The sequence below is a fragment of the Oncorhynchus tshawytscha genome, linkage group LG30 (genome assembly GCF_018296145.1).
Source record: "Oncorhynchus tshawytscha isolate Ot180627B linkage group LG30, Otsh_v2.0, whole genome shotgun sequence".
NCBI lineage: Eukaryota > Metazoa > Chordata > Actinopteri > Salmoniformes > Salmonidae > Oncorhynchus > Oncorhynchus tshawytscha.
In genome coordinates, this window is record NC_056458.1 from 9956907 (window position 1) to 10065882 (window position 108976).

Genomic DNA, 108976 nt, shown 5'->3' on the forward strand with positions numbered 1-108976 from the left:
GAACAAAATGTTTCATTTTGACGTTATCATAAGGTTGGTAGCAACATGGAAAATCATTGTGGAAATCGTTGCAGCTCAAGTCAACTACAAAATACACATTGCAATGCTCTCTCTATGGGCTGGCTGGCTATGTAGCTAGCTAGACAACGTAACTACACACTAATACCAAAGACCCAATTTATATGGACCCTGACTTAACTTTCATTGTTAATTTGTTTATCTTTCGTGGAAGATTCTTTATCCATAAAAGGAAATGGGCAGAGAACTCTTCACATTATTTAACAAATTGAACATTTATCTTGATATGTAATAGCCCTGTCTGTTAAGTTTATGTACTCTTGTTTGTATATTTCTGTTTTTTTTGTGTTTGTTGTGTTCATAGTAAAAAATAAATAATACAAATTTAAAATAATACCAAAGACAATATCAGCATGTAAAGTAGCTAGTTAGCTGTTCAATCGTCTAAACATCCTGCAATATCAATTTAGGCGTCTCACCATGTTCAACCTGTATATGCCTCAGAGTGAGAAAGTCTTACATTCACAAAGGCATTATATATATATATATATATAGTAACGACCCTGGGTTTATAAACTTGGAAATGTATAAACCCAGGGTCGTTACAATATATATACTAGAGGCAATGGGAAACGTTGCCCATGCTACGTCAATGGCCCGCGCGGAGCATTCTGGGCGATTCTGAGACAAGGAGCGGTCCTGCAAGGATTGGGCGCCAGCTCAAAACCCAAGATTAGCACGAATTTCGTCAACAAATACAAGATTACACATATTTTCCGAGATGTGAGATAATTAACTTGCTCTTTGTAATATCGTATTGCTTTGAAATCTCAAAATTACGTACTTTCTAGAAAAGAGGCACGTTTCTCGACACAGACATACGTTTGAGAAGGGATTGCGTGACGATAGGTTTAACAAACGCGTGACGCAGCATGACAACGTGAACGCGATTGGTCGACAATCTACTGGGTGTGGCGTTACACAATCCTTCATTGGTTTCATATCTCCTTTCTAATATCAATTCAAATGGCTTTATTGGCATGGGAAACTCACACACACTTCAAAACATTAAATGACACAGGGATAGAACATCCCTCAGAGATACACAAAAACAATATAACATTAAAAATGGGTGAACCTTTCCTTTAAAATCACGAGTGGAACCTCAATCATTATTGTCCTGTTTTGCCACTGCACTGTGAACCGCGGCACATTGAAGCATATGATTGGTCAAGTTATGTAAGGGCTCATGGGGATTGGATGCATGTTTTAAAGAAACGCCTCTCACGATTAGAGTGGCGTTTAATGGAGACAATGAAAACGCTATTTTTGCAGTTTTATAAACTCAGCAGAGAACAGCACGCAAATGCTGTTTTATGTACAATGGTTGTCAACAAAATGAGGTTGCTGTAACTTCCGTCCCTATTGCAGAATGCAGCCTTTTGACAGCATGTACTAAAGTCGATTTAATACACATTTACATTAGTCCCCTCGTTTCGAGATGGGCTTTTAGACTGTGACAATGAAAAGGCAGCAAACAGACCTACAGTATGTTTTAGCAGGGAAGTTTGCAGGGTGACCTGATTTGTAACTATGAAAATAATTATGTCCAACAGATTGTGATGTGAACCCAAGTGTACGTTTGATTCTAGAGGTTGGAAAATAAATAGACAAATATTTTGTTTAGGGTGTAGTCTAGTCATCAGGATATTTTATTATCTATTTACCTGATCAGTTGGACAATTCTCATTCTTAACATTGGGGTAAAATATAGGGTAATTATTATTCCCTACATTTATTTTATTATTTCGCTTCTTCACAATTTTAACAGTGTAATTCCATATTTGAAATATGATATGCCTTCTTGTGTCTTTGAAAATGAATCATATGAAGCTATGCATTTTTAAAATAAGCATTGGATAAAATGCTCCAGAACTCAAATATTATATTTGACATTTTAGTATTGTGCACATGCTAGGCAGAGATGGTAGGGGGACACAACTCATAAATGCCATATTTTGTCTACGTAGAGTAAGATGGCAAGGATCTTAAACTGGTAGGCATAAACCACCCGAATAATTGATATTCATTCGATTTTTCGAAGTTTGGCTGATTTTGAGAAATGAATTGTTATAAGAAGAACATTTTCAAACACTCAGCACTTGGGAAACAGATCAGAGCATGCCAACCCTCCTGGAGAGCAGGATTTTCTTCCATCCTTACTGTAGTGGTGCCACTCCCTGGCACATGTTGCCTACAAATTCTGAAAAAAGTTTCAAATCACCCCCAAAATATGTAAAAAATGATATTAGCATACTTGATTTTTTGGGGGATGAAATTTCAAGTGACAAAGGCAACATATTTTGAGTGTTAATTTAATGTTCAAAGCATCCTAAATACACCTGACCTGTGGTTTTAATTTTCCACCCTGCTCATTGGCCTAAGACATATCAAAATACATAGAATTGCAGGAAATAAGCTTTAAAATAGTTTTAAAAAAACGTCCCTGCAGTACAGTTGACAACCATTGCTATAAATGCTAAAAACAAAAATCAATTCTTACTGAAGCATACATTGCATTCGGAAAGTATTCAGACCCTGAGACATTTCACATTTTGTTACGTTACAGCCTTATTCTAACATGTATTACATATTTTTTTTCCCTCCTCAATCTCTACACAATACCCCATAATGACAAAGCAAAAACATGTTTTTAGACATTTTTGCAAATGTATTGAAAATACAAAACAGAAATACGTATTTACATAAATATTCAGACCCTTTGCTATGAGACTTGAAATTGAGCTCAGATTGAGATGTTTCTACAACTTGATTGGAGTCCACCTGTGGTAAATTCAATTGATTCGACATGATTTGCAAAGGCACACATCTGTCTATATAAGGTCCCACAGTTGTCCATAGAGCTCTGAGACAGGATTGTGTTGAGGCGGAGATCTTGGGAAGGGTACCAAAAAATGTCTGCAGCATTGAAGGTCCCCAAGAACACAGTGGCCTCCATCACTCTTAAATAGAAGAAGTTTGGAACCACCAAGACTCTTCCTAGAGCTGGCAGCCTGGCCAAACTGAGCAATCGGGGGAGAAGGGCCTTGGTCAGGGATGTGACCAAGAACCCGATGGTCACTCTGACAGAGCTCCAGAGTTCCTCTGTGGAAATGGGAAAACCTTCCAGAAGGAAAACCATCTCTGCAGTACTCCACCAATCAGGCCTTTATGGTAGAGTGGTCAGATGAAAGCCATTCCTCAGTAAAAGGCACATGACAGCCCGTTTGGAGTTTGCCAAAAGGCACCTAAAGGACTCTGACCATGAGAAACAAGAATCCCTGGTCTGATGAAACCAAGATTGAACTTTTTGGCCTAAATGCCAAGCGTCACATCTGGAGGAAACCTTGCACCATCCCTACGGTAAAGCATGGTGGTGGCTGCATCATGCTGTGGGGCTGTTTTTCAGTTGCAGGGACTGGGAGACTAGTCAGGATCGAGGGAAAGATGAACAGAACAAAGTACAGAGAAATCCTTGATGAAAACCTGCTCCAGAGCACTCAAGACCTCAAACTGGAGCAAAGATTCACCTTCCAACAGGACAATGACCCTAAGCATACAGCCAAGACAACACAGGAGTGGCTTCAGGACAAGTCTCTGAATGTCCTTGAGTGGCCCAGCCAGAGCCCGGACTTGAACCCAATCGAACAGAGACCTGAAAATAGCTGTGCAGCGACGCTCCCCATCCAACCTGACAGAGCTTGAGATGATCGGTAGAGAAGAATGGGAGAAACTCACCAAGTACAGGTGTGCCAAGCTTGTAGAGTTATATCCAAGAAGACTTAAGGCTGTAATTGCTGGCAAAGTTGCTTCAACAAAGTACTGAGTAAAGGGTCTGAATATGTGATATTTTAGCAAAAACAAATATAGATTTAACTGTTTTTTCTTTGTCATTATGGGGTATTTTGTGTAGATTGATGAAAAAAAAAATATCTATATATTTTTAGAATAAGGCTGTAACATAACATTTGGAAAAAGTCAAGGGGTCTGAATACTTTCAGAATGCACTGTATATCACTTGAACTGGTACAGATATCCTACTCACGCCACTCCTCTCAGGATCCCGCCTCCTTGACCCATCTTTCTCTACTTTCTTTACAGTCTCAGCATATGAAAACTTCTGCACTACTCTAACCCTGGAAACCTCAACCTGCCTCTCTCGCAATGGACATTTCTGATCCCCAGCCCCATGGGCACCCCTACAATTAACACATACCACTACTTTCCCCAAAGATACACATTGCTTTGTCTTCTGCACTTCTGCACATCTAGGAACCTCCCCCTACACACTGCTGCCACATGCCCACATGCTTGACACCTGTAACAACGTAATGTATTCGGCACAAAAGAACAGACAACGAATCTTGTGTTTCACCACTCACGCCAACCTGTCTGTCACACCAAATGACGAGCATCACAAACACCGGGAATTTTCCTTCAGTTGGTCAACTTTCACATTTACCGCTACCCCCATAATCACTCCTTCAATGGCACCCTTTTCTTGAGAGCAAAACAAGTCACATCTTTTGTCCCCATTCCTTTAATGCGGAGAGCCTGCTCCCTCTAACCAGCAGAAACACAAACAATTATCACAAGACCACTTCTGGTTACCTTCACCGATTCCACAGCACCCAACTCTGTTTTCATCCACCCTGAAACCACAAATGGTACAGCCAAAGGCAAAGGTCCACTTTTTACAAAAATGTCACTCCTTGTAATGGATTTCCTCCTCTTCGTCTGAAGAAGTGTAGCAAGGATCGGACCAATACGCATCGTGGTAAGTGTCCTTGTTTTAATAGAAAAGACTGAACATGACATAAATACAAAATAACAAAGTGAAATGGAAATTAAACAGTCCCATGTGGCACAAACATTGACACAGGAAACAATCACCCACAAAATACCCAAATAATATGGCTGCCTAAATATGGTTCCCAATCAGAGACAACGATAAACACCTGCCTCTAATTGAGAACCAATCTAGGCAACCATAGACCTACATAAACACCTAGATGGAAACAACCCCATAAATCTACAAAAACCCCTAGATAGTCCAAACACCCTAGATGAGACAAAAACACACATATCACCCATGTCACACCCTGACCTAACCAAAATAATAAAGAAAACAAAGAATACTAAGGTCAGGGCGTGACAGTACCCCCCCACAAAGGTGCGGACTCCGGCCGCAAAAACCTAATCTAAAGGGGAGGGTCCGGGTGGGCCTCTTTCACGGCGGCGGCTCGGGTGCTGGACGTGGACCCCACTCCACCATAGTCTTAGTCTGCTTTTGTGGCCTCCTAGGAACGGCGACCCTCGCCGCCAACCTAGGATTGGCAACCCTAGTAAAAGGGCCCCACTGGACTGAGGGGCAGCTCCGGACTGAGGGGCAGCTCAGGACTGAGGGGCAGCTCAGGACTGAGGGGCACCTCCGGACTGAGGGGCAGCTCCGGACTGACTGACTGCTCTGGCAGCTCCCGGCTGGCTGACGGCTCTGGCAGCTCCCGGCTGGCTGACGGCTCTGGCAGCTCCCGGCTGGCTGACGGCTCTGGCAGCTCCCGGCTGGCTGACGGCTCTGGCAGCTCCCGGCTGGCTGACAGCTCAGGACAGACGGGAGACTCCAGCAGCTCAGGACAGACGGGAGACTCTAGCAGCTCAGGACAGACGGGAGACTCTAGCAGCTCAGGACAGACGGGAGACTCTAGCAGCTCAGGACAGACGGGAGACTCTAGCAGCTCAGGACAGACGGGAGACTCTAGCAGCTCAGGACAGACGGGAGACTCTGGCTGGAGAGGAGGAAGACTCTAGCAGCACTGGACAGGTGGGAGCACCTGTCCGCAAAAGAAGGAGAGACAGCCTGGTGCGGGGGGCAGCCACCGGAGGGCTGGTGCGTGGAGGTAGCACTGGATAGACCGGACCGTGCAGGCGCACTGGAGCTCTTGAGCACCGAGCCTGCCCAACCTTACCTGGTTGGATGCTCCCCATAGCCCGACCAGTGTGGCGAGGTGGAATAGGCCGCACTGGGCTGTGCTGGCGAACCGGGGACACCATGCGTAAGGCTGGTGCCATGTACGCCGGCCCGAGGAGACGCACTGGAGACCAGATGCGTAAAGCCGGCTTCATGGCACCTGGCTCGATGCCCACTCTAGCCCGGCCGATACGCGGAGCTGCTCTCCGCTCCACCGCATAACACGGTGCCTGCCTGGTCCCTCTCGCTTTTCGGTAAGCACAGGAAGTTGGCGCAGGTCTCCTACCTGGCTTTGCCACACTCCCTGTGTGCCTCCCCCCATACCAATGCCTCTCTGCCTTCGCTGCCTCCAGCTCTGCTTCGGGGTGGCGATATTCCCCTGGCTGTGCCCAGGGTCCTCTCCCGTCTAGAATTTCCTCCCAAGTCCATGACTCTTGTGTTCGATGCTGATGCTGCTGCCCGTTACCACGCCGCTTGGTCCTCTGTTGGTGGGTGATTCTGTAACGGATTTCCTCCTCTTCGTCTGAACAGGTGTAGCAAGGATCGGACCAATACGCAGCGTGGTAAGTGTCCTTGTTTTAATAGAAAAGACTGAACATGACACAAATACAAAATAACAAAGTGAAATGGAAACGAAACAGTCCCGTGTGGCACAAACACTGACACAGGAAACAATCACCCACAAAATACCCAAAGAATATGGCTGCCTAAATATGGTTCCCAATCAGAGACAACGATAAACACCGGCTTCTAATTGAGAACCAATCTAGGCAACCATAGACCTACATAAACACCTAGATGGAAACAACCCCATAAATCTACAAAAAACCCTAGATAGTACAAACACCCTAGACGAGACAAAAACACACATATCACCCATGTCACACCCTGACCTAACCAAAACAATAAAGAAAACAAAGAATACTAAGGTCAGGGCGTGACACTCCTACCATCACAGACTCATCTTTATCCTGACCCTCGGTGCAAGCCTCGGGCTCCGAGAATTTCACCACACCATTCTTCTTTAACAAACCATCTCCTTTTCCACAATTTTTAACCGATTCCAGCTCACCCTCTTCTTCCCTCTCTCTTCAACCTCCTCTTTCTCCCCATTTCCCTTCATTCCTCCTCTGTATTCCAAGTATCCTTATGATAATACTGCAGTTCTCCTGACATACGTCTTGTTCTTACCCTGTCAAGGGACACCATTTTTCCATCAGGCGTCCAGCCACTTCCGTCCAGGGGAGGTGCCTGTTTTTTACAATTGACCATAGAGTTTGCAAGAGGCAGGCACGGCTGCCCTTGAATGCCCCTTCTCCACCACTATGCCTCAGACTGGGGGAATTCAGAAAAGTACACAAGCACAATGTTTGAGGTTCACATCTTGCCTTTAATCTAAACATTTGTCTTCTGATATGAAGGTATGAAACAATAAAGGTGGAATATCACACAAAAAAAAACATTCTCCCTTGGCCCTGTTCAGACCTGAGGTAAGTTGATTTAACGTGGACTTAAAAAAAATAATGACTGTAGTAAATGTTATCTTGAGTCCATGTTAAGTCATGTTCAGCACAGCAGTTTATTCATGAAGACTGGCTGAGTGGACTAAGTCAGTGTTTTAACAAGCAAGACTCCTGAGTTCACATCCACGTTCTCACGTTCTCACGTGAATACCAGTGAAGACGGTGCACTTTATACATGTGACCTCATTTGACCTCTGCTATAACTTACATGGCCCTAAGAATTTCGATTGTAACATTATTTACATTAGACATGTAAACAATGTTACATATGAAAAAAAGTTGATTTGCATATCTGCTGTCAAACTAAAATGTCAATCGTTGCCTTAAATATGTGCAGCATTTTTTCCGAAGTACAATGCACACTGGTAATAAAAAGCTGATTTACAATCATTTGATTGTAGTATGACTTCGTTTTTAGAATTTTGAAGTAAATATGAATTTTGTCTTATTTATGTGGTAACAATGAATGCCATTTATAGGGCCGGTACACCATCATTAGCATTTCTGCTACGGAAATAATGGGAGTGGTAGTGCTTATTGCAGGATGCTTCAAAAAGCATGCTGTCACGTTCTGACCTTTATTTCCTTTGTTTTGTCATTATTTAGTATGGTCAGGGCGTGAGTTGGGTGGGCAGTCTATGTTTGTTTTTCTATGATTTGGGGATTTCTATGTTTCGGCCTAGTATGGTTCTCAATCAGAGGCAGGTGTCATTAGTTGTCTCTGATTGAGAATCATACTTAGGTAGCCTGGGCTTCACTGTTTGTTTGTGGGTGTTTGTTTCCGTGTCTGTGCTTTTCACCACACGGTACTGTTTTCGGTTTTCGTTCGTTTCACGTTTATTGTTTTTGTATCAGTTGTGTTCATGTTGAGATTTTCTTATTGAAAGAACCATGGACACTTACCACGCCGCATATTGGTCCTCTGATCCTTCTCGCCTCTCCTCTTCAGATGAAGAGGAGGAAAACCCTTACACATGCCCAAAAGTAATTTCAAACTAAATGTTATAGCAACCCAAATACAATAACAAGTTGCACATACAAAATACTGGAGGATATTTCAGGAATTCTGGTATTCATATAACATTTTCCGCAGAATAACTACATAGCACCATGTGTACATTCAGAGGGCAGCTGCTGGTTTATCTATTACAGTTGTACCAAGTATGTATACCACCGACAGACTTTTATGAGCTTTTTTGACCTCAACTCAGCACATATCTATGGTAATTTTGATTTTGTACACGGCCATACCTAGTTATAACAAGTTATAACCATAGGTGAGTACAGGTGCTCCATTTCTGCAGGATATCTGTCGATCGAACAAGCCCCCCTCCACCCTCTGAGGATATGTATAACTTAATATTATGTCTCGAGAGAAACCTCGATTCAAATGAATACTTTTTTAGATTTGCCCTAGAATAATTACTCTTTGGAAGTAAATACCAATACAGCTCTCTGTGTATATTCAGAGTGAATCTAATGTCTGTATTGCAGTTATAAGAATGTATACCACTGGCAGATTGTTATACGCACAAAAATAAGGTAATTTTGTGTTTTGTCCATCATAAGATACATGGTATAGAAAAGTACAATCCTAGGCGAATACATGGGAAGCTATGTCTCTGCAGATGATTTGTCTCTATCTGGTCAAAATCACTGATACAGGTCCCTGTCCACCCTCTGGTGGTATGGACAACTTGTTATTATGTCTCCAGAGAAACTTGGATTCAAATAAAGGTCCTATCTATCAAATTACTATAGGCAGAATTGGGTGTTTTTGGCTGGGTGTTCTTCATAGTCCATAATGATACAGAAACATGAAATCATTATTTAGATTTGTTATGAACAAGTTGAGTGACAATGTCAATTGGAATAATTTAATAAAACAGCTTTGGGCTATGATTTTTTTTTAAATATGCCTCTTCAGTTGGCAGGATGAGGGAAGAAACCCACTGGTCACACACTGGTTGAATCAACGTTGTTTCCACGTCATTTCAATAAAACTACGTTGAACCAACGTGGAATAGATGTTGAATTGACGTTTGTGCCCAGTGTGAAAGGGCTTATAAGAGTTTGGGTTTTGGAGTAGCCTATATGTGAACTTTAAGTTGGTTATTTTTTTTAAACAAATCAACTCAAAACAAACCAATAAACATGTTACAGTTGGACACTCAATTATATTTTGATAAGACAGAAGACATTTCTTTGATATTGGATTTTGTCCAAACAAAGGTGGCCTTTTATGTGGCGGTGCCTGTGGCTCTGGTCGTGGGTGCAGTAACACAATTAAACCACAGGATGGCAGACAAGCGTTAATATGATATGAAATAATGTGTTTGACAGGGCTTTTCTCCAGGCTTACTTTGGTAGACATGAAATTCTGCGTCTTGGTTTCATAAGGCACTTTAGTTATTTATTGCCTGGTTAAATAATAATTATAATTATTGTGGGGCACATATGTCTGGACAGCCCGGTCTCATAGACGAGATGTAACATAGTACATGTTAATCCGGTACACTCAAATTAGTATGATATGTTACATTTGGCATGGTTATATAAGACACAAGGTTACTTAAGGCAAAAAACGAATCTCACCACAGACAACTTTAGCATTTTCACTCATTTAAACTATTTACTACTTTTTTTTAGCTACTTTTCAACTACTTAGCATGTTAGCTAACCCTTCCCCTAACTCTTACCTTAACCCTTTAACCTAACTCCTAAACTTAACCCTATCCTTAGCACCTAACCTTAATAGATAACGTTAGCCACTTAGCTAACATTAGCCTCAACAAATTGGAAATCATAACATATCATACATTTTCATAACATATTGTACGAATTGCGATTCGTAACATAGCATACGAATTGCAATTCGGAACATATCATATATGAATTGTAATTCATAACATATCATATGAAATGGATGACGCACATCACAAATTAATACATACCATACAAACCTAACATATCATACTAATTGGAGTATCCCGGAATTACATTTACCATGTTAAGTCTACCCATGAGTCCAGGTTGGTTTAGGCTACTCTTTATCATATTGTATAGCTATTTATTATATGGCTAGCCTAATTGACAGCTGTATGGCACTGCATATAGATTAGAGGACAACACCATTTCTGCGTATATTCTAGGTCTAGGCTGTGGCATTTCCCATGTTTTTCATTTAGCGGTCAGCTGAAAACCAGTGGTGCTGTAATACCACCTTTATTCAAGCCTCGCGTCACGTAGTTCTCCGGTGCGCGTTCCCCACTTTTGGTATGACCCCCTGACTGTGCCAGCAACACGTAACAGCTCTACCACTGAGGAAGCTGCAGTGGGCCTGCCCCCTTTAGCAATCGGATGTTTACTTGCTTTGTCAGCTGTGTCCTCGCAGCCTAGCCTACTATAGTCTACCTCCGAATTGATCAGAACCTCGGACTTGAACCCCAGAACAGCAATACATCAGACCGCCAAGGTTCCTTGTCACTCATTTCCCCTTCTCTGCTACTATAAAACAAGGGCGCATTACGTTCACTTTTGTTTTTTTGCTAACCAGTAAAGATGACATTAAAATCGAATAAAAACGAACCCGCTGTCATACTTGAGCGGGTGAACAGTGCTCGAACAGCCCTCTCCGACCTGTACCTGGAGCAGCTGCTTCAAAACAAACCAAAGCCAGAAAAGGTAAGCGGTTTACAATACATTCATACGATTGCCATAACATTACAATAATAGAAAATATGTCTTAAATCAGATAAACAGTAGGCCTATATGTATGTCTGGTAGGCTATAGCCTACGTACGTTCCTTGGTGATGTGGTAAAAGCTATACAGATGTGTCTGTTAACTTCATTGCAGGAGTTCAAGACGCAGGGGATATTAATGCGCTGGTCAGCGCTGGTAAAATCCGGTTTAAGACGATCCTCTTGGTGTTCATGTGCTTTTTGTGTTTTTCATACATAGCCTACATTATTAAACATATTATTATTCATATATTTATATATTATTCATATATACATGATTAAATATAGGTTTTTCCTATTTGTAAATAGTTTAACATGATGACCACACAGCCTATTATGTCATATAGGCTATCATGTTCAGAGCTTCACTCCAAGACGTTACTGCATGAGGAGAGTTCAGTGCTTGTCAAATCCTATCTTAGTTTGTTCCAGACAGGTAATAAGCCAGATTCAGTTCTGCAATTTCTCTTACAAGGAACAGAAAACACACACCAGGCACAAGGGCTGCGTTTAGACAGGCAGCCAAATTCTGATATTTTTTTTCTCACTAATTGGTCATTTGACCAATCAGATAAGCTCTGAAAAGATGTGCTGTGAATGGTCAAAATACCAATGAGTGGAAAAAAATATCAGAATTTGGGATACCTGCTAAATATGTGTATGTGACCAACAACATTTGCTTTGATTAGTTTAAACACAGCTGAGCAGAAATCAGGTGAACCATTTCACAGCAATAGGGGGAAGTAGGCCAAGATGTGATGTCTACATAATGGATGAATGTATTTTTCAGAAGAGGGGACTGACGATGGTACTAATTGCCAGCATAGGTCTACTATGCCTACTGTAGTTTTTAACACTACTTTTACCTCATGACATTTGTTTAGACATGTCCATATGGTGATCATGTACAGCATTTGAATTCTACAATGTGTTATGCTCCAGTTGTAATCTTCAACTGTGTCGTTTCTAGGCATAAGTGACATAAGCGGCCGCTTAGAGCCCCACAGACACTAGCGGGCTCCAGGAAGTCTCAACTTGCTGTTAGGATAGTAGAATACACAACTGGCACATTTCCATTGAGGATGTACCCGTGTTTTCCCCGTGTCTCACTTGGCCAGGGCTCTGGCAGATCTGCTCTGACTTGGAGCCAAGGCAATGCCGTGGGTACTTTTCAGCGGGCATTTACATAACAATGGATAACTGTCAACTTTAAAGTAACTGTCCAGTATTTCCAGATTTCTTTGAAATATGACCTATAATTAATTACAGTAAGAGTGAAATAGTTTTCCTTCCAAAAAAATAGTAATAATAATAATAGTAATTAAATATGTAGGATCTGCCCCTTTTTAAAATTTTCGCCTAAAATGACATACCCAAATCTAACTGCCTGTAGCTCAGGCCCTGAAGAAAGGTACCATTTGAAAGAAAACACTCTGAAGTTTGTGGAAATGTGAAAGGAATGTAGGAGAATATAACACAATAGATCTGGTAAAATACAAAGAAAAAACGTGTATTTTCTTTGTACCATTAGCTTTGAAATGCAGGAGAAAGGCCATAATGTATTATTCCAGCCCAGGTGCAATTTCGATTTTGGCCACTAGATGGCAGCAGTGTATGTGCAACGGTTTAGACTGATCAAATGAACCATTGCATTTCTGTTAAAAATGTTCTATCAAGACCGCCCGAATGTGCCTAATTTGTTTATTAATAACTTTTCATGTTCAAAATGGTGCACTCTCCTCAAACTATAGAATGGTATTCTTTCACAGTAATAGCTACTGTAAATTGCACAGTGCAGTTAGATTAACCAGAATTTAAGCTTTCTGACAATATCAGCTATGTCTATGTCCTGGGAAATGTTATTTTTACTTACAACCTCATGCTAATCGCATTAGCCTATGTTAGCTCAACCGTCCCGTGGAAGGGACACCGATCCCGAAGAAGTTTTAAAAAGCAGCTTTTCTATGTTGGAATGATGTGGGTGTACCCCAACAACAGAATGGTGGGGGCATATACCGTTCATTAAAAATATTAATGTGAGTAGACCACTGATTGGCCAGCTCATCTTCCTTAGAAGGATGACATCATCGTCTATGAGGAAATAGCAAGTATTTTTTGTTTGAGAAGTTTGAGGTGGGGGTTTTTCAGTGTTTTTTTCTCCAATTTATGCTTTGGCCACAAATACGAATATAGGATGAGTGAACAACATTATTTGGGTATGAGTTAACAGAATATGAACGTTTTCACTGAACAGTTACTGTAACACCTTTTCACAAAGCGACAGTCTTGAATGATGCAGAGGTTGTTGATTCTGCTCACCACAAGCCTTAAAGTGGAACTGACAGTATTTTAACTACTTTTCAAATATGAAACAAACACACAATCATAATTTCAGTCAAAAATATTCAATTCCCAGTTTATGCTACAAAATCAACTTTATAAGAGGTTTTAAAAATAGGTTGTGTTTGACAAAAGAAAATCAATGACATACAGTAAGGCATTGTAGGCTAGCGCACCTGTCATACACAAGGCTTCACACATTTCTATCTGGCCCGTGCTAGGATTTGGGTTGTCAATTAATTTCATCCCGCTATCATACCGCCCGCGATGTGCTGCACAACAAGTCACAAGCGAGTATAAATGAATCAACAGAGTCATCTACTTTATGAAATTACAGCCTGATGCGCTCGCGTCAGTGAATTTAAAAAACACATGTTTTAAGTTGAAATGTTATGACAACCTATAGCTACATTTTTGTTATTTGGAGTTATTAAATACTTTTCTGATTAGGGTCACAGTATATTATGCACATCTGCATGCATAGCAGCAAAGGCTGGACCAATATAATTTATCTCTTCTATTGTTTAAATATGTTAAAATGCTATATACAGCATCCTATTTACAGGAGTGGACATTATAAGGGCCATATTTTAATAAAACCATGGGCAGATTGGTTCGCAGTTGCACATTTTTTGTTAAAACAAGTAGTCTATGTGTAGCTAGCTAACATATTGTTTTTTTTTCAGTGGCTACAGCTAGAGATGCAAGTGTCATTTGGTTAGCTAGCAAGAAATGTCAATCACTTTGCCAGCTAGCTATGCTGAACTTGAAGAACTGTTATCCACAGTTAGCATATCTCTTAGTTGTCAATCAAATGTATTTGGCATGTGTGGGCAGGCAGGCAAGTTCCCATTGAGTTGTCAAAACGTGGGTTGGGACCAGCATGCATTGGCAGGCAAGATGCTGGTGATGGGTTGTTTGCGAACGAGTTGGCTCTAAGAGCCGGCTCTTGTAGGTGAACGTTGGGAGCCGGCTTGCATGTCAGAAGAGTCTAATCTATTTATAAAAAGAAATAAAAAATAAGATATGAATAATCAAAAGATTTAAATGAATAGAAAGAACTAATTCAAAGAACGAAAAAATAAATAAAATAATATAGGCCTAAATGCTCAAGCGCACACACATTCCTTCTGACTGTCTGCTCAGACTAACAGCCTCACCTGTTGTTCCTGTCAATCAGACACTCAGTGTCCACCAATGAACCAAAGATGCGTGAGGGAGGGCCGAGCCAACTCACTCACAGTCACACACTTAGCAGTGTGTGAGAGAGGAAGGACAGCTGTGAAAACAACAGCTGGAAAATTAGTCAAAAGCACAGTAGCATTTGGATGCATTTTAATGTAGACAATGTTAGAGCACAGTGTAGCACAGTGTAGAATTTGCCAAAACAAAATCTCATATAAAACCTACACCGGGAATATGCGAACTGTGCACCCAACTGTGAAGCTAGCTGTAGCGGAGCTTCGAAAAACTAGCGGCCCTGCTAGTGATAGTGGTGGAGCCAGCACCTCCACACGTGGAGATGTATCCACTCAGTCAAGTAGGCCCCCTCCGCGACCCACAGCAACACAGTCTTCTATGGACCAGTTTATGCCGAAGTCTATGTCTGTAGCGAAACAAGGCCAAATTGATATTGCATTGGCTAAAATAATTGCCACCGATTTACAGCTGTTTTCGATCGTGGAGGACAGAGGTTTTAGAAATTATAGCAATAGTCTAATCCAATATACACAATTCCAAGCAGGAAAACCCTTTCAAAATCACATATTCCACAACTGTACAAGAGCACACAGGCTTCAGTGTGGGAAAGAGTCCAGAAAGCTACTGCAGTTTGTCTTACCACTGACTGCTGGACATCAAGGGTAACCACTTCTTACATGTCGGTTACATGTCACTTCATTGAAGATTTTCTGATGTCTAGCTGTCTTCTGGACTGCTTTGAGTTCAGCAAAAGACACACCTCAGAGAACTTGGCAGAGGAACTGTTGAGAGTGGCCAGAGAATGGCAAGTAGATGGAAAAGTGGCCTGTTGTGTTAGCGACAATGCAGCTAACATAACCAAAGCCATGAACATTTTAAAATGGACCCATCATCATTGTCTTGCCAGTGGGTCATCACCTTCAGAGCATCTCTTACAATCAACCTGATTGTAAGAGATGCTCTGAAGGTGATGACCCACTGTGGACAAAGTGAAAGCAGCTGTGGAATACTTCCACAGGAGCACAGTAGGTGCTGAAAAACTAAAGTCTACATAACGCCAGATGCCGATGCCTAAGCTGAGGCCTAAACAAGACTGCACTACAAGGTAGAATTCAATATTTTATATGTTGAAGCGGTTTCTTGAGTCAAAGGATGCCATTGTCAATGCACCAGTTGATGCTCTGACCCAAGAGGAATGGGAGGTGGTGGAGTAGCTGTGCAGAGTCCTGGAACCCTTTGAGCAGGTCACTGTGGAGATCAGTGGCGAGAGGTACAGTAAGCAGTTATTACAACATCATTGTTTAATCCAGTATTATATATGTATATGAGCAGTAGATGAGAATGTAGTATCAGTAGACAAAACATGAACCTGAACTAATCAATTACTCTTCTCTCTTTTCAGCTATGTGACAGCCTCAAAAATGATACTCCTGTGTGAGGGTCTGCAGCGAATCACAGCCAGCCGCCAGAGAGAAGCAAATGTAACCACATGACATGTGACAGAGTAGATGGACACCCTATGTTCATCAATGGACAGAAAGTTCCACAGAATGGAATATAATCAGGTGCTATCAGAAACCGCTACACTTCACCCCAGGTTTAATAAGTTAGCCTTCAGTGATGCCAGAGCGATTGATGAGGCTCATCAAAGAATAACCTCAGCAGCAGGGAGGGGCAGCCCCAGCAGTCATCTGGCTCAGGCACCAGGGCAACAGGAAGAAGAGGGATCAGATGCAGCAGAAGCACCAGCTGTAGTGCCACAAACATCTGCTGTTTGAATGCTGTTTGATGAGAGAGCAACCGGGGATGCAGCACGAAGGAATCCCTCAGCAGATGCCATAACGGAGGTCCGATCCTGTTTGGAGGAGCCCCCCCTCCAAAGATCTGCAGATCCTCTGAGCTGGTGGAAGAACAAGGCCTCTGTCTCCCGATGGCTTACTAAAGTCATGACAGGGAGACTCTGCATAGTGGCCACATCCGTTCCCACTGAGAGGGTCTTCTCGAAAACAGGACAAATTATTACTGAGAGAAGAAACCGCATCAGCCCCTCGAAAGTGAGGCAGCTTGTATTTCTGAATGCAAATCTCTCATTAAAGCAAAATATGGTCAGCATTACTGTGTGCTGCTGGTTATAACAGGGCAATAAAGAAGAGAGAGAAAAGAGGGACCAGTTTTATGTTTTAACTGGGATGCTGCAGTTTTGCAAATGGTTATTTATTTTTCTTTGATATGGTGCAATATTCTATTATGCTGTTCAGATTGTATTAGCTTTGAATGGTTAGATTTATATGCACTTTGTTGATATACATTAAAAAGTTAGACTTTAAATGCAAATGTTTAATAGCATTCTTTTTCCTAACAAACAAATGCATTTTTAAATACATTGTGGGTAAGGTAAAGTATGATTTCATTTAATAATTTAATTAGAATTGTTTTAACACCAATCGTAGTCAAACTATTGCAAACTTTTTGACTTGAAAAAATAGAAAAGATATTTTTTTAAATAGCCGTTTGGGATCCAAAAGAGCCGTCTCTTTTTGGTGAGCTGAGCCGAACGAGTTGGCTCACTGAAAAGAGCCAGAATGCCCAATACTACAAGCTGCAGAAGGACGAGCAGGCTACTATTCTCCATCGTTTATCAGTGCAATTTTGACGGTCAACCAGCTGAAAAAGTTTGAGAGACTTTATCTAATGTTCCCTCATTAGATTTTTGCTCATTTTGCTCTGGCTAGCATTAGTTGTTGATCTTGTTGTTGTTGATGTGCATAGGCAACTTAGGGAGAGATAGCCTACCTTTTCATGGTTGTTTGATCACTAGGACTGTGAAGTAACCACATGTAAGAGGACTCCCGTGGTATTTACTGTACATATTTGCAGAAATCGATTCAAATGCGTTCTAATGATCTAAAGTTGCATTGTTGCTACTGCCTGTAAACACACAGTCCAGTTCAAAGTGAATGATACCAGGCCCGTGTGGCAAGTGGCTTATTTACATATAGTCCTGCTACGTTTTCCTCTTGTTATGTCAGTCACCGACAGTCACTCAATTAGCCCATGTCAGCTAACATTTTATAGATTGCTAGGTAAATTAATCTAGCTAGCTATCTAAACCTTGTAGTAATTTTGGCCAAATTACTGACCAGGCACCTTGTGTGCCTAAGGGCTCTGACATCCAGGGGGCCCCTATTGGTTTTTCTCACTCAGATATCATATGAACATGGCATGAGTCATGGAAAAATGTGTAGAATTGCAGGCAATTCGTTTCAAAACAGCAAAATGTTCTCTCCATCGCATGGCAAAATGCATAGAACTGCAGGACATTTCCTTTAAAACTGCTAAATGTTTCTCTCAACCCCATGGGAAAATGAATAAAATCTCATGAAATGTATTTTAAAACTGCTAAATGTTTCTCTCAACCCCATGGGAAAATGAATAGAATCTCATGAAATGTATTTTAAAACTGCTAAATGTTTCTCTCAACCGCATGGGAAAATGAATAGAATCTCATGAAATGTATTTTAAAACTGCTAAATGTTTCTCTCAACCCCATGGGAAAATGAATAGAATCTCATGAAATGTATTTTAAAACTGCTAAATGTTTCTCTCAACCCCATGGGAAAATGAATAGAATCTCATGAAATGTATTTTAAAATTGCTAAGTTTATTATCCTCCGCCAAGAGGGGGGCGACTAAAATGTTTGGACGGTGAGCGTCAAGGGATGCAGGCAGCTGTTCTGGATGTTTTAATATGGATTTTCGTCTGTCTTCTTAATTATTTGCGAAAGACTTCCGAATGTCAAGTAAGGGTCTTACAGTAGTAGTAGGCTCCCATTCCAACCACACATTTCACCATGGACATTTGACCCCACAGGTGAGGTGCTATCATCGTCTTAATGAGGCATAACTATAGTAGACCGTTAATCCCCTCAGTCCCGTTGGTCCCCTAGATCAGGATGGCATTCCCATGTCTTTGTTTGCTTGCCGAGCCAGGTGTACCTATTAGATGCAAGCAGGAGGTTGTCCTTTGTCTGTCTCAAGTGGGGATTTTTTGGTATGTGATGATTGTACAATAGGCCTCGCCAGTTTCAGAGGACTAAGGCTGAGTTGCACAGCAGCGCCTTTACTGCCTGGAGTTTGAGGGGATTTACTTGAGGAATGGGTCACCCATAGAATTATGATTTAGAATACTAGAATGGACATTAACCTTCTTATGATGGTCAAAAAGATCAGCCATGTTGGTCTGGGAGTTGGACAACCATGATTTGCTGGTGCTGTGATAAGATATTGTGCAAAACAATGAATTTGAAGATAATGTGCTCTATAGCCAGACAGTTTTAGAGGAATTATTCAAATGAACTGCCAAAATGCCAACATTCCATTTTTTTAAATGCAGTCAATCCACAGCCCTACACTGGCTGAAATCGGTTGATGACAGGATTTAGACAACTTGTAAATACATCAAGTACTGACATTGTAACACTCACAGCGTTCCAAGAAAACAAACATTTTGACGTTTATAGTCTGTTTGCATATATATATTTTAGAGGCTATTTATACAGATAATTTGTATAAAACCCGTATTAACTTTTTTAACAATTATACAACAATATTTTGGGGTGACAATATTTTCTACTACACAATTTCTGCTCTATCACATGCCTCTAGTAATTGAATAGGATCTCTATGGTGTCACCCCTCTATTGAAGTGGAATGACGGGTTCAAATACTCTGCTTGATCAGAGAAGGAGCCAATGAGTGATAGAGTAAGCCAGGCAATCAAGTTCAAAAGAAGCCATGACACTTCCAACAAGGACTTAGTAGCAACTTTGACGTGGTAAGGGGAAGCCTTGCGTGGAGACTTTTCCCTGACATCAGCAACGGGTGTAATAACCTGGTGCAGCAGTACCTCAGGGAGAAGCTGAAATGTGAAATCATCATCTATTGTGAGATCTGGACTGTCGCCAAGCCAGGATCATATCTGCTTTGAGGAGGCAAACTAATACCTTATCTTAAGAATATCGTAGAGATGAGTGCTGGTGTCTCATTCGTTGTGTGTGTGTGTGTGTGTGTTGCTTGTGTGTGAATAAGGCTTCCCGTATGTGCTAGCTGCCTGGAGTGTGCAGACTACATAAGCTGAGTCATGTTTCACTGGACACTAGCCTAATCTTCCAGGCTAAAGAACTGCAGCTTTCTATAAATAGACACACAGCAATGTCTGCCTAATGCACGATGTCTCCCGTCCTAAACCCTTGTCTCATCGGAGCAGTTAAAACAGGGACAGACAGACACCAGAACATTGCGGATGTGCTTGGGTTATGTTCTGTGCTCTCATCCTCTCATTGAACCAAAAGACATGTCCTCATGAATAATGTTGCTCTGCTTTTTATATTAAGCTTACTTGAAATGATGATACCTGCTTGCGGGTTGTGTAATTACAAAATGATTATGCATTACATTTGTTAACTGTGTATTCTACATAATAAGTACTATGTAACAATGAGTACCAACCACACTACTTCACACTGTACTTGTAGTTGTAATTACAGTATAAATACATACTGTATGTTTTCGCAACACTTATTGTGAAGTGGGGCTCATCCAACATGAGCTCGACTAAACAAAATGCCTACAGCAATATGTGAGTGTAGGCAGAAACTTGTCTCATATTTTCTTCTATATTTTGAATGCCATTTATTGTAGCATTTATGTTTAGATATAGGGAGGGGCTCACAGATATGTGCTGCCTTAGGCTGCGTTTACACAGGCAGCCCAATTCTGATCCTTTGCCCAATTATTGGCCAAAGAGCTGATCTGATTGGTCAAAAGACCAAGTAGTGGCAAAAGATCCGAATTGTGCTGCCTGTGTAAACGCAGCCTTACCGCTGTGGCCCTGCAAGGTCTTGTGGATCAATTGTTTTTAGTCTATTGGTTAGAAATCTACCCTAACCTAGCCCTGGTATGTTTGGGAGGGTTTGATTATAGAGACATTAGATCCAGTTTGTACCTTGAACTATTTGTCTAGCAACCTTGCGTTGTTGCTGTTTCACTGGAACACTCTGTCTTTCACATTGTGTATTCACAGCCATATTCACAGCACCCGGTGTAATTCCTCCTGTTCATTTCTTATCTAAATGAATACAAAAATATCCTACATTCCAACATAACAGATGAATGTTATCGTCACTGGATTAGGTGATGGGAACCACAGATGAATGTTATCGTCACTGGATTAGGTGATGGGAACCACAGATGAATGAAAGAGAACACAACACAGCATCACAACACAGCGCTGTGTTGTGATGCTGATTCAAAACATGGCCCTTAGTCTCTGTTGTTTTTGACACTACTCCCCTGCCCACTTCAATTTTTTTTTCTATGTAATTTAACATTCATTTTTATCAGGGAGTCATAAATAGTCATCAATAACCAAGCTTCCATCACTGGTGGATGACTACAACTCCCAGAGGCCTGCTGTTCACACACTGAGGTCAGGGGTCAACACCAACTAGGAAATCACATGTTCAAAAGACCCAAAGGCACCAAAACCAGATTGTTTTTCTTTGACTCTGAGACCCTCCCCCAGCCCTCCTCGTAATCGGACACCGCTCAGTGCAGTGGGAGTAGGAAGCCACAGAAGAACATAGTGTTTTTCTTCTGGGAGACTGGGAGTGCCAAGGACCTCCACAGTTGAATCCACCCGGGCACTTTGGAGCCTGAAGTGTTTTGTTTTTTTAGATGGTTTATAATTCGGTATTTCTGAGTCCTGTTGACTAGTTCAGCATTATGAGATAAAGAAGATGATTGACAATGCTTACTCTGTTATAGCGACATTAGGAGGGATTGTACCATGAGCGGCTGTAAAATTGTAATAATGCTATAGTTAAACTGTGTTACCTGTTGAGGAGGATTACCCTCTTTGTTTACTGTCAAACTGATAATATCTACAGTGGCTGCTTGCCTAATTTGACACTAACAGCATAACGAGTTTTGTATTTCACATGACATAGTAACAGTAACATATTTAACTAGGTAAGTCAGTTAAGAACAAATTCTTATTTTACAACCACGGCCTACCCCGGGCCAAACCCTCCCCTAACCCGGATGACGCTGGGCCAATTAGCTCTAACTGGGCTGTTGATAACTCACTTGGTAAACTAACTTTCAAACTGTGTTGGGTATTAAAAGGCTGTCATCTCTACCTTTTCTGTCTCACTTTAGACCAGGGGAGTCAAACTTATTTTGCCCCGGGGGCCGCATTCGGTCTTCAACGAGGTCCGGAGGGCCGCACTGAAAATCAGCAAGATATTCATTTTAAAGTATACTGAGTTATATATAACATATACTTTTTTTTACTCAAACCACCTGCGGGTTGTATGTTTGACAGCCAAACTTTAGACCCACACCTTTTTCATTCTTGGCTGTAACTATAGAAATGGGATCTTGTTAAAAACCCTTGGTTCCCCTTTTGGAGAAGTTCCAAAAAAAGCTTCAGGAAAACTAGCGCTCATCAATTGGGGCGGCAGGGTAGCCTAGTGGTTAGAGTGTTGAACTAGTAACCGAAAGGTTCATATCCCTGATCTGATAAGTTACAAATCTGTCGTTCTGCCCCTGAACAGGCAGTTAACTCACTGTTCCTAGGCCGTCATTGAAAATCAGAATTTGTTCTTAACTGACTTGCCTAGTTAAATAAAGGTTAAAAAAATAATAATAATAATTTAAAAAAAATATGAAATCACGGCCCAGTAGGCAGACAGTTCACCAAGGTCGGCTTGTAATAGTGGGAACCAATTATGCCCGAGTCATCATTAAAACAAAAATGGAATGTATTTCAACTTTGTAGTAAGCTTGTTCAAGAAATGCGTGTGCTGTGTGTTCTTCAGCTGACCTCGGCGGTTTTCTGCTATTAAAAATATTCATTATTCAGATGACACCAGTTACCCTTTAGACCAAAGTCTGGCAGTTTCCTTTGAACATGTGACTTCCTTCGCAGTCCAACCAAGGTCAGCACTTTGTAGGGGGATTTATTGAAGACTGGGTGAGCCTGTCTTTTTATGACTTAGTCCTGTGTGCTGAACAATATGATTAATGAACTTCAACCTTTTTGCCTGTATGATGGTGAAACTATTGTCATGTGTCCCTCACCAGTTTCTTTCAAAACAGGCCAGGACAGGTCCGTTCTGGTAAACATGCAGCATACTGCGCTCTATGGCCCTATGGGGATGTTTTCAGTGTTTACCTTGGATCCAGTCTGAAGAGTGTTCCACTACAATGATGTGCTGATGTGTTATGACAGACACTATTTCTACACTCCTGGTACTGGTCTCCTGTAATATCAGTATTATGTTGCAGAGTAAACAACGTGTTTACTCACATTGACCCACAAGACCCCTCTAGGCTTTTACTGGAACACTGCAGACTAGTCCACATGGTGTTGAAGCCTAGTGTGTGTGTGTGTGACCTTGCTGCGTTTCCGGGACTGTATCTTCCGTAGAGAAGAGGAATCTCCCATAGACTCTGCATGATTAGCCCCCCCTCACACACACACACTCCCCATGGCCAGTGGCAGCAGCACCAAACAGGGCACAGAATCTTAACATCTGTCCTCGGTTGCTGTTTTAACGTTCAAGTCTATTCAAAATGTCGGAAAGAATCCACAGCCTACTGGGGTTTGTGTTGAAAGGAAAATGAGCCTGTGTCAGGCTTTGACAGTATCCTTTTTGTCATTCTCAGTCAGGGAAGGTATGGTCAGGATCAGGGTTCAATTTTCCCTACCTCAGCATTTTTCTCAAGGCTACCCACAACCAGTTTGTTTGAGCCTGGGCGTGTGCATAGTGAGATAGTGTACACAGTTCCTCCTTAAATGGGAAGAACAGACAAACATCAAACCGGTTGTTCTTTGGCTAATGGCCAGTCTACAAGTAACAGCGGTAACAAGTTTGACAGTTTGCTTTCCATCTTTGTTCGAAACCCATCTGTCCTCGTGGTTCCTCCGAGGCAGATAACTTTAGGAGTTTTTTTTAGGGGTTGGTGAGCATAGAAATAGGCATAATAGACCTTGTCCTAAAACCTCCACACGATTTTTCAATAATATAATATGCCATTGTTGCACATAGAAGACACACTGTAATGATAACCCACTCGGTTACAAGGGACAAGGAGAAACTAAAACCGATAAGATAAAGGAAAATTGCTTTGTGAAAATATTATGCCATTGGAGTTGTTATTCATTTTTATGGCCTTGTTGTTTTGCCTCAAAGACATCACTGCCATCATCCGTTCTTTAGTCAGTGGATCTGACTACACTAGACAAGACCGGCGTATTGATTCCTATTCGTATACAGAACTATGACAGATTACCCCCTTCTTAGAGGCCTAATTATGTTTCGGTGAGCTGATAATTGTGGAAACCAAACAAAGCTGTCAGAGTCATTGCGAATGAACTTGTGTCAGTGTGATGTGGCCAAGCACATTGAACAAATGATCAGCTCATCTAAAAAGAGAAGTTGTTTTTTGTGGTTGACAAAGGCACCATTGGATTTCTCTAATACTAATATTATTACGATAGAGCTTAAGATCGTCAACATTGAAGGGACACTTGCAGTTATCTGTTAAAAGATACTCAAACGTATCTATGTTAGATAGCGTCTCTCAAGCCACAGAGCTTTGCATTAAACAAACTCACACCACTGGAGCTGGCAACGTGCTCCATCAGGGAGCGGAGGAGGCTTCATTCCATTACTGCACCTTACAGGTGGTAAGTAACCTTTGTCACCCAGGGGTCCATGTACAGAACAGTTAGGGGCTAGATTAGTCTGATGGCTGTCCACCTGAGTGGTTTTACTCATCCCTAACAGGGCTAGTAATGTGATAATGCCCATGGGGCTTGGGGGTGAGAGCAGTAAATGTGAATTAGGCAGTGGGATAAAAGCTTGTGCCGCACTGTGTGTAATGGAGGGACATCCGCACAACAGAGCAGGCCAAATCCCACGGGAGGTCCCATCTGGACCGGTCTTCTTCTATTATCCTCTCCATGTGTGGAGTGGAAAGGAAAGGCTCCAATCTGCTTTAAATCATTTCATGGCCTACTTTTGGATCCCTGTTTTGAATTAGCTGCTGTGGTATTTCAAGGTCATAGAAAGGTCATTCACATAGAGCACTTTGGTGTACTTAAGCGTTTGGCATTTGTATTCAATCAAACCTGGTTTGCACATCGCTGAAATGGAATGGGTGGAGTGGAGGTGAGGGATCATCAGCAAAGGCCACATTCCTTTGAGTTACATTACACACAGCTCAGTGTTCTTGCAGCCAGACAGTGGTCAAGTGGCCAGGGTTGCTATGTGTCGCTGTAATGGATGTCATAATCTTTACGAGGGATTTGTTTGTTCATATCAATACTTTTCTTCGAAACAGGATCTCACTCAGGCGTAGCCATGGCAATCTTTTAGCAGGTGAACCAGAGCAGCGGATATGGGTTGTCCCTGCCTAATGAGCTGGTGAAAATGCGGAGTTAATTTTCAACCCTGAACAGATGCTGAAACTGCGAATTAAACATGGCTCTTGGGACACAGCCGAAAAAAAGCTTTTAATAATGCCACTAGAAATGCCAATGTTCAAATAATCTGACATCAGATGATCAGAATCATGAACTCGTTGTATTTACAATGTATTTATGTATTCCTAGTAAACAAACAGATGTATTGCTGCAACTGGCAATGCTTTTGAGTTGTTTGGGTGTTTTGCATGAGATGGTCGAAAGGCTTTTCCATGATTGCATTGTTCCACAATTTCTAAAACAAATGGGGACAACCATTGACATCTAGTAACCCTGCAATCGTGGCTGTTTTGGACAGATTATGACATTTTGTCAAGATGATAATCCAAAATTCCATGTCTTATAGGAGCACACTGCAGTTGTGTTCACAGTGAGTTTTTCACCCCAGTATCCTATTGTCAATGAATCCATCTCCTGTGCCTGTTGATGTGGAGTCTTGATATGTTTTCCCATAGGGGGTTATGCCAGCCTATGAGACAAAAGGAGCAGAAGTATACACCAATGGCAGTGCTGGTCACATGAACGGAACTGAGCCAACCAGGATGCGTGAGGTGGCGTTTGAAAAAAATCCCTCAGAGCCCATGGTAAAATCATTCAGATGCCAATTCCTCTCTTTTTATGTCTCGCTAACTCCCTTTCTGTCTTTCTCTCCTCTTTCGCTTCCCCATCTCTCCTCTATCTCTGTGACTCACTCTGTCATTTTGAAGATGGGTTGATGTGTGCTGTTTTCATGTTTTTTTTTGCCTTTAGGGGGTGACTCTGAAATTTAATGGAAAACAGAAGTGCACTGTGGCCAGAATATTACATGGGGGAATGATACATAGACAAGGTACAGAACTCAACCACATCGGCGAACATACTGAAGTGATTTGAATGAATTTGTATTAGAACAGCCACATTATCCCCATACTTGTATGGAAAATAGACAGTGGTTACTTGCCTGATAACTCTCTCTGGCCATACTGGTTATTCTGTACCGGTGCTGATTATTTCCTGTCCTTCTCCAGGTTCCCTACATGAAGGGGATGAAATAGCAGAGATCAATGGAACGAGTGTGGCCAACCAATCTGTCGACCAGCTACAAAAGATCTTGGCGAGTCCCTACGGTCTCTATTTTAACAAAGAAAAATATGCTGAAGCACATTCTGCCCCTGAGAGAATGGGTGACATGTTGCAATCTCACAATCCTAGTTTTGATAGTGTGGAGTGTAAGTAAAATGGTTGCCATCCTCCCATTACAGAAAGATACCAACGGAGTAGTCACAATGAAAATCATCCCCAACCAGCCAAGGTGCTCTCTTGTGTGTGAGGTAAGCCAATAAATGACCCAATGAATGTGCACCCTTCCCTTTCCCCTGAATGGACTTGGCTATAATCACTATCTGGACTGAATTATTTTTTATTTTTTTCACCCTTAAGTCAAATTTCAATTGCATGCATAATCAAAGAAATGGTTACTATTCAAGCAGCGTTATTATGCTCATTGTTAGACTAGTTCTGCCATGATATCCCAAATTATTTCATCAGAGAAATACTGCAGGTACAGTTGAAGTCGGAAGTTTACATACACTTAGGTTGGAGTCAATAAAACTCATTTTTCAACCACTCCACAAATTTCTTGTTAACAAACTATAGTTTTGGCAAGTCGGTTAGGACATCTACTTTGTGCATGACACAAGTCATTTTTCCAACAATTGTTTACAGACAGATTATTTCACTTATAATTCACTGTATCACAATTCTAGTGGGTCAGAGGATTACATACACTAAGTTGACTGCGCCTTTAAACAGCTTGTAAAATTCCAGAAAATGATGTCATGGCTTTAGAAGCTTCTGATAGGCTAATTGACATATTTTGAGTCAATTGGATGTGTGTCTGTGGATGTATTTCAAGGCCTACCTTCAAACTCAGTGCCTCTTTGCTTGACATCATGGTAAAATCAAAAGAAATCAGCCAAGACCTCAGAAATATAATTGTAGACCTCCACAAGTCTGGTTATCCTTGGGAGCAATTGCCAAACGCCTGAAGGTACCACGTTCATCTCTACAAACAATAGTACGCAAGTATAAACACCATGGAACCACGCAGCCGTCATACTGCTCAGGAAGGAGACGCGTTCTGTCTTCTAGATATGAATGTACATTGGTGCGAAAAGTGCAAATCAATCCCAGAACAACAGCAAAGGACCTTGTGAAGATACTGGAGGAAACAGGTACAAAAGTATCTATATCCACAGTAAAACGAGTCCTATATCGAAATAACCTGAAAGGCCACTCAGCAAGGAAGAAGCCACTGCTCCAAACCTGCCATAAAAAAAGCCAGACTACGGTTTGGGGACAAAGAGCGTACTTTTTGGAGAAATGTCCTCTGGTCTGATGAAACAAAAATAGAACTGTTTGGCCATAATGACCATTGTTGTGTTTGGAGGAAAAAGAGGGATGCTTGCAAGCTGAAGAACACCATCCCAACCATGAAGCACGGGGGTGGTAGCATCATATTGTGGGGGTTCTTTGCTGCAGGAGGGTCTGGTGCACTTCACAAAATAGATGGCATCATGAGGCAGGAAAATTATGTGGATAAATTGAAACAACATTTCAGGACATCAGTCAGGAAGTTAAAGCTTGGTCGCAAATGGGTCTTCCAAATGGATAATGACCCCAAGCATATACTTCCAAAGTTGTGGCAAAATGGCTTAATGACAACAAAGTCAAGGTATTGGAGTGGCCATCACAAAGCCCTGACATCAATCCTATAGAAAATTTGTGAGCAGAACTGAAAAAGCGTGTGCGAGCAAGGAGGCCTACCAACCTGACTCAGTTACACCAGCTCTGTCAGGAGGAATGGGCCAAAATTCACCCAATTTATTGTGGAAAGCTTGTGGAAGGCTACTCGAAATGTTTGACCCAAGTTAAACAATTTAAAGGCAATGCTACCAAATACTAATTGAGTGTATGTAAACTTCTGACCCACTGGGAATGTAATGAAAGAAATAAAAGCTGAAATAAATCATTCTCTCTACTATTATTCTGACATTTCACATTCTTAAAAATAAAGTGGTGATCCTAACTGACAGAGAATTTTTACTAGGATTAAATGTCAGCAATTATGAAAAACTGAGTTTAAATGTATTTCGCTAAGGTGTATGTAAACTTCCGACTTCAACGGTATATTTTTTATATATGTGTGTATATATATATATATATATAGTACATCCTTTAGTTTGCAAGAGGTTGACAGTCATTACAGAGGGCCTCAGTCACCTATTGGTGCCATTGACTCATAACCTACTCTACTCACGTGCTATAACGTAATCTAAATACTGTTCCTTATTGTCTTTTGACCTTATCAGCAAATTGGTGAATTATTATTCACTACCACCATTGTAATAAGACAAATAAACTGGGTTCCACAGTGTTAATGTTCTTATTCTACGATACCATGCTTGAAACGTGACCGTATCTTAGATAAGGTACCTTCTGTACCTCCAATGATATCTTCTCCCAAATCCTTTTTATTAAATAGAGTTTGTTCTTTGTCAGGCGAATCCTCCCCTTAAGCCAATGAAAGACACAGGTGACTATACAATCATTAGATTCCACTAGTGGCCCGATATACAGATCATCACTCATGTTAGACTAGCGAACTGAACTGAAACACATCGGTAGTGTTCAACTTTTCATTCACTCTGCCATCTGCTGGTCACATTATGCCATCACATCTCCCCCAATTTATGGCGGTGGATAATGATTGTTCTGCCTTACAACCTAAAATGATGAAACATTTCGAGATATGAGTTTCATTTGAAACGTGAACTAATTGAAAAACAGTGTTATACAACATAATGACAAACCCTTCAACCAAAGTCATGTTTGTCAATTCCAGAATAAAAGAAGCATGGCCAGGCATTATGATAACTGCTCGAGTAGTATGGTCAGTGATGGCAGTCTAATGTAAAGCTTTTTGCCCATTGAGAGATACTAATCCAGCAAATCGTTTTCTTTATAATTAGGATAGGCTACTAAGCCTATCCTAAACTATATGGTAATTATATAGAAAATGATTTTGGAGCCCAAATCACTCCTGTGGATAGTACTATGTCCTCTGTGTGTTGCGTCAGAGAGCATAATACCACGGGAAGTGTTTCTGACCCATTAACTGATAGATTACTAACTAACTCTAACATCTAGGATGCTGTTGAGACAGGTAAGTTATCTCCTTATTTTAGAGTAATATACAATTCTACCATATGCTGGAAACTGCAGTGCTATAAATCATTGCAAAGACCATATTAACCGCAATACACATATTCCAAAATGTTTTGCCCAATTCCCAGCAAAGGAGATCATGTCCTCTCAGCCATCTCTGTGTGTGCAGCTGTTCTGTGTTACTCAACAGACGTACATGAGGGCTCAGTTTGACTACGACCCTGCCAAGGATGACCTCATCCCATGCAAAGAAGCAGGGCTGAAGTTCAAAACGGGCAACATCATTCAGATCATCAACAAGCATGATCCAAACTGGTGGCAAGGCAAGGTGGACATCTCTACTGCCGACTTTGCTGGAATCATCCCCTCCCCAGAACTTCAAGAATGGTATGATCCGCAAAGTAGAGTAGTCCATCCACATCTGATTACCAGTCAAAAAAAAAGAAGCTTTTGCCTCAAAGTTGCTCTAAAGTCCTGGGATCTGAAGTACTGGAACCCCTAGGATCAGCTGACTTTAACCTGAACAAAAACATCAGACGCTTAAAAACACACTTTGCTCTAAACCAAAAAAGAAAGATCACTTTGCTCTAAACCAAAAAAGAAAGATCACTTTGCTCCAAATAAAATATAGCGGTAATGTGTTAGAGGTAAAAAAACGTTGTATGGATTGTAGGTGAGAGTAGGTTTTCAGTGTGTGCGTAACCCCAAGTCTCTCCTCTCTGCTCCAGGCGGGTGGCAAGTAAAAGCAAGGCCACAGAGGGCACCCAATCCTGCAGCCCCTTTGGAAAGAAGAAGAAGTGCAAAGACAAGTATCTGGCCAAGCACAGCTCTAGTAACACTTGTTATTTTTTATACCCAATACAGTCTTGAGAACTACCTATACTAACTACATGTATAATGTATTCTACATGGCATGGGATTGGTTTAGATCCCTAAACCACCCATGTATTATTTTCTCCCTTTTGTTAGTCTTTGACCAGTTGGACGTGATTTCTTATGAAGAGGTTGTCCGGCTCCCTGCCTTCAGCAGAAAAACCTTGGTGCTTATTGGTAAGCTCCCAATGTGATCGTCATAAGCAAGACCTGCCTGCCATAAAACGAATTGAAATCACAATAAAAGTGAGTATATTAACCTCCCTTGGCCTTCTGTAATCTCTCTTTTGCAGGTGCACCAGGTGTAGGAAGGAGCCACATCAAAAGCTCGTTGCTGACCAAATACCCAGAGAAGTTTGCCTACCCTGCACCACGTGAGTATGACCTTTACTTCTAATGCTCTTCTGTCTGGTTTTGCCAAATCCACCAACCTACATTAACTGGGGCTCGATCCAAACAACAGACACCACCAGACCCCCACGTAAGGACGAGGAGAACGGGCAGGAGTACTACTTCATCTCCAATGACGCCATGACCAAGTGCATCACTGGGAATGAGCTGCTGGAGTATGGCAGCTTCCAGGGGTTCATGTTTGGAACCAAAATGGAGACTATCCAGAAGATCCATGAGCAAGGAAAAATTGCCCTGCTCGATGTGGAGCCACAGGTAAAGCATAGAACTTAATATACACTACACATGACCAAAAGTATGTGGACCCCGCTCATTGAATATCTCATTCCGGAATCATGGGCATTAATATGGAGTTGGTCCCCTCTTGGCTGCTAGAACAGCCTCCACTCTTCTGGGAAAGCATTCCACTAGATGTTGGAACATTGCTGTGGGGACTTGCTTCCATTCAGCCACAAAAGCATTAGTGAGGTCGGGCACTGATGTTGGGCGATTAGGCCTGGCTCGCAGTCGGCATTCCAATTCATCCCAAAGGTGTTTGATGGGGTTGAGGTCAGGGCTCTGTGCAGGCCAGTCAAGTTCTTCCACACCGATCTCAACAAACCATTTCTGTATGGACCCCGCTTTGTGCTCGGGGGCATTGTCATGCTCAAACAGGAAAGGGCCTTCCCCAAACTGATGCCACAAAGTTGGAAGCACAGAATGGTCTAGAATGTCATTGTATGCTGTAGCATTTAGATTTCCCTTCACTGGAACTAAGGGGCCCAGCCCAAACCATGAAAAACAGCCCCAGACCATTATTCCTCCTTTACCAAACTTTACAGTTGACACTATGCATTGGGGTAGGTAGTGTTCTCCTGGCATCCACCAAACCCAGATTAGTCCGTCGGACTGCCAGATGGTGAAGTGTGATTCATCACTCCAGAGAACACGTTTCCACTGCTTCAGAGTCCAATGGCGGCAAGTTTTTCACCACTCCAGCCGACTCTTGGATTTGCGCATGATGATTTGCGCTGATCGGCCATAGAAACCCATTTCATGAATCTCCCGATGAACAGTTCTTGTGCTGACGTTTCTTCCAGAGGAAATGTGCAACTCGGGTATTGAGTGTTTCTACCCGAAAACAAACTTTTACGCGCTTCAGCACTCGGTGGTCCTGTTCTGTGAGCTTGTGTGGCCTACCACTTCGCGGCTGAGCCATTGTTGCTCCTAGACATTTCCATTTCACAATAACAGCACTTACAATTGACCGGTGTAGCAGGGCAGAAATTTGATAAACTGACTTGTTGGCATCCTATCTGACAGTGCCATGTTGAACGTCACTGAGCTGTTCAGGAAGGCCATTCTACTGCAAATGTTTGTCTATTTTATATACCTGTCAGCAAAGGGTGTGGCTGAAATAGTTGAATCCACTAATTTGAAGGGGTGTCCACATACATTTGTATGTATAGTGTATTAAAACAAAACTGTTGGTTAGCATTGCAATTCATTTGTGTCAGATGAATAACATGGTGCTTATTTTTCCTTGTGATCAAGACACTGAAACTTTTGCGGACGGCAGACTTTGCGCCTCTAGTGGTGTTCATTGCACCTACCAACTCAGCTACCCAGGTACACTACTGCTCATTCGTAACATCCAGGAATTTTGGCTATTTGTTGAGGACCTTTCAAAATGCACCATTTATACCATATCAACCTTTCAAATAAGTAATGAAGTCCTGAAACTCTCAGGAGTCTGAAACATCTCTGTCCCTTGTCTTGTAGTCGGAAGCTGTGCAGTCGATCCAGAAGGAGTCGGATGCCATCCACTCCACCTACAGACACTTCTTTGATGTGCTGCTGGTTAACAACGATGTTGATGAGAGTGTGAAAGGAGTGGAGGCGGCCATAGAGCAAGCCACTTCCACCCCACAATGGGTGCCAGTTTCCTGGGTCTACTGACCCATGTACCCCCGAAGAACAGTCTAACAAAACTGTTTTAATATCACAAGACCTGGCCACGCATTACTGATACACCACCAGGTTTGGGTAGCAGCTAATCGCTATGGTTACTGTCAATAAATTTTGCACAAGTGCATAAAAAAAGCAATACAGAAGATACCATTTTATTTCAGAAAGTAGAATGAAACTCACAAAGGGATATTTTACATCTTTGTAAGAGCTTAGTGCTTCTGGCTTTTCAGGTGCTGAATGATGGGTGCCATATGACTGCAGCTGATTATTAGCATGTGAATGCATAGAGGACCACTACTGTGAACGTAACACTTTACCTGACAGGGTTTCATCATCAGTATCCTTATCTCGGGTTGAATTGTAAACAGGGTGTCATGAAATGTTACATAACTATATTGTCCATATGGTCATGTATTAAAATACAGGGAAAACGTGTGTTCTACATTAAAATATCAAGGTTCCTCGTGAATTATTTTGTTGACCTCATTAAATGGTCTCAGCTCAGAAAGGTGTAAGGCACTTTCAAACTGAATTCAATTTCCCTCCTACACCATATTACTGGTCATGTTTCACCATCAGTTGGTGTGAATAGTACTTCTGAATACGAAACTCAATTATTCTACCTCTCCCCCTGCAAGTCATTATACTGCAGAAAATAGCCTCAGATCCTAGACACTGGGTAGACAGGACAGCGGCAGCATAACAAAAACCATTTCATTTCAAATGTCAATTTATGATTACAGCTCATTTGTATTTACAGTACAATATAAAAAAAAAAATGCCCATGGCATTTCACACAGTCGAGGGTACGCCCAGAGTAAACCAAAGTCCACATAGGGACAGTAGTTAAAACACGTAAAAACAAGATTTGAGTACAAAAGCAAGGTCATACAGGGATTGTTGAAATCAGGGCTCTGCTACCCAACCACGACATTATACATCAGGTTTAGGCCTGTGTTTTCCCTCATAAAATAACTAGGGTATGGTATCACTAAATTGATCACTAACATGTTAAGCTGGCCCACTTGCTAGTGCTCTGCTGCACATTAGTCACATCAGACTAAAGTCTGAACATTGTGTCAGAAGTGCTTCAACCGCAAATAAACACCAGGAGAGATTTATTTCACAGAAAATAAATGTTCCTTGAGTTGGAGTTGTGTGACAAAAGTACTTAACAGGTCTCGATTATTGAGCAGAGAAGCTTAAGTGGAGCCGCTGCTGTGGATATTCACAGAGTGCATGTAGAGCCAGCTGCCTTGTGCCCAGGGACTGAGTGACGGAGAGAAGTCGCTCATGGATTTATTAACAGAGGAAGTTACTTCTGATTTCGGGTAGGGCCGGGCTTTAAATTTGGAAGCAGCAATCGGGCCTGGGTAGGGTAAAGGCCTGAAAGTCCCGGATATGGGTAGACTGAATGTCACAGGCATGGGTAGGGCCTGAATGGCTCTAGTTGAGATGTCACAACCGTATGATCACAAGACTAGCCCCTTATGATTTGCCATTTGTGGTCATTCTGGACAGATTAACAAAACAAAAAATGTTGTACTCGGTTCTTGCCCCGCCTGCTGTCTCTTCAGCACCTGCTGCATCTGTAGGATAAATATCTGCAGGCACACATTCTGGACCCTCACAATTCTATGGTCCTTTCATTGTCCATAAGCTCTTCACTCCGCTTCTGCATCTGCTTCCTTCTTCTTCTTCTTTTTCTTCTTCCTGGCACTCTCGCCCACCTGCGCATAAGGAGATTTGTTATTCTTTGGGTAAATGTTGAAAGCAATTCAAAGTTCTAAGGGAAAATGCTCTCTGCAGTTTAAGTGCATGTTGGCTGTAGTGACTTGCTAACAAAGTATATGTGGAAAATGTAAGGACCCCAACATGACCGGATGCTCACATGCTCGAATGACTCACACCCCCAATAATGTAGCAGACCGACTCCCTCTGAAGCCACAGGCAGGCTGGAAAGGGATAACTGTCTGCACTGGTTGTGCACTCGTAGGCATGGCACATTATTAACTCACTGTACATTACCAGTATAGTTACTGAAAAACTACAGCCGAAAAACATGAAGTCAGTATGTCCCTTGCTACGACCAGAATTTCTCTAGCCACAAGATTATACAGCTGTCCAGTCTGGCCAGCAGCAGAAACCCACCTCTCCTTCTGTCTCTGCTGCTGGCTCCGCCGCCTCTGCAGCTGGGTGCTCCAGTTTTTGCTTTTTTTCCTTCTTTTTCTTCTTCTTCTCTTTCTTGGGGTCTTCTGCCAATGGAGTGGAAGGTGCAGAGGCTGCCGCAGCATCACTATCGCTGTCTTCCCTCTTCCTCTGAAAGATTGAGAAATTGTCATTTAGTCCATCTCACAAGCTTAAATTTATGTGGAATAAACTGCTTATTTGGCATGTGCCAATACCACAGGAGGTGGGGGGCACCTTAATTGGCGAGAACAGGGCCGTGGTAATGACTGGAGCGGAATTAGTGGAAGGTATCAAACACACGGTTTCCAGGTGTGTGATGCCATTCCATTGCTCCGTTCCTGACATAATTATGAGCCGTTCTCCCCTCAGCAGCCTCCTGTGGCCAGTAATACCAGAGTATAAACTTATGTTAGCATACCTTTGCGTCCCCATTGCCGGTTTCTTCAGCCTTGGGCTTGGACGCACTGAAAATGAGAAGGCAACATGTCTCACCGTTTCAGACGCATACCTTATTTAATTTACAAATACATCCACAAACTAGTCAACAAGTTCCTCACAAGTTTAACCCACATGGGTGGGAAATAATAGCTATGCATGTTCACACAGCTCAGCTGCCAGACATGCAGAACATTTGACAGGACCTCTGCTGAGCTATGAGGGTTGATGTTGCAGACTGACTCCCTCAGAGACCACGGGGCAGACCAGAAAGGGATAACCGTCTGCTGACTAGAATCAGAACATGTAGGTTTCAACACCACTGCTCTATCAAGTGCCTGTTAGACTGGCTTCACACCTGTAATCTACGTAGCCATCCTTCCAGTCTGATGGAGTGCTGTCGTTGGCTTTGCCGCGTTTGTCCAGCAGTCCCTTCTGGATCATCATCTTCTTCTGGCTGGCCTGTTCATTACAAATCAAAATCTTACTAGTAAGAAGAATAACAATGTGCACTAAAAGCATAAAGTTGGAAAATGGGAAGACTTCCAGTAACTTGCACAAGAGGTGATACCTTGGGCCCCAAGCCCCACTTGCGGGGGTAGGTGTCGCGTTCCATGATGACCCTCTTTATCTTGGCCACGACACCGTGGTCACACGTGGAGATCACTGCAGTAGTCATGAGGGCAGTAGCTGAAAAATCAAAGGGGGAAACTTGAGACATGAACATAAAACATGTATATGGAGAAAATGTGGTTTTTCAAAGCCATCAGTCAAGGGTGATAGATAATAGGTCATCTTTGCACAAAGCGCTAATGCCGCCTATGAGATCATCATGTGGCCTTTTGGAAAAACCTCCCAATTGCTTTGCAGAACAGCATATTTCTATTGCTCACCTATACAAATGGCCTCTCCTTTGGTTGTTATCACCACAATATCTTGGTTCATCTCGATGCCATCTTCATATCGTAGGACACCAGGCAACATTATCTTCGCTCCATAGCAGATCGCATTCACCTGGGGAGAAAATAAACCACACAGTTTATTTAAAGACATGTTCAGTCCTCTAAACAAGGTCAGTTTGAAAATGACACCCAGACTATCAATTACAAGGCCGAAATCACTCACTGCACTGTCTTTCATGACCAAACGTTTGTGCGACACCAGAAGCTTCTCCAGTGGGTAGATGACTCTGCGCAGGTACGTCTCGTCCTTGTTGTGGTCATACTGCCACTGAGCATCCAGCACATCGTGCATGGTCACCAGGTTGTCCTGCAGAGAACAAGTTCCAACATTGATGGAGTCTAAAATACATGACACAAACAGAACACAGGCCTAAATATAATTTCCATAACATGCTGGCTAGAGTGGAATTAAGTGGCTGGGCATGTCTACTTCCTACTCAGAGCCACTATGCCATTTCTGTGCCAATGAATAATTACCGGAACTGGGGAGAGGCCCAGAGCTGAACTCAACACATTGGACTTCAATTTAACCACTGACAAGACACAGCCAAAGGATTGAGAAAGAGGTGCGACTCACCCTCTCGCCCAGAACACCAGAGCGAACTCTCCTCAGCTCCTGCATCTGACCACCAACACCAAGGAGGAGCCCCAGATGGACACACAGGGTCCTGATGTAGGTCCCCGCCTCGCAGCTCACCCAGAAAATACCTACAACAAGCACGGTTAGTTTATTATCTCTATGCTAACAGCTTCTAGTTTAATGATATTGAATTGGAATTTCATGTATTAAAAGTACGCCCCCCCAGAGCATGAGGAAATAATGCATTAGATTCCTTACCCAATCTCCTCTCTGGGTCGTACTCAATGAGTTTGCTTTCATAAACGGTCCTAACTCTCAACTGGCGCTTAACGGCTGCGATGAGAGGTGGTCGCTGGAACAAAGCACCTGTGAGGGTTTCAATTCCCTAAAAGAAAAAAACGAGAGAAAAAAGTAGTGTTGGATTAACCACGAACTCCCAAAACACGGGTATATCACCCATTTCCTTTCTAATGTGTGATCAGGTGTGTCAACTCGTCTTTGTTATCGCAGGGCCCTCCAGTCCTGCCCCTGTCTCCAGCATGAACTGCCCCAGTAGAACACTGAGGTGGCAGAGTGGATCCCGGGACACAGCAGACACTCATGGCTAAAACAGACATGTGCACCACAGAGAAAGCAGGACCCTAGCAAGCACTCAGAGAATGGATAAACACGTTCATCATCTCACATCCATGTCAAAAACCTTCATATGAAAAGGTATAATTTTACAGTTAAATTAAAACGCTGAGCCATGCTAAGATAAGACAAACTATTAACTTACCCTAGCAAGTGTGTGCTCATTCTCAATAGCATTGTGCAGCCGAACAATTCCCACATACTCTTTGCCTGAAACAGACGGCAGAAGAGTAGTAAGGAGTGGCCAATCTTAATGTGTTTACATAACCAGCAGGAGGTAAACAGTCCGAGCAGGAAGGGGTTGGGTTTACAAGGTGACTCACCTGCACTCTGCTGGGACTTGACCAGTCGTGTGGCTCTGTCCACACACACAATGAGGCAGCCAGTCACCTTGGGGTCCAGGGTGCCACTGTGGCCAGTCTTCTCCACTCGCAGGATACGTCGGATCCAGGCCACCACCTCATGAGAGGAGGGATTTGCAGGCTTGTCCAAGTTGATGAAGCCTGTCCTGCACATCACATGGATCGACATGGGGTTAGAGAAGAGGAGCAAAATGAAATCACAGACAAGACGTCAATACTTTCAAATGCATCCACGTAGAGCCATCAGACAAGGGTGATAGATAAGAAGTCATCTTTGCACATAGTGCTAGTGCAATCTATTTACATTCATCATGTGGCTTCATAAAACATTTGACACAGAAGAAAATAATTAAGAACCAAGGGTTACCGAACATAATCCTGAATGCTCCTCTTCAAAGGGTTTGAGCCATTTGGCAAAGGTGTGTAGTGAGCTGTCCGAATGTTGAGTTTGTCAAAATTCTGCAACACAACGAGTTAGAATTAAACAAACTAATTACAGTTACAAATAACTAAATGTAACCGCAAAGGGACGTGCATGTGATCAGGAGTTTAAGCTCGTCTTAGTTGTGACCGGGCCCTTGACAAACGCATCAGCACACCTGCCCCAACAGTTACCCCCAGTAGAACACTGGGGACAAAAGCATCGAGTCAGGCCGCTGAACCCCCTGAGTCAAGAACAGACACAGGAGGCTGCAATGCCAGGGCCCAGCAGCACTCAGCGAATGGATAAACAAGTTCATCACTTCAGATACAGCATCCTGCTTCTACAGATAGATGACAAGCACAAAGAAAACTCACTTTCAACAGCAATGGCCACTGAGATGTGTCCAGACTGGCAACTTTGGACTCTGGTTTGATGAGGAAATCACCACTCTCCTGAATATCCTGTAAAAAATAAAAATAGATATATATATTTAGGAAAATACACACTACCATTTTCATACCATTTGAATCTATAACAGTGAGAAGCTTTTAGCCAACTGGAGCATAACAATTATAATAAGGACTTACCCCAACGTCATCATCAGAAACTGTCTTTTCCTTCTTCTTCTTCTGTTTTTTGGCAGAGTTCACTTGAAAGCAAAAACAGAGAGATACACGTTACTACTCACTACATTTTTCGTTCCATGGCATGACGTTTATCTACAGGGGGATCCCCCGTTTTCAGAGGTGGTGGTTGATAACTAATAGATCTCACCTCCATACGCATACCATTATTGTGAGCCATTTCAGACAACGAAGAAATCGTTACATAACGAGTAAGAATTATCGGTAGTTCAAGTCATCCATCATTGGAAGCCCACACTGGATTTGGTAAGGCACACCCACGTGGCCGACACGGCCTGCACATGGTATAAAAAAAAAAAAATAGGCCTTTACGGCCAATTTGACCAAACGAGGTACTATGCCAGCGTTCACAGCAACCTGTATATCTACAAACAGCCACATAACTCGGATATGCCAAATTAACGAGCTAGTTAACTGAACATGTTTATATTAATTTACTTGCAACTTACTACAGTTAGCTACTTATTACGACTTGCTAAGCTAACTAAAGTTAGCTGGCCATTTTGCTAACAAAATTCGGCAAGGTTGCAAAACCATCTGGGAGCATACGCAGGTAAATAAATATGCCATAGACCTAGCTAGTTGGATAGTCACACGGTTTACACTAGATCAGCAAAGGCTATTGCGAACGTGGCCGCCTATTTGACCATGCCTCCATGTTGAGGGTGCAGCAGTGCTGCTAAAAACATGCAACAATTTCCAAGTAAATAAACATCGTAACTAGCTACACATCCTTCACACACCTCCCATTGCGTAGCACTTGTAGCCAGCTATATAAATAGTACCGTTAGGCTGTGCAAAGACGGGCTGCAGACCACTTACTTTCAACGTCCGCCATCTTCGGTGTGCAATGAGACTGAGGGGTACACGTGTGTTCAATGCGCATGACTTTTCAGGAAAAAGCGCTACCTCCCATTCAAGCCACGCGATAGTTCATTCTAGAATCACCAGAACGGGAAAAAAATGACATTTGAGTTCAACTAATTAGAGTTCAACATTTTGTGATAACATAACACCATTAAACTATAAAAGAATGCATGACACTCGTAAAAAATAAATGTTCCTTTGATGCTGGATACATTTTAATGCATGTCAGTCTGTCTTTGCTTGACAACAAAAGAGAGCCACCCAATAGAAATCAAATTTTATTTGTCACATACACATGGTTAGCAGATGTTAATGCGAGTCTAGCGAAATGCTTGTGCTTCTAGTTCCGACAATGCAGTAATAACCAACGAGTCATCTAACCTAACAATTTCACAACAACTACCTTATACACACACAAGTGTAAAGGATGAAGAATATGTACATAAAAATATATGAATGAGTGATGGTACAGAACAGCACAGGCAAGATACAGTAGATGGTATAGAGTACAGTATATACATATGAGATGAGTAATGTAGGGTGTGTAAACATATTAAGTGGCATTGTTTAAAGTGGCTAGTGACACATTTTATATATCAATTTTTCCATTATTAAAGTGGCTGGAGTTGAGTCAGTATGTTGGCAGCAGCCACTCAATGTTAGTGGTGGCTGTTTAACAGTCTGATGGCCTTGAGATAGAAGCTGTTTTTCAGTCTCTCTGTCCCTGCTTTGATGCACCTGTACTGACCTCGCCTTCTGGATGATAGCGTGGTGAACAGGCAGTGGCTCGGGTGGTTGTTGTCCTTTGCTCGGGTGGTTGTTGTGTAGGTGTCCTGTAGGGCAGGTAGTTTGCCCCCGGTGATGCGTTGTGCAGACCTCAATACCCTCTGGAGAGCCTTACGGTTGTGGGCGGAGCAGTTGCCGTACCAGGCGGTGATACAGCCCGCCAGGATGCTCTCGATTGTGCATCTCTAAAAGTTTGTGAGTGCTTTTGGTGACAAGCCGAATTTCTTCAGCCTCCTGAGGTTGAAGAGGCGCTGCTGCGCCTTCTTCGCCCCGCTGTCTGTGTGGGTGGACCAATTCAGTTTGTCCGTGGTGTGTACGCCGAGGAACTTAAAACTTACTACCCTCTCCACTACTGAGAGGGTAGGGCTAGGGCTCAGAACGCACCCTTGTGGGGCCCCAGTGTTGAGGATCAGCGGGGTGGAGACGTTGTTACCTACCCTCACCACCTGGGGGCGGCCATCAGGAATTCCAGTACCCAGTTGCACAGAGCGGGGTCGAGACCCAGGGTCTTGAGCTTGATGACGAGTTTGGAGGGTACTATGGTGTTAAATGCTGAGCTGTAGTCGATGAATAGCATTCTCACATAGATATTCATCTTGTCCAGATGGGTTAGTGCAGTGTGATTGCGCCGTCTGTGGACCTTTTGGGGCGGTAAGCAAATTGGAGTGGGTCTAGGGTGTCAGGTAGGGTGGAGGTGATATGGTCCTTGACTGGTCTCCCAAAGCACTTCATGATGACAGAAGTGAGTGCTATGGGGCGGTAGTCGTTTAGCTCAGTTACCTTAGCTTTCTTGGGAACAGGAACAATGGTGGCCCTCTTGAAGCATGTGGGAACAGCAGACTGGGATAAGGGTTGATTATTCAATCAAATCAAGAAAAAGGGTATTGAAAAAGGCAAAAGTTCCTAAATACATTCATCAAAAATGTCTGGTAAAAGTGCTATGTAGTGATTGAGACATACTATAATATTTTAAGATTAGAAACGAATCCCTAAAACAAAGCCAATATGTTAAACATCTCAATATGTTAAGTTCCAGTTCAAAACATGAATGTTGTTCTCACAAGAGCATATGCATGCATAATGCAGATCACAGTCCATGTTCTTCACTTAAAAATAGTAAAAGACTCCAGTCACCCATAGACTGTTCTCTATGCTACCGCACGGCAAACGGTACTGGAACGCCAAGTCTAGGATCAAAAGGCTCCTTAAAAGCTTCTACCCCCAAGCCATAGACTGCTGAACAATTAATCAAATGGCCACCCAGACTATTTACATTGACCCCCACCCTTTGTTTTTACACTGCTGCTACTCACTGTTACTTATCTATGCAGTCACTTTACAAATTACCTTGACTAACCTGTACCCCCACACGTTGACCCGGTATCGGTTCTCCCTGTATATAGCCTTGTTGTTGTTATGTAAATATCTTGTGTTACTTTTTGATTACATTTTTTAAACTTTATTTCGTAAATATTTTCTTAACTCTATTTCTTGAACTGCATTGTTGGTTAAGGGCTTGTTGTATTCGGCACCTGTGATTTTTTTGTTGTTGATTTGATTTAATAATATGGTATTCTGAAGAAGCAGGGCTGCAGCTTTTATCTCCAAAATACTGCAGCTTTTGGCTGGAGACTCTTCTTCACTCAGGCCTGCAGACCCAGGGAGCGGGCAGTGTTCAAGACGTCATCTCTGGTCAGGTAGCAGCCACACAGTTGCCGCAGGCCTGTGAAGGACTCCCGACCATGCAAGACACGCCAGTTATCAATGAAGAGAACCTACCAGAAAAAGAGGGAACATACTGTATTGTTTGTGTATGATTTTGTAGTACATTACCCATCCCCTGAAACCCAATCCTGGTTTCAGAATGTCCCCCACCCCCACTCCCCCACCCCCCTTATATCAACATGTAGTGATGAATCCTTTCTGTCGAGATCAATGAAAAGGCATCTCATTTTCCTTACCTTTCCAGGCTTCAGTTTGACCCACAACTCATTCTCTGGCTTCCTCAGCTCTGTGGTCAACTGTCTGTGAGCCACATACCATCGATTGACAACGTCATGGGGGATAGTGTTTATGACTGCCCGGTCATAGTTATTGTATCTGTGAGAGAGGCAACCAAGCAGGAAGTGATACCATATTAATCCTCAATATCAGATTAAATATTCATAACATTGAGCTCAAAGGATCTAGCTCTGGATTAACAAGTGTTACGCTGTATACACTATTATTTTTTATTATGAGCAAAAGATCCTGAGCTTCCCACAAAGAACCGTCCCAAGGGACCTAATTCATATTGATGGGTGTAGCATTTCTCAAATGTGTACAACATTATGAATTAATAGCTAACAAATACTGGTTAGAGGTTGTATGGCCTAAGATGACAATGGAAGATATGTTTAAAGCAAGACATTCAGGGAGACATTCACATCTCAAATGAAAACAGACTGGTCATACCGGATCATGTACACCTCATTGTTCCAGGGATACACGTTGAGCACAGGGCCGATGCCTATCATGTGGTTGCGGTGGTCGCTGACATTTTCAATGTACTCATGCTTGATAGGCACCCGTGCTAGCAGCTCAAAGTTGTCAGGTGTCTTCTGGAGTACTTGGTCTGCAGAATAGAATCCATCCACGAGTAGTGTTCTTCCTCCCGTTCCCTCGTGTTTAAGACAATGGAACACTTGGATCCTGTAATTCAAAGTCAATGGCATCAAAGTAAGTCACATGATGTGATGAAATGCCCAATAGATGGCGCATTGCCCTGTAATTTCATGGGACACCAAGGTGGAGCCTATCACACTATATCTTGTTTTATCAAGATTCAAGAAATCTGTGCCATAGCAATGTGCATCTGCCTTGCATCTTATCAGTTAAAAAAAGCCATAAACCGGTGTTGAAACAGTGTCAAACTGCAGCTTCCAAAAGGAATGGCCTGTTCCACAATGCTGAACCTGTTGTTAAAACTGTCCATTTAACTAACAATATATATTCCATTTAGCAGATGCTTTTATCCTAAGTGACTGACAGTCATGCGTGCAATACATTTAAAGTATGGGTGGTCCTGGGAATCGAACCCACTATCCTGGCGTAGCAAGCACCATGCTCTCTCAACTCAGCTACAGAGGACCACATCATTGTATTCACCTAACACAATAACCTACATAGATGTCTAACGTGTCTGCATCTGAAGAGGAATCTCAACCTAACCAAGATACAGATCAGCATGTGTGCTGCCGTGCTAAATTGACCTGCCATGATAACTCAAACAATTAACACCCATCCGTGTGTGAACATCTTCTGAATACGTACCCACAAGGCTCCTGGAAGTATGAGGTGTCTGTGTGACGGTCCAGGGCCAGTTTGGTGTAGGCAGTGTCTCCTCGGGAGAAATCTGAAGTGAAGTTCCACATCTTGCCATACATAGTCTCCCTAATAGGAAACAGGAATGAAAACACAAAGTAGAGTCTGCCGTCTCAAAAAGAATATCGACAACACTATACAAGAGCAATTCAAACATGTTTATAATGGCAACTTTACTCCAAAGAGTTATCTTTTGTTTCTTTGGGGTGTCAGAAGGAGGGCGATTACTTCTGATGGCCAAACAGTGTTAGTGGACTAGAAGAATGGCCTCATCTGGCAACCATGTGCAATGCATTTCTTATAACACATTGCTTCCTCCCTCCCTTCCCTCCTCGTCACCCCAAATTAGAGTCTAGTATAAAGAGGGATTAGTGTGCTGGTTCAGGCATTGGAAACTTCAAAACCACACCACCTATGGAGTCCTCAATGAACCTGGTGGATTAATGAGAAGGCAGTACCACTACTCTCTCTTCTCCTCTTTGACAAATCCACACTCCATTCTAAGTGCTGAGAAAAGTTTGTTGTGCATGTTCACTTGGCAAAAGTATCAAGGGCTTGTTGTTAATTAAGGAAACCAACATCTTCCCTGTAGCAGGTAGCCTAGTGGTTAGAGCGTTGGGCTAGTAACCGAAAGGTTGCTAGATTGAATTAAAAATCTGTCATTCTGCCCCTGAACAATACAGTTAACCCACTGTTCCTAGGCCGTCATTGTACATAAGAATGGGTTCTTAACTGACTTGCCTAGTTAAACAAAGGTCAAATACATTTTTAAAATGCACTGTTGCTTTAACACAAGCATCGTAACAAGCTAACCCTTATTAAATAATCTCCCATTCTAAAACCATTTCTGTTTGTATGTATTGTGGTGGGTGGTATGCAGCTACTTTTAAGACCCCTGAACACCCACTTCCCATTCCCTAAGAGGCCAGTACCTGATGAGGCTGACCCTCTGGGTAACAGTCCCTGTGGCCTCAACAGTTGGTGGGACACCCTCCACAAAAGCAATGCCATACAGCAGAAAGTTCCTGAGGAACTTCTTCAGTTCATCGTCACAGGTCATAAACTTGTCCCAATTGGCAGGGGACACCTTGGCATTGGCATAGATGTCAGAGTTCCAGATGATGCGTGGCTGCATGGCACTCTGCTTCTGTCTCTCATAGCTGTTCTGAGCCAGCCAACTCAGGTTGTACTTTGTCACATGACCATCGGGCCCTGGGGTACACAAATCAAAGGCAATTCCTTCTATTATACATTCAATAACTGTTCCAAATAATGATGAGTAGCAATAGGTGCATATATCACAGTGCTGCCAAAAAGGAAATGGGCTGAAATAAAAAAAACATCAAATGACGTGCAATGGATTTAGAGTTTGACGACATCAAACAGACCTAGATATACGACCTCAAATGAAATGACTGATTGCACCCAGAGTAAGGGATTTAATGGTTACAGTGTGAAATAAATCATATGGTAGCAATGTCTGCACTGTCTACAGTATGTCATTATAGCCTTTTACAAGAGGCAAAGGTCTCCCTGAACAATGCAGTAACTATCTCAGGATTGGCAGTGGTCAAGTTCCAGGCTACTTCACAATGTGGGCTTTCTCTTAGTTGAGAAAAGCAATCTTCAAACCAAGACTTACATGTGAGGAAGAGATTCTCATCATCCGCCCTGGTGTTGGCGGGACATATGTTCAGCTCCACATGTGACGTATCTAGGTTCCTCTGGTTGGTCTTGCTGTTGTAGCAGGAGGCAGAGCGGCAATGATCCCGTAGCCACACATAGTCAAAGTGCATCACAAGTCCTCCATAGCTGAGCTCTGGAGATTCAAATGTTAGATTTATAAGTAAATATTAGTGTATAATATGGAAACTGGCCTAGTCAAGTGTCAGGTCCAGACACTATTCTAACCAATGTACCAGATTAAAGTCCAATATTGGACCGAGTACGCCCCCACTCATCGATGGGGCTGTAGTGGAGCAGGTTGAGAGCTTCAAGTTCCTTGGTATCCACATCAACAACAAACTAGAATGGTCCAAACACACAAAGACAGTCGTGAAGAGGGCACGACAAAGCCTATTCCCCCCAGGAAACTAAAAAGATTTGGCATGGGTCCTGAGATTCTCAAAAGGTTCTACAGCTGCAACATCGAGAGCATCACTGCCTGGTACGGCAATTGCTCGGCCTCCGACCGCAAGGCACTACAGAGGGTAGTGCGTACGGCCCAGTACATCACTGGGGCTAAGCTGCCTGCCAACTAGGACCTCTACACCAGGCGGTGTCAGAGGAAGGCCCTAAAAATTGTCAAAGACCCCAGCCACAGACTGTTCTCTCTACTACCGCATGGCACGCGGTACCGAAGTGCCAAGTCTAGGACAAAAAGGCTTCTCAACAGTTTTTACCCCCGAGCCATAAGACTCCTGAACAGGTAATCAAAATGACTACCCAGACTATTTGCATTGTGTGCCCCCCCCCCATCAGTCAATGGACTGATTTTCTTATATAAACTGTAACTCAGTAAAATCGTTGCATTTATATTTTTGTTCAGTATTCTTGTACATATCTACCTCCATTAACTCATACCCCTGGTATATAGCAAATAACTCATACCCCTGGTATATAGCCAAGTTATCGTTACTCATTGGTAAGCTATTATTACGTGTTTTACTTTTTTATTATTTCTCTATTTTCTTTCTCTCTGCATTGTTGGGAAGGGCCCGGAAGCAGTTTCACTGTTAGTCCACACCTGTTGTTTACGAGGCACGAGACGATTAAAATTGTTTTTGATATGAACAACTTGAACTTCAATAACAAACACATAGAAAACTAGAGTGAATTAAATGCCAAATAATCATAGCCTTTGGTAAAGGGAAGCGCAGCTTTAAAAAAAAAAAAATTAAAAAACAATAGTCAAGACACTCACCAAGGCATTCTTCCTGAAGTTGCCAGTGACAACTCGTCGACTGTGGAGCAGCAGTACACTGCCAATACCTCGCTTCATTCTGGGTCCGTATGAGTCGGGAGACCAAAGGAGCCTGTGTTTTCGATATGGGTCGCAAATAGCCATGTAAACGGAAAAACACCCGAGCCAAAGCCATTATCTGTTCATGTAAAATCGGTTTAGATGGAACACTGGACAGATGCACAATTATATATAGCAGTTGATGTGGATTATTCGCGTCAGAAACTCCTGCACAAATGAAAAATTCGCCGATTTACTTATTTGTTTTGATTGAGAACAAATCAACTCGTATGGTTTGATAATCTGAGTATACAATGCTCACAGAACAGATCTCGCGTGGATTCCAGTCAACTGTTGATAGCAGCACAGTGACTTGGTTGTAATTCAGATTTCGTGGACCTTCTTCTGCTTCGATCAACACCCACAATGACAATTGCGGGGTTTAATTATTAAACAAGTTTGCTCCATTTTTCCTAGTAGTTTATAGTCTTTGCTGGCTAGCGTTGCAGTATTGTAAACTTTGGCCTCGTACCTTGCTAACATTGACGCTGAGAACTGCTAGTATAACAGCTATAAAATAGGGACAGAACGGTTTGAGGTCGCGTTCCTCTGCCCAGGCGTTGCTGTCGCATGTCAGATTTTACACCCTGATCACACCAGCAGTGAAATTGTGCAAAATGGTATGCAGCATCATCTGGATGTACAACATACACATTCTGCTACCATTTCTGTTAAGCCATCTGCGCATACAGTTTTATGCATACGTTTTAAAAATCGAATTTATGCACCACACAGAACGCACTGCCAATGCAATGCAAACACAGCGTTCCATTGGAAATGAAAGTACTTTAGGTGTACCAAAATTAAATAACACTGTCAGTGTGATTGAGGCGTTCCACACGTGGATGGGTATTTTACATATCAACTAACCACATCATATTTTATATCAAACTGTCACTTGATGACTCAGTCAATGACGTGCCACACAACAATTGGTTGATGCATGCTACGTCTGAGCAGGGCTACACGACATAATGCCTCGATCACACCGAGAGAGGCCTCCTCAAAAATGGTACGCAGTATCATCTGGATATGTGTGGAATAAAAGTTCAACATTCACCTTTTGCTACCATTTCTGGCAATCCTTCTACACATACAGTTTGATGCATAACGTATGCCCCACACAGAATACACTGCAACTGCCTCTGCAATGCTGCAAAGCAAACGCAGCGTTCCATTGGAAATGAATGTGCTTCTGGTGTACCAGAATGCACCCTACTCTGTCGGTGTGATCAAGGCGTGTGGAAATGAATGTACTTCTGGTGTACCAGAATGCCAAAGCTCTGTCTGTGTGATCGAGGCGTAAGTCTTCCAGTTCTCGTGCTTGCTTCTGCCTCCCTCTGGTAGACTGGCATAATGCAGCTTGGTTCCGAGTTCTGAAATGTTGAAACAAAAAATTTATTTGAGGCTCAGGGCTTATATTACAAAGGCTAATTGTGTCAGGGATAAATGTTTACCCAAGATGATCAAATACTGTAGCTAGGTAAAGTAAAATCAAAGTCTCGTACCACAGATTTTCTAAACATATTGACCCTATGCGTCACAGGTTCCATCCATCCGGTTTGCACGGACAGGGATGACCGCTGAGGACTCGCGGCTTGCCTCGCCCTGTTTTGCAACATCGAAGCAGCATTTTGAAGACATTCGTTAAAAAATATATATATACAATGTATCCTTTCGTTGATATAGGATGGAAGTCTCTCTAGAACAACTACTTTTTTTCATGTCTGAAAAGCCAGTAAATGAGAAATGGAGTGCCGGTACTATTTGATGAGCGGAGGAAAATTGATTTCGTTTAAAAGATATGGCTGTGAAGCCATGTGCTTCTTTGTTTACAAAAACATAGGCTGTTAGTGGAGTGGTGAAATTGTGTGAATAGTTCTGTAAAGAATTTGAACTTGTAAGAAGTGAGCCCCACAACCGGTAAGGAAGTCTGAGTTTTAGTCTATTTGAAGACTAATATAATGAATTGGTTGTCCTTTTGTGTTGCGTGAGACATAAAACCCGTGGATTTACTTTGTCGATGGCCTTTGACATGCGCGCTCCTATTTCGGATTATTCTGGCATCAATGTTGCTTTGACCATAAAACCAGAAATTGTTTGCGTAAATTAGTTAAATCTTTCGGCAATTACCGCTATGGAACTTGTCCGTAACTTTGCGGTATCATGATTAATGTGTGGAAACGCCGGATTGTGTGTAGCCACTAGCCAGTTTGCTAACGTTAGCTAGCTAGCTAGTTACGCAACAAAGAGATTTCGGAAGGAGGGTAAAGACCCCTGAAGAAAGTGGCACAAATGTTACCTTTCATTAGCTGCATTTGTAAGGACGAAAATCTCAAAGAGCCCAAAGTTTGTTTAGCTCTGAACTACATCACCAGATCGATTGTCTATCTAGTTAGATTTACCCAACTATATTGTTTGATTTGTCATAATAGCTAAATGTGTCATGACTCGTGCATTAGCTAATTTTGAAAGTTCACTTTCACATTCGGTATTTTGGAGAATAATTGACTGCGCACCGAAACCTATTTACTCGAAGCCAGCTAGCTATTCTGCAATAGATTTGCGCTCTAATAACTTTTCATAGCGCGTACATTTACTATTACAGGGATGTCCTCGTGTGGATTTTATGTGGGTGAGGGAAGGTCACGTGGGTAAAACGTTTGTTTACTACAATCAACCTCTGCAATCCCCACACCCACGAATTCCTCCCATTAGTTTGATTGAGGCTATGGTCATTGCTACGCGAATATTTTTAAAATGTTACATTATTTATGGATTTTTGATATTGTGGATTCATGATTTGTTATTCAGATGTTAACATGCAATATTATTTCCCCAGTACCTGCAACTTGCCTGGAGCAGTCTATTCAGACAGTGGGACAAACTGTATCTGCCAACTCAATGCCTAGTTTCAATTCCCTACCGACCATTCGTAAGGGTGAGTGTTGTGGACTGTGGGAACATGGAAGAGTCTATGCATAAACATTTTGCTTGCATCTTTTTAACACTTCACCCCCTAATTACATACCATTAAATTAATGTTTTGAGACCCCTGGTGCCTTACAATGTTTACTGAGAATGTGCTTTGTGGGGAGCTTGTCTGCTATGTAATAAAGTGCTTACAGTGCAGGTAATGGTTATGTCCTACCTACCGCAATGTGAGCACTTCTGTCACAAGGCAGACGTCCTATCTGCTCAAATCTGACGTGGTCATCCAACATTTTGGTGAAAGAAAGAAGTCCACTTCATTGTATTTTCCCAATTACATAGTTTCTGGCTTTCGGTTACTGGCCCAACATTCTAACCACTAGGCAGCCTGCCACCCCATAAATGGTGGGATCCACTGAACTTGCTGTTTTTGCCCATTGGTGTCAAAAGTGCTGTTTGTGCAGGTAGATAAACTCATCAGACCTACTGCAAAAGCAGCACTTCCTGACTCACAGGGTGCACCACTCACCCAGTTCCACCAGAGGGTATGAATTCCTTGGTCACAGTTGCTGCAAATAACATTGCCAGGGATCTCTAGTGTGGGTTTTGCGCTATAATGAAAGCACAGCCCAGATGCTGTGTCTCTGATGTGAATTCACAAAGGTTTAGATCCCTTGAAAACATCCAACTACGTTGCTGCTGGTTCTGGACAGCTTTGCTGGGTGATCAGCCTGTGCACCTCAGAGTCGCTGTGCAAACCCATGCAAAACTGACTATAACTGGAACTGATCACCCTTCCTAACTCACTACCCCTTGTCAACACAAATAAACCTAATATTGACTTGCACCTTTGCTGTCTCATCTTTGTCCCAAAAAGGGCCCTTTAGCTGCTAGTATATCTGTCTGAGTCACACAGCTTGTCTCTTTCCCTGAACAGCCCAGGAGTCATTTTGTTTCACCATTTTCTCCAATTTATTGGAATTTAGAGCAACTGGTCGTGGAACATGCTATGCTTCCTTGTGGTTTTACATTCTAAGTGGGGCCACTAAGACTGGCTTGTGTTGAGAGGCGGAGTCTTGGGCAATTGCCGGCAATCTTAAGAGGCATTGCACTTGTCTCGGTCTGACAGCACTGGCAGAGCGCGACCACTGGAGTAGATCACATGGGGGCAACATGGGAGGTGATATACAGAAGACATTCTTGCCCTGCCTGTTAACCATATTTCTGTAAAGGATTGTACAGTGGAGGATAGGAAGATCAGATGGCAAACAGTACATGAGAGGTATTTGAAATGTGACATGAAGTGAATGTTTAGATGAACAAGTCAGAAATAAAGTGTTTGTTTGGACCCTATCTATCTTGCATTGAGACTCTGTTTTGTTGTAGAATAGGAAATAATGTAGTGTCACAGAATGAAGTGAACTCAACTGTAGCTTGAAGGTATTTTGTAATCAAGACCCCTCGGTCTTGAGGAGGATAGCAGTCTCAGCTACAACATCCCAACTTGTGGCCAAGGCCAGTGACGAATAGCATATTTTGAACATCATGCCATATAGATTTTTACATCATCAATCAAATGTATTTTATAAAGCTCTTTTTACATCAGCAGTTGTCACAAAGTAATTTAGATACAAAGCCTAAATACTATTGAACATTGTGTTTTATCCCTAATGTGGAGCATTGGGAGAGGTGTCATGCATGGCTGGGAAAGAATACCTTTAGCAGTATTATGACGAAGTGCTCCTAAAGGATATAATATGACATTTCCACTGTCTGCCATATAATGGTGGTCATGTTGTATGTTAATGTGTGCCCCAAAACACAACTGTTAATTTTCCTTGGAATGTATGTCTTTTGAAGGGGGTGAGAATAGACTGGTCAGGACATGCTGGCCATGAAAGTGGTTTATAATCCTCTGCTGTATCACTACAGGATATTGTTTGATTATTATGGTGAGTGTGTGTGTCTCTCAGGGTCTCCCCACTGTTTTAGCGCATTTCTCAGATTCCTGCCCTGTTCCCCTCACACCTGTTTTAGCGCCCCTCTGCCTCCTTAAAAGTGTGGCTCTAGCCCATTCAGGGGGCCTCTGAATCTGCCTATGCCACGACTACAGCCCAGATGAAGGCCCCTACAGCCATATTGCCACTCCTCAGTTCCCCCTTTCCATTGATGTTAAAACATTTTTATACAAATGATTTCTGTAGGTGTACAAATAGGCCTAATGTTCCTCCTTAGGTGTTTTTAGATAGTAGTGACTGTTCTCAAAGTAAAGGATGTGGCCCCTTGCCACATTGCCTGTCTGGTTCACGGAGGGTAGTGATTATCTGTGTGCTTTCTCAATGCCTGGCAGAGAACATGATGACAAGGTACTGGTATTTCCCTTACAGATCGCAGAGGTACAATGTATTTGTCTCTCTTAGTGTGATAGTTAAGTAACACAATATGAGCTCTGACAGCAATTTGGCAGAAGCTTGCTGTGTGTTTGTGTGTAGTAGCATTCTATACTAATCCATCTCATACAGACTATTTGAGTTGTCAGTGCCCTATAATTTGAATGTGCAAACTGCTAATGATGACCTATAAGGTTGTTCTGTGGTTATGCTCGGTGGACTTTTAGTGATGCAGGCCTGCCTCAAAGAAACAAAAGTGTTGTCATTTTGTTAGTAACCTGTGACAAGGCAGTAAAGACTTACATTTGATATCCTTTTTCAGCGTTAGTTACTTGAAACAGAAGTCAACCCTACACCCCCAACCTAATTATTGTCTTGCCAAGTAACAGAAGTTAAAACGGAAAACCCCAGCTGTTTTGAGAGAAGGGGTTCATTTTGCTGTTCAAGCAGGTTTTGTCAAGAAAATGTCTGTTTTGCTAATATTACCCCCTGGGAGTCCAACATATGTCTGAACAGAGGTTAACTTGAAAAGGGGTTGAGAAGTTTCAAGTATTCTGTACTGGGACATTTTAGAACTCATTTGGCATACGTGTGTCAGTTGATGATCATCATGCAATACCATATTGGTATACATATGACATGAAGAGAGAGCCTACAATGTATCTCTTCTGAAGAATACTTCTTACAGGACCAAATGCAGCTGTAGTGAGGCCAAAACATCAAGGGACCCTTACCACCCCATGCACACTTTCTGCCCTCAGCGGGTGCCTGGCTGTCACGGTTTTACGAGTTGTAAGCCTATTTAATTTGAAGTTTCCATTTTATCGTTAATTCCCTCAGGTACACACTTATTATAGTGCTTAATGAGCGCTTTAACCATGTCCACGTCTCAAGAAGAAAAGGATGGTAGAGGTGCAAGGGGTGGAGTTTATTGGGGTCAATAGCCAATGGAAAGCACCCAAATTGTGAGTGGCATTGAGTTCAGTATTTATGAACTGTAAAGTTGTCTCAAACTGACACTGGGCTGTGAAGAGAGATACGAGTACAGGCGAGTAAGAAAATTATTTGAAAATGATCTGCTTCATATAATATGTGCTTTGATCATTAGGCTGGTCAAGAGGCCTGACTAGGTTCATTCAATTCATATATTTATCATTATTGTGTAAGGGGACGTTTGATTGCATGCATCAATGATTGATCGTGGGTCTAAAACAGGATTTCTTTCAATTATTTCATTGATGCTGTGGACATAAGCTTGAGCACCAGAGCCTTTCCTGGAGTGAAGTGGGAAGATCTTTATATTCTATATAAAATATCACTGCTTTTCAGTCAAGGTTTAACTTGTCAGTTTAGGGTCATGTGTAATGTAATTAATCTATTAAAAGGTGGACAGGTGATTTAATTGATTCATGTGGTAAATTGAAAGCTTTCTGTGTAGTCTGATAAAAATGAAAGGATATTTTGATGTAGGTAGTTTCAAATGTGAAAGAAACTAGTCAGTTTATCATCCAATGTGCCAATACAGCTACTAAGTGAACAGCAAGTGTCTGTGTTCTATGATCAAAACAGAAGAAATTCCTACTGTATTTCACACCAGTCAAGTGTCTGTGTGTTTTCCAGGTGGCAAGGATGATTTCTCAGGTTCTCCTGACGGGGACACTATGTTGCCTACTCCCAGGTCTGTTTCCACTCTAAACCAACATGTATGCCGAGTTGGCAACTAAATATAGCGTATATAACGGGGGCATAGCTTTCTATTGCAAACGTGATAACGCAAACAGATTTTATGAAATAGAAAGTTATAAAGTTTTCCTAAACTTCTGAGTCTGCAGAGATTTCTGCAGCAAGATCCCTCTCCAACACCTCTGACCCTGTGGTATCCTCTATCCCTTATCCCGCTCTGCAGGTTTGCTGGATGCTACACCACTGAAGGCTAGAGGTAAAAGAAAATACAACAATGGCACGTGCTTGTTTTACTGCGTAGCCTAATCTTTGATTTATGTTTGACTTGCGTATGTGTGTGTGCGAGTGTTCGCACATGCAAGAAAATAAGGTTTAATTATTTTTCCTGAATGTGTTTTCTCCATCCCCCTCTCTTCCACCATGGTTCCTGCCATTAAATGCAGCTGTGAGGGAGGTCAGCATCGACTCTGCCCAGGCTCGTGGCTTCCTGTCTCAGTCACGCCCCAAACGGAACGTCGATCACAAGTGGCACGGCGGCACGCCTGATTTCCAGTCCTACTACAAATTCTACAACAGCATCGGCCATATTGAAGGAGTGAGTAAAGGGAGCAAATCATGAGACACTCCCTAGCAGATTTTTTTCATCACTGTAATGAATGTTAAACAGAATTGAATACAGGTTCTTTTCACCTGCCCATTCCTCAACCCACCTGATCACTTATTTTCTCTTTCTCTCCCTCTCTCATTCTCAAACCCTATGTGGATCTCTCTCTATATTCCTCCCAGCTGTATGAGATTGACAGGATCAGGATGCTGTATCAGCAGATGCGTCACCTGGAGCAGGTCTATGGGCCAGACGCCTCCAGCTACCAGAATGCCCTGGGTGTGATAACCCCACCACCCACCACCATAGCCCCTACTACCACCACACTGCCTGCTACCACTCAGCCCACTCCTACTACCCAAGCACCACTTTCTTTTACTAAGACTGACGTCCTGTATCTGTGTAACCCCAAAGACCCCCTCTGTAAAGCTCACATCGTCTACCTGCCTGCAGGGGCCATCCCAGTCCTCTGTGACCCACGCTACAACCCTGCCTGCAAACCCCAAACTGCTACGGTGGTCATTGCTGCTGTACCTATGGAGCCAGCTCCTGCAGCACCTCTGGAGCCAGCTGTTGAAGCACCACCTCCACGATCTCCTAAGAAGTCTCTCCAACCTCATCGTCCTCCTCCCATCATCATTAAAGGGATGGAGTATGACTGTGACCCTTACTGGGACCCTGACTGCCTGATCGATCACCCACCTCGCCCTGTCAAGGCGACTGAGCCACTACCACCACCACATACACTCCCCGTTGTTGTGGAGAAGAAGGTGAAGGAAGACGTTGCTCTTGAGGAGACCAAAACACCTTTTGACCTGCGTGATTTTCGGCGTGACATATTTGACCCGTACCGCTATTCTGACCAAGCCCCTGACCCGCAGTAGACAAATAAAACAGTAGTGTTAGTTTACAACAGAAGGTCAGTAAACAAATACAGGTAGAACAAAACCATAACTTTTTTTTTAATGCAATTTCCCTCCAAGTATGACACTTTTTCACTTCATCAGAGAATATGGTTTCAGTTTTAGAGACAAGCCTGACAAAATCTTGTATTCAATGTGGGTATGTGAGCCTGTTATTTTCCTTAACATTAGGACATTTGTCTGGGTGTGGACTCTACGAGGTGTTGAAAGCGTTCCACAGACACAGTTGTGTCATGTTGCCTGGATGTCCTTTTGATACAAACCCAGCAGCGTTGCAGTTCTTGAAACACTCAAACCGGTGTTCCTGGCTCCGACTACCATACCCCGTTCAAAAGCACTCAAATATTTTGTCTTCTCCATTCACCCTCTGAATGGAACACATACACAATCCATGTCTCAATTGTCTCAAGGCTTAAAAATGATTCTTTAACCTGTCTCCTCCCCTTCATCTACACTGATTTGAAGTGGATTTAACAAGTGACATCAATAAAGGATCATAGCTTTCAGCTGGATTCATGTGGTCAGTTTGTCATGAAAAGAGCAGGTGTTCCTGATGTTTTGTACACAGTGTATACAGTGCATTTGGAAAGTATTCAGACCCCTTCACTTTTTCCACATTTTGTTAAAATGGTTTTAGTCATTTTTTTCCCCCATCAATCTACACACAATAGCCCATAATGACAAAGCAAAAACAGGTTTTTATTCACAACAAATGTATAAAAAATATACAACTAAAATTTGACATTTACATAAGTATTCAGACCCTTTACTCAGTACTTTGTTGATGCACCCCTTGCAGTGATTACAGCCTTGAGTCTTGGGTATGACGCTACACCTGTATTTGAGGAGTTTTCCCCCATTCTCTGTAGATCCTCTCAAGCTCTGTCAGGTTGGATGGGGAGCGTTGCTGTACAGCTATTTTCAGGTCTCTCCCGAGATGTTAGATCGGGTTCAAGTCCGGGCTCTGGTTGGGCCACTCAAGGACATGAGACTTGTCCCGAAGGCACTCCTGCATTGTCTTGGCTGTGTGCTTAGGGTCGTTGTCCTGTTGGAAGGTGAACCTTCGCCCCAGTCTGAGCGGTCTGACGCATGTTTTCATCAAGGATCTCTCTGTACTTTGCTCCATTCATCTTTCCCTCGATCCTGACTAGTCTCCCAGTCCCTGCCGCTGAAAAACATCCCCACCGCATTTTGCTGCCACCATCATGCTTCTCCGGAGGGATGGTATTAGCCAGGTGATGAGCGGTGCCTGCTTTCCTCCAGACTTGACGCTTGGCATTCAGGCCAAAGAGTTCAATCTTGGTTTTATCAGACCAGAGAATCTTGTTTCTCATGGTCTGAGACTCATATCAAGTTGTAGAAACGTCTCAAGGATGATCAATTGAAACAGGATACATCTGAGCTCAATTTAGAGTCTCATAGCAAAGGGTCTGAATACTTATGTAAATAAGGTATTTGTTTTTTATTTTGAATACATTTGTTAACATTTCTTTAAAGAAACTGTTTTTGCGTTGTCATTATGGGGTATTGTGTGTGTAGTGTGATGATTTAAAAAATAAACATGTTACAGCCTTATTCTAAAATGTAATAACATGTGACGTGGAATAAATTAAGGGGTCTGAATACTTTCTGAAGTCACTGTATATAGTCATATTGATTGTGGTCAAAGGGCACTCTCCAGTGGTGAGAAACAGAAAATGAATCCAGTTCTCTGGACAGTGTTAGGAAAATAGACTGGAATATTTAGTAAATGTGTAGTGATCGCATTTTCTAAGGTGTAACACACTATATGATAGAGTATTATGACTGGGAAATTGGCAGGACGAATTTGTGTGTGAGTATGTCGACATATGTGAGTATGTATAATGATATTATTAAGTCGCTACCTGTGCATAGTTTTTATTTAGTTATTAGTATTATTTTTACTTTTCACCTCTGAGCAGTCTAATGGTGCTGGATTTAGGCTCCAGTCTCTGGAGGCGTTTTTTCGAATTCCGCTGCTGCCATATGAGTTTTTATAGCATTTCTCGCGGTGATCCTATGGTCATAGGTTCACTTAATCAAGCGCTGTAGTATCATGTAAATATGTCTCCTGACGACTCCAATTAGTCGGCCGGTCTATATTCGCTACATACATCCAATCTAAAACTGCAATCAATGAAATTGTAAGGAGAAATAACGTAGCAGGTTAGGGAAAAGGGTTAGGGTTAGCGAAAATGCACACCTAACCACTTCTAACCAGCATTGGGCAACCTGTCATCAGCATCTGGCTCTGAGGAGCATTCCTCGAAGACGAGGCCTATTGTATTCTGTCTCCGTTGTCATTCAGTTAAAGATGCACTATGCAGTAGACCCTCATTTCAGTTTGTGCGACAAAACAAGCAAGTGTGGTGTAACGAGTCATTGTACTATTTAAACCGCTGTGAAGTATATTTTCCATAACTCAACATATTGCATTTTCGGCTCTTTAAAGCTGGTGTACAAAATCGAACGTAAGACGAATTTGTCCAGATCGACCAAAAAGTTACATATTGCAGCTTTAAGCCTGTACTTGATTGAACTTCATCCTGCAGCCACCGCCTGCATTGTGGGACGTTATATTGTCAACCAATCATTTGTGGTTTTGCAGATGCGTAGACCACTCAAACGAGCCCCCAATCGTCTATCGCCGTGGCGTAGTGTTTGTAAGAAGCAATATGTTCTGGTGCCAGGCAAGTGAACATGATGAAATAACATATTTAACAGTGACAGTAATATAGCTAGAGTTTTTGACAGCAAAAAAAAATGAAGAAATATAGATTGTTGAACTGCAAAGCACCTAGTACTCTACCCGACACTTGCATTTCTGTGAAATCAATTTGTGACTGTTACTTCATAAACCCTTTATAAATCAAGGGGATAAAGGTAAAAGGCACCGCTGAGATTCGAACTCAGGATCTCCTGTTTACTAGACAGGCGCTTTAACCATCTAAGCCACGGCACCGCCTGAAACTCTCAGAGCGGAGTGTTTCTTTGTACGTTGAATTAGGTGCGAAAATGATTCCGAGTGTAGGGATAAGAGCATGCTATTTTAATGGTGACTAAATAATTTAGTCTGTAAATTAGTCAAATATAGAACATTTAACTCATGGATACAGCCTGGTTGTATGTTTGTGATTAGGCCTACATTAAATTACATTTCACTATACAGCTCCACATCCAAATAGTATTTTCAAACATATCAAACACATTTTCTTAAATACTGGAGTAGAATACTAGTTGTACGTAACATAACCAATACAACGGTTGTAGTAACGCGTTTAGCGGGGAAATAAACTCTTATTACTAATCTTCCATCAATGACAAAATCTCTTCTAACGACGAGGATGGGATTCGAACCCACGCGTGCAGAGCACAATGGATTAGCAGTCCATCGCCTTAACCACTCGGCCACCTCGTCACATGTATGAACGCTGTTCTAGTACCATATTATGGAAAATACATCATACACAGAAATAATTCTGAGTATCATATTTGAGTTGTCAACTATATTTCCCAATTGCCATTAGAGGTAAAATCTCCTGGTAGTTGTTGTGAATTTGTTAGATTACTTGTTAGATTGTTAGATTACTGCACTGTCGGAACGAGAAGGACAAGCATTTCGCTACACTCGCATTAACATCTGCTAACCCTGTGTTTGTGACCAATAACATTGTATTTGATTTATACAGTATCACATTTGGAAGCAGTATTTTGAAGGTGTGCGTGGGCGGAAGGCTTGTTCAACATACATTTGAAGACTGCAGCATGCGCACATTGGTTTACTTTCACAATAGTTATTACATCGTCAGCTAATCAGAACGGGATCATCGGAGTGTTGTAGTTCTCCGAAGATCAGGTGAGAATAATCATTTCTCATCAAATTCCATTCATCATGTTCTGATACTTCATTACTGAAGTAACAGGTAAGGATGTACCTCACTGACGATACTTTAATCCAATGGCAGCGATGATCAAGAATGCGTGGCAACTAATTTTAGGTCATGGTTACAATATTACATTTTTGCCGATGCTGATACATTTCAAACTGTAATTCCATGTCAGTCCTACACAAATTTGTATTTTGTATCCCTATCGTTACATTTACGTACATGTCATTGAAAGTCGGTATATTTTACTTATTTGCGAATGCTTTGCGGCAAATATTAGCATAACCTCAGACCAACAGCCTTCCCATTGGTGCATACTCTGGTTGGCTTATTTGCTTTTAAAGTGGCACGTTTGTACTATCATCTTAATGACAACAACCTATTTCTACAAGCAAACGTTTTGTGGTGAACTTTGTCCAAATGTTCTCTGTTATTTCGCTGAATAAATACAAAAGAGAACGGTCGGAAATAAAATAGCGTGACTGCTACTCCATTACTTACACCGCACTCGTGACAGCAAAGGTTTTCCGCTTTAGCAGCGAGTGGTTGCTGCTCCACGCGGCAGATAGGTAAAACGACATCACCACACCAAATAATTTACAAGACTGTGTTGCTCCAAAGAACATTGCACTTGCTTAATATTGAGACCGTGACAGAAAGAAACACTCAGAAAACCATTTCAGCAGCCGGACTGTCGTACGTAGGCTAACCCATGCAGACCCAGTTGATTTCAATATGAATTTACCATCTCCCATCTGGTCCTAGCCTATTATCACTTTTTATCCAATGTAATGGAACACCATGCCAGTTTGAAGTATATGACGCACCATCACTGTTTCGTTTTTTATCTAGCCAGAGTTAAGTCATTGCAAAACTATTTTCAACAGAATTGATCTCTGATGAGTTAACCCTCATACTACCGACTGGGGTCATTTTGACTACATTACCTTAGTTGGCTGCTTTGAGCAACACTTTAATATAATACAAATCTATTCTAGGAGCATATTGTTTGTGAATGATCTTTATTCAGAGTTCACTTGAATTTCAACAATGTCAGGTACAGGCAGGGATGACTGGGGCCTTCAGCAAGTAAGACACAAGGTAAGATTCACAGGTATAAATTCCCACTGTGCCCATGACAAAGTTAACTACATTACTTTAGTTGGCTGCTTTGAGCAAACTTGTATGTAATATAACCTATTCTGGGAGCCTAGTGTGTGTGTGTATGATCTATGTGGAATATTGTTGGACCATTGGTTTCCCTGAAAACAGGAGGAGCAATACTTTACAGACGACACCCTATTCAGCGACTGTGATCTGAGAACCCTTTTTAGCAGCAACGCTTGGCCCTAACCACTGCTCCATAATTGCTGTCCGTCAACACTATATATATAAATATATAGTGTTTTTGTGTGTACACGTTTGAACACACCTACTCATTCCAGGGTATTTCTTTATTTGTACTATTTTCTACATTGTAGAATAATAATGAAGACATCAAAACTATGAAATAACACATGGAATCATGTAGTAACCAAAAAAGTGTTAAACAAATCAAAATATATTTTATATTTGAGATTCTTCAACGTAGGCACCCTTTGCCTTGATGACAGCTTTGCACACTCTTGGCATTCCCTCAACCAGCTTCACCTGGAATGCTTTTCTAACAGTATTGAAGGAGTTCCCACATATGCTTAGCACTCGTTGGCTGCTTTTCCTTCACTCTGCGGTCCAACTCATCCCAAACCATCTCAATTGGGTTGAGGTCAGGTGATTGTGGAGGCCAGGTCATCTGATGCACTTACGTTCGGATGTCGAGCAGTTGCCATACCAGGCGGTGATGCAACCGGTCAGGATGCTCTCGATGGTGCCGCTGTAGAACTTTTTGAGGATCTGGGGATTCATGCCAAATCTTTTTTATCTCCAGAGAGGGAAAATGTGTTGTTGTGCCCTCTTAACAACTTTCTTGGTATGTTTGGACCATGACAGATGGTTGGTGATGTGGAGATCAAGGAACTTGAACTCTCGACTCACTCCACTACAGCCCTGTCGATGTGAATGGTGGAGTGTTCGGCCCTCCTTTTCCTGAAGTCCACAATCATTTATTTTGTCTTGCTCACATTGAGGGAGAAGTTGTTGTCCTGGCACCGCACTGCCAGGTCTCTGATCTCCTCCCTATTAGGTGTCTCATTGTTGTCGGTGATCAGGCCTACCACCATTGTGTCGTCAGCAAACTTAATGATGGTGTTGGAGTCATGCATGGCCTCGCAGTCGTAGGTGAACAGGGAGTACAGGATGGGACTAAGCACGCTCCCCTGAGAGGCCCATGTGTTGAGGATCAACGTGGCAGATGTGTTGTTGCCTACCCTTACCACCTGGGGCAGCCCATCAGGAAGTCCAGGATCCAGTTGCAGAGGGAGATGTCTAGTCCCAGGGTCCTTACCTCAGTGATGAGCTTTGTGGGCACTAGGGTGTTGAACGCTGAGCTGTAGTCAATGAGCAGCTTTCTCACATAGGGATATGTTCCAGGTAGTCTCTGAGAATAACATTGACGAGTATACTGATACGGTGACTGAGTTTATCAGGAAGTGTATAGGACATGTTATACCCACTGTGACTATTAAAACCTACGCTAACCAGAAACCGTGGATAGGTGGCAGCATTCGAGCAACACTGAAAGCGCAAATCATCGCATTTAACCATGGCAAGATGACTGGGAATATGGCAGAATACAAACAGTGTAGTTATTCTTTCCGTAAGGCAATCAAACAGGCAAACCGTCAGTATAGAGACAAAGTGGAGTTGCAATTTAACGGCTCAGACACGAGACGTATGTGGCAGGGTCTACAGACAATCACAGACTACAAAAGGAAAACCAGCCATGTCGCGGACACCGACGTTTTGCTTCCAGAAAAGCTCGCTATGAGGATAACACAGTGCCACCGATGCGGCCCGCTACCAATGACTGTGGGCTTTTAAGACATTTAAGTGTGTTAACCCTTGCAAGGCTTCCGGCCCAGTTGGCATCCCTAGCCGTGTCCTCAGAGCATGCACAAACCAGCTGGCTGGTGTGTTTATGGACATATTCAATCTCTCCCTATCCCAGTCTACTGTCCCCACATGATTCAAGATGTCCACCATTGTTCCTGTACCCAAGAAAGCAAAGGTAATGGAACTAAATGACTATTGCCCCGTAGCACTCACTTCTGTCATCATGAAGTGCCTTGAGAGACCAGTCAAGGATCATATCACCTCTTCCTTACCTGAAACCCTAGACCCACTTCAATTTGCTTACCGCCCCAATAGATCCACAGACGATGCAATCGCCATCGCACTGCACACTGCCCTATCCCATCTGGACAAGAGGATTACCTATGTAAAAACGCTGTTCATTGACTGTAGCTCAGCATTCAACACCATAGTACCCTCCAAGCTCATCATTAAGCTTGAGGCCCTGACTCTGAACCACGCCCTGTGCAAGTGGGTCCTGGACTTCCTGACGTGCTGCACCCAGGTGGTAAAGGTAGGAAACAACACCTCAACTTCGCTAATCCTCAGCCCTGGGGCCCCATAAAGACTTCAAAAAACAGCAGAGGGAGCACCCCCCTATCCACACCATCGTGACAGCAGTGGATAAGGTAGAAAGCTTCAAGTTCCTCGGCATACACATCACTGACAATCTGAAATGGTCCACCCATACAGAAAGTGTGGTGAAGAAGGCGCAACAGCACCTCTTCAACCTCAGGAGGCTGATGAACATTCTCTTGGCACCTAAAACCCTCACAAACTTTTACAGATGCACAATTGAGAGCATCCTGTCAGGCTCACCCAGAAGGCGAGGTCAGTACAGGTGCGTCAAAGCTGGGACCGAGACACTGAAAAACAGCTTCTATCTCAAGGCCATCAGACTGTTAAATAGCCATATCACTAGCACATTAGAGGCTGCTGCCTATATATATAGGCTTGAAATCACTGGCCACTTTAATAAATTGAACACTATTCACTTTAATAATGTTTACATATTTTGCATTACTCATCTCATTTGTACAGTTGAAGTCGGCAATTTACATACACCTCAGCCAAATACATTTAAACTCAGTTTTCACAATTCCTGACATTTAATCAGAGTAACAATTCCTTGTCTTAGGTCAGTTAGGATCACCACTTTATTTTAAGAATGTGGAATGTCAGAATAATAGTAGAGAGAATTATTTATGTCAGCTTTCATTTCTTTCATCACATTCCCAGTTGGTCAGGAGTTTACATACACTCAATTAGTATTTGGTAGCATTTCCTTTAAATTGTTTAATTTGTGTCAAACATTTCGTGTAGCCTTCCGCAAGCTACCCACAATAAGTTGGGTGATTTTTGTCCAATTCCTCCTGACAGAGCTGGTGTAACTGAGTCAGGTTGGTAGGCCGCCTTGCTCGCACACACTTTTTCAGTTCTGCCCACAAAGTGTTCTATAAGATCGAGGTCAGGGCTTTGTGATGGCCACTCTAATACCTTGACTTTGTTGTCTTTAAGCCATGTTGTAATAACTTTGGAAGACCCATTTGTGACCAAGCTTTAACTTCCTGACTGATGTCTTGAGATGATGCTATTTTTGTTTCATCAGACAAGAGGACATTTCTCCAAAAAGTACAATCTTTGTCCCCATGTGCAGTTGCAAACCGTAGTCTGGCTTTTTTATGGCGGTTTTGGAGCAGTGTCTTCTTCCTTGCTAAGCGTCCTTTCAGGTTATGTCGATATAGGACTTGTTTTACTGTGGATATAGATACTTTTGTACCTGTTTCCTCCAGCATCTTCACAATGTCCTTTGCTGTTGTTCTGGGATTGATTTGCAACTTTTCGCACAAATGTACGTTCATCTCTAGGAGACAGAACAGGTTTCCTTCCTGAGCGGTATGACGGCTGCGTCCCATGGTCCCATGGTGTTTATACTTGCGTACTATTATTTGTACAGATGAACGTGGTACCTTCAGGCGTTTGGAAATTGCTCCCAAGTATGAACTGAGGTCTTGGCTGATTTCTTTTGATATTTCCATGATGTCAAGCAAAGAGGCACTGAGTTTGAAGGTAGGCCTTGAAATACATCCACAGGTACACCTCCAACTGACTCGAATTATGTCAATTATCCTATCAGAAGCTTCTAAAGCCATGACATAATTTTCTGGAATTTTCCAAGCTGTTTAAAGGCACAGTCAACTTAGTGTATGTAAACTTCTGACCCACTGGAATTGTGATACAGTGAGTTATAAGTGAAATAATCTGTCTGTAAAGAGTTGTTGGAAAAATGACTTGTGTCATGCACAAATTAGATGTCTTAACCGACTTGCCAAAACTATAGGTTGTTAACAAGAGATTTGTGGAGTGGTTGAAAAACAAGTTTTAATGACTTCAACCTAAGGGTATGTAAACTTCCGACTTCAACTGTATATACTGTATTATATTCTACTGTATCTTAGTCTACGCCACTCTGACACTGCTCATCCATATATTTATATATTCTTGTTTACATTCCTTTACTTTAGATGTGTTTGTATTGTGTGTATTGTTGCGAAACACAAGCATTTTGCTGAACCCGCAATAACATCTGCTAGACATGTGCATGTGACCAATAAAATCGGATTTGATTTGCCTAACCTGGGGTCTCTAATGTAAACTGGATCTCATTCCTCCATTGGGAAAGCCTATAAGACTGTCCCACTTTAGCTACTCAACGCTGTCCTAATTTAGCTATGGTTGGTAAAGTGGGACAAAAAAAAGATTTACTAAATTGAAACATAATATTGCCAACTTTTTTATGTGTTTTGATGCACCAGTATAGTATGCACATTCACATCAGAATTTGTCAATCTAAATTATATATGACAGTTTTCTAGCCTTAACATCAAAACAGAAAAAAGCTATGTCACTGATTTTAAGAAATCCTCTTTTATATGCACTTCAATACCGAAGTGACTTTTTGTAGCAGGTTAGGAGAATTTAAGCAGCATGTTAGAAGAATTAATTTAACAGGTAAGAAGACTGAGGTTAAGGTGAGCAAAAGAGTTACGTTTACGGAAAATACTCTCCTAACCTGCTACTAAAATCACTTTGTTTGGAAGTGCTGTGAAAAGGGTATGGGTGCGTTCGAGCAGATCACTTTTGTTAAGACCGCCTTTCAAGGCGTGTTGCATTATGGGGATAAAAATTGACCGACTTGCGCCGACATGTCTACTGCATGAACTTTACAAAAATCATGTGCTCAAAGGTCATGAGGTTTTGACTGCAGTTACTCTTCACCAACAGCTATCGCTTGCATTGCGGGAGACTATTGTCAACCAATCATTGGGATGCTTTTGTTTGACCCACGCCAATGTGACCAAAGAGATGACTGAAACAGTAACCAATTTTGCAGCGATTCATTCAGTGGAATGAACCTAATTATTGAAGTCTCTCTCTCACTAATTGATTGCACAACGTACACACCAGAGGAAGCTGGCGGGAGGAGCTATAGGAGGGCGTACTCATTGTAATGGCTGGAATGGTCTAAAGTTGGTTTATTAGCCGCGTTCATGTGTTAGTCGGAACAAGGAAACTCTGAAATGTCCGACTGGTTGAATGCAGCACGGTACGTGTATAACTACAAACAGTTAGCAAGTCGGAGATGTCAAAGTTTCTAGTTCCGACTAGAATGTGAATGCGACATTAGGCCTACCATTCAAACTGCCCCCCATGATTTTACAATGTGCTTCCTGTTGAGTTTACGCCGAGTTCACGTACTAGTTGGAACTAGGAAACTCGGAGATTTCCAATTTGCCAACTGGTTGAACGTGGCACGTGTATAACTACACCCATTTTCTAGCTGAAATTTCGGAGCAAGAAATAAACGCATCAGGATTAAGATGTTCCAGTTTATATGATGTCCCACTCTTTCCGAATTCACTCTGCGTTTTCTTTACCATGATTTTTTTCTTGCACAACCAATCAGTAGTGTTGGGTTGGTAGGCTTCAAATGTTGCCATTTGGAATGTTCATATCCTACGGGTAGATGGTAAATCGAAATGATCGGGATTAACCTGCGAGTTTCAACGTTAGGCTGGAGTTTCACCCCACCCCCTTTCAAGGAACGCCATTTTGTTGACGTTTCATCCACCTCAAACGAGTCTTCCACCATCAAAATGACAGTAGGCTACTGTGCCCTTTCAACTAATCGCATAGGTTTTCAATTACATAGTTTAATCCCGTTATAATTTATATGGATTTCAAAATTGATCAACCCCTGCTAATGCTTGACAGTACATGGACACACTGCCATGTCACAGTTGTGCAATCCGGGATCCTTGGGACGTCCATACCCCGCCATTAAAGTTGAAATGTAAAACCTAAAGGTTAAGGTTAGGTAAGGGTTGTAGGTAGTGTAAGCGTAGGGGTTAAGGTTAGGGTTCCCCACCCTTTTCAATAGGTCATATCTAGATGGGACACAGTTTTTGACAAATTGAAGTCAAACGTAGATGTTGTATTTTATTTTAGCTACCCCTAACCCTTTTCCTAAATGTGACCTAATTTTCCTAACCGGTAACGTTAATTCGCCTAGCATGCTGCGTAAAATATCCCAAACCTGCTACGAAAAGACAAAACCCTTTCAACCTGCGGCTCCCTTGATGGCGAATGACGTCATCAAGCCATCTTTGTTCTCCTTACACAAGCGTGTTTATTACTTGTTCATTACAGTAGTGACACAGAGGAGACCAGCGGTAGCGGAGTTATTATACAAATACATTGACGAGGTGCGGCATAAAATAAGCGCACGAACTGAGAAAAGGGGAACATTTACAACGGGGGAATAAAATCAACTTGGTGGTAAACATTATCACTCCCTCCTATTGAAAACGCCAGAAGAGTGAATTGACTGAGAGGGAGCGAGAGGGAAAAAGAGCGCTGAAGGCAACCCACTCAACAGCCACTTATTAGGCAAATACATTCCAGCCGGACTTGCGTAGCCTGCATTAATAAACCACCATAAGAAATGTGAGTATCACACTGTTGCCTCTGTGTGTCGTTTATTTTCTTTGTGTGCCTGTTGTTATGTCTAGGCCTATGTGTATTTATTTATCCGAGCTCGTTGGGTAGCAGAATGCAAGCCTATTTGTTGTTCAGAAATTATTTTAGAAAGGAAATTAAATGAACCATTGTCTCCAAGGCATATAGGCCTATTGCATTTTAATCGTGCGTCAGGGTTAAAGAACCCTATAATTACAGGATAAATGTGTTGATTTACTGTGGGATGTTTATTTATGAACATTTACTGACAATACACATAGGCTAAATAGCATCCAACATTCGCCTATAGTCTATTCCATAGGCGTCGAATAACGGCTAGGCGACTCTTCGGTGGTTGGTCTCTGTTGTCAGCCACATTTCTTTACGAAATATTCAGTCATGTTATGTTATGATGAGTTAGTTATATTTATTCAAATGTAAAATATATATGTTCTTATCATTGGAATTGGACACGCACGCTTTTTCTCCAGATTGGCCTGGTTTGGGGGTTGACGTCCGTGTATTCGCATGTATATCCATTTGAAAATTGGAATTGAAAATAGAAACCTACAAATATCTAATTTGCTTATTTGGACGTATGCATTGGTTTCTGCCACAGATGAATGTATAGGCCTACGGCTAAATATACACGTATCATAGGCTAAGCAACTTGGACCTAATAAAACATTTTCTCCCATTCAACATGTTGAACATCTTCTTAGAGAAGCAACAAATCCATATTATCTTGGATGTAATGGATGTAGTAGGGTAGACTATCATTAGCCATATTGTGGGCTTAGCCTACGTGATATTGCTAACCAACTGTGGGGGTGGGGGTAACTGACGCTCATATCTGTCGATTGTCAAGCAAGGACGGGCAATTAAATGTAGCCTATTTAATTTGATGATTCAAGGGTACACCGGGGATGTGGCCGTTTCCGCTCCTTTCCTTGACAAGCTATACCAGGTTCAGTCGTCTGAGGTTGTTTTTGTTTAGCGACTGCTAGGCTACAGGAGGCAGGTGTTTTACTGTCAGGGAAGATGGCCGTGGCATTCTCTTCTCTGTCGATTCGTGCATACAAACAAGCTGCTGAAACAGACAGCATCTCATTGAGGGCAGGCAACAAATGTTAGCGTTAAATCGTCAACATGCTGTTGATAAACAAATCTAGCCATATACATTTTTTATCCTATTTTCTCACTGTAATTCCCGCGATAAACTGGCGGTGACATTGAGGACCCTTTCAACAAATATGAAACCCCCCTTGATAAAAAATAAATAAAAAAGCTAACTGCATTAGGCAAATTTTGGGAACTATGCAAAGCCGTTGCCAGCACTGGACAGCGCTGCCTGTCGCTGTCTTCCCCAACAGTGCTGAAACAGACTTGTAGACTAGAGTCCACTGTTTTTGTGGCTATGGTGTGTATGCGCGCTGTCTCGTGCGTGAGAGACGATTTGTAAATGCTTCATCAAAATGTCTATGGCAATCGGCCATATACAGCCCAATAAAGCAGGGAAGAAAGACGTGATTAATGTTGTCGCCTATTAATAACAAAAGGCCGATCGTCGTGTCTGTATAATAATTCAGAAGAGCATGCGAGCTGTTTTCAAAGGGAATAAGACCATTTTACTGGCCATTGTCGTGACAAGGGGACATTTTTTTTCACCCTGTTGGTGGAGGACGTTGCGAATGTGAGGTAGACCTTGCCCTGGGTCCCCCCCCAGACTGCTGTCGACACTCCATTACTCTTATTTGAAAGCCTACACAATCCATTTCGTCGTGTCCTTTGAATATGTTCCCCGTCACTGTGCACACACACACACAATCCGCCCTCTTCTTTTATCTGAGGCCCCGAGAAAACAATGGTTGTTGTAGCAATGTGGGGGATGATGTACAAAACACACTAGGGGAGTTGCCAATAACGTCCTCGTCCATCGTTCATCTCTCGTTTGCTCGCTGCACAATGACGATGGCCTCTTCCGCAGAGAAGGTGAAAGAGTCTGGGTAGGATTTGGCCACTAAAAATTGAATTGTTGTAATCGACATGAGAAAGAACACGTCCTAACATAATGGAGGCTCCCAGTAGACCACATACGAGTTGGGTAGCATAATGATTAATGTGGCAAGGTGACTCAACACATCAAATTAGTGTTTCCAGACAGCGCTTGCTTTGAACTGACAAATGCAACTGAAAACATGAGTGTACAGAAGGATTTGTAGCCACATGAGGATTAGCTCTGTGTGTCACGGCCTTAAAGGTGACCTTTATACAGAGTTTTGTCTCACTCTGCTGGAGGAAGGGGGTCACTACAGGCAGGAAGCAACCTCAAGATGTAGTTGAGAAACGAGATTGAAAGCGGTTCATGGTCGATGCTGTGCATTATTTACAGCCCACTTATCCTTAAGTTGTGAACCTATGATAGTACTATAATGAAAAGGCTACAGACACTTAAAATTAAATACCAAGTTAAGCTTGATACTCACTCTCACATACAGTATGTAGCCTAAAGATATTATGAACACTAGTACTTCACTAAAGCCTGAATCCATTTATAGAACGTGAACTTGAAGTTGGTTGAAGTTACAGTTACATGACTATTGCTCTACATGGGTGCTGGAAATACTGGAGGGACATAATATACTCCATTACCACAGTAAGACACAAAAGGATGCCTCCTCTGATATACGTATGTTACTCAGCTCCATGGTCCACACAGTGAGTTACTAACACAGCTCAGCTCCATGGTCCACACAGTGAGTTGATAACACAGCGCAGCTCCAGGGTCCACACAGTGAGTTACTAACACAGCTCAGATCCATGGTCCACACAGTGAGTTACTAACACAGTGCAGCTCCATGGTCCACACAGTGACTTACTAACACAGCTCAGCTCCATGGTCCACACAGTGAGTTACTAACACAGTGCAGCTCCATGGTCCACACAGTGAGTTACTAACACAGCTCAGCTCCATGGTCCACACAGTGAGTTACTAACACAGCTCAGCTCCATGGTCCACACAGTGAGTTGCTAACACAGCGCAGTTCCATGGTCCACACAATGAGTTGCTAACACAGCTCAGCTCCATGTGAGTTGCTAACACAGCGCAGTTCCATGGTTCACACAGTGAGTTGCTAACACAGCGCAGTTCCATGGTCCACACAGTGAGTTACTAACACAGCTCAGCTCCATGGTCCACACAGTGAGTTGCTAACACAGCTCAGCTCCATGGTCCACACAGTGAGTTGCTAACACAGCTCAGCTCCATGGTCCACACAGTGAGTTACTAACACAGCGCAGCTCCATGGTCCACACATTGAGTTACTAACACAGCTTAGCTCCATGGTCCACACAGTGAGTTACTAACACAAATTCAGCAGGACTATCAGAGCAATGAGGGCATGCAAAGGAAGGACTACCCAGCATACACCTTTGCATCATAGTGTTTTTGGCCTTGCCAGTAGGCTTTCCAGTGCCTTTACATCTTTTCTACAACTAGGCCTAATGGTAGATTAATCTAGCCTATAGTCAAGGTTTAGAAAAAAGAACAACTGCATTGAGATCATAATGAAAATAAAGATACCACATTCAGATAGATTGGTGAGAAAGAGTGAGTTACTGTACTCAGTTGTAGATGGTCAACATAGATGGTCAGAATAGATTGATAGGACCAGACATGTAGTAATTGCTTCAGGACTTTTGATTGTCGTCCATTAGTTTCCCCTTAACACAACCCTAACAATGCCCAGCGGAGGGTTGTAGGATAGGATGGTGTCTGTCAGATGTGGTATGCAGAATATATGGCTTTGTGGTCATCTTGATGTTTTCTTGAGGAGGATGCAGTTAGGACAGATAGCTTTATTTGTATTTTTCTTGTCTTGTAAAACATTTTATTTCTGGCATTATTGAGAGCATTATTTATCAACTTATTCAGCTTTTTATTCAGCTTTCAGATGTAGACGCCTTCTTGGGACATAGAAAGTGATGGTTTGAATTAATTAATTCAGAGCAGCTTTGAATGTGCTTTAGTAGTGTGTGTTATGGATACAGTTGGAAAGGGCCGTAAGCAAAGCGGATACACATAATTGTATTTCATGCTTGGTGGATCCTTTTATCCAGGCCCTTTTAATTCAGGATTAGTAAACCATTCAGCCTGTTGTTGAGGCTCATTAAAGAGAGATATTCTGCCTCCTTTTCCAATCATTCAGTCATCATGAAGCTGTTGACTTGATTCAAACCTATAACGTTTGAGATTCTACCTCAGTGAGTACTGTCACGGTGGATAATTCCAATAAGCCATGATTTGATAGTAACTTGCCTTTACTTCTATGTTCCAAAGGGACAGGTTGGCCTGTTTAGTAGATGCATGCATTACTACACGGTCATTCATACGTCGTTGAAGGTGAATAAACTGACGAGTTGTGTTTGATTGACAGGTCTGCCCCAGCTGCCGCCGGCGCCCCCGCAGATGGAGCGGCGCCCCCTCCAAACCTCACCAGCAACCGCCGCCTGCAACAGACACAGGCTCAGGTGGATGAGGTGAGGAACATGCAGACACACTCGCCTTGTATTACACACGTACTGACCCACAGAAATATCAGAACCTTCTTCACACGTTGTGAATAGTCACAAGCCGACATGGACTAGATAAATGTATGTCCAACACACGTAGGTCAACAATCAATACATTGTGTAAATATACTGTGGAGACAACACAACTCAGTCTGAGTTGATTGAGGGATTTACCCTGTCCCTGTTTTCGGCCCGTGCGTCTGCCCTCCCCAGGTGGTGGATATCATGCGTGTAAACGTGGATAAGGTTCTGGAGCGTGATCAGAAACTGTCAGAGCTAGATGATCGGGCCGATGCCCTGCAGGCTGGAGCCTCACAGTTCGAGACCAGCGCTGCAAAACTCAAGAACAAGTACTGGTGGAAGAACGCCAAGGTAAGGGCTACATTGAGATAGATAAAGATGTACTTTGGTCCACATTTATTCATGATAATAGTCATTTCCTTTGAGGCTTTCAAGATGAATGTTAAAACATAATGAAATGGATTGTAGCTCATGATTTACCGCATGTCCCATCCCCCCTGTTTTACTACCTCTCCATGTCCAACTTAATTTTGCTGGACCCCAGGAAGAGTAGCTGCTGCCTTGGCAGCAGCCAATGGGGCTCCATAATACATTAAAACATACAAAACTCTGCTTCCTCTAGATGATGATTATCCTGGGGCTGATATGTGCGATTGTCCTCATCGTCATCATCGGTAAGGGTCACACCCACTGCCACCCACTCTCCCTGCCATGGCAGTTTGAATTAAGATATAGTCTGTGCTTCAGTATTAGTCTTTTTTCTCACCATCCCTTTTCCTTTCTCTCTCTCTCTCTCTCTCTCTCTCTCTCTCTCTTTCCCTCTCTCTGTTTTTCTCTCTCTCTAGTCTACTTCAGCACTTAAGATGAGTGGCTCCGACCCCAGTCTGCACATGAGACTGCCCGCTTCCTTGCAACAGAAAACCCTTCAAATCAACAACAACTAAAATTTCCACTGGTGATGAATGAAATAAATTGCTCCCGAAATAGTCTCAATATGACCCTGCCCAGAACCCCCTGAACCCTCTCAGCCCCCGCTTCCACCGCCTCACCTCTGGACCCCTGTCAATTTTCGTCCTGTGAGTCTGTGGCCCTGCCTTCTTTGTAAATACTTCCTGCTTTTCTAATCCGTCATTCATACTCAGAACCCAATACTTGTTGTGATTGTTACCGATGACAACGACAGAAAAGAAAATGATGACCCTGGCGATAATTGTTATATACCAGATATAAAATATATATATAGTTCTTTGTAGGAATTTTATTCTGATATAATGTTTTTGTAGGTTGTGTGTGGGTGTGCGTTTTGTATTTTTTAATTTTTGTATTAATTTTACTTATGCTTCAGATTTGAACTACTGCCTATTAGTCAGAGTGTGTATCTCTTGCACGTTCTCTCTCACTGTCTCTGCCTGTCTCTGGCTTTCTCTGTCTTGCTCTGTCTCCCACAGAGTATAGGTGCATCTTTGCACAGTGGAGTTTGTCTCCTTTAACCGAGGTACTTAATCAATATTCCCATCCTGTTCTCCATCTTTTGCTTCTCTCTCTCTTTTTCTCTTTCTCTCTCCTACACCCTTTAGCCATACTGTCTCTTTAGAATCCTTTCTTCCTTCTCTTTCTTTCTGTCTCTCTTTGCCTGTTTCTCTTTTCCCGATCATGTACCTTCTCTTTATTAACTGCCAATGGAATTGGACCAATGTCTGTAGATGTTTTTTATTTGACTTATTTAGTGTCTTATTTCGAGAACATTCCTCCATTGCTGTCTAGTAAAAATGCTGTCAGTGTAGCACATGTATGTGTAAGTATCTTTAAAAAAAATATATATATGAAGTGATCATAAATATTATTGCCGATATCAATCTAACAAGCCAGAGTTGGAAAAATAATATTGATATAAAAAAAAAAATGAGGGCTTGCTAGTTTTTGTTTGGTGGATCAGGATTTGAACCTGTTTCATTTTTTCATTTCAGCAACATAACATTGCATAACGTTGCTGTGACAATACACCAAATCCTACAGAGATGTCATTACTAACAAATAGCTAAAAAGGATACTTACACTAAGGGATCAAAAATGCGGACACAGTAAAGCCTTAGTCTCTGATCAAAACGTATCACATTGATGATTTTTTACGGTCAAAATATTCCCATACACTCTTTATTTTGTGTAGGGGGAGAGGCTGACTGAAAATGGGGAGGCGGTGTGAAATGCACAAAGAGCCTTGTTTTTGATGGCGCTGTCTGGCTGGTCAACCGCATGACCGCTGTCTGGCTGGTCAACAGCATGACCGGCCGAGAGAGAACCTCGTGCAGCAAAACCTCACCTATTGATGAGCACATACACAGACAACTCAGCCTTATTTGAAAGTGAAGGTAGAAGTATGAAGATGGATGAAGCAACTGGCGTGGACATACAGTAGTAGAAAATGATGATCTAGAGAAAGGGACTAACTTGGCCCATGGGGGCCAGCTTCGTTGACGGATTAAGAGTTGCTGTAAACCTTAAGTGAACTTTCAGAGAAACGTCATGAAAAGCAGTCATAGTATACACACAAGCTAGAGGGAGCGTTTGCTAGTGCACTGGTTCTCTCTCTATCTTTCTTGCATTTTCTCCCTAGTTACTGTCTTTTTATTTTTTAAACATAGTAATAGCGTATATTTTATATAGTATATTTGTGTGTTTGTTTGAAGCAGATAGGTAAAAGAGGAGACTGAACTCAATCAGGACTTCACTAACTGCTATGAGCAGTGAGCTCCTCTCTACCTCTGTGTGTTGTGTGTGTACATGCATTTTTGTGGTTCAGCTCTGTAAGTTAAACACTGCCAAGCAACTAGGGAGACGCTTTTGTTTTCTGCCATTTTCTCTTTGGTGCCCTTACTGATATGTTCTTTGTGGATTGCTCTTGCATGGTCACCTCTTGTCCCATGCCCCTGTATAGGCCTAACTGTTTCTAGTGCTATCTGTTTCTAGCATAGGAGGTTGGTGGCACCTTAATTGGGGAGGACGGGTTCGTGGTAATGCCTGGAGCGGAATGAGTGGAACGGTATCAAGTACAGCAAACACATGGTTTGATGCCATACCATTCGCACCGTTCCAGCCATTATTATGAGCCGTCCTCCCCTCAGCAGCTTCCACAGGTTTCTAGTGCTATCTATCTGCCAGCTCTGTTAGTCTACTTTATGAGTAGTAGCAGAAAGACTACTGGACCTGTGGATAATACAGTTGTTCCCATAGGTTAGGCCACCTTAACACGACCTCTTGGCCTCTGTCCCACCATTCCCACCTATTTCTCCTCATTGATTCAGGATCCTACACTGGGGATGTGTGTGTTGTTGAAGCTCTGCCCGTCCTGGGAATATCCCTAGTTTATCCTGACAGATTTGGCCGCTTAGACATCAGCGGTGAGGGCAAGCTGTTTCCATGACAACTAAATTAGATGAGCAGAGTGGGGAGGTAACAGATCAGCCCACTGACTGTCTTTCAGACTGGTAAGATTTTCCATATTTGTGCTCAAGGAATATTCCTATGCTACATGTACACTGGCAGAGCCCCCCCAACCACCCATAATATGTTACAAATAACACACACATATATTTCCTTGCTCTCTCTCTTTCTCATTCTATTGTTATCTCCCTCTCTTTAACTATCTCTATCAGACACATGTAAAAGGAAATGGCCTTAGCACATTATCTCCCAGCAAAGCCTATCTCCCAGCCCCACCCTTCCTCTTTATTCTACCTAACTAGAGCAAAACTAATTCAGAGGAAAATTACCAAAGACTAGATGTTCTTGCTGCCAACTGCCATCAAAAACAAGTAGAGGGACACAACATATTTTACCCGAGTCACTTTAACAGCAATCCTTACTCCCCTGTTTTTGAAAGCGTACCCTTAACCCAAAATACCTAAAGTCACATGACCGTTTAACCCTTTCAGATCTTATTCAATAGCTCATGTTGGCAAATAGATGATGACATAATGTGCTATTTGAAGATATGCAAGAGAAACAAAACCTACAAAAAGACGTGCTTCAGCCCCCTTCCATAAGACTACTTTAATCTGTACCGAGTCTTTAGACACAAGCTCCTATAACTAATAATAGCACAACTCCTTTCCTTGTGTGTGTCGCTGTCGTGCTGACAACAATTTACAGATGAAATAAAATATTAACTTTATCTATAGCTGTTAAACAAAACAAACAAAACATGCATTAAAAAAAGTCTGTATTGTCTGGTGTTGTAGTGTGGGGGTGTATTTGGGGGAAGGGGGGTCCTATTTCTTCAGGTCGGAGATTAGAACAGTTCATCAAAATCTACTGGGTGAGGTCAAGAAAATTCCCGAAAGCTGTATACAAATTGGAATAGCAAATAATTCGAATTTATTTTGAAGGTGACAAAAAAAAAAGAATGCCACCTTCGAGTTATTATCATCTCATGACACCACTGGTCGGGGTAGGACTCCTGTGCTGTTCACAAATCCAAGGGTTGTCCTTAAAGTGCTCAGCAAATTTAGATAAAAAGAAAATAGACAAATTGATGTTATGTGAGTGCTCATTTTCTGTTGCTTATTTTTGTTCCGCAAGGATGGGTGTGCGCAACTTTTAATGTCCTGGCACTTTTTTATGTTGTATTCTGGGTGTATTTTGGGGGGGGCTAGGATATGATGTGGTGGAGAATATTGTGTTATTGCTAACACTAAGAGGTGTTCAGTGACTTCAACATAGGAGGGAACCTTTTGAGGCACTGATCCTTCACAGGTTGGCTATAAAATCACAATGCTCTCACCAATACACATTACATTTATTTTTATTTTCGGACCAAATGTTTCCTTTGTATTTTGCATAAAGTTGGTAATAACTTTGGTATGATGTCATTGGCTTAGGTTGTGTGTACATCGGAAGAGGAGGAAAGATTAAATAAAGACATGTTCTCTATGTTAATCGTATCAACCAAGTCAAGAAGAAGGGATGTTACTGGGAAAACAAATGTCCAGAAGGCTTAGAATGGTGTACAATTCAAGACAGATTCCTCTGTTGTTACTATGTTTATATTTTGTTTGAACTTCATTTTGTGGAGGGAATATTATTTTGTTCTTTTGGGACTGGTGTCGGGGAGGTTTACAGTCCACATTACCTCTGTTCGCCTGGTCTTTCAGGAGGGAATAGACTGGGGGATCATGGGTAATGTGTTCGGTTCAGTCTGTTTTATTTGATTTATTGATTTATTTATTGTGTTTTTGTTTTGAATGGGATTGGATATTAAAAACAAGGTGGATTACAATGTACCACAGGATACCAATTGAAAACCAGAAGTACATAAAAAAAACAATTGTAGTGTAAATCGATCAATGTCTTGTTATATTGATGAACATCATGGAAATATATATATATATTGGAAAAACAATAATTCTGATGACCTGTGTTTATTGTTCCCAGTGTGTGTGTGTGCGTGTTTAAAAACAATGATGACATTAAATAAAATCTATGCTAAAATGGGTCCAAATATAATTGAACTGTGTTGCAAACCAAAATATTTTGTTTGACTACATATGTCATCAAGACAGGATGGTATATCTCACTTGAATTTAAGCTGGAAATAGATGAAGCACACACCAAAAACGTGAAATATCTACAGTGTAAGTTGTCCTCACCAACTCTTATTTTGCAGATAGCCAGGTATCTCATAGCCTACGTGGAATGTATGAATCACACACAATCGCTCACCTATTTAGGGCCTAATCGTCCTGGAGAGAAGATGTGGAACATACAATTATATTTAGGCTAGATAGATAGGGTTACTATGGAAGATTGCCCATCCACTTTAGTCAAGATGACATTTATTGAGTGTTCAGATCACCAACAATGTGAATCTAGTCCAAAAAGAATCAGTGCTTGAACCAAAAGGCCAAGGCAGAAGAAAGCTGTGTGGTCAGTACACTCAGACAAAGTTGGATGTAATTGGACTGGGCAGCACATTCATAGAATTATTACAACACAGATGTATACACTTTTGCCATAGGAAATATAGGTTATAATCAACATTTCATTGGTTTGCCATGAGTGTTGAGGTATATATCCCCTCACAATGTCTAGAGAGTTTACTTCATGAATTTCTGAATGCATGTCACCCCATGTGTTACTCCATATGGTCAGCCCCCGTAGTCGAGCTACACAACACATGTTGATGATGTTACTGCTCAGGAGAGGTTAGATGAGAGGACAATTTCATGTCCCAAAGGGAATCTAAACAATATAAAGAATGAAGGTATCATAAGGATCTAGGAACAATTACAATCAAAAAACAATTCTAGGGAATGGAACTGACTGACAATGTAAGCCTATTTGATTGAATTACAGTTTTAGGGTAGAATTATGGCTGTAGGGTAGATTTTGGAAAGGAAGGGGTTGATATTTGTGGCTAGTCATACTGCTGCAGTAGCATTTGTGCACTTATTTAGTGTAATTTAGGGTTGTAGTACGTAGGCCTATCTGGATATGTCTGGAATTGAGTCAGACATATCCATATTCAGACATATCCAGTTAAATAAAGGTTACATTTAAAAATATATATATTTTATCCATGCCTCAAAATCATACAAAGAAAAGTCGTAAACATGCCTGTTTCGTGGTTAGGGAAAACACGCAAGGAAACAATAAAGAAATTACATTAATTCAGAACATTGGCAGTGGCACGTTGCCAATAAATGTTGTTTCTGACGTTCTGAACGGAGAACACCGTTGGGGCAACGTGATAGAGAAGCATAGAAGAGCCCCGTGCAGTCAGGACACCGCCCTACTCAACCAATGAATGCATTCGCTGGGCGTGGTATATTTGGCTCGAGCAGAGTCGGAGTCAGTTGAGGACCAATCAATGCCACACATGGGAGCAGACAAGGGGCGTCATCACGTGTGCTTTTGCGTGTTCCCTCCCAGTACTGCGAATACAATGTGCGGTTTTGTTCAGTGTGTGTTTTACTTGTCTTGCAGTCTGTTAACATTGGACCAGGTCGCTGAAGATGTCATTTCGGGTTTCTGCAATTAACATAATAATAATTGTAAACCTACTGAATACACTCTGGAATAAGTTTCAATAGTGTTTTGCCTCGGAACGTATTTTGTCTTCATGGAATAAGGTGAGAATGCCAACTCTGATCAAGAACTAACTATGGTTTCGTTAACGTTAGCTAGCTATTTGGTTGTAGTAGCTTACAGTTATCTATTTATTTTAATAGGCAAGTTAGTTAAGAATATATTGTTGTATACAATGACGCCCTACCCCGGACAAACCCTAAAGACGCTGGGCCAATTGGGACTCCCAGTCACGGCCGGTTGTGATACAGACTGGAATCGAACCAGGGTCTGAGATGCAGTGCCTTAGACTGCTGCGCCACGCGGGAGCCCCAGAATCTAGCTAACGTTACATGTTTATGTTTTTTTTAATAATCAGCATTGACATTAGCAAGTGAAGCATTGTTGTGGCATGGCAAGAGTGTAAAACAAGGATTTTGTGTGTGTGTGTGTGTGTGTGAATCTAGTTAGTTTGAATATTTATTGGTCAGTTCGTGTTTCGTACAAGCGAGACTCATCTTTTACCAGGTTTGTGTCAGGTAGAATAAATCCATGAGCTCATTCGGGACCTAGCTAGCTATGTGCCCTAGTCTAGTAGAGGCACGTTGCCTTCACTGTCGTCAACAATAAATCCCACAGCGGTGTCGTCCTGTTAGTTACAGTAACCCACAAGACATGCCAAATAGGGAAATGGACTACAAAGTCACTTTCTCTAGCATTTGGTTACCTGTTATTGTCAGTTTACGGTTCTTGACAGGGATTTTATTTTTATGGTCGATGTCCTATATATGGAGATCAAGTTCTTTGAGCCTGTCCATACTTGGATACACATGACTTTAGGCGACTTGAAATCAAGCAATTTAGTTATGTACATATGTGATTTGAGTTCACTATTGCCTTTACAGTGATGTGGTTTTATGGTCATGTTGTAGTGAAGTTAGATGTACTAGTGTTTACACAGATGTCTGACTCATGATCTCACGTGACTCACCACTCATGATTGTGAATGATTTCTTCTAGCAGGTATCCTGCCAAATCATCTAGTGCACTGAGTGTGGACACACGAGGAAGAGCAAACGGACAAAGAAAGGCTCCATCCTCTTCAATTGGCCTGTCAGGTTCATAAGCTTTGACCTGACAAAAAAACTCAAGATCAATGAGATACAGTCCATACTTTGTCCATATCTTCTCTCTAATTTTTGCTTTTCCAAGCCATGACTCAATCTAAGTTTAGTAGCCCCACCTAGTGGCAGGGTATCACAGCTCTGTTTTGACAGATACTTTTTGTCATACAGCAATAGTCAATCACTCATACGGCTTATTATGAGTGATGAGAATGCATACACCACTTCTGGAAATGACACTAGTGGAGTAAGTTTAGCAGAAGATGCGGTGACAGGACAAGAGGCAGGCTCCCAGTCTGCTGAGTCTGGACAGAGTCAGACTGGCAGCTCCAATGGAAATGGACAGAGGACTCGGTCTGGGGGCAAGTCCTCAAACTCTGATGATACCGATGCCCACTTGAGCGGGAACGACTCAGCCGAGAGAGAAGTGGAAGGTCACATGGGGCATGAGGCATCAACCTGCAGCAGCTCCCATAATGGGAAGGACTCTGCCATGGAGACAACCGAGAGCAAAAGGTAAAAAGTTTAACAGAATACATACGCCAAACACCACAACCATGTACAGATGATAGCCGGTAGACACCGCTTATACTATTGTAATGAATGCTCAGCAGTGATAGTAACATCACATTATTTTGGCCGGTCAGCTCCAACTCCCACAGCACTTCCCCTCCCAACAGCTCTATGGTCTACAGCCTGCTGAGTGGCAGCTCAGAGCAGGACCACCCATCCACCAGCGGCTGCAGCAGTGGCCAGCCGGCCCGGCTGCAGACCCAGAGAGAGTTGCTCAAGGCCCTGAAGGAGCTGAAGATCCGCATGCCTGCAGACCACCGGACAAAAGGCCGCTCCAGCACTCTGGCCTCCCTGCAGTACGCTCTCAACTGTGTCAAACAAGTCAGAGGTAAGATACTGCCTTTTGAGCCATGCTTTTTGCTACATGTTTACTGTGAGGCTTTAGCATGAAATAGTATGACTACTCTCTATCTATAATAGCTATTTATACTGTCTGAATGTGTGTGTTTTTTAGCGAATCAGGAGTATTACCACCAGTGGAGTGTGGAGGAGAGCCACGGTTGCAGTCTGGACCTCTCAGCCTTCACCACAGAGGAACTGGACAACATCACCTCTGAATACACACTCCAGAACACGGTAGGAACTAGAGAACAATCTTTGTCTACTAGAACCAGACTAACAGGTCTTAAAACCCAACCGAACATTGTACTGACCTCTGTTTCTTCTCCTGTACAGGACACATTCTCTGTTGGAGTGTCCTTCCTCTCTGGGAAGGTGGTGTACATCTCTCCCCAGGCCTCTCCCATGCTGCGCACTAAACCTGAGCGACTACAGGGAGCGCTCTTCTCTGAGCTGCTGGCCCCCCAGGACGTCAGCACTTTCTACAGCAGCACGGCTCCCTGCCGCCTGCCCCCCTGGGCCTCCTGTACCGGCTCCAGTAAGTTTCCACTAATTCAGCTCTGAATTCACATGGACATGGATCATCACATTTGTGTATGTGATGTAAATATTGTTGTGGTGCTAATATCTCCCCTCTCTCTATCTCCCTCAGTGACCTCTCCTGTGGACTGCACCCAGGAGAAATCCATGTTCTGCCGTATCAGTGTTGGGAGGGACAGCGAGGGGGAGGTGCGGTACTACCCCTTCCGTATGACCCCCTACCAGCTGACACTGCGGGACTCTGATATGTCTCAGCCACAGCCCTGCTGCCTGCTCATCGCTGAGAAGGTGCACTCAGGATATGAAGCTCCCCGTATCCCAGCTGACAAGAGGATTTTCACCACTAGCCACACCCCCAGCTGTCTCTTTCAGGAAGTCGATGAAAGGGCTGTGCCGTTGCTAGGCTACCTGCCCCAGGACCTGGTTGGGACCCCTGTCCTCATGTACCTCCACCCTGATGACAGGCCTGTCATGGTGGCCATACACAAGAAGAGTGAGTACTCCTGTCCAACAGTCATGCCTTATACGTTCTGTAAGGATTCATAAACCAGCAAATGGATGAATGATTATGTTCTTATACTCAATCAAAATGTTAACACATTTGGTTCTCCGCTCAGTTCTCCAGTCAGCGGGCCAGCCCTTTGAACACTCGCCCCTTCGTATGTGTGCCCGGAACGGGGAGTATCTCACCATAGATACCAGCTGGTCCTCCTTCGTTAACCCCTGGAGCCGCAAAGTGGCCTTCATCGTTGGTCGACACAAAGTCAGAACGTGAGTAGTTGACCTCTCTGCTACGTCAATGACCTTCACAACCTTGCAATAGCCACATTTTAACTGCTCTGTAACCTATTTGTGTAGCTATCAAGCCGTGTCTTGTTCTAAACCCCATTTCCTTGTCCTTCTCCCCTCATCTACAGGAGTCCCCTGAACGAGGATGTGTTCACGCCTACTGTGGAGGTGGAGGCGCGGGCCATGTCTCCAGAGATCCCCAGGCTCAGTGAGCAGATCCACCGCGTGCTGGTGCAGCCTGTCCACAGTGGCGGCTCCCAGGGCTACTGCAGCTCCCACGGATCCCACCCACAGAGGCCCAGCCCAGGCTCCTCGTCAGGCAGCAACAGCCCCTCCACCAAGGAGCTCATCCTGAAGACCACCCAGAGACCAGTGAGTACTAACACAATCATAATCTCACGCATGTTTCTGTTGTCTATTTGATCAGGTAACAAGATTTAAACAGGGTCATTTTAGTTTGTAATGTTTGACTAGCTTGTAACTAGGCCTAATTCTCCCCCATCTCTGTTCCACAGCAGCAGATGACATTCCAGCAGATGTGTAAGGACGTCCACATGGTGAAGACCAATGGTCAGCAGGTCTTCACCATGTCCCGCAACCGCCCAGCACTCCGCAAACACACCAGCACTGGTAAACACCTGGAATTATTTTAAAAATAATGAGTTTGTTTCAGGATTTTGTTCTATAAAATGTCCCAATTAGAAATGTATAGCGTAGATAATGCGGTTCTTCTTCCTCTCAGGAGCCCTGGTGGTGCCAGAGAATTTAAACAAGGACTTGGGACCTATTGGAGCTCTGGGGCCAACTAAAACCCTGGCCTCCGTGCAGTCAAGGAAAGACCCGTCAGCCAACTACTCCTACCAGCAGATCAACTGTCTGGACAGCATCGTACGCTACCTGGAGAGCTGCAACGTTCCCAACACAGTGAAGAGGAAATGTGGCTCCTCTTCCTGCACCACGTCATCAACGTCAGACGATGACAAGCAGAGGGAGTTGCCTGGAACAGCTAAAGGTACACAATAAAGATCATATTGAAACACAATAAGGATCATATTGAAACACCTCAAATGATGTTTTTTCCAATGCCTTTTTTTATGCTCTGCATGTATTTTTGGTGTCTTAACTGTGTGTTTCCTTACAGATCTCGAAGGCCCCCAGAGTAATGAAGGGTCTAAAGGGGGGCCACAGATGAGCCCTCTGGCGCTGCACTGCAAGGCTGAGAGTGTGGTCTCTGTCACGTCCCAATGCAGCTTCAGCAGCACCATTGTCCACGTAGGTGACAAGAAGCCCCCAGAGTCAGGTAGGTCACATCCCTTTATTGTCCGACTGTTTGTTTACCTCTCTTATTGGCCTCCGTCTCTTCTCGCTCATCTCTGATGTATTGTCAACCTTATTCCTTGCAGATATAGTTATGATGGAGGAGACACCAGCCACCCCCACTCTCACCGTCACCTCTCCAGCCCCAGCCACTAACAACGCCATCACAATGTTAGTGACCCCCCGGCCATTGGCCCTGCCCAGCCCGGCACCACCCAGCCCTGCCCAGCCCGATAGGGACGGCCGCAGGTCAGCTGGATGCTCAGGCCGCCTGGGTCTGACCAAGGAGGTGCTGTCTGCCCACACCCAGCAGGAGGAACAGGTGTTCCTGAGCCGGTTCAGAGACCTGGGACAGCTCCGTGTACTGGACCCTGGCCCTCCTCCTCTGAGAGGACTCACCACCACACCCAAAGGTAAGACGGACACTTCAAGTGGAGATGTGGTTTTTATTATGACTGTGAAAGGTAATATGAATGAGAGACCATTGTTTTTCCATGCAGCTCACCCCTGTGTTCTCTCTGTGCCTCTCCCTCTCTATGTGTCTCTGTCTCAGGAGTGTGCAGCTCAAAAGACTACCCAGCAGGTGGCCATGGACGGAGGAGGGGCCGCGGGGGAAAGAGGCTGAAGCACCAGCAGGAGGGCTCCCAGCGTGGGATGAACGGTAGTTTCAGGAGGGAAGGGCAGGGGCCCCAAGGCCTCATGTTCCCCATGGGTCAACCCCTGATGATGCAGGGACCCCTGACCTCGTCCTCTTCCTGGCCCGCCTCTGAGGCCAGTCTCCCTCCTGCCGTGGCCCAGTACCCTCCAGGAGTCCTGCCCTTCTTCCCACTCTACCCCAGCGTGCAACAACAAGTCCTGGCCCACACCGGAGTGAACCCCAATGCCATGCAGATGGGCTACCCCAGCCCCCAGCCAGGCTTACCGTACCCCATGCATGTCAATCAGATGCCAATGCCGATGGCTCCCCCAATGATGGTTGTTCTGCCCAACTACATGTTCCCTCAACTCAACGGAGGTGTACCACCGCTCAATACCACCATGCCTCAGTATAACACAGCCATACCGAACCTTTGCCCTGGTATGGCACAACTTAACCAAGCACTACCGCTGTTCAAACAGACTATCCCACTACCACAACTCAATCCTGGATTGGCTCAGTTAAACCCCGCTATGACGCAGATGAATGGCATGCCTCGTGTTAGTCCCGCCCTAGCTCAACTCAACCCGTCACAGGTCAAACCGACTTTATCGATGATCCCCCAACACTGTTACGATCCCAGCCCAGCATTACCCTTCCCAAATCCCATTCCGATTCCCAGCTTTGCCTTACCTGAGATGGATCCCACCTTTGTCCAACGTGGCAACTCCCGCTCCAGCACCCCTCAGTCCACGTGCCAAGCCCCCCTGGAGGGGACAGACTCACCCCTCTTCCAGTCACGATGCTCCTCCCCCCTCAACCTGCTACAGCTGGAGGAGTTGCCAGGCAACCGCCAGGAGGGCATGTCGACAGGGGCGCAGCAGACATTGCCCCCACCTGGCTCGGTATCACAGTTCGGAGGTCAAGGCTCTGTTAAGCGAAGCATGAAGGGTGACGACAGAGAGGACGATAACGTGAGTTTTAAACTGCAATCCATTTAGAGAATATAATTACCAAAAGGTTCATTTGAGTCTAGTGAGTTCTAGTCATTAACCCCTGTCTCTCCTGTGTTCTCTTCCTCCAGGATAATGCTGATGACCAGGACGCAATGTCCACCTCCAGTGACCTGCTAGACCTACTGTTGCAGGAGGACGCCTGCTCAGGCACCGGCTCGGCCGCCTCTGCCTCCGGGTCCTCAGGCTCTGGCTCTAATGGATGCAGCACCTCAGGGAGTGGCACAAGTGAGTTTAACACCTCCCAGATTATTCTTGTTAGCGCTGTGATTGGTAAAGGATGTTTATATATTGTGACTGATATGTCATGATATGAACTGAACATGTTCCTTTTTCAACCACAGGAAGTAGCAACACCAGCAAATACTTTGGCAGCGTTGACTCGTCGGAGAACGACCATTCCCATAAGCAGGCACCAGGGGGGGCTGAAGAGGCCCAGCTCATGAAATATGTCCTTCAGGACCCTATCTGGCTCCTTACGGCCAACACAGATGACAAGGTTATGATGACGTACCAAATGCCCACCAGGTAAGAATTCATTATGGTCACTGCACTACACTGTTGTCATGGCAATTGTAGTCATGATTAATATGAAATGCTATTGTAATTGTATTTATGAATGATGATGTAGTAGTATATTTATATATTATTTATTCATACAGACTATGAAAAAGAGATGCCTGTTCACCGTTCTGCTACTAATACCACCTTTTACAGACTATGGCATATCTATGGACATGTGAAAGAGTGTCGGTGTGTGTGTGATTTTTTTTAAAGGGACAAGGAGACTGTTCTCAGGGAGGATGGTATGATACTGAGGGCGGTGCAGAAACAGCAGCCGCGCTTCACTGAGGAGCAGAAGAGAGAGCTGATCCAGGTCCATCCCTGGATGGGCACCGGACGCCTGCCACAGGCCATCAACAGCCCTGTAAGTCAGCACACAGACACATACTGGAGACCGTAGCTACAACCCCGCCTCTCTCAGACCGGAAAGATTCAGAGGAATCAGTATAGATGACATTGGAGATTAATAAATTAAAAAAATACTTGTGAAGAACCAGTTTATTCAACTCTTGTCCCTCTGCTTGTGTTTAGACTTGTACAGGGTGCGGTTCTCCTCCCACTTCCTCCGCCCCTCGGCCCTTTAATGTGGAGCTGCAGGACATGGATCTGACAAGGGTCCTCCAGCTACAGGAAGATACCCTCGTTACCATGGCAACAGACACATACGACACCTCCATCCCACCACCACAAGCACCCCAGACAGAGACTAAGGGGGGTGAGTGGCAAGGGGAGCAGGAACGAGACGGTAAGGACACCAGAGTGAAAGAGTTGAAGGTGACGTCATCATCCGGAACAGAGAAAGGGGACTCTGGCTGTAAACGGCAACCAAGGAGTTCTATATGGCCAATGACTCTAAAACGCAATGTATTGGGACAACCGGGAGCCAAGGTCACTGTTAATGTGTCGTGTTTGAACAAAGAAGAGAACATGGATAAGGAGTCAAAGAATACCTGATCCTGTTTAAAGACATTGAGAATGTAGCTCAACGTATATGGAATCTAAGGTGTAAATATTCAATGTATTTTAAGTGTAAAAATGGAAAGAGAAGCCCTTAGTAAATATTTAATTGGCATGTTTGGTTCCCTGTCTAAGGAGGACTGAAGACATGTTCCATTTGTAATTCACTGCTTTGGGATTTTTCTCCCCTTATAGTGACACTTTGATAGTTTTACAAGTTATTGTGTGTATCAACGCAATATAATTTATTTGTCCAATGTCCATATTGGAAAATGACGTCAAATCTATTGTGAACCATTAAATCGCAAATTAATTTAGAAAAATATATTTGGTAGAATACTTATTTCAAGTATTTTCTAAGTCATTTCTGATATTGTACCATGTGTATATTACAGTATACCACCGACCAGGAGCTGACATACTACAGTTTTCTGTGGGCTGTTTTGTCATGTAATGTTCTGAATGGTTAATTTCTTTCATAATGTAATTGTACAACACAATTGTTGTAAAAAATATGTAAAGTTTTAGCCATTATTGGGAAAACATCCTATTTTTTTTTAAATCTCCAGAGAAATACACAAAATACATGAAGACCATGTTAAAAGAAATACCCTGTTTTGTTTGAGGAGTTATGGGTATTTCTGTACAAATTGTATTTCAGATTTGTCAGGAAGCAGAGATGGGCATTCCCATGTTAACAACAGATGGAGCCAGTTTTGTTTGATGGGGAGGAGCAGGCCTTGATCATGCAGTTGGTCAAGGCCAATATGTTCTATCAATAGTTAGTCTGCCCCTTATTCCCTTTTTCATTACTGTAAATAAAAGGATTAGTCACTTATTCCAACTCTTTGGGGGGATTTTGGTATGTAATTCATATTAAAAAGTGAAATGTAATTTGGTTCTGTTTTCTTTTGTCCATCTTGAAGAATTTGTGGTGTGGAGTTTATATTCTTTCAGGTATGCAAAGGACATCAGTGTAGCTGAAATCATCTAGTCAAGTATTATTCCTTGACGTTCTCTGCCACCAGAGGTTGTGGGGACAGTTGGTTGAAGGCTCCAGGTCCAGTCTGACTGGTGATACAACATTACATTTCTGAAATTGGCTACGGTAGATTAGCTAGGTATTCAAACATATTGAAGTCATTTTAAATTGCCAGCACTGCCGGGCCCGCTCATTAGGCCAGATTAGGTGGCCGCCTATGGCGGAAGATTGGCGAGGGCGGCATTTTCTGAGCTAAACTGGCCAAGACGCACCTCCAACAACAACAACACATAAAACCTCACATAATTCTGCCCAAAAACAATGACAATTTCTCTCAACCAGTGGAATATGTTTTTTTTTTTGAGTGAGCGCTGATACAGCCCTGTAAAATGCAGTGCCAAATTTGACAAAGGAAAATAAATATTTTGTTTGTCAATTCCCAGCATGCCTTTCCAGGGTGCTGTTGATACAGGATATGGTAGAAAGAGTATGTGGCATTTTCTGTAGCCTACAGGCTGGAGATAAAATGAATGCCAATGTATTGAGACGGACACTTTTTACACCTAAATGGCACCTAAAATCAAATAAAAACATTAACGTTAACAAACAACATATCCTGAAAACAGGACCGGTCAATGTAAAATGGACAATATGGAACGAGCAATCACAACTGTTCTCCAGGAGTTTCACCCCATTCTCATGATCAGTGGTTTCAAGTTTGTGTCTGTAAAATGTTTGATAAGCTGATCATAGTGAAAAAGATAATAATTCTGCATTTCCAGCTGTGGAAACACAGCAAATAGGCACAAGATAAGTTCTTAAAAAGTTGGGTAGCTGATATTCAGAGCTTAAAAAGAGAAATTGTTTAGTCGCAGGAATCGGGACTAATAAAGCCAATGCACCGGCCTGTTTTTACAAATGGTCGACCTACCATATGGATGGGCCTTCATACCCTAACAAAAAAAGACCACTTAGAGTGCAGTATAACTACAATATGCTGCAAATACTGCATCCAAAATACCACAGTCGACTGCAGTTACTGCACTTTTAGTGTAGTTTCAAAACTACAACATTTTTATTTAAAAAATAATATTGCTGGCTGACATGGTTTACACCCCAGTAAGCACGAACCAACATCTTTTGGATGTGTTTTTTTTTGTCCTGTCCAGGTGTCTTTTTGTGTGTTTTTGTGTTTTTTGTAGATGGGCATTCATAAAATTCAATTTCAGGGAACACTGTAGGCTACACCTCAGTAAGCAGGGACCAACACCAACGCCTTTTGGAATTCTTTTTTTGGGTCAGTCTGGATCGGCCTTGATTTCCACACCCACGGACATTGGTTTTTGGTCCAGTCCAGACTAAATGTGACCATAGATGACTATGTTTTGTTCAGATTTGGGCCGGTCTGGACCAGCCGGAATCGTCTAGAATGTCATTGTATGCTGTAGCGTTATTTCCCTTCACTGGAACTAAGGGGCCTAGCTCGAACCATTAAAAACAACCTCTGACCATTATTCCTCCTCCACCAAACCTTACAGTTGGCACTATGCATCGGGGAAGGTAGTGTTTTCCTGCCATCTGCCAAACCAAGATTAATTTGTCAGACTGACAGATGGTGTAGCGTAATACATCACTTCAGAGAACGCGTCCAGACGACGCTTGGCATTGCACATGGTGATCTTAGGCTTGTGTGCGATTGCTCGGCCATGGAAACCCAGTTCATGAAGCGCCCAATGACGTTGCTTCCAGAAGCAGTTTGGAACTCGGTAGTGAGTGTTGCAACCGAGGACAGATGAGCTTTACGCGCTATGCGCTCCAACACTTGGCGGTCCCGTTCTGTGAGCTTGTGTGGCTTACCAATTCGCGGCTGAGCCATTGTTGCTCCCAGACGTTCCACTTCTCAATATCAGCACTTACAGTTGACCGGGGCAGCTCTTGCAGGGCAGACATTTAACAACTTGTTGGAAAGGTGGCATCCTATGACGGTGCCACGTTGAAAGTCACTGAGCTCTTCAGTAAGGCCATTCTACTGGCAATGTTTGTCTATGGAGATTGCATGGCTTTGTGCTCAAATTTTATACACCTGTCAGAAATGGGTGTGGCTGAAATAGCCGAATCCACTAATTTGAAGGGGTGTCAACATACTTTTGTATATATAGTATATATCTCAATCCCTAAGTGCTCCAGTTCTAAGTAATATTCAAAGTAGGGAACTGGCATTGGTCAAAACAATTCCTGAAATCTTCCCCTCTCCAAATCCACAGGTTAAGTGCAACAGGCAGCGTGACTTAGAGCAGATTAAATATCTGCTTGGGTCTTAGGTCAGATTAGCCCAGTGTGGGTCTCAGCTGGTAGTAACAAACAGCCACAAGACCTCGACTCTTAAATCTAAGTCTGCATTCTCCCTTCCTGGATTTGCAAAACGCTGTTCAAAGTGTATCTTGAACATTCCACTGTCTTTTCCGTGTGCAGGAAGTGACTGAGCACTGCTGGACAATGACCATGGGGGAGGAGGCTGAGGGACTTATCTTACACTGGCACTCTCACTTCCACCCACGGACAGAGTCATGGCCAAATGGTTAGGGCATTGTGCAAGTCAACTGTACTTTCCACAGATGGTAGACTGTCCACCTGTGGGCTGCTGAACAGAGACTCAAATGACTATTTTGTTGTTAGCCTGAGAGCAGAGAATTCTAGAATGCACTCATGCTAACCTCTCTCTTTAAAACCACATTAAGCCTTTTATTTTCATAGTTGCTTGATTTGCTATTATCTGATATAGAGTATGGATTTCCCCATGAGACCTGAGTTGGATGGAAACAAACACCGGATATACTGTGTTACAACCATTTTGGGGAAAAAACTTCTGAGTCTCAAGTTCATACCTCCCTCATTGTTGCCAAGGTAGAGGATATACGATCCAAATCCGAACACAATACTTCCCAAAAGACGTGGCCTGTTGGCAGGTCACAGGGTTTACTTGACTGTTTATATTCATACTGTTCATCCTCATTCTCATAATTATGGCCACACTGTCTCTACTTCAGTGTCTCTTTACTGTTTCTCTGTGCCTTGGACATTTCTCTGAATAACCTGACTCATCCATTACTCAGTAGGTTTTATTCATGGTTTATTTAAAAAATATATATATATATATATTTATTGCAAGAACACACATTTGTGAGGCAGTTTATATTCTGTCTGTGCATGTGCATGTGGTGGACACAGATCTTTTTAAAGCAGGAGCGAATCCTTTGGAGTGAAACCACAATGAGAGAAGAGATGTTTTATGATTCGTCCGGGAACAGCAGTTGCTATTGTCACACTCCATTTCACACCTCCCACTGTTGTTCGGTTTGAGACATCTCTTATTGAAAACAATTTCCTCTCCAATAAGTTCCAGAGATATTTTGCAACTCCAGACAGTGTGCATGCATGTCCACTGCCAGTCAAATGTTTTAGAACACCTACCCTTTCAAGGGTTTTTCTTTATTTGTACTATTTTCTATATTGTAGAATAATATTGAAGACATCAAAACTATGAAATAACACATATGGAATCATGTATCAAATCAAATCAAATCAAATCAAATTTTATTTGTCACATACACATGGTTAGCAGATGTTAATGCGAGTGTAGCGAAATGCTTGTGCTTCTAGTTCCGACAATGCAGTAGTAACGAACAAGTAATCTAACTAACAATTCCAAAAAAACTACTGTCTTATAACACAGTGTAAGGGGATAAAGAATATGTACATAAGGATATATGAATGAGTGATGGTACAGAGCAGCATAGGCAAGATACAGTAGATGATATCGAGTACAGTATATACATATGAGATAAGTATGTAAACCAAGTGGCATAGTTAAAGTGGCTAGTGATACATGTATTACATAAGGATGCAGTCGATGATATAGAGTACAGTATCAACGTATGCATATGAGATGAATAATGTAGGGTAAGTAACATTATATAAGGTAGCATTGTTTAAAGTGGCTAGTGATTTCCCATCAATTCCCATTATTAAAGTGGCTGGAGTAGAGTCAGTGTCATTGACAGTGTGTTGGCAGTAGCCACTCAATGTTAGTGGTGGCTGTTTAACAGTCTGATGGCCTTGAGATAGAAGCTGTTTTTCAGTCTCTCGGTCCCAGCTTTGATGCACCTGTACTGACCTCGCCTTCTGGATGACAGCGGTGTGAACAGGCAGTGGCTCGGGTGGTTGATGTCCTTGATGATCTTTATGGCCTTCCTGTAGCATCGGGTGGTGTAGGTGTCCTGGAGGGCAGGTAGTTTGCCCCCGGTGATGCGTTGTGCAGACCTCACTACCCTCTGGAGAGCCTTACGGTTGAGGGCGGTGCAGTTGCCATACCAGGCGGTGATACAGCCCGCCAGGATGCTCTCGATTGTGCATCTGTAGAAGTTTGTGAGTGCTTTTGGTGACAAGCCGAATTTCTTCAGCCTCCTGAGGTTGAAGAGGCGCTGCTGCGCCTTCCTCACGATGCTGTCTGTGTGAGTGGACCAATTCAGTTTGTCTGTGATGTGTATGCCGAGGAACTTACAACTTGCTACCCTCTCCACTACTGTTCCATCGATGTGGATGGGTGGGTGTTCCCTCTGCTGTTTCCTGAAGTCCACAATCATCTCCTTAGTTTTGTTGACGTTGAGTGTGAGGTTATTTTCCTGACACCACACTCCGAGGGCCCTCACCTCCTCCCTGTAGGCCGTCTCGTCGTTGTTGGTAATCAAGCCTACCACTGTTGTGTCGTCCGCAACCTTGATGATTGAGTTGGAGGCGTGCATGGCCACGCAGTCGTGGGTGAACAGGGAGTACAGGAGAGGGCTCAGAACGCACCCTTGTGGGGCCCCAGTGTTGAGGATCAGCGGGGAGGAGATGTTGTTGCCTACCCTCACCACCTGGGGGCGGCCCGTCAGGAAGTCCAGTACCCAGTTGCACAGGGCGGGGTCGAGACCCAGGGTCTCGAGCTTGATGACGAGCTTGGAGGGTACTATGGTGTTGAATGCCGAGCTGTAGTCGATGAACAGCATTCTCACATAGGTATTCCTCTTGTCCAGATGGGTTAGGGCAGTGTGCAGTGTGGTTGAGATTGCATCGTCTGTGGACCTATTTGGGCGGTAAGCAAATTGGAGTGGGTCAAGGGTGTCAGGTAGGGTGGAGGTGATGTGGTCCTTGACTAGTCTCTCAAAGCACTTCATGATGACGGATGTGAGTGCTACGGGGCGGTAGTCGTTTAGCTCAGTTACCTTAGCTTTCTTGGGAACAGGAACAATGGTGGCCCTCTTGAAGCATGTGGGAACAGCAGACTGGTAAAGGGATTGATTGAATATGTCCGTAAACACACCGGCCAGCTGGTCTGCGCATGCTCTGAGGGCGCGGCTGGGGATGCCGTCTGGGCCTGCAGCCTTGCGAGGGTTAACACGTTTAAATGTCTTACTCACGTTGGCTGCAGTGAAGGAGAGACCGCATGTTTCCGTTGCAGGCCGTGTCAGTGGCACTGTATTGTCCTCAAAGCGGGCAAAAAAGTTATTTAGTCTGCCTGGGAGCAAGACATCCTGGTCCGTGACTGTGCTGGGTTTCTTCCTGTAGTCCGTGATTGACTGTAGACCCTGCCACATGCCTCTTGTGTCTGAGCCGTTGAATTGAGATTCTACTTTGTCTCTGTACTGGCGCTTAGCTTGTTTGATAGCCTTGCGGAGGGAATAGCTGCACTGTTTGTATTCAGTCATGTTACCAGACACCTTGCCCTGATTAAAAGCAGTGGTTCGTGCCTTCAGTTTCACACGAATGCTGCCATCAATCCACGGTTTCTGGTTAGGGAATGTTTTAATCGTTGCTATGGGAACGACATCTTCAACGCACGTTCTAATGAACTCGCACACCGTATCAGCGTATTCGTCAATGTTGTTGTCTGACGCAATACGAAACATCTCCCAGTCCACGTGATGGAAGCAGTCTTGGAGTGTGGAGTCAGCTTGGTCGGACCAGCGTTGGACAGACCTCAGCGTGGGAGCTTCTTGTTTTAGTTTCTGTCTGTAGGCAGGGATCAACAAAATGGAGTAGTGGTCAGCTTTTCCGAAAGGGGGGCGGGGCAGGGCCTTATATGCGTCGCGGAAGTTAGAGTAACAATGATCCAGGGTCTTTCCACCCCTGGTTGCGCAATCGATATGCTGATAAAATTTAGGGAGTCTTGTTTTCAGATTAGCCTTGTTAAAATCCCCAGCTACAATGAATGCAGCCTCCGGATAAATCGTTTCCAGTTTGCAGAGAGTTAAATAAAGTTCGTTCAGAGCCATCGATGTGTCTGCTTGGGGGATATATACGGCTGTGACTATAATCGAAGAGAATTCTCTTGGTAGATAATGCGGTCTACATTTGATTGTGAGGAATTCTAAATCAGGTGAACAGAAGGATTTGAGTTCCTGTATGTTTCTTTCATCACACCATGTCACGTTGGCCATAAGGCATACGCCCCCGCCCGTCTTCTTACCAGAAAGATGTTTGTTTCTGTCGGCGCGATGCGTGGAGAAACCCGCTGGCTGCACCGCTTCGGATTGCGTCTCTCCAGTGAGCCATGTTTACGTGAAGCAGAGAACGTTACAGTCTCTGATGTCCCTCTGGAATGCTACCCTTGCTCGGATTTCATCAACCTTGTTGTCAAGAGACTGGACATTGGCAAGAAGAATGCTAGGGAGTGGTGCACGATGTGCCCGTCTCCGGAGTCTGACCAGAAGACCGCTTCGTTTCCCTCTTTTTCTGAGTCATTTTTTTTTTTGGTCGCTGCATGTGATCCACTCGGTTACACTGGTTGTAAGGCAGAACACAGGATCCGCATCGCGAAAAAGTAACCAAAAAAGTGTTAAACAAATCAAAATATATTTTGTTTGAGATTCTTCAAAGTAGCCACCCTTTGCCTTAGCATTCTCTCAACCTGTCTCTCAACCATAGTCACCTGGAATGCATTTCAATTAACAGGTGTGCCTACTTAAAAGTTAATTTGTGGAATTTCTTTACTTTTTAATACATTTGAGCCAATCAGTTGTGTTGTTTTAAGGTAGGGGGGTGTACAGAAGATAGCCATATTGGATAAAAGACCAAGCCCATATTATGGCAAGAACAGGTCATATAAGCAAAGAGAAACGACAGTCCATCATTACTCTAAGACATCAACACGGAAAATGTCAAGATCTTTGAACATTTCTTCAAGTGCAGTCGCAAAAACCATCAACTAGTCAGAGGAGACTGTGAATTATGCCTTCATGGTCGAATTGCTGCAAAGACCACTACTAAAGGACACCAATAATAAGAAGAGACTTGCTTGGGCAAATAAACACGAGCAATGGACATTAGACCAGTGGAAATTTGTCCTTTGGTCTGGAGACCAAAATTTCGATTCGAAATTTCGTTTTGATTCCAACCACCGTGTCTTCGTGAGATGTGGCTGAACGGATGATCTCCGCGTGTGTATTTCCCACCGTGAAGCATGGAGGAGGAGGTGTTATGGTGTGGGGGTGCTTTTCTTGTGACAATTTCTGTGATTTATTTAGAATTCAAGGCACACTTAACCAGCATGGCTACCACAGCGCACTGCAGCGATACGCCATCCCATCTGGTTTGGGCTTAGTGAAACTATCATTTGTTTTTCAACAGGATAATGACCCAATACACCTCCAGACTGTGTAAGAGCTATTTTACCAAGAAGTACAGTGATGGAGTGCTGCCTCAGATGACCTGGCCTCCACAATCACCAGACCTCAACCCAATTGAGATGGTTTGGAATGAGTTGGACCGCAGAGTGAAGGAAAAGCAGCCAACAAGTGCTCAGCATATGTGGGAACTCCTTCCAGGCTGTTGGAAAAGCATTCCAGGTGAAGCTGGTTTAGAGAATGCCAAGAGTGTGCAAAGCTGTCATCAAGGCAAGGGGGGCTATTTGAAGAACCTCAAATATAAAATATTTTTGGATTTGTTAAACACTTTTTTGTTTACTACATGATTCCATATGTGTTATTTCATAGTTTTTATGTATTCACTATTATTGTACAATTTAGAAAATAGTAAAAATAAAGAAAAACCCTTGAATGAGTAGGTGTCTAAAACTTTTGACCGGTAGTGTATATGAGTGTGCAGGGGGGATATCCGTCTCAAGCAGGAAGAAATAAATATGACTCAATTTCCATCATAAATACTTGCACCGCTGAGTATCCTCGGTTTGCAGCGGCATTTAAACTATCTCATTTTCCCTCCCCATTTTCTCCATCGGCTTAGTTAATTTCTCCTAGAATCTTCCATCTATCCACCCCTCCCTCCATCCCCTACCACAGTCCCATACTACCCATTTTGCCTTGCTGTCTCTCCTGCGGGAGGAATGTGTGTCTCGTGATGGACTGTTCTGGAGTCGTGGCAGAATCAGAGGCCTACACCCCTTGGACTCCAGCCAGGTGTTACGGTCACTCATGCTCCCCCGCTCTAGCAGCAGCAGTCCTCACACACAGACGCCATCCGCCCCCCAGCAGACTCACTCTGCACGTCACCACATTCCTGCTGTCTCAGCCTCTTATCAGAGATGTAGCTTAACACACAGCAGGCAGCAGACACTGACTGGGGAGTTCAAGGCAAGATAATGAGCAGCCGTGCCATAGCATTGTTGATAGGGGGGTGTATCATAAAATGATCATCACACAACCATAACAACATTTCAAGCAGTTCAAGCAGTCCCATAGGCTCTTGCTTATATCAATCAGTCAGTAATTCATGAATCCATGTTAAAGTGAGAGACCACCTGTAATTATGACTAGGGGATGTGAATATATAAACATATACCACCTCCTGTGTTCTTTGGTCATGGTTTTACTGCTCTGTCCGTCTGAAAGAGGCTGTTTTTATGGTCTGTATGAAACGGCACCCCCTCTAAAGGCCCCAAGCCCAGCGTTGCGGGCGAAAGGGTCGGCTTTACAGATCCACATCATGTGAACACTCCCCCAGGCCTCTCTGGGGTGTTGTTCCCTATCTCGTTGCATTGTGGGGGCTGATGAAGACACTCTGACTGGGAGGCTGTGTGTCTGTCTGTCTGTCTGTCTGTCTGTCTGTCTGTCTGTCTGTGGAGCTAAAGGAGCTCTAGGGGGCTGGGGAAATATGGTCAAAAATAAATACAGGGCTTCAGATACTGGGTGTACCTTTATGTTCATCTAACTTTGGAAAGTTGCTTGGCTAAAGCCGTTCTAATAGCCTATGCTGTTCATGAATATCAAAAGTGTCATAAATTTGATGAAGAACCATTCATCTAAATACATCAGTCAAGCTAGTGGTCAAAAAGTCGCACTGGAATTTAAAGAGAAGTGACCTTCTTTGTAATGGTCCTGGCCACCTGGTACCCCAGGCTCTACCGCCACCTGTGCAGCCAGGAACCAGGCATCATAATGATCCAGCAGACTCTGTGATCTACTGAGACCGATGCCGTAATTAACCTGGCAACAACCAAGATAAAAGCTACAATTTAGCATTCTCTGTGTGCAACGGTAATAAGCTGTTTCAGTTATTTATGGCCTTGAATTAGTCCATTGCACAAACTTTTGTGCAGCCATTGTGGGACGTTAGTCTCTCGTTCTCTCTTTTCCTTTTAATCCCCTCTGTTGCATGGAGGCCAATGTTAACATTGAGACAGCATCTGGTTCTAATTAAACACTCCCCTCCCCCTCGCGACGTCTCCCCCGTCATGTCTCCTTCTAGCTCCTAACCTCTCAGCATCTCTCTCCTTCTCACTCTCTCTCACTCCCTCTTTATGCCTCTCCAGTGGCTCCCTCCCCCTGTCTTCCAGCTCTCCCCTCTCTTGCTCCCATCTCTCTCTTCTGGTTTACCCTCTTACTGTGTCTGCTCTCGGCATCATGAAGTGTGAGCATTGTATCTGGGGTCTCTCTGTGCTCCTGGCTCTATGTTTAGGATGGGCACAGGGCCAGAGCCAGAGGCAACCAGAGACTAACTACACCAGGTAGGGAATATGAGTGTATTGCGCTTGTTGGAGTGTGTGCAATGTATGTTTGCAAGAAGCTTTACAGTGTGGATAGCTCCATTTGGGTGAATGCACCGTGTATTCGTCTGTGGCAATATCCACAAGGATGTACTTGTTTACATTATTTCTATGGTTCACAATATAAAATAACCATATACAGAGCGTGTATGGTTTTGAGTGTGCCATGTTCAGATTTCACGCAGTGTGCTCTGAACCTCCTATCGGAGCTTCCTGCATTTGTATGTTAGCTTAGGGGTATGGCAGTGTTGTTGTTGGCGTTGTGAATGGTCCATGGTGTTGATGTGGTTGAGCTGCCCCAGATCTCAGTGCTTTGAGGTCTGTATGTCTGTCTGTATGTGTCTGTGTGGGGTTGGATCAGGATGGCTTGACTCTGGCTGGACATCTTAGCTTTCATCAGCTTGCCTCTGTCTGCTGGGGTTCTGTAAGTCTGAGCTCCTATAATGTGACAGACTGGGCGCTTTCTCAATGTGTCTGAGGTCAAGCCTTGAGTGTTGGCTGGAGTCCTAGAAAAGTTATTTTGTCCTCCGGTTGTGATAATGGTAACGACTAAGTCTGTGGGTTTTATTTGTTCTTCTTGAGTATGTCTCTACTATCTGTTTTGATGCTCCACACTAGGTATGAGTTACTTTTGTGCACCTCTGTCTCCTGTACAGACAGTCTCCAATGTGTCTGTCCCCATGACTGTCTGTGAGGCCACTGGCAAACAATTATATATTTATCAATGAAAGTATTCTGGTATTAGTCCAGGTTTGGTATTTTTCCGTTGGAAAAGGAGCTTGGATGAATTATTTAAGCAGACGTGGAAGTGCATGGGGTGAGGGGGAGACTGGGTGGTTGTGTTAGAAACTTGGACAAACATAGGGGAGAATTCTTTCGGGGGAGGTCTCATTGATGAAGCTCTAGTCAAGTACACCTTAACCTCCACTAACTTGGCCCAGTCTCCATCCTGTCTCCATCCTGTCTACATCCTTTCTCCATCCTGTCTACATCCTGTCTACATCCTGTCTTCATCCTGTCTACATCCTGTGTCCATCCTGTCTCCATCCTTTCTCCATCCTGTCTACATCCTGTCTCCATCCTGTCTACATCCTGTGTCCATCCTGTCTCCATCCTGTCTCCATCCTGTCTCCATCCTGTCTACATCCTGTCTCCATCCTGTCTACATCCTGTGTCCATCCTGTCTACATCCTGTCTCCATCCTGTCTACATCCTGTCTCCATCCTGTCTACATCCTGTCTACATCCTGTCTACATCCCCTCTCTCTTCCCATTCTCCTGAAACTGACACCAGTGTGCCAAGGGGAGGCATTATTGTTGGGTGCCTGAGGGATTTATAGAGATGATCTGTTGAGTGTGTGTGTGTGTGTGTGTGTGTGTGTGTGTGTGTGTGTGTGTGTGTGTGTGTGTGTGTGTGTGTGTGCGTGTGTGTGTGCGTGTGTGCGTGCGTGCGTGCGTGCGTGCGTGCGTGCGTGATAGTGGTGTGGTAAGCCTAAGCCAACGTTTATAAAGTACAGTACATGATAATACATCACTTTTTTCCCACCCTACTCTCTCTCAGGCCTGTGTTCCACTGTGGGGGAGACATGGTTGCAGACTCAGGCTTTGTGGGCAGTGAAGGATTTCCAAACTACTACAAACCCAACAGCAAATGTACCTGGCGCATTACAGTGAGTCACTGGCCCTGCACTACATACCACTTCACCATTACTCTGAATTGAACCTACATATTGACCTAAAGCCTGTTCTGCCCTCTCTCTAAACTTCAGGTCCCAGAGGGCAATGTGGTCATGCTCTCTTTCCGCATCTTTGACCTGGAGGCTGACCCCATGTGTCGCTATGACTACCTGGATGTGTACAATGGCCACTCCAACATGGTGCAGAAGCTGGGCAGGTTCTGTGGAACGTTCAGGCCTGGTTCTCTCATCTCCACCACCAACACCATAATGCTGGAGATGGTGAGCGACTCTGAGACTGGAGGGAGGGGCTTCCTGGCTTACTTCAATGGAGGAAAACCACATGTGGATGGTGAGCTTTACAGTATAACTTGGGCTCTCACTCTCTGTTTTTTTCTAAGGAACAACATCTTTGCGATTTCCTATGTCTATTAGCTCACATACTGTAACATAGGCTTATACCCACTGTCAAATAATTTAGTCACCTGATTATTTATTGATCTGTGTATCAATCATTTCAGAGCCCCAATTCTGTGGAGGAAAGATGACAAAAGCCCAGGGTGAAGTTAAAACACCTAACTGGCCAGAGAAGAATTACCCAGCAGGCATCAGTTGCTCCTGGCTCATCACAGTAGAGCGGGATCAGGTTATTAGTCATCATGTTCAGCTATCCATGCTCTTTATTCTTAATGGACTTCTGCTAATGATGCTGTCATTATGTTGCGCCGACCACAGAACCAAATGTGCACCAATATGCATAAATGTATTGAAGTTTCAAATTACGTTCCTAGTGTGTAACGTTGTTGTATTTGTCATTCTGTTTATTTCTGTGTGTGGGCTAGGTGATTGAGGTAAAGTTTGATAAGTTTGATGTGGAGTCAGACAGTTACTGCCGCTTTGATTACGTGGCCTTCTTCAACGGTGGAGAAAAAGATGACTCTCGACGCATTGGAAAATACTGTGGAGACGTCAGCCCCCAGTGAGTGGTACACAACTCTATGTGTGTTTGCCTGACTTCCTGTGTTCATGATTATGCTTGTTAGTGGTCTACATCTATGATCATATGTTGTATATCTGTTTGTTCTTGTCACTCTACTCTCTAACAATCCTCCCTCTGTATTACTCTCTGCCCACAGAACCATTGTGACCAATGGGAACGTGCTCCTAGTACAATTTGTGTCTGACCTCAGCGTGACCTCTGATGGCTTCCTGGCCAGTTACACCAGCGTCCCCCGCGGATCCAGAACCCCCACAGTAGACAACACAGGATCAGGACCCCGTAAAGAGTCAGTCCCCAGGAAGACTGTTGTTAAACCCATCCTGCCTGAGAGAACAGTCATCACCACCACTACCACCCAACCACCCACTACAACCAGACACCAGGCCCCTCCAACCCCACAGCCCCAGGAGCCCACTGCCAAGCCCAAACCAATCAAACCAGTCAGGACCCGCCCACCAAACAAGCCAGGCCCAGACAGGGTCAGAGTTACTAAACCAGACATCAAGAAGCCAGGTAAGAGAAGCTAAAGAACTGGTGTAGCAAGACCTGAGTTTATGTGTACACATGTCTGTGTGTTTGTGTGGCTATGTGTGTAAACAATGTTTGTATTTTCTAGTTCACTTGAACCCACTGTGTGCAAAGGCATGTAAGAGGGATGGAAATATCAAGAGCAGTTTCTGTGCCAGTGAATTTGGTGAGTTCCACTAGACGGCTAGCATCATTGGATAGCCAAATTAATCAAGCGATTTAAGGTCATAACAAATTCACAGCATTGCTCAGGCAACTAAACTAACTCTCTCTCTCTCTCTCTCTCTCTCTCTCTCTCTGTCTCTCTCTCTCTCTCTCTCTCTCTCTCTCTCTCTCTCTCTCTCTCTCTCTCTCTCTCTCTCTGTCTCTCTGTCTCTCTCTCTCTCTCTCTGCTCTCTCTCTCTCTCTCTCTCTCTCTCTCTCTCTCTCTCTCTCTCTCTCTCTCTCTCTCTCTCTCTCTCTCTCTCTCAGTGATCACGGGTAAGGTGACAGCGCTGACCCCTGGTCCTCAGGGCAGTGTCTATATCAGTGTGTCTCTCATCAAGGCCTACAAAGCTGGCCAGCTGACCATCACCCAGGCTGGAGAGAACATGTCTGTCAAACTGGTGTCAGCCTGCAAGAAGTGCCCTATCATCCGCAAAGGTGACCTATTTTTCTTCCCAGACAATCTGACTGGCATGTACAGCATTACGTAACACATACATGTACACACACATGCATGCACAGATGCACACACACTGCTGACTTATCAGCATAGACTGTTGTGTCATCATAGACAGTATTGCCAGATTGCCTAATAAATGCATTTTTGATCAATCACTTTCTCAGGAATGCCTTACATCTTGATGGGCCAGGTTGATGAGGACGGGCGTGGAACAATGGCTCCCGGGGCTTTCACGGCCCCATATAAGGCCCCACATCACAAACTGCTGACCAATATTAACAACCAACCATGCTAACCTCACACCCCAGTCCACCAATCAGGGAAATTCAGCCTCATGCATGGATACCATGACGAGCAAGGTTACGGTGACCCAAAAAATGTTTTTATTCTTGAGGAGTACTCAGTGAAGTGAATTACCTTGTTTTTTCACTTTATGTTTGATGACACTAACTTAATTGCTAAAATCTCCTTTCATGGCTCGCTCACAGGTTCAGATTAAATGACAAGCATCACATAACAACAGTTTGACCCACCTCATAATAGGGCTATATATTATATTATTTTTGTAATTTATGTCTCTCAATAAAGGATTTATAACACATGGTGTTGGTTTGATATGTTTATTACATGAACTTTATGTCCCATTCAGTATAGTTTTACTGCAATACAATGATGATGTGCCACCTAGTGGTCAGATTTACAAAATAACCTCCTATGACAAACAAAGCAGGTGCCACTAACCCTCTCAAAGAATTAGTGGCCTACTTGGTGTGTGAACTGCTGACTGCTCATCATTTGCTCATCATTTGCAGATACTTGTTGACACATCAACCAGGATTAAGGGACAGGGCAATTTGTTACTTGTTTTTGGCAGTAAGTGGCTGTATTGGAGGGAGATTGGTTTCACCTCTCCTAGGCAATCAGCAGTTAGTGTTAGTACTTCAGTCTCCCCTGGTTACTCAGCGGCAGCTGAGTCGTGTCAGTGGCAGTTTTGTCGCAAAACTAAGACAGTTCTGCCGAGTTGTTTGAGGAGTTGTTTGAGGAAGAAAAGAGAGTAAGGCTCCACACCACTTGAGTTTCTTACCTAGTTATTTTCAGATGATCTCATTTTTGCTCTTTTTGTAGCTTTGGCAACTCTGTGTGTTGTCTACACCTGTTTGCTCTTCTTACTGAAGGCTTTATAGATGCTCCCCACACCTTGGCAGCAACCCTTCTAATTTAGTGTACCCTGCATGCTCAACCCATGTGGAATTCCTGGTCTCTGGCAGCGTTTGGAACTGCAGATCTGCGGTCAAGAACGCCGAGTTCATCTCAGCCTATGCTGCCCTTCAGTCCCTTTACTTTTTGGCCTTGACGGAGACATGGATCACCCCAGAGAACACTGCTACTCCAGCTGCTCTCTCTTCATCTGACTTTTTTTTTTTGACTCTTTCATAGTCCAAAAGCATCTTGTCGTTGTGGTGGTGGTACTGGTTTACTCATTTCTCCTAAGTGGAAATTTCCTCTTTTCTCCCTATCTTACCTGTCCATCTCCTTATTTTATATTCCATGCTGTCACTGTAACTTGTCCACGCAAGTGTAACATTATTGTCATCTATCGCCCACCAGGTGCCCTTGGAGGGTTCCTCAATGAGCTTGACATCTTGATAAGCTCATTTTCTTACGATGGCTCACTGCTCTTCGTACTTGGCAACTTCAACCTCCCGACGTCTGCCTTCGATTAATTTCTTTTCAACTCTCCCTTTCCACTCATCTCTTTTCACCTTACACTTTCCCAGTCCTCTCCAACTCACAAGGCAGGCGATATGCTTGACCTCATCTTTACTAGAGACTGCTCACCTACTAATCTCACTGCAACCCTCCTCCAGGTCTCTGTCTCCCTTTCCTCCAATCCTAACCATTCAGCCCCTACCCAGATGGCCATGCACATTCACAATCTTTATCATATCTCCCATCTGCTAAATCCTTCTCCCTTCTGTCTCCCGATCCTGCCTCTTCAACCCTACTCTTCTCCCTTTCCGCATCCTATGACTCGTACTGTCCCCTTTCCCCCCACCCTGCTCGGCCCTCCCCTCCTGCTCCGTGGCTGCGTTATTCATTTCAAGCTTACAGAACAGGGCTGCAGGCTGTGGGCAGCTGAGCGATAAATGGAGTAAAACTAAACTTCCGGAGGACCTATCATCCTTTCATTCCCTTTTCTCTACCTTCACTTCCTCTGGATCCGCTGCTGAAGCCACTTTTTTACTTCTCTCATCAACTCATCCCTGACTACTGGCTGCAGAATGGCTAGAGTCACTCCACTCCTCAAGAAACCAGCACTCGACTCATCTTACGGCAAAAACTATAGACCTGTATCGCTCCTTTCTTTTCTTTTGAAAACACTTGACCATGCTTTCTGTGATCAACTCTCTCGTTATCAGAATGATCTTCTTGACCCTAACCAGTCAGGCTTCAAGACGGGTCACTCAACTGAGACTGCTCTACTCTGTGTTACGGAGGCTCTCCGCCCTGCCAAAGCTTACTCTCTCTCCTCTGTTCTCATCCTCCTAGAGCTATCCACTGCCCCCGACACCGTGAACAATCAGATCCTCCTCTCCACCCTCACAGGACTGGGTGTCTCAGGCTCTGCATGCTCTTGGATTGAATCCTACCTGGCAGGCCACTCCTACAAAGTGACGTGTAGAGGATCTGTGTCTGCACCATATACTCTCAATACTGGTGTCTCCCAGGGCTCGGTCCTAGGCCCTCTCCTCTTCTCTCTATACACCAAGTCACTTTGCTTCGTCATATCCTCACATGGTCTCTCCTATCATTGCTATGCTGATGACACTCCACTACTTATCTCCTGGCAAATATCTCAGCTTGGATGTTGTCTCACCACCTCAAGCTCAACCTCGACAAGATGGAGCTGCTCTTGCTCCCTGGGAAGGCCTGCCTGCACAAATACCTCTCCATCATGGTTGACAACTCCACAGTGTCGCCCTCCTAGAGTGGAAAGAACCTTGGCGTGACCCTGGACAACACCCTGTCGTTCTCTGTAAACATCAAAGCAGTGACTCACTCCGGCAGGTTCTTGCTCTACAATATTCATAGAGTACGACCCTACCTCACACAGGAAGCGACGCAGGTCCTCCAGCCACTTGTCCTCTTCCCTATAGACTACTGCAACTCGCTGTTGGCTGGGCTCCCTGCTGGAATGGAATAAATGGTACGGAGTCAAACCTGGTTTCCATATGTTTGTGTTAGATCCTGTTCCATTAATGGTATTAAAATATTTACAATGAGCCTGCCCTATAACTCCTCCCACCAGCCTCCTCTGGTATACACAATTGCTAAACTTACTTGCTACAAAACACATATAGATGTAGGATCTTCATTTGATCACCCTATTGGTGAAGAATTTTGCAGGACATTTAAAACTTGTAGTGTATGTGAGTTTAAAAAGGCTTCTAAAGTTTGTAATTTCCTCTTCGAAAGTGGGTGGTAGCCTTGTGGTTAAGAGTGATCAAAAGTTCGCTGGTTCGAATCCACGAGCCAACTATGTGAAAAATCTGTAGATGTACCCCTGAGAAAGACACTTAACCCTAACTGCTCCTGTAAGTTGTGCAAATGCAATTTTACCTTACAGAAAATGTATCAACCACAAAAAAATCTCTGTTAATTACAATCCACATACTAATTAACATTTCCAATTTCTGCAGGATTATTTTCCTGCTGTAGGAGACTGGCTCAAATTAAGATCCTACATATGAACAGCCTTTTAAATGAAAATAAGATCATATGCATAAGGATTTCCAGAGTGATGCTTATTTGGTATTGTCTACTAGGGCTGGAGTCGCCATAATGGACTCAATAGGGAACTGCTTTGAACATCTTTCTGATGCAACAGTGCCACCATTTGACCAAACTCTGCTGTAATTTTTGTGCTTTTGTCATTTCAGTTGAAAGTCACGACTCAGAATGATATGAATTGCCAAAGTAGAGCTATGGTATTAGAAACCAAGGAGTCCAGTCATATTATCCAAGGCTGCAGGTATACTGCCAACATAATGCTATGATAATGTGTGTTAATATAATATCTGCATAATGACTTTGCACACATAAGAAATGTTATAAGAACACTTGAGGTGGTTCACATTTGCATGTGAGTTGACCATTTATTGAAACTACTGGTTGTTATAATCTGCCATGATTATGAAACAGGTAAATGTATAAAACAGGCAAGTGGATCAGAAAGTGATTTGATCTCCATGTTTGTTAAGATATACTACATAGCCAAAAGTGCTCTTCAAATATCTCATTCCAAAATCATTGGCATTAATATGGAGTTTGTCCCCCCTTTGCTACTATAACGGCCTCCACTCTTCTTGGAAGGCTTTCCACTAGATGTTGGAACATTGCTGCAGGGACTTGCATCCATTTAGCCACAAGCATTAGTAACGTCGGGCACTGATGTTGGCCGATTAGGCCTGGCTCACAGTCGGCGTTCCAATTGATCCCAAAAGTGTTCAATGGGGTTGAGGTCAGGGCCCTGTGCAGGCCAGTCAAGTTCTTGTATACTGACCTTGACAAACCATTTCTGTATGGACCTCACTTTGTGCACAGGGGCATTGTCATGCTGAAACAGGAAAGGGACTTCTCCAAAGATTGCAAGCACAGAATCGTCTAGATTCAGATATGTCCGTCGGACTGCCAGATGGTGAAGATGAGAACGGGTTTCCACTGCTCCGGTGTAAAATGGTGGCAAGCTTTACAAAACTCCAGCCGACGCTTGGCATACCGCATGGTGATCTTAGGCTTGTGTGCGACTGCTCGGCCACGGAAACCCATTTCATGAAGTTCCCGACGAACAATTATTGTGCTGAAGTTGCTTCCAGAAGCAGTTTGGAACTCGGTAGTGAGTGTTGCAACCGAGGACAGACGATTTATACGCGCTACCCGCTTCAGTACTCGGCTGTCCCATTCTGGGAGCTTGTTTGACCTACCACTTCACGGCTGAGCCGTTGCTACTCCTAGACGTTTCCACTTCACATTAACAGCACTTACAGTTGACCGGGGCAACTCTAGCAGGGAAGACATTTGACGAACTGACTTGTTGGAAAGGTGGCATCCTATGCTGGTGCCATGTTGAAAGCCACTGAGCTCTTCATTACGGGCCATTCTACTGGCAATGTCTACGGAGATTGCATGGCTGTGTGCTCGATTCTATACACCTGTCAGCAACGGGTGTGGCTTAAATAACCGAAACCTCTCATTTTGAAGGGGTGTCCACATACTTTTGTATATATAGTATATATCTCAATCCCTAAGTGCTCCAGTTCTAAGTAATATTCAAAGTAGGGAATTGGCATTGGTCAAAACAATTCCTGAAACTGAAATCCTGTGTATGCAGGCATTAGGAAACCTGCTTCATGTTTGTATTGAGTTACCAAATATACTGAATGGATGTTTACCTGAAAGGTTTGATACATACCATGTTATGTGTGTGCCAATTACTATGTGTACCTGTAGTTTTACTGTAGTATTTATCCAGGGAAGTAAACTAAATCTCCTCTCTTTTGTCTCACCTCTATCTCTGACACACATTACATAACCCTTTGCCCTCTCGTATCTAAAACATGTCTGTGTGAGCTTTACTCAGTCAAATTAACCTCCCTAGCTCCCTCCAGTTTAGTCATGTCACTAAGTATTAATCTTCAGTGTTTACTTAAAGCAATAAGGCTTGAGGGGGTGTGGTATATGGCCAATATACCACGGCTAAGGGCTGTCCTAGAGCACGACGCAATGCGGAGTGCCTAGACACAGCCCATAGCTGCGGTATTTTGGCCATATATGACAAACCCCAGAGGTGTTATTGCTATTGCTATTGCTATTGCTATTATAAACTGGTCACCAACATAATTAGAACAGTAAAAATAAATGTTTTGTCATACCCGTGGTATATGGTCTGATATACCATGGCTGTCAGCCAATCAGCATTCAGGGCTCGAACCACTCAGTTTCTAACGTCTCTTGTACCATTGCATTGTTGAATACTTGTTTCTGATTGGCTTGAAAGGAGTTCTATAGCGTGCATTATTCAAGTGATAATGCCCTCGAAGCCAGTGTTTGGAGGACATATTGGCACGGGTGTTAGGCCCGAGACTAAGTTGAGGGCCGGTAAACCGTGCCAATATATCCTCCAAACACTGGCTTCGAGGGCATTATCACTTTTATACAACGGGTAACCAACATATTCAAATAATGATTGACATATTTTAATTAACTTTATTTTGATTAATTTATTCATACTATTTCATCCTTCCACGAGATATAGTCCTGACACATATCTAGGGTTGCTACCCAAGCCGGCTGGTCATTTGTTCTATCGGTTCGGTTGCCATAGACGTGACATAGTCGTTTAGACTTTTTGTTCTGTATCTATGGACAGTTGGACACCACCCAGTCATTCTTCTAAATGTTCTATTGCTATATGTTATTATCCCTTGTTTGCTAGCTAACCAACTACATCTAACTTACAGTCACGCCAAACAATGCAGCCAGAATAACAACAAAGTAGCTGCATTTGTATAAGCTGTTTTCCAGTAACATTTATTTGGATACATGCATAAGAATGAGCTAATGATGCGTGATTTCACCTGGCATAGAAAATGTGCTCTCTCGTCAGGGCACTGTTGTTCAGAGGAGCTAGCCAACAACACAGCTAACACAATCACTTGAAACTGAAGCTGGAAAGACTGCAACCTAGCTGCATTTAGTTTTATCTGTTCTCTATTGAAATGTCTTTGTATTTGTCCATAAAAATGAAGCTGATTCATGATTTCGACTGGCTGAGAAAAGTTGCCTGTCTTTCTCGTCCGACTCCCGATCCCTACATGTTCTTTACTATGGGACAGCAAGAGATCGAATTTCAATATGAAACAATATTGCAAATGTCAGAGAGTCAGACTGCAAGTTTTATACAAATCTCTGTTATTGAAAACCGATTGCTAGTCTAAA

General features: G+C 43.2%; 7 protein-coding genes and 8 non-coding genes across 18 annotated transcripts; 5 read left to right on the forward strand and 10 right to left on the reverse strand.

The window, feature by feature from the left end:
• Nucleotides 1-10897: 10897 nt before the first annotated feature.
• LOC112228787 (55 kDa erythrocyte membrane protein) lies at nt 10898-33312 on the forward strand. Of its 2 annotated transcripts, none has more exons than XM_042309806.1 (12): nt 10898-11253; nt 25859-25987; nt 26154-26232; nt 26411-26496; nt 26645-26713; nt 29779-29996; nt 30338-30441; nt 30579-30659; nt 30776-30856; nt 30946-31148; nt 32427-32501; nt 32655-33312. In XM_042309806.1, exons 1-12 carry the CDS (start codon nt 11131-11133, stop codon nt 32829-32831), a joined length of 1425 nt encoding a protein of 474 aa, XP_042165740.1. In that variant the 5' UTR covers nt 10898-11130; the 3' UTR covers nt 32832-33312. The 2 variants fall into 2 exon arrangements, with proteins under 2 accessions (XP_042165740.1, XP_024250198.1); XM_024394430.2 differs by having other exon boundaries at nt 10900-11253; nt 29800-29996.
• Nucleotides 33313-33539: 227 nt separating this feature from the next.
• On the reverse strand, nt 33540-40001 carry LOC112228786 (H/ACA ribonucleoprotein complex subunit DKC1). The gene is made up of 15 exons (XM_024394429.2): nt 39896-40001; nt 39017-39078; nt 38804-38890; nt 38373-38464; nt 37967-38151; nt 37789-37853; nt 37269-37395; nt 37008-37138; nt 36594-36737; nt 36362-36482; nt 36040-36158; nt 35827-35930; nt 35452-35497; nt 34995-35162; nt 33540-34573 (listed from the first exon to the last, which is right to left on the reverse strand). Exons 1-15 carry the CDS (start codon nt 39957-39959, stop codon nt 34508-34510), a joined length of 1581 nt encoding a protein of 526 aa, XP_024250197.1. The 5' UTR covers nt 39960-40001; the 3' UTR covers nt 33540-34507.
• LOC112229149 lies at nt 36230-36307 on the reverse strand. Its single transcript, XR_002950125.1, has one exon. It is a non-coding gene; the product is annotated as a small nucleolar RNA SNORD83 (small nucleolar RNA).
• On the reverse strand, nt 36812-36950 carry LOC112229153. Its single transcript, XR_002950129.1, has one exon. It is a non-coding gene; the product is annotated as a small nucleolar RNA SNORA36 family (small nucleolar RNA).
• Nucleotides 37485-37695, reverse strand: LOC112229159. Its single transcript, XR_002950135.1, has one exon. It is a non-coding gene; the product is annotated as a small nucleolar RNA SNORD17 (small nucleolar RNA).
• On the reverse strand, nt 38244-38323 carry LOC112229150. The gene has a single exon (XR_002950126.1). It is a non-coding gene; the product is annotated as a small nucleolar RNA SNORD83 (small nucleolar RNA).
• On the reverse strand, nt 38543-38753 carry LOC112229158. The gene has a single exon (XR_002950134.1). It is a non-coding gene; the product is annotated as a small nucleolar RNA SNORD17 (small nucleolar RNA).
• A 2192-nt stretch (nt 40002-42193) lies between the features above and the next one.
• On the reverse strand, nt 42194-47666 carry LOC112228784 (trimethyllysine dioxygenase, mitochondrial-like). The gene is made up of 7 exons (XM_024394426.2): nt 47013-47666; nt 45732-45908; nt 45022-45301; nt 44039-44158; nt 43181-43417; nt 42688-42826; nt 42194-42501 (listed from the first exon to the last, which is right to left on the reverse strand). The coding sequence occupies exons 1-7, from the start codon at nt 47185-47187 to the stop codon at nt 42370-42372; spliced, it is 1260 nt and encodes a 419-aa protein (XP_024250194.1). The 5' UTR covers nt 47188-47666; the 3' UTR covers nt 42194-42369.
• A 998-nt stretch (nt 47667-48664) lies between these two features.
• LOC112228785 (pollen-specific leucine-rich repeat extensin-like protein 3) lies at nt 48665-55953 on the forward strand. The gene is made up of 6 exons (XM_024394427.2): nt 48665-49034; nt 49954-50052; nt 54053-54110; nt 54339-54371; nt 54559-54710; nt 54902-55953. The coding sequence occupies exons 3-6, from the start codon at nt 54062-54064 to the stop codon at nt 55601-55603; spliced, it is 936 nt and encodes a 311-aa protein (XP_024250195.1). The 5' UTR covers nt 48665-49034; nt 49954-50052; nt 54053-54061; the 3' UTR covers nt 55604-55953.
• A 2598-nt stretch (nt 55954-58551) lies between these two features.
• Nucleotides 58552-58625, reverse strand: trnat-agu. Its single transcript has one exon. It is a non-coding gene; the product is annotated as a tRNA-Thr (tRNA).
• Nucleotides 58626-58999: 374 nt separating this feature from the next.
• trnas-gcu lies at nt 59000-59081 on the reverse strand. Its single transcript has one exon. It is a non-coding gene; the product is annotated as a tRNA-Ser (tRNA).
• Nucleotides 59082-59475: 394 nt separating this feature from the next.
• LOC112229148 lies at nt 59476-59609 on the reverse strand. The gene has a single exon (XR_002950124.1). It is a non-coding gene; the product is annotated as a U8 small nucleolar RNA (small nucleolar RNA).
• A 7620-nt stretch (nt 59610-67229) lies between these two features.
• On the forward strand, nt 67230-77662 carry LOC112228783 (vesicle-associated membrane protein 2). The gene is made up of 5 exons (XM_024394425.2): nt 67230-67566; nt 72015-72117; nt 72364-72522; nt 72794-72845; nt 73017-77662. Coding segments are annotated over exons 1-5 (333 nt in total). The 5' UTR covers nt 67230-67564; the 3' UTR covers nt 73034-77662.
• Nucleotides 77663-79079: 1417 nt separating this feature from the next.
• On the forward strand, nt 79080-87980 carry LOC112228782 (period circadian protein homolog 1). Of its 3 annotated transcripts, none has more exons than XM_024394423.2 (17): nt 79080-79298; nt 80257-80873; nt 81038-81258; nt 81385-81506; nt 81606-81807; nt 81922-82302; nt 82427-82580; nt 82727-82970; nt 83114-83228; nt 83341-83610; nt 83740-83898; nt 84002-84328; nt 84469-85526; nt 85637-85793; nt 85910-86093; nt 86343-86493; nt 86661-87980. In XM_024394423.2, the coding sequence occupies exons 2-17, from the start codon at nt 80557-80559 to the stop codon at nt 87081-87083; spliced, it is 4485 nt and encodes a 1494-aa protein (XP_024250191.1). In that variant the 5' UTR covers nt 79080-79298; nt 80257-80556; the 3' UTR covers nt 87084-87980. The 3 variants fall into 3 exon arrangements, with proteins under 3 accessions (XP_024250191.1, XP_024250190.1, XP_024250189.1); XM_024394422.2 differs by having other exon boundaries at nt 79081-79298; nt 80254-80873; nt 81005-81258; XM_024394421.2 differs by having other exon boundaries at nt 79081-79298; nt 81005-81258.
• A 9879-nt stretch (nt 87981-97859) lies between these two features.
• LOC112228781 (procollagen C-endopeptidase enhancer 2) lies at nt 97860-102578 on the forward strand. Its single transcript, XM_024394420.2, has 9 exons — nt 97860-98071; nt 99671-99779; nt 99879-100137; nt 100307-100431; nt 100628-100764; nt 100922-101298; nt 101402-101479; nt 101785-101955; nt 102142-102578. Exons 1-9 carry the CDS (start codon nt 97968-97970, stop codon nt 102270-102272), a joined length of 1491 nt encoding a protein of 496 aa, XP_024250188.1. The 5' UTR covers nt 97860-97967; the 3' UTR covers nt 102273-102578.
• Nucleotides 102579-108976: the final 6398 nt, after the last annotated feature.

Coding starts and splice junctions, on each gene's coding strand:
- LOC112228787 (XM_042309806.1), top strand. CDS start 11,131: ATGACATTAAAATCGAATAAAAACGAACCCGCTGTCATACTTGAGCGG. Junction 30,442..30,578: donor TCTGGCCAAGCACAGCTCTA/GTAACACTTGTT, acceptor CCCTTTTGTTAG/TCTTTGACCAGTTGGACGTG. Junction 30,660..30,775: donor AAAAACCTTGGTGCTTATTG/GTAAGCTCCCAA, acceptor TCTCTTTTGCAG/GTGCACCAGGTGTAGGAAGG.
- LOC112228786 (XM_024394429.2), bottom strand. CDS start 39,959: ATGCGCATTGAACACACGTGTACCCCTCAGTCTCATTGCACACCGAAG. Junction 38,465..38,803: donor AGTGGCCATTGCTGTTGAAA/GTGAGTTTTCTT, acceptor GTTGTGTTGCAG/AATTTTGACAAACTCAACAT. Junction 38,152..38,372: donor AGCATTCAGGATTATGTTCG/GTAACCCTTGGT, acceptor TGTGATGTGCAG/GACAGGCTTCATCAACTTGG.
- LOC112228784 (XM_024394426.2), bottom strand. CDS start 47,187: ATGGCTTTGGCTCGGGTGTTTTTCCGTTTACATGGCTATTTGCGACCC. Junction 45,302..45,731: donor TGAGAATCTCTTCCTCACAT/GTAAGTCTTGGT, acceptor TGTGTACCCCAG/GGCCCGATGGTCATGTGACA. Junction 43,418..44,038: donor TACTTCCAGGAGCCTTGTGG/GTACGTATTCAG, acceptor TTTGAATTACAG/GATCCAAGTGTTCCATTGTC.
- LOC112228785 (XM_024394427.2), top strand. CDS start 54,062: ATGATTTCTCAGGTTCTCCTGACGGGGACACTATGTTGCCTACTCCCA. Junction 54,111..54,338: donor ACTATGTTGCCTACTCCCAG/GTCTGTTTCCAC, acceptor CCCGCTCTGCAG/GTTTGCTGGATGCTACACCA. Junction 54,711..54,901: donor GCATCGGCCATATTGAAGGA/GTGAGTAAAGGG, acceptor TATTCCTCCCAG/CTGTATGAGATTGACAGGAT.
- LOC112228783 (XM_024394425.2), top strand. Junction 72,118..72,363: donor CACAGGCTCAGGTGGATGAG/GTGAGGAACATG, acceptor TGCCCTCCCCAG/GTGGTGGATATCATGCGTGT. Junction 72,523..72,793: donor ACTGGTGGAAGAACGCCAAG/GTAAGGGCTACA, acceptor TGCTTCCTCTAG/ATGATGATTATCCTGGGGCT.
- LOC112228782 (XM_024394422.2), top strand. CDS start 80,557: ATGAGTGATGAGAATGCATACACCACTTCTGGAAATGACACTAGTGGA. Junction 80,874..81,004: donor GAGACAACCGAGAGCAAAAG/GTAAAAAGTTTA, acceptor TTGGCCGGTCAG/CTCCAACTCCCACAGCACTT. Junction 86,494..86,660: donor CACAGGCCATCAACAGCCCT/GTAAGTCAGCAC, acceptor GCTTGTGTTTAG/ACTTGTACAGGGTGCGGTTC.
- LOC112228781 (XM_024394420.2), top strand. CDS start 97,968: ATGAAGTGTGAGCATTGTATCTGGGGTCTCTCTGTGCTCCTGGCTCTA. Junction 100,432..100,627: donor TCACAGTAGAGCGGGATCAG/GTTATTAGTCAT, acceptor TGTGTGGGCTAG/GTGATTGAGGTAAAGTTTGA. Junction 101,956..102,141: donor GTGCCCTATCATCCGCAAAG/GTGACCTATTTT, acceptor TCACTTTCTCAG/GAATGCCTTACATCTTGATG.